The sequence below is a fragment of the Balaenoptera ricei genome, chromosome X (assembly GCF_028023285.1).
Source record: "Balaenoptera ricei isolate mBalRic1 chromosome X, mBalRic1.hap2, whole genome shotgun sequence".
Classification (NCBI taxonomy): domain Eukaryota; kingdom Metazoa; phylum Chordata; class Mammalia; order Artiodactyla; family Balaenopteridae; genus Balaenoptera; species Balaenoptera ricei.
The window spans coordinates 20700032-20844210 of NC_082660.1; the positions used below are offsets into that span (position 1 = coordinate 20700032).

At 39.0% G+C, this 144179-nt stretch overlaps 2 protein-coding genes, 1 non-coding gene and 2 pseudogenes across 8 annotated transcripts; 1 reads left to right on the forward strand and 4 right to left on the reverse strand.

Annotated features, from left to right (window-relative positions):
• Positions 1–22440: 22440 nt before the first annotated feature.
• LOC132358116 (U6 spliceosomal RNA) lies at positions 22441–22546 on the reverse strand. Its single transcript, XR_009500468.1, has one exon. It is a non-coding gene; the product is annotated as a U6 spliceosomal RNA (small nuclear RNA).
• A 7869-nt stretch (positions 22547–30415) lies between these two features.
• Positions 30416–31222, reverse strand: LOC132357570 (glycine cleavage system H protein, mitochondrial-like; annotated as a pseudogene).
• Positions 31223–34124: 2902 nt separating this feature from the next.
• Positions 34125–108590, forward strand: ZFX (zinc finger protein X-linked). 6 transcript variants are annotated; one of them, XM_059911736.1, is made up of 8 exons: positions 34125–34371; positions 70692–70780; positions 73530–74099; positions 99969–100118; positions 100339–100482; positions 100951–101103; positions 102066–102206; positions 103065–108590. In XM_059911736.1, exons 2-8 carry the CDS (start codon positions 70720–70722, stop codon positions 104246–104248), a joined length of 2403 nt encoding a protein of 800 aa, XP_059767719.1. In that variant the 5' UTR covers positions 34125–34371; positions 70692–70719; the 3' UTR covers positions 104249–108590. The 6 variants fall into 6 exon arrangements, with proteins under 6 accessions (XP_059767719.1, XP_059767717.1, XP_059767716.1 ...); XM_059911734.1 differs by lacking the exon at positions 34125–34371 and adding an exon at positions 41497–41582; XM_059911733.1 differs by lacking the exon at positions 34125–34371 and adding an exon at positions 41801–42131.
• On the reverse strand, positions 50699–51211 carry LOC132357392 (protein tyrosine phosphatase type IVA 1-like). Its single transcript, XM_059910804.1, has one exon. The coding sequence runs from the start codon at positions 51209–51211 to the stop codon at positions 50699–50701; it is 513 nt and encodes a 170-aa protein (XP_059766787.1).
• Positions 108591–140242: 31652 nt separating the features above from the next.
• On the reverse strand, positions 140243–141054 carry LOC132357903 (ferritin light chain-like; annotated as a pseudogene).
• Between the last annotated feature and the right edge of the window lie 3125 nt (positions 141055–144179).

A 144179-nucleotide genomic window follows, 5' to 3' on the forward strand; every position in this document is an offset into this window, starting at 1 on the left:
TCCCCTGTGTTGAATAACAAACTTAGAGAGTTGAGAAGTAGGAGTATCAAATAACAGAATCTTACTAAGGTTTGGTAGTCTGATAGTACTCTTGTTTGCTTTTCTTAAATTTTCATTTAATGTGGGACTTGATGCCACAGTTGTAACCTTGTGCTCTTTTGGGCATTGGACATGCTGCCTTGTAGAAGTTTAAAAGCTGTGGTTCTGGTTGTTAACGTAAGTTTATAAGTTTTGGGGAAACATATTAATGTTACGTACTTGCTTGACTTTGAAGGGTTGTGTTACAGCATGGAGAACACACTTAAATGAAACAAGGTTTTAATCCAATCATTAATTTTATGTCTAACATGTCCCCATGTGTTTTGTAAGCACCTTCTACCAGAAATTCTGGAGTAACATAAGACCCAAGTTCACTAATTTATTGTAATTAATCTCATGTCAGAACTGAAACCAGAAGTCTTTTCTATTTCAAACATCCACATGAATTTCAACAAATTTGCAAAGCACTGTGCTTAGTGTAAACGGGAATACGCAAATACGAAAACAGTGGGCCTTGTTTTCATAGAACAGTGATTCTCAGCAAAAGTTGTACCTGGTTGAGAATCTGCCTGTAATGCGAGGTTATTGATGAAAGTACACTGTATATGTAAATCCTGTTGGCTCTCCTGTTAAGGTGTTTTCAGAATCTGACCAGTTCTCACCATCTGCACTGCTACTGTCCTAGTCCAAGCCACCAGTGGCTCTCACCTAGAATAGCGCTGTAACAACTCCTCACTTCCACACTTGCCCCACTGCAGTCTGTTCTCAACACAGCCAGAGTTACCCTTTTTGTAAGAGAGAATGCTGTGTACCACTCTGATAAATTATAAAGTTCATCTCACAGGAATGGGGGGCATCAGGACAGTAGCTTTGACATCTTCCAAATGATTTCCAGGTTGACCTAGAAAGCTCGCTCTACTATTTCACTCTTTGTATGTAACCTCCAAAGATGATGATGATGATGATGTGTGTGTGTGTGTTTTTGGTTTTTGCAGAGCAAAAAAAGAATTTTTCTTTTAATAAGAGTGTGCAAATAGCTGCACTCCCATAAAACTTATGAAATTCTATTTCTAGAAAAATTTAATATGGTGAAAGGAAATGGATGCTTCTCTGGAAATACATAAAAATTTTTTAAATTACCAGAGATGAAGCAGATACCCTTAAAATATTGATAATCAAGAAACTGAGGTTACTAAAAAATTTCCTCTGCAGAAGTTTCCACAAACTCACAATACAAGGAATGGGTAATTCCTGTTGTTTAATTTGTACCAGAATGTAGGACACAAAAAGGAGGCAAAAAAGGAGACATTGTAATTCATTGTTCAAAATTATTATATCCTTGCTGCCCAAACGTGGAGAGAACACTACCAAAAACAAAGCAAAAGCAAACCACTAGAGACCATTCTCACAAAGTTATAAAATCCATACTAAAATATTAGTAAATTAAGTCCAGCATGCTATTGAAAGAGTAATGCATTCTTGTATGTACCTGGAGCTTTTAGAGGTGGAAAGGAAAAAGCATACCTTGAAGATGTATTTGATACAATTCAAAATTTTTTAAATGTAGGTAATGTAGAGAAGGACACTATTAACTTGATATAAGGTACTTAGAGAACTATCAGAATCATTGTTTTTAATGATGAAACATTGGAGCACAGTAACATCCTTCCATAATGCTGTAGGTGGGATAAAGTTTCAATTGGGTAAAATGTGGGGTTGTGAGGTTAATGAAATAACAAGGGTAAATTCAGAGGGTTGGGAAGTAGTCATCAGTTGCATTGCACTGTAATTCATATTATTGTTTGGTTTCTCTATATTCTCATTAGGGTCTGGAACAAGTCAAGAATATCAGCTACCACTTGAATTCTACAATATTGTTCTCTGGGGCTTAGCAAATGAGACAGAAATATTGAGAATGGAAGTGACAGAATGTTACTTACAAGGTATGATAAGATTGCCTAGAAAATACAACCCAGAAACTGAAAAACTTGAACTGCTACGAGAGTCCAGTGAGGTGACAGTTCAAAATAAACATGCAAAAATTATTAGTTTACTAAATAATTTACTAATTAGTTTACACCACACACATGTACACACAGACACACACACAAATCAGAAAATGCCATGGGTATAAACTTACCAGGTATAAATTTAACAAGATTATGCAAGATATATATGAATGAAACTAATTTGTTGAAAGACAAAAGAGGAGCATATGAGTAATGAGAAAATAGGCAGTACTCTTAGATGAGAATACTCGATATTATACAGATGACTCCTTTTTCTCCACCTATAAATTCAGTGTATTTTTTTTATAGTTTATTATTTTTTTAATTAATTTTTTATTTTTGGCTGTGTTGGGTCTTCGTTGCTGTGCACGGGCTTTCTCTAGTTGTGGCGAGCGGGGGCTACTCTTGTGGTGCGCGGGCTTCTAATTGTGATAGCTTCTCTTGTTGTGGAGCACGGGCTCTAGGCTCGCGGGCTTCAGTAGTTGTGGCTCGCGGGCTCAGTAGTTGTGGCATGCAGGCTCTAGAGCACAGGCTCAGTAGTTGTGGTGCACGGGCTTAGTTGCTGTGTGGCATGTGGGATCTTCCCAGACCAGGGCTCGAACCCATGTCCCCTGCAGTGGCGGACGGATTCTTAACCACTGCATCACCAGGGAAGCCCAATTCAGTGCATTCCGAATAAAAATTTCAATAAGGTTTTTTAAAGAACTTGTCCAGTTGATATTAAAGATTTGGAAAAGTAAGATTCACAAGAATCGTAAATAAACCAGAATTCCCTGGCGGTCCATTAGTTAGGACTCTGCGCTCTCACTGCCGAGGCCCCAGGTTCAATCCCTTGTTGAGGAACTAAGATCCCACAAGCCACGCAGCACAGCTAAATAAATAAATAAGTGAATGAATAAAAATGTAAGTGTTCTTGATGGGGTTGGGGGGAATAGTAAATAAACTTGTTTAAAAGAATTATGATGGGAGAGTTGACATGTTTTAGAACATATGATAAAGCCACAATATAAGAAGTGTGGTATTGATGCAGAAGTAGATCAATCATTGGAACAAACTTTACAACCAGATACAAAATTTTAATAACACATGCTATAGGCAGCATTTTATGTCTGAGAAAATAGACTTTTTTAGTCAAAATCATGAGCCATTTGGGGATAAAAGATCTTTTATTTAAAACCTTATTTAAGATTTTTTTTTTTTTTTAAATTTTTATTATTTATTTATTGGTTGGGTTGGGTCTCTGTTGCTGCGCGCGGGCTTTCTCTAGTTGCTGCGAGCGGGGGCTACTCTTCATTGTGGTGCGCAGGCTTCTCATTGCGGTGGCTTCTCTTGCTGTGGAGCACGGGCTCTAGGTGTGCGGGCTTCAGTAGTTGTGGCACGTGGGCTTCAGTAGTTGTGGCACGCGGGCTTTAGAGCGCAGGCTCAGTAGTTGTGGCTCACGGGCTTAGTTGCTCCGCGGCATGTGGGATCTTCCCGGACCAGGGCTCGAACCCGTGTCCCCTGCATTGACAGGCGGATTCTTAACCACCGTGCCACTAGGGAAGCCCTAAGATATTTTATTGAGACAAAATTATGAACAAAGAAATCTTAGGAGATTATTTTAATAGTTTGGATGAGGAAGGCAAAACAAACCCAAAAGCCTAAAGGAAAAGTTGGTAGATCTGATACATAAAAAGTTCAAAACTTACAGCCAAGGAGATTACAGATTTAAAAGATGATAGGTTGAGAGAAAATAATTAAAACTTACATGAAATGTGAAAGATTAATATTCCTAGTACAAATCAGTAAGATAGAATAGAAATGGGACAAAATACATATTGCATCACTTTAGATGGGCTAAAGACTAGCAGGAAGAGGGCTCATGTAGACTCATGAGCACACTGAGTGCTGCTGATTTGATTTGGGCAAAGATGGAAGTTAGTGGCAGTGAAGTCCCACAGGCAGGAGCAGACACGGCATCTCATCTCCATAGAGTTTTCTTTGTGCCTCAGGCTCCACAACAGGGAAGGGCTGTGCTGCTGCCAGTGACTCTTATACGGTAGGGTCTTGCCAGAGCAGAGAAAAGTAGTTCTGTGCTGAGCCATTGACTTTCATACTCAGGGATTATATCACTGTTCAGGAAGAGCTTAGACAAATACTCCTCTTAATGCTTGCATTTAAGGGAGTGTTTACAAACATTGGGCAGCAGGGTAATCACACTATTCTGGAGGATAAAGCACCATTATTGAACAATATGTCTGACTTCAGCTCTTTGGCAACAGGGAAAATCCAGCTTGCAAATATGTATAGACTGTATATAAAAGAAATGCAAGTACCCAATACACATTTGTGAAGTGTTCAGCCTGTCTAGTAATAAGAAACGTGAACAATGTGATTCACTTTCACTCATTAAAATTGACGAAAATTAAAAGGATTTATAGCAGCCAGTGTTGGTGAGGATATATTGTTGGTGAGAAGTATAAACTGGTACATTCTCTAAAGAGGACAGTTTGATTACATCTATCGAGATTTAAAATATCTCACCCTTCGACCCAGAATTCTGTATCTGGGAATGTATCATAACGAAATATTTGCTCATGTTCACAAAGACCTATGTAGAAGGATGTTTATTCCAGCATTGTTTAGTATGGCAACGATTGTAGGGCACCGAAATGTTAGTCAAAAGGGGATCATTAAGTAGCTTTTGTGGTACATTTATTCTGTTATGAAATAAAACTATAAGCCACCTTTGATTCAGCCCTGGTTAAAATGAAAGGTGAAAATATTGGTCCCAAAGGTATTTTATGAAAATCCCGAGAGGGAATAATCTCTGTCTTAAAGTGCTTTGAGAATTCGTAATACAGTATAGGGTGTTGCTCACCTTAGCAAAAAGAATCGAGAGGAGTGTCAAAGGAACATGCTCCTTGTCGGTGTTAGCACTGAATCTGTTAGAATGACAAGTTTATTTTCTCAAACAAGTTTTTTGGGGGAAAGCCAAGACCAGCAAGTGAATTCATGCCACTTACATAATAGTGAAATTATACATTAAAGTTTATCACCATCAGGCTGGTATATCCGTTGCAATCTATATTCCTACAATAAATACATTCTATAAAATATAATTTCCTGTTACAAGCATACAGTGACTAATATATTTCCTACAACAAACATATAAAAAAACTAAGCAGAAATCATAATTTTAAGTAGTATACTCCAAGAGTTAAAAATCAACCCTTTATAAATGATATGTATGTCAAGAATATCGCAGTAGGAGCTTCAGTTAACCGGGAATGCATTTAATGATGCATTTAATGACGGCAAGATGCAGATTATAGCTCAGACTTAAAGAAAATCTTTCCCTTTCAAATTCTCTTCCCTTTCAAATTCTCTTAAGTCTTATGGGACTTTATGGTTTGTAAATCATCTTCAGACTTCTCCGAAGGGTTGTAAAAAATACAACAAAACCCATTAGTCCAGTGGGTTTTATTCTCGAAAGCACTATTCCAACGATCTTTTGTCTCAAAAGTTTCTCATCAACTACTATTATGCCTCATGGACTATTTTTTCAAAAATTGTATTGGCCTTTTCAAAGGACCAGTTTTTGGCTTTGTTGAGTCTCTATTGTGCTTTTCATTTCATTGATTTCTTACCTTTATTATTTCCTTTCTTCTACTTTCTTTGGATTTATTGCGCTATTTAATTTTCTTTTAGCTTTTCTTCTTTCTAATATAAACACTGAAGGCCAAGCGTTTTCCACTTGGGACTTTCATAGCAGAATCAAACAAATCTTATTATTTATTTAGGTATAATCTACATTTAATAAAATGCACAAATCTCAAGTGCTCAGTTTGATGAGTTTTGATTATTTTATACACCCATGTATCCATCAGCCCAAACAAAATATAAAACATTTCCATCACCTCAGAAAATTCTCTCATGCTCCTACAATACATAGTCTTTTGGCATCTGAATTCTAATTAGGATGTTTTTCAGATTCAATAGTTTGTTTCTTTTTATTGCTGGATAGTATTACACTGTAAAGATAAAACCATGTTTTGTTTATCCATTCACCAGTTGGTGTACATTTGGATTATTTCCACTTTTTGGCTGTTAAGAGTAAACCTGCTATGAACATTAGCATTCAAGTCTGTGTAGATATATGTTTTCATTTCTCTTTTTTTTAAATTTATTTATTTGTTTGTTTTTAATTTTGACTGTGTTGGGTCTTCATTGCTGTGCGCGGGTTTTCTCTAGTTGCGGTGAGTGGGGGCTACTCTTCGTTGCAGTGCACGGACTTCTCATTGTTGCGGCTTGTTGCAGAGCACGGGCTCTAGGCGCACGGGCTTCAGTAGTTGTGGCACGTGAGCTCAGTAGTTGTGGCTCATGGGCTCTAGAGCACAGACTCAGTAGTTGTGGCGCATGGGCTTAGTTGCTCTGCAGCATGTGGGATCTTCCCAGGCCAGGGCTCGAACCCGTGTCCCCTGCATTGGCAGGTGGATTCTTAACCACTGTGCCACCAGGGAAGTCCGAGGTCTGTTTAATATTGATTCTTTGAAATTTGTTGAGACTTCAGTTGTCACTTATATCTGGTCATTTTTTATAAATGCTCTATATGTAATAGAGAAGAATGAACAAAACTTTTTTATTGGTGAGTTTATCTTGTGGGTTTGCTGATCTTTATATATTTATGTCTTCAAATTTGGGGAATTTTCAGCCATTATTTCTTCAAATATTTTTCCTGTGCTAATCTCTTTCTGCTCTCCTGGGACTCCAGTGGTACAAATGGTAGACCTTTTGATATTTTTTTCACAGACCTGAAGTTCTGCTAAATTTCTTCAATTTTCTTTCTTTCCCTTTTTTGGATTGGATAATTTCTGTTGATCTGTCTTCAAGCTCACTAACTCCTCTGTCATCTGTAATGGTTAATTTTGTGTGTCAACTTGGCTAGGTTATGGTACCCAGTGTTTGGTCAAAAACTGGTTTAAATATTCCTGTGAAGATATTTTAAAATATGTGATTAACATTTAATAAGCAGACCTTGAATAAAGCAGATTATCTCTATAATTGTGGGTGGGTCTTATCTAATCAGTTGAAGGCCTCAAGAGAAAAGACTGACCTTCCTTGAGGAAGAAAGAATTCTGCTTCCAGACTGCTTTTGGACTCAAGACTGCAACATCAATTTTTCCCTGGGTCTCCAGCCTGCTCTCCTGCCCTGAAGATTTTGGATTTGGCAGCCCCCACTATTGCCTTAAGCCAATTCCTTAAAATCAGTCAATCAAACCCTCTCTCTGTCTCTGTCTCACTCTCCATATATATATTCTCTTTATCACTGATGTTTTGCAGTTTGACTCCAATGTATCAAAAAAATGTACCCACAAGCTTCCAAAATGATCCCTAGAGGGCAGTGTTGTCCCCGTTGAGCCCATAGCACTTTTGAGACAATTGTCTCTTTTGACTGAGGTTGCTTTTTTTTTTAAATTATTTATTTATTTATTTTTGGCTATGTTGGGTCTTCGTTTCTGTGCGAGGGCCCTCTCCAGTTGCAGCAAGCGGGGGCCACTCTTCATCGCGGTGCGCGGGCCTCTCACTATCGCGGCCTCTCCTGTTGCGGAGCACAAGCTCCAGACGCGCAGGCTCAGCAGCTGTGGCTCATGGGCCCAGCCGCTCCGCCGCATGTGGGATCCTCCCAGACCAGGGCCCGAACCCGTGTCCCCTGCATTGGCAGGCAGACTCTCAACCACTGCGCCACCAGGGAAGCCCTGAGGTTGCTTTTTGACCAGAGACTGGCTGGGTTGTAAGATCTGGGCTGTAGATCTCCAGTTTCTCATGGTCTCAAAGGCTAGACTAATCCCCTTTCTATAGACAAAATGACGTGGATTCCAAAATTTTAAAGTAGGGGATGTACCTGCAGTCCACATAATCCTCATTTTATATAAACATAATTCACTAGATGAGCTCAGTAGAAGTAGGTATGTGATATATATATATATATACACATATATATAATGAGGATTTTATACATATATATTTTATATATATGTATTACACATTTACTTCTATTGAGCTCATCCAGTGAATTTTTAATTTTGTATATTGTATTTTTATCATCTAAAACTTCCATTTGGTTAGTTTTTATAGTTTCTTTTTACTCTGCTGAGAACTATCTTTTCATTTATTTGAACGGTGTGTTTACCTCACAGAGCATAATTATAACAGCTTTAAAATCTTTGTTAATTTCAACATCTGCATCATTTTGGATTTGGCATCTGTTGAACGTGTTTTCCTTTGGGAATTAGTCACATTTTTCTTAATTCTTTGTATGTCAAGTAATTTTGGATTGTATACTGGATATTTTGAACCTAAAATAAGAATCTGGGTCCTGTTAAAGTCCTCTGATGGATGAGATTTTTTTTTAAAGCAGGCAATCAACCTAGTTAGCTTCAGTCTACAAGTTCTTGCTCACCTTCTGTGCGTAGTAGTCCCAGCGTCAGTTCAGTTTTCAAAGCCATTGCGCTGATACTTTGGGCTTATCCTACATATGGGCTCCTCAAAGGTTAGTTTGAGTGGTGTTTCATATAGTAGTTCAGTTCTCAAAGTCTTTGCTATGTTGCTTTGGGTCTGCCCCATGCATGCTCAGCTCAGAGGTGAGCCTGGAATTTATGCTGGTTCATACACAGAATTAATGGATCCCCTTCTCCAGCTCACTCTTTGTGATTCTTTCTACACTTTCCAGCTTTCGGGGGCACGTTTTCTCAGACCTCTGGCCAGAAGTATGGGGTTCCTTGGAGTTTTTCTCCTTGTACTGCCTACAGCGGCTCTGCTAGAGACTTCTCCTCTGACCAGTGCTGGGATAGAATGTAGATAAAAATTTGGTAAATCACCCCTGTATGAGTCACTTCAGGTTTTGACTTCCCTTCTCAATTCACCTCCTTTGCTTACTTTTCAGGATTCTCAAGTAGTTACTTTTTGTGTTCTGTTTTTTCCCCAGAGATTTTAGTTGTTTGAAGTGGGAGAGATAGACTGTAGTGGGCTTAACTCTATCTTGACTGGCACCAGAAATCGGTACATCCACAATATTTCTTCTAGTGAGAGTCTGTGAGTGGTAAATTACTTCTTCGTATGTCTGTAAATATCTCTATTTTGCCTTTACAATGGTAATTTACTTAGGTATAAAATCCTATGTCGCTAATAATTTCCCTTTTCACTTTGAAAATATCATTCCACTGTCTTCTGGTATCAGTTGATGGTTGATGCAAAGTCTGCTGATATTCTGATTTTCATTTCTTAGTGGTAATGCCTTTTTTCTCTTGTGGCTTTCAAGATTCCCTTTATCAAAGAAAAAGTACCCACAAACTTCTAAAATTCTCCCTAGAGGGCAGTATTGTCCCTGTTGAGCCCATAGCACTTTTGAGAAAACTGTCTCTTGACTGAGGTTGTTTGACCATAAACTGGCTGGGTTGTAAGATCTGGGCTGTAGATATCCAGTTTCTCATGGTCTCAAAGGCTAGACTAATTCCCTTTTTATAGACAAAATAACATGGATTCCAAAATTTCAAAGTAGAGGTTGTATCTGCAGACCACATAATCCTCATTTCTGGGTTTATAGCCTATTAACCCCTATTTCTTTCACTGATTCATGGAAATCTGCAGCTTTCACTTAAGGTTTTGGCTAGCTTCCTTCAGTCCTTAATTGCTTTGTATTTCTTTATTCCATTTAAAGTATTTAAATATATTTCAGACTAACTTAAAGCCACTTAAGGCCATCTCATTGGATCATTTGCCTCCCTTCCCCCAATTATCCATTCATTTATTTAACATTAATTGAGTTAATATGCCAGTTTCTATAGTAGACCAGGGGACAGAGCTAAATAAAACCCAGACCCTTTTCTCAGTGTTCCCTCAGCCTCTTCAATGCATTATTAATCCAGAGAGAAATTTCATGACGTAGAACAGTGTTTTAAGGAACATGTGAAGCTGTGCCAGAAAAGTCTTTGATTTAAATAACTTAGGGACTTCCCTGGTGGTGCCGTGGTTAAGAATCCTCCTGACAATGCAGGGGACATGGGTTCAAGCCCTGGTCCGGGAAGATCCCACATGCCGCGGAGCAACTGAGCCCGTGCACCACAACTACTGAGCTGGCACTCTAGAGCTCGTGAGCCACAACTGCTGAGCCCACATGCCACAGTTGCTTAAGCCCACGTGCCTAGAGCCCGTGCTCCCCAACAAGAGAAGCCACTGCAGTGAGAAGCCTGTGTACTGCAACGAAGAGTAGCCACTGCTCGCCACAACTAGAGAAAGCCCGCGTGCAGCAACGAAGACCCAACACAACCGTAAATAAATAAATTAATTAATTTTTAAAAAACGTGTATTAAATAACTTAATCTGTTTCTTAGTGGGTGTGATAATTTTTGTCAGGAGAAACTTGTTCCTCAAGCTTCTATAAAGCCAGTCCTGCTACTTTCTATAAAATACATTACAGTAGGACTTCCCTGGTGGCACAGTGGTTGAGAATCTGCCTGCCAATAAAGGGGACACGGGTTCGAGCCCTGGTCTGGGAAGATCCCACATGCCATGGAGCAACTAGGCCCGTGAGCCACAACTACTGAGCCTGCGCGTCTGGAGCTTGTGCTCCACAACAAGAGAGGCCTGCGCACCGCAATGAAGAGTGGCCCCCACTTGCCGCAACTGGAGAAAGCCCTCGCACAGAAACGAAGACCCAACACAGCCAAAAATAAATAAATAAATAAATAAAAATACATTACAGTAATATTTATTGATCCATGTGCAGGGTGGTTGTGAGATATTTTACAATATTTCCTGTCAAGTCTCATTCAGCAGAGAAATTGTTACTGGAAATAGTACTTTTGGGAAATGTTTTGTCAGGCTGAATTATTTGTTCTATAACATCTTGTGTTGAACCTGAAAATATTAATAGACAAGTATTCAAAATGAATCTGAGTTTCTTCTTTCATCAATATTAATAATACCATTTCAAGTGGACGTTTGACAACATTTAATTTTTGAGCAGAAATAATAGAAATATAAATGTACTTGTATAATTTTGAAAATTAAATATTTGTTACCAAATATTCAAAAAAAAGGTTGTGAGGACTTCTCTGGCCGTGCAGTGGTTAAGACTCCGTGCTTTCACTGCAGGGGACATGGGTTCAATCCCTGGTTGGGGAACTAAGATCCCTGCATGCCACGTGGTGCAGCCAAAAAAAAAAAAAATCAAAAAACAAAACAAGGGCTTCCCTGGTGGCGCAGTGGTTGAGAATCTGCCTGCCAATGCAGGGGACACGGGTTCGAGCCCTGGTCCGGGAAGATCCCACATGCTGCGGAGCAACTGGGCCCGTGAGCCACAACTACTGAGCCTGCGCGTCTGGAGCCTGTGCTCCGCAACAAGAGAGGCCGTGACAGTGAGAGGCCTGCGCACCGCGATGAAGAGTGGCCCCTGCTCGCCACAACTACAGAAAGCCCTCACACAGAAACGAAAACCCAACACAGCCAAAAATAAATAAATAAAAAAAAATTAAAAAAAAAAAAGATAAAAAACAAAACAAAACAAAACAAAACCAAAGAAGTTGATGGTTTAGGTTAGGGACATCTTTATTCATCATATGTGGTTGTTCAGAGCTTGGACTTTGAATTTCTGTTTAATATGCTAATTAAAAATATGAAGAATCAAAGTGTATTTAACTGTTAAAAAAATTTTTGAAGCATAGATGTGCCTTGTTTGGGGAAATAGCTATTGTTAGTGAGAAGCAAATAATTTGTATGATAATTTTGCCTAAATCAAATTTCTGTTAATTGAATGCTATTCCAAAAATTTATTAGAGAAACTTATACATGAACAAATTTGTTTTAAACCATGAAGTACTATATTAACAGGAAATATTACAGTTTGTAATAACAATTTAAAGGAATCCTAGGGCTAAAAGTATTATGAAGTGATTTCATAGACTTAGTTTACTTAAATGAGCAAGGCCATAAGAGAAAAAAATATGAATGAATAAATGTTCCCATTCAAAGAGAGGAAGAATGGAAAAATAGAAAGGAGAGGAGATCCCTCATTTTCAGTTTTTCATTCACAATTTGGTGTGCAGTCCTCCAGGGGATAGGACCAGTAGTTCCATTATTGGTAAAAATATTAGGATAAAATCCAAGAAATTGAAGAAAACATTGTAATATTAAAATGGAATTGAAAATATTCATGTAAATCCATCATTAAATAGTGTACTAGTTATCTGTTGCTACATAGCAATATTTCCACACACTTAGAGGCTTAACACAAGACATTTATTATATCACACTTTCTGTGGGTCAGATGTCTGGGCATAGCTTAACTAGACGCTCTGCTTCAGGGACTAACAAAGCTTCAGTCGAGGTATCAGCCGAGGCTGTGGTCACATCTGCTTCCAAGCTCACATGGTTGTTGGCAGGTTTATTCATTCCTTGCAGGCTGCTGAATTGAAGGCCTCAGTTTCTTGCTGGCTGTCAGCCAGAGGCTGCTCTTAGTTCCTTGCCAAATGGCCTTCTCCATAGGCAGCTTACAACATGGCAGTTGTCTTCTTTAAAGCCAGCAAGGGAGATAGTCTCCTTGTAAGGCTGGCATTAATCATACATACTATAATCATATATATTTGTGTGTGTGTGTGTATGTGTGTAATCATGTGCATCCTGTCACCTTTGGCATATACTACTGACTAGAAGAAAGTCATAGTTCTTCCCACTTTCAGGAGGAGGGGAGCACACAAAAGTATGAACACCAGAAGACAGGGCTCATGGGGGCCACCCTAAAGTCTGTCTGCCACAATATGTGTATTTTTTTTTAGCTCTGTCCATTGAAATGACCTAAAAGCAACGTCACCTCAGTAATAACGAACACCCCCTCGTGCTCAGGTTGTGGCTTCTGAAAAGCCATTCTGCCTTAAAGGGAAGCTGGGTGCTTTTGGAGAAATAGTTTATTCCAGGGCTGGGACACGGAAAGTACAAGGAGAGCTAGGGACATTTTCTTGTGCTAGAAATCCATAAAGTTCTTGAAGATCAATGGGGTTATGTTCCACTGACCACAGCCATGACATTTAGAACATTGTAAAGACTAATGGTGGCAATTAATTGAAACAAACGGATTCTATGAAAACCCGTGATTTGATAATGATGTTCAAAATAGAGAAAGTCTGAAAAATTTTATTTGTCACCATTTGAGGCAGCTATTAAATCAACTGTTTACTATGAAAATTGGTAGTTAATAGTAAAGAAGTAAGCATCTTATCCTGCCTTTTCAGTAGAATCTGTGTTTCAGGTAACCATATATCTCCAGTTGATGAGGGAAGCTCTACTTCACAGATGAATGCCAATTAGTAAATGTAGACGAGATGATAGATTTTGAAAAACATCACAAACTTTAATGAAATTATCAGGATCACTATCATCATCATAATGGTTATCAACTGGTGTTAAAATGAATGGATGGCATTGGATGTTTTTAAAATGCAAAAGTGAAATGGTCACTTCCTAGTTTCAGGGCAAAAATATAATTGTAAAATGGAGGGATTACGCAGTCATCACTTTAATCGAGTAATCAATCTTAAGATTATTAATGGATTAACCATATATTATGTGTTTCCTCTGATGCAATTCAATATGAATACCCATCGCCTATAAAATATTCTAGCCAAAAATGTTTAATAAGACTGTTACAGAAAATAACAAATAGAAGAACAAACTAAATAGCACCAAGAGGTAGCAACTAAACAAACCCAGAAGGTGGTATATCCTCAGAACAACTGTAGGACCATCTCTCCAATAGTCAACACTATAACGAAAGGTACCTAATAATTATATGCTATGGGTGGTCCTTGAACAGATCATGATTGGACCAAACAACTGATAAGGACATTTTTGTGTTATTTGGGAAATTTTTAATATAGTCTAGGTATTTGATGAAATGGAAAGACAGAGTTTGTTGACTTAAAAAAAGCAGGTTATAAAATAGCATGTACACTGTGATCCATTCTTGTAAAAAATACATACACACACACATATAATAGTATAGGAAAAGATCTCGAAGTACAGGTACTAAGGTGTTAACAATGGTGGATCTCTGTTTTGGTTGGCGGGGGAGGGGTTGTTTATGAATTTCCTATTGTTGCTGAAACAAATTACCACAGATGAGTAACTTAAAACAATACAAATTTATTCTCTCACAGGTTTGGAGGCCAGAAGTATAAAATGAGTCTTATGGGACTAAAATCAAAGTGTCTGCGAGGCTGGTTCCTTTTGGAGTCTCAAGGGGAGAATCCATTCCTTGCCTCTTCCAGCTTCTAGAGGCTCCTAGAATTCCGTGGCTCTGACTAAACATCACTCAGTATCTGTTTCTAACATCACATCACCTTCTCTGCCTTCTGATCCTCCTGCTTCCCTTTTATAAGAACCCTTGTGATTACATTGGGCCCACATGGATCATCCAGGATCATCTCTCCATCAAGATCCTTCACTTAGGGACTTCCCTGGTGGCACTCAGTGCAGGGGGCCCGGGTTTGATCCCTGGTCAGGGAAATAGATCCCACATGCATGCTGCAACTAAGAGTTTGCATGCCACATCTAAGGAGCCCACAAGCCACAACTAAGGAGCCCATCTGCTGCAACTAAGATCTGGTGCAACCAAATGATAAATAAATAAATAAATACATAAATAATAATAATAAAAAAAGATCGGAACTTCCCTGGTGGCGCAGTGGTTAAGAATCCATCTGCCAATGCAGGGGACACAGGTTCGATCCCTGGACCGGGAAGATCCCACATGCCACGGAACAACTAAGCCCATTGCCACAACTACTGAGCCTGCGCTCTAGAGCATGCAAGCCACAACTACTGAGCCTGCGTGCCACAACTACTGAAGCCCGTGTGCCCTAGAGCCAATGCACTGCAACTACTGAGCCTGCATGTTGCAACTACTGAAGCCTGCATGTCTAGAGCCCGTGTTCTGCAACAAGAGAAGCCACCACAATGAGAAGCCCACACACCGGGCTGCACCCAACACAGCCAAAAAGAAAGAAATAAAATATACATAAATTTATTTTAAAAAATTTATAAAAAGATCCTTCACTTAATCACATCTTTAAAGATTTATTGGAGGGAGGAACCAAGATGGCAGAGTAGAAGGACGTGCTCTCACTCCCTCTTGTGAGAACACCAGAATCACAACTAGCTGCTGGACAATCATCGACAGGAAGACACTGGAACTCACCGAAAAAGGTACCCCACATCCAAAGACAAAGGAGAAGCCACAATGAGATGGTAGGAGTGGCGCAGTCACAGTAAAATCAAATCCCATAACTGCTGGGTGGGTGACTCACAGACTGGAGAACACTTATACCACAGAAGTCCACCCAGTGGCGTGAAGGTTCTGAGCCCCACATAGGGCTTCCGAACCTGGGGGTCCAGCAATGGGAGGAGGAATTCCTAGAGAATCAGACTTTGAAGGCTAGTGGGATTTGATTGCAGGACTTGGACAGGACTGGGGGAAACAGAGACTCCACTCTTGGAGGGCACACACAAAGTAGTGTGTGCATTGGGACCCAGGGGAAGGAGCGGTGACCCCAGGGGAGACTGAACTAGACCTACCTGCTAGTGTTGGAGGGTCTCCTGCAGAGGTGGGGGGTGGCTCTGTTTCACCATGGGGACAAGGACACTGGCAGCAGAAGTTCTGGGAAGTACTCTGGGGCGTGAGCCCTCCCAGAGTCTGCCATCAGCCTCACCAAAGAGCCCGGGGAAGGCTCCAGTGTTGGGTCGCCTCAGGGCACAAAACCAACAGGGAGGGAACCCAGCCCCACCCATCAGCAGACAAGCGGATTAAAGTTTTACTGAGCTCTGCACACCAGAGCAACACCCAGCTCTACCCACCACCAGTCCCTCCCATCAGGAAACTTACACAAGCCTCTTAAATAGCCTCATCCGCCAGAGGGCAGACAGCAGAAGCAAGAAGAACTACAATCTTGCAGCCTGTGGAACAAAAACCACATTCACAGAAAGATAGACAAGATGAAAAGGCAGAGGGCTATGTACCAGATGAAGGAACAAGATAAAACCCCAGAAAAACTAAATGAGGTGGAGATAGGCGATCTTCCAGAAAAAGAATTCAGAATAATGATAGTGAAGATGATCCAGGACCTCGGAAAAAGAATGGAGGCAAAGATCGAGAAGATGCAAGAAATATTTAACAAAGACCTAGAAGAATTAAAGAACAAACAGAGATAAAAAATACAATAACTGAAATGAAAACTACACTAGAAGGAATCAATAGCAGAATAACTGAGGCAGAAGAACGGCTAAGTGACCTGGAAGACAGAATGGTGGAATTGACTGCTGTGGAACAGAATAAAGAAAAAAGAATGAAAAGAAATGAAGACAGCCTAAGAGACCTCTGGGACAACATGAAACGCAACAACATTCGCATTATAGGGGTCCCAGAAGGAGAAGAGAGAGAGAGGACCAGAGAAAATATTTGAAGAGATTATAGTCAAAAACTTCCCTAACACGGGAAAGGAAATAGCCACCCAAGTCCAGGAAGCACAGCGAGTCCCATACAGGATAAACACGAGGAGAAACATGCCGAGACACATAATAATCAAATTGGCAAAAATTAAAGACAAAGAAAATTTATTGAAAGCAGCAAGGGAAAAACAACAAATAACATACAAGGAAACTCCCATGAGGTTAACAGCTGATTTCTCAGCAGAAACTCTACAAGCCAGAGGGAGTGTCATGATATACTTAAAGTGATGAAAGGGAAGAACCTACAACCAAGATTACTCTACCCGGCAAGGATCTCATTCAGATTTGATGGAGAAATCAAAAGCTTTACAGACAAGCAAAAGCTAAGAGAATTCAGCACCACCAAACCAGCTCTACAACAAATGCTAAAGGAACTTCTCTAAGTGGGAAACACAAGAGAAGAAAAGAACCTACAAAAACAAACCCCCAAAAAAAAAGAAAAAGAAAAAAAAAACCCCCCAAAAAACCAAAACAAATACAATTAAGAAAATGGTCATAGGAACATACATATCGATAATTACCTTAAACGTGAATGGATTAAATGCTCCAACCAAAAGATACAGGCTTGCTGAATGGATACAAAAACAAGACCCATACATATGCTGTCTACAGGAGACCCACTTCAGACCTAGGGACACATACAGACTGAAAGTGAAGGGATGGAAAAAGATATTCCATGCAAATGGAAATCAAAAGAAAGCTGGAGTAGCAATACTCATATCAGATAAAATAAACCTTAAAATAAAGAATGTTACAAGGACAAGGAAGGACACTACATAATGATCGAGGGATCAATCCAAGAAGAAGGTATAACAATTATATATGCACCCAACAGGAGCACCTCAATACATAAGGCAACTGCTAACAGCTATAAAAGAGGAAATCGACAGTATCACAATAATAGTGGGGGACTTTAACACCTCACTTACACCAATGGACAGATCATCCAAACAGAAAATTAATAAGGAAACAGAAGCTTTAAATGACACAATAGACCAGATAGATTTAATTGATATTTATAGGACAATCCATCCAAAAACAGCAGATTACACTTTCTTCTCAAGTGCGCATGGAACATTCTCCAGGATAGATCACATCTTGGGTCACAAATCAAGCCTCAGTAAATTTAAGAAAATTGAAATCATATCAAGCATCTTTTCTGACCACAACGCTATGAGATTAGAAATGAATTACAGGGAAAAAAACTTAAAAAACACAAACACATGGAGGCTAAACAATACGTTACTAAATCACCAAGAGATCACTGAAGAAATCAAAGAGGAAATCAAAAAATACCTAGAAACAAATGACAATGAAAACACGATGATCCAAAACCTATGGGATGCAGCAAAAGCAGTTCTAAGAGGGAAGTTTATAGCTTTACAAGCCTACCTCAAGAAACTAGAAAAATCTCAAACAATCTAACCTTACACCTAAAGGAACTAGAGAAAGAAGAACAAACAAAACCCAAAGTTAGCAGAAGGAAAGAAATCATAACGATCAGAGCAGAAATAAATGAAATAGAAACAAAGAAAACAATAGCAAAGATCAATAAAACTAAAAGCTGGTTCTTTGAGAAGATAAACAAAATTGATAAACCATTAGCTAGACTTGTCAAGAAAAAGAGGGAGAGGACTCAAATCAATAAAATTAGAAAAGAAAAAGGAGAAGTTACAAGAGACACTGCAGAAATACAAAGCATCCTAAGAGACTACTACAAGCAACTCTATGCCAATAAAATGGACAACCTGGAAGAAATGGACAAATTCTTAGAAAGGTATAACCTTCCAAGACTAAACCAGGAAGAAATAGAAAATATGAACAGACCAATCACAAATAATGAAATTGAAACTGTGATTAAAAATCTTCCAACAAACAAAAGTCCAGGACCAGATGGCTTCACAGGTGAATTCTATCAAACATTTAGAGAAGAGCTAACATCCATCCTTCTCAAACTCTACCAAAAAATTGTAGAGGAAGGAACACTCCCAAACTCATTCTATGAGGCCACCATCACCCTGATACCAAAACCAGACAAAGATACTACATAAAAAGAAAATTACAGACCAATATCACTCATGAATATAGATGCAAAAATCCTCAACAAAATACTAGCAAACAGAATCCAAAAACACATTAGGAGGATCATACACCATGATCAAGTGGGATTTATCCCAGGGATGCAAGCATTCTTCAATATATGCAAATCAGTCAATGTGATACACCATATTAACAAATTGAAAAGGAAAAACCATATGATCATCTCAATAGATGCAGAAAAAGCTTTTGACAAAATTCAACACCCATTTATGACAAAAACTCTCCAGAAAGTGGGCATACAGGGAACCTACCTCAACATAATAAAGGCCATATACGACAAACCCACAGCAAACATCATTCTCAATGGTGAAAAACTGAAAGCATTTCCTCTAAGATCAGGAACAAGACAAGGATGTCCACTCTCGCCCCTATTATTCAACACAGTTTTGGAAGTCCTAGCCACGGCAATCAGAGAAGAAAAATAAATAAAAGGAATACAAGTTGGAAAAGAAGAAGTAAAACTGTCACTTTTTGCAGATGACATGGTACTATACATAGAGAATCCTAAAGATGCCACCAGAAAACTACTAGAGCTAATCAATGAATTTAGTAAAGTTGCAGGATACAAAATTAATGCACAGAAATCTCTTGCATTCCTATACACTAATGATGAAACATCTGAAAGGGAAATTAAGGAAACACTCCCATATACCATTGCAACAAAAAGAATAAAATACCTAGGAATAAACCTACCTAGGGAGACAAAAGACCTGTATGCAGAAAACTATAAGACACTGATGAAAGAAATTAAAGATGACACAGATGGAGAGATATACCATATTCTTGGATTGGAAGAATCAATTCTGTGAAAATGACTATACTACCCAAAGCAACCTACAGATTCAATGCAATCCCTATCAAATTACCAATGGCACTTTTTACGGAACTAGAACGAAGAATCTTAAAATTTTTATGGAGACACAAAAGACCCCGAATAGCCAAAGCAGTCTTGAAGGAAAAAAACGGAGCTGGAGGAATCAGACTCCCTGACTTCAGAGTATACTACAAAGCTACAGTAGTCAAGGCAATATTGTACTGGCACAAAAACAGAAATATAGAACAATGGAACAGGATAGAAAGCCCAGAGATAAACCCATGCACCTATGGTCAACTAATCTATGACAAAGGAGGCAAGGATATACAATGGAGAAAAGACAGTCTCTTCAATAAGTGGTGCTGGGAAAACTGGACAGCTATATGTAAAAGAATGAAATTAGAACATTTCCTAACACCATACACAAAAATAAGCTCAACCGCGATGATGAGTGGCCCCTGCTTGCCGCAACTGGAGAAAGCCCTCGCACAGAAACGAAGACCCAACACAGCCAAAAATAAAAATTAAAAAAAAAAAAAAAAAAAAAAGCTCAAAATGGATTCGAGACCTAAATGTAAGACTGGACACTATCAAACTCTTAGAGGAAAACATAGGAAGAACACTCTATGACATAAATCACAGCAAGGTCTTTTTTGATCCACCTCCTAGAGTAATGGAAATAAAAACAAAAATAAACAAATGGGGCCTAATGAAACTTCAAAGCTTTTGCACAGCAAAGGAAACCATAAACAAGACGAAAAGACAACCCTCAGAATGGGAGAAAATATTTGCAAACGAATCAACAGACAAAGGATTAATCTCCAAAATATATAAACAGCTCATGCAGCTCAATATTAAAGAAACAAACAACCCAATCCAAAAATGGGCAGAAGACCTAAGTAGACATGTCTCCAAAGAAGACATACAGATGGCCAAGAAACACATGAAAAACTGCTCAATATCACTAATTATTAGAGAAATGCAAATCAAAACTACAATGAGGTATCACCTCACACCAGTTAGAATGGGCAGCATCAGAAAATCTACAAACAACAAATGCTGGAGAGGGTGTGGAGAAAAGGGAACCCTCTTGCACTGTTGGTGGGAATGTAAATTGATACAGCCACTATGGAGACCAGTATGGAGGTTCCTTAAAAAACTAAAAATAGAACTACCATATGATCCAGTAATCCCACTACTGGGCATATGCCCAGAGAAAACCATCATTCAAAAAGACACATGCACCCCAATGTTCATTGCAGCACTATTTACAGTAGCCAGGTCATGGAAGCAACCTAAATGCCCATTGACAGACGAATGGATAAGGAAGTTGTGGTACATATATACAATGGAATATTACTCAGCCATAAAAAGGAACGAAATTGGGTCATTTGTTGAGACGTGGATGGATCTAGAGACTGTCATACAGAGTGAAGTAAGTCAGAAAGAGAAAAACAAATATCGTATATTAACGCATGTATGTGGCACCTAGAAAAACGGTACAGGTGAACCGATTTGCAGGGCAGAATTTGAGACACAGATGTAGAGAACAAACGTATGGACATCAAGGGGGGAAAGCCGCGGTGGGTTGGGGTTGGTGGTGTGATGAATTGGGCGATTTGGATTGAGATGTATACACTGATGTGTATAAAATTGAGACTAATAAGAACCTGCTGTATAAAAAAATAAATAAAATTCAAAAAAAAGATTAATTAATTAATTAATTAATTATTTTATTTCTTTTTGGCTGCGTTGGGTCTTTGTTGTGGCGCCCGAGATCTTCGTTGAGGCACGTGGGATCTTTCATTGTGGCACGTGGGCTCTTCGTTGTGGTGTGCGGGCTTCTCTCTAGTTGTGGCATGTGGAATTCTCTCTAGTTGTGGTGTGTGGGCTCTCTAGTTGTGGTGCATGGCTTCCAGAGCGCATGGGCTCTGTAGTTTGCGGCACGCGTGCTCTAGATGAGGCACAAGAGCTCAGTAGTTGTGGCGTGTGGGCTTAGTTGCCCTGCGGCATGTGGGAACTTAGTTTCCTCACCAGGGATAGAACACACATCCCCTGCGTTGGAAGGTGGATTCTTTACCACTGGACCACCGTGGGAGTCCCTAGTCACATCTTTAGAATCCCTTTTGCCATGTAAATGGTTCCAGGGATTAGGTCGTGGACATCTTTGAGGGGGGCCATTATTCTGTCTACCACAGAATATTATGTTTTTACTTTTTATTTTTGTGTCTATTTTATAATTTTATATAATGTGTATGTGTTACCTAAAATGTGTAAGTTAAAACTAGAAAAATGTTATAGTTTAATTTCAAGTGACATGAAATGTGGTTATTTATAAACTTTACCTGGCTCCATGTGAAGCTTGAGCTTCGCATCCAGTTATTTTCTTACTTTTTATTTATATTAAATCATAAAATTCAAATTCACAGTATGTTGCTAGAAATGGCAGCAAGTGTTTGGTAGCTGGGTCAGAGACTTTTGTATATTGGATTGAACAAGGACCCATGAATTGAAAAGTCATTTCTTCCATTTATTGTCTCCCCCAGCCGCTAAGGGGATGAAGTATCAGACTCAAATTCTGTAAGGATGAATGTTTCACCTTAGGAGAGTGGGTCTCACTGGGGGCAGTACCACCAAGGGTATGCTTTGAAAACACGTGGGGCTATTTTTGTTGTTACAGTGATTGACAGGAATCCCCTGGCAGGAATCTCCTGGCAGGAATCTCCTGGCAGTTAGAGGGCAGGGGCCAAGAATGTCATATGTTCTTCAATGCATGTGACATTCACAGGGATGAACTTTTCTACACCTTACATAATTTTCAAATGTCGCTCTAGCCAGTCGTGTATATCAGAAACCTATCTGTGATTGTCTCAGCCGAAGCCTAACCTCATTTTACATGTAAAGTCAAAGTACTTTTTTCTTTTTCTAAAATTTACTTTTAAAAATATGAGATGCTTCCACAAATGTGCATGTCATTCTGGTTCAGGGGCCATGCTAATCTTCTCTGTATAATTCCAATTTTAGTATATTGCTGCTGAAGCGAGCATAACTCAAAGTATTTTCTGAACAGTTTTAATATCCTGGAATTTTCCAGGAACGGAACTACTGTGTAAATTGAAAGGAGTGTGTGTTGTTTTGTTTGGAATGTTACCAAGAATGGTTTAATGTTTTAGAAAATCACACCAATGACATCAATGCCATTTATGGGCTGTGCTGGATATCTTCCATTTGCCCTTCGAGATTCACTCCGCCCTCTCTACCTCCCCTGGCCCTGGGAAGGGATTGTATCAACAGGTTTCCTAGCCCTCTAGCTTCTGGGTGGGTTCACTCATTGGAAAGCATGAGCAGGAGATCTGGAAGGTAAAAGGAGAGCGAGGTATGCTACTTGAAATGACCGTCAGGAACTAGGTGTTATCTGATCCATGGAAACATAAAGTTGGATGTGACAGCGGTATTCTGTTTGAAAATGATAACGTTATATATACGATTGAGTCCAAGCTAGTCAGAAGGCACAAGTAAACTGCCTGAAGAGGTGTTTTCAACTCCTACGGTACTTGCTCCTACCGATTTACTTCTCACTTAATCCACATTTATGGCTTCCCAGAGAGTTCTCTATGACTGGTTAACAGAGAAAAAGCACAGGCCTGGATTTTGCACAGTTTGCTGGAACCAGCTAAAGGCAGGAGGTAGCTGCATTCTAGCCTCTATTTTACCACTGAAAAATAGTGGTAAAAGAAAATATTCTAGGGACAAAACTTTGGGCAGTACATCTTATTGTTCACTTCATGTGGAAGGAGAGATGGCCTCTTTTCTCTCTGGGTATAATATTATTGGGAGATACAATCTGACACAGCCCAGAGTGTCCCTGCTTGTTCTTGTTTTATATGCCAAGAATGCAAGGCCCTGACCACTTTACCTGGCTCATTTCTCAGGGCTGTGTTTGCAGGGAGCTGTCTTGAGGGATGAGGTGATATTTCCTTCTGGGATAAAGAGCAGGCTTGCTGTAAAAGATGTGAATTTCCCAAGGCCAATATCCTTCGGCTGCGATGCAGACGTGCATTGTGTACACCTGGCCCCTCTGCACGGCCCCCTGTTGGACCTGGGGGTGTGGGGAAGCCACAGAAATATGCCGATGGTGCTCGCACTGCTTACTGTGCTGCTGGCGTCCAGGACATAGTAACAGGCTAACTTGTGAGCTTGTAAGTAGGAGAAAATCCCATACGCTGACAAATATCTGTTACACACTTTGAGGTTGGTTTTACAAGCCTTTTGCATATTACATGACTTGAACCTGATTTCACATTGAGGGGTGCAACTCAGAGTTCTTCCTCTGTAGTTTTGGTCCCTTAAGGAAAAATATTGCCACTTTTATGTTTGAATGGCTTATTTTTTTTCTCTATTCAGGCAAAACTCCCCTGGCAGAAGTGTCACTGCATATCTGTTGGAAAAAACAGGTAAATTTTAATGACTTCATGATACTATTTGACAAAGTTTCATAGCAAACAATACTAAGGACTAGGGGTGGGTAACATTACATGCTCCTATTCCAGTTGTTTGTAATTCTGTTTTGCCCCTTTCCTTTCCATAGTAAGTTTTTTATTTTTTTATTTTTTTTTTATTCTTGGCTGCGTTGGGTCTTTATTGCTGCAGGCGGGCTTTCTCTAGTTGCAGAGAGCGGGGGCTACTCTTCATTGCTGTGGCTTCTCTTGTTGCGGAGCACGGGCTCTGGAGCGCGGGCTCAGTAGTTGTGGCGCACGGGCTTAGTTGCTCCGCGGCATGTGGGACCTTCCCGGACCAGGGCTCGAACCTGTGTCCCCTGCACTGGCAGGCAGATTCTTAACCGCTGCGCCACCAGGGAAGCCCTCCATAGTAAGTTTTAATCTTCTTAGAACTGTCCTTATTTCTCACAGTTCTAAATAATGGAATTTCATCATTTAGTCTGAAAAACCACAGGCCCTTCCTAATTGCTGGTGTAAGAAATCCCAGCAACAGAATAAGAAGATGATATTCTGGTTTCTTAAAATGTCCTTGATAATGTTATTTCTAACAAAGGGGACTTGTAAGACATCTGGAACTGAGAACTTATGGCTTGTTCTGTGAATGTAACCTTGGCCTTAAAAAGCCTGTAATTCTTTTTGTTTCTATTATTTAGTAATATGTTTCCCTGGTAATGATATTTAAATCGGCATCTCCATGGCCTAAAAGCTATGAATACCTATGATTTGTCTTTTTAATATTTATTTTATTTATTTATTTTCCTTATGTTTTTGGCTGCGTCGGGTTTTAGTTGTGGCACACCGGATCTTTTTGTTACCGCGCAGTCTCTTCGTTGCAGTGCGCGGTCTTCTCTCTAGTTGTGGCGTGCAGGTTTTCTCTGTCTAGTGGCGAACGGGCTCCAGGGCGCATGGGCTCTATAGTTTGCGACACGCGGGCTCTCCCATTGAGGCGTGCGACCTCAATAGTTGTGGCGCGCGGGCTTAGTTGCCCCGCGGCATGTGGGATCTTAGTTCTCCGGCCAGGGATCGAACCCACGTCCCTTGCGTTGGAAGGCGGATTCTTTACCACTGAACTACCAGGGAAGTCCCTTATGAGTTGTCTTTCATAGCCAAGTGAAATGAAAATTTATGTACACACAAAAACTTGTATGCAAATGTTTATAGAATCTTTATCAAAAACTGGAAACAACCAGATGTCCTTCAACAGGTGAGTGGATAAACAAACCGGTACATGCATACAATGGAATACTAGTCAGTCATAAGAAGGAAAGATCTATTGATTCACTCAATAACATGAATGAATCATTTTTTTAAGTAGTAAAATATGCATAACATAAGCATGGACGAATCTTAAATGCATTTTGCCAAGTGAAAAAAGCCAGACCCCAAAGACCCAAAAGTATTGTATGATTCTATTCATATGGCATTTTGAAAAAGGCAAGACTAAAGATATGTGTATTAGTTTCCTATTGCTGCTATTAAAAATTACCACAAGTTTATTCTCTTACAATTCTGGAGGCCAGAAATCTGAAATCAGTTTAACTAGGCTAAATAAAGTCAAGGTAGGGCTGGTTTCTTCTTGAACCTCTAGGGGAGAATTTATTTTCCATGACTTTTCTACCTTCTGGAGGCCACCTGTATTCCTTAGCTTGTGACTCCTTCCTCACATCACTCCAACCTCTTGCTTCCATCCTCATGTCTCGTACTACTTCCTTTGACTTTCTTGCTGCCCTCTTTAAGGACCCTTGTGATTACATTTAGGACCCACCTGGATAATCACATCTGCAAAATCCCCTTTGCCATATGATATAATATTCAACCGTTGTGGGGATTAGGACATGGCTATCTTTCCATATCACTATTTAGTTTACAACAGGACTAGGAAAGCAGATCAGTGGCTGCCAGGGATTGGGGGAGAGGGAAGGATTGAGTATGTAATGGGCTGCACAAGGGGTAGTGGATACATGACTCTACAATTGTCAAAACCTGTAGAATGGTACGCCACCAAGAATGAACTTTACTGTATGCAAATTTTTAAAAATCACTTTGGTTGTTAATGATCTCAGAGTGTGACAAAATAATTTAATTTTATTAAAAATGTATGACAACTTCACTAAAGAGGGTAGGGGGAAAAGCTGCTAAGAAACTGAAAAACAGTGTTTTCAAGCTCACGGATACAGAGAACAGACTGGTGGTTCCCAGAGGCGAGGGGTGAGGGAGGAGTGGGTGAAATGGGTGAAGGAGGTCAAAAGGTATAAACTTCCAGTTACAAATAAACAAGTCATGGAGATATAATGTACAGCATGGTGACATTTTTTTAAATTTCAAATTCTAGTAATGTATTTTCATCTTCGATTTCTTTTAATTTGCATTTGTTTTATATATTTCCACTTCATTTACATGAATCTTTTTGTTTCATTTTGTGCTTCATTTAATAATAGTTAATACTACTATATTGCATATTTGAAAGCTGCTAAGAGAGTAGATCTTAAAAGTTCTCATAACAAGAAAAAAATCTGTAACTTTGTATGGTGATGGATGTTAACTAGACTTATTGTGGGAATCATTTTGTAATATATACATATATCGAGTCATTATGTTATATACCTGAAACTAGTATAATGCTCTTTGTCTATTATACCCCAGTATATTAAAAAAAAAAAAGAAAGAAAAGAAAGCCTGTGTTTTGACTAGGTAATGTAAGGCTACCAACAAAAAGAACTGTACATAAATACTGTACTCTAGTTGGTAAATAGATACAGAAATATAGGTATGTCTGTATATGTAGGGTGGTATACTTAGATATATTTCCGGCTCTGACTGCTGAAATGGCCTAGAAACAGTGGCACTCCAGCAGCAGTAAGCACACCTAGCATCCAAATCTTTGTTTCTAAATACCTTTCTCCCATAAATGGAATCAGGGCTCCTTGAAGAAATGGCTAATTCTAGCACTGGGGCAGGAAGATACAAGATGAGTACAGAATATCTTGTGGGACCAGAGGAAAAAAAACAATAGGAGCCTACACTTGGCCTTTCTAGACCCCTGCTATGAATCATATGCTGTGATGTATATTCTGACTTTCATACTCTTGCTATAGTGTGTCCTTTCCCTGTAATAAACTGTACATTTGTAAGTTTTGTCATTTTGGGTCCTGTGAGTCTTCTTTAGTAATTGAACCCTGTTTAAGTGCCACTGTTAGTGCAGTTGTATCCATGTATTCAATTTTTGTAAAGGTTGCATGGGCACTGAGGGGGAAAAAAAGGTATATTTTCTAGTATACATGTTTCTTTCCAGGGAGCTATTAAATAGCAAGACTTATTAATGATATTATTATTTTTTATTGAAGTATAGTTGATTTATAATATTGTGTTAGTTTCAGGTGTACAACAAAGTGACTCAGTTATTTTTTTTCTGATTGTATTCCGTTATAAGTTATTACAAGGTATGGAATATGATTCCCTGTGCTATACAGTAAATCCTTGTTGTTTAGCTATTTTATGTATAGTAGTTTGTATCTGTTAATCTCATACCCCTATTTTGTCCCTCCCTCCCTCCCTCTCCCCTTTGGTAACTATAAGTTTGTTTTCTATGTCTGTGAGTCTGTTTCTGTTTTGTATATAGATTCATTTGTATTATTTTTAGATTCCACATGTAAGTGATATCATATAGTATTTGTCTTTTTCTGTCTGACTTACTCCACTGAATACAATATTCTCTAGGTACATCCATGTTGCTGCAAGTGGCAATATTTCATTCTTTTTTATGGCTGAGTTATATTCCATTGTCTATAAATACCACATCTTCTTAAGCCAGTTGTCTGTTGGTGGGCACTTGGGTTGTTTCCATGTCTTGTATATTATAAATTGTGCTGCTGTGAACATTGGGGTGCATGTATCTTTTTGACTTAGAGTTTTCATTTTTTCCAGATATATACTCAGGAGTGGGATTGCTGGATCGTATGGTAGCTCTATTTTTAGTTTTTTTAAGGAAACTCCATACTGTTTTCTGTAGTGACTGCACCAGTTTACATTCCTACCAACAGTGTAGGAGGGTTCCTTTTTCTCTACACCCTCTCCAGCATTTATTATTTGTAGACTTTTTGATGATGGCTATTCTGACTGGTGTGAGGTGGTACCTCATTGTAGTTTTGATTTGCATTTCTCTAATGATTAGTGATGTTGAGCATCTTTTCATGTGCCCATTGGCCATCTCTATGTCTTTTTTGGAGAAATGTCTATTTAGGTCTTCTGCCCATTTTTTGATTGGGTTGATTTTTTTTTGATATTGAGATGTATGAGCTGTTTGTATATTTTAGATAGTTACCCCTTGTCAGATGCATTGTTTGCAAATATTTTCTCCCATTCCACAGGTTGCCTTTTCATTTTGTTGATGGTTTCCTTTGCTGTGCTAAAGCTTTTAAGTTTGATTAGGTCCCATTTGTTTATTTTTGCTTTTATTTCTTTTGCCTTGGGAGACAGATCTAAAAAAACACTGCTGTGATTTATGTCAGAGAATGTTTTGCCTATGTTCTCTTCTAGGAGTTTTGTGGAGTCATGTCTTATAGGTAGGTTTTTTTTTTTAAATAAATTTATTTTATTTATTTATTTTTGGCTGTGTTGGGTCTTTGTTGGTGCATGTGGGCTTTCTCTACTTGCAGCGAGTGGGGGCTACTCTTCGTTGGGGTGTGCAGGCTTCTCATTGCAGTGGCTTCTCTTGTTGCGAAGCACAGGCTCTAGGCGTGCGGGCTTCAGTAGTTGTGGCGCATGGGCTCAGTAGTTGTGGCTTGCAGGCTCAGTAGTTGTGGCTCACGGGCTTAGTTGCTCCGTGGCATGTGGGATCTTCCTGGGCCAGGGCTTGAACCTGTGTCCCCTGCATTGGCAGGCGGATTCTTAACCACTGCGCCACTAGGGAAACCCTTATATGTAGGCCTTTAAACCATTTTGAGTTTATATTTGTATATGGTATGAGGGAGTGCTCTAATTTCATTATTTACATGTAGCTGTCCAGCTTTCCCAACACCATTTGTTGAAGAGACTGTCTTTTCTCCATTGTATAGTCTTGCCTTCTTTGTCATAGATTAATTGACTGTAGGTGTGTAGGTTTATTTCTGGGCTTTCTATTCTATTCCATTGATTTACACGTCTGTTTTTGTTCCAAAACCACACTGTTTGATTACTGTAGCTTTGTAATATAGTCTGAAGTCTGGGAGGGTTATCCCTCCAGCTGTGTTCTTTTTCCTCAGGATTACTTTGGCAATTCTGGGCCTTTTGTGGTTCTGTATAAATTTTAGGATTGTTTGTTCTAGTTCTGCGAAAAATGTCATGGGTATTTTGATAGGGATTGCATTATATCTGTAAATTGCTTGTGGTAGTATGGCCATTTTAACAGTATTAATTCTTCCAATCCAAGAGCATGGGATATCTTTCCATTTCTTTGAATCACCTTCAATTTCCTTTATTAGTGTTTTATAGTTTTCAGTGTATAGGTCTTTCACCTCCTTGGTTAAGTTTATTCCTAGGTATTTTATTTTTTTGATGTGATTTTAAATGGGATTGTTTTTTACTTTCTCTTTGACATTTAATTATTAGTGTAAAGAAATGCAGCAGGTTTCTGTGTATTAATTTTGTGTCCTGCTGTCTTGCTGAATTCATTTATTAGTTCTAATAGATTTTGTGTGGAGACTTTAGGGTTCTCTCTGTGTATAGAGTATCATGAAATCTGCAAATAATGATAGTTTTACCTCTTCCCTTCCAATTTGGATAGGTTTAGTTTCTTTTTCTTGTCCTATTGTTGTGGCTAGGACTTCCAATACTATGTTGAATAGAAGCGGTAAGAGTGGGCATCCTTGTCTTGTTCCTGAACTTAGCAGGAAGGCTTTCAGCTTTTCACCATTGATTATTATGTTGGCTGTGGATTTGTCGTAAATGGCTTTTTTAATGTTGAGCTATGTTCCCTCTATACCCATTTTGGTGAGAGTTTTTATCATGAATGGATGCTGAATTTTGTCAAATGCTTTTTCTGCATCTATTGAGCTGATTATGTGGTTTTTGTCTTTCTTTTTGTTAATGTGCTGTATCACATTGACTGAGTTGCATATGTTGAACCATCCTTGTGATCCTGGAATGAATCCAACTTGATCATGGTGTGTGATTTTTTTTTTTTAAGAAGTTGAATATTTTATTATTAAACTGTTTCTTATTTTCCTGCAAGGCTGTTGCTTCACTGTATAAAAATAGCACCAGCAAACACAGTATATTGCAAAATTAAGATAGTAATGTTCTTCACTGGACACTATACAACTAACAAACTTTTCTCCACTGTCATTTCTTTCCAGTGGCAAGTTCATTGAGTATTTTGACCCAATTCCAGGGATGGCTGTAAGCAAGTTACAATATTATATAAGGTTAAAATAGCAATGTTATCCTTGAATTACATAATTTTTATAACTAGTTTTACCACAGATAATTTCAGGAATTCTGAGTATTATAACTGGAGACTAGCCTAAAAATCACAGGGTGTTGTGAAAAAGATGCATAGTGTTTATCTGAAATCATTAGGAAGTTAAGGGGTATTTTCTTCAGGCAACATTGTTTCAAGTAGTTTCTTTTGCTAAAAGTTGCTTTTTAAAAATCTATCCACCACTAATTTAAGACAACTATGCTAGATTAAGTTGTTTCAAACTAGTTTATTTAGGGGTTCCATTTTCACTCCTCAATAGATGTTATGTATTTCTCATATGCTTCTTCACTCATTAGTTCATCTAGTTCTGAAGGGTTACTGAGTGTCATCTTGATCAGCCAACCATCTTCATAACAAGATTTGTTGACAAGTCCTGGATTTCTGCTAGAGCTTCATTAATTTCAGTTACTTCTCCTGATAGAGGAGAATAGAGTTCACTAGCAGCTTTCACATTTTCCAAAGCACCAAATTCCTCTTGTTTGTTCAATTTTGTCCCAACTTCAGGCAGACTACAGTAAACAACATCTCCCAAAGCTTCCTGTGCAAAATTGCTGATTCCCACTGTTCCAACACCGTTTTCTGTTGTTACCCATTCATGTTTGTCTGTGAATTTACGACCGGACAGCAGAGCGGGGCCGGTGCGCAGCGCTCGGATGGCGCCCGCCCGCAGTCCCCAGGGCCGCGGCGGGCAGGGCGCGTTGGGCGCGGAGACGGCGCACAGGCTGCAGATCGCGGCCCGCACGCTGCGCGCCACTTGCAGCGCCATGTTCGCCATGTTCGCAGGGGTGCAAAGGGTCTCCGCCTGTGTGATCCTTTTTATGTATTGTTGGATTCGTTTTGCTAATATTTGTGAGGAGTTTTGCATCTGTATTCATCAAAGATATTGGCCTGTAATTTTCTTTTTTTGTAGTGTCTTTGTCTGGTTTTGGTATCAGGGTAATAGTATCTTCATAGAATGAATTTGGGAGTGTTCCCTCCTCTTCAATTTTTTGGACTAGTTTAAGAAGGATAGGTATAAGTCATTCTTTGTATGTTTGGTAGAATTCTTCAATGAAGCTGTCTGGTCCTGGACTTTTATTTGCAGGGTATTAATCATATTGTTAAGCGTTTTTCTATCCTTCTACGTATAAATTTCTTTATAAATTTCAATGTCTTTTTTTAATGTCAAACTCTACTAATGTAAGTATTTTCATATTTGATTTCTCTTAATTTGTATTTGTTTTATATGTTTCCCCTTCCTTTACATTAATCTTTTTGTTTCATTTTGTGCTTCATTTAAATAATATAAAATTGAATTTTAATCCAATTTGTGAATCTTAATTTTTAATAAGGGAGTAGATTCCATTTTTATTTATCATGATCACTAATACATTTGTTTTATTATTCATGTCATATTTTTCTATGCTATTTTAATGTTTCCTTATTTTTTATGTGCGTTATGATTTTTAAATTTATTTTTCTCTTTTGAGTATTTGATTTTATCTTCTTTGTTTCTTTGGAAGGCCTACATATTCCTTTTGATGCTGGTAACTATGACTTCTTTTTTTTTTTTAGCCGCACTGCACAGCTGTGGGATCTTAGTTCCCCGACCAGGGAGTGAACCCCAGCCCTTGGCAGTGAGAGCATGGAGTTCTAACCGCTGGACCACCAGGGAGTTCCCTGGTAACTATGACTTTTAAGTTTTTCAAAAGCATTCTGTGGGTCTGCGGAAGGTCACGTACATAGTATTTTATTTTATTTTTATAATTTATTTTATTTTTATTTATTTTTGGCTGTGTTGGGTCTTCGTTGCTGTGCATGGGGCTTTCTCTAGTTGCGGTGAGTGGGGGCTACTCTTCGTTGCAGTGCACGGGCTACTCATTGTGGTGGCTTCTCTTGTTGCGGAGCACGGGCTCTAGGTGTGCGGGCTTCAGTAGTTGTGGCTCGCGGGGTCTAGAGCGTAAGCTCAGTAGTTGTGACGCATGGGCTTAGATGCCTCACGGTATGTGGGATCTTCCCAGACCAGGGCTCGAACCCGTGTCCCCTGCATTGGCAGGTGGATTCTTAACCACTGCGCCACCAGGGAAGCCCCATAGTATTTTAGTAGCAAGAAAGTTGTCCGTTACTGTTAGGGTCACTTCAGAAGGACTCTGGAGGCAACTTAAAGAAGTTCCCACTAGCCACAGTTGGGATAATTTGAACATCAATAAAAATAACTGCATTGGGGAATTCCCTGGCGGTCCAGTGATTAGGACTGCAAGCTTTCACTGCTGGGCCCAAGTTCAATCCCTGGTCAGGGAACTAAGATCCCGCAAGCCGCACAGCGCAGCCCCCCCCCAAAAAAAATTGCAAAACACATTGAATATGTTTGAATCATGAGTTTATAATACTACCAAACAAACTTATTTTTTGCCTTAAAAAAAAACCTGATTAAGGTAGCAGACTTTCAAAATGGTGGGGTAAGGAGGTTGGGAGATACTCTCCCCGGTGAAATAACCATTTAACTAGTGAAAATTATTCTAAAAACCCAATCATTTAAAGTCTCTGGAATTTGTTCTAAGGACATACAGTGAATAGAGAAACATGTATTCAAGAAAATCTACTACAAACCTTAGTAAGAACCATGGGAGTCTGTGGCATTTGAGCCAAGAACTGCTTTCCATCCCCAGCTCAGTGTGATGGAAGCTCTATTCTTGGAAAATGCAGTCAGAAAGGTGCGGCCCCGTTTCCTCACAGCTCCTGGCCTAGAGCTATGGTTTCACTCCGGGAAGGGCAGGCCATTACCATCTCTCATCACAGCCAGCTCTGTGTTGCAGAAGGTATATCCAGGCAGGTGCAGGGCAGAGGGCTGGAGCTCCCTCCCCCTGCCCAGCCTCCACTGTAGGACAGAAGTTCTACTACACGTGCGGGAGGCTGTGTAGTACTGGGCCGTGATCACTCCTGCTCCAGCTTGCTCACAGGGCAAAGGTTCCATAACAGGAGGAGCAAGATGAGAAGACCACGGGCTACTATCCCTGCCCACTTACCCTCTTCTAGAGCAGATGTGTCACTCTGGGAGAAGTGGGCCACCATCCTCCCCTCCCCCCAGCTCAGGTATAGTAGTGCAGAGGTCCCCTTAGAACTTAGACCTGTGCCTGCCACACAGGGTGTGTTTAATATCTGTTCCGTATTATTGTGAAAGACAATTTGGCAGAGCACGCAAATCTTTGGTTACAATCTTTTTCTCCACAAAGTCTAGCTGTTGCTCCATTTTCTTCTGAAAGCTGATGTTGCAGAGAAGCCTGAAACCAAACTGGTGTTGTTGCCTTATAGCAGAGTGGTTAAGAGCTCTGGTCAGACTGCCTCGGTTTGTGTCCTGGCTCTTCAACTTACCCTGGATGTGCGACCTTGGGCAAGTTACTCGACCTCTCTCATCCTTACTGTCGTCATCTGTAAAGTGGGGCAGCTCCTAGACCTCCCTGTCGTGGACCCGTTGGATTTGTTAGCCAAACCATCCTTCCTCTCTTTTATTTGTCTATTTTTTCTCACCCTAACCTGTTAGTTCTGGGACTTCTAATCAGAGTGCCCTCAGCCCCTGGCCAAGTATCTTCCTCCCTCCTCTTGGCCACCGTGGTGGATCCAAGGGCAAGCACAGAACATAAAGACAACCGGTGTCCTTCTGTGGTGAAACCAGAAGAGGGACCCTGCCTTTCTTCTGGGGTAACTGAGCTGGGACAACGTGAGCCCGGAGCTGCGTGTGCCGCTCTGGGGGAAGCCTGCCTGCCCCCACGCGGAATGAGAGAGCTGAGGCAGCTGGAGAGCACAGGGGTCCTGACAAGATCGTCCGAGTTTCTGAACCCAGTCCCCTTAAAGGCCAGCACCGCCACTTTACTGGAACGCTATGAGGGTTAAACGAGAGCGTTCACGGAAAGCACCAAGTGGCGTGTGGAACTCAAGGTAAGCCCTCAATTAATGATGACTTGTTTTCTCCTGCCGTAATGATCGCAGGGTTTTTTCCCCCTTGTTAAAAGTTGTCGCCAAATGTGTCTGTGTGTAGGTAGTTCATTTTCCCTGAAGTGTGGCAAGTTCCTGCAGTCTGCAGATACAGATCTTCCTCAAGCTTAGGAAGCCCTTTTTCTCAAAGATCTTTCATTGCATGTCTTGTCTGGGAACAGCGAGTACCTGGGTGCTGGTGCTCCCTCTCTGTTCTCCGTATCCATCGACCGTCTCTCTCGTCGTTCTCTCCTCCACCTGTGCCTGATGAGTTCCTGGGGGCGTGCACGTGGGTGACAGTGTGAATCCCAATAGCGCTTGACTCCTTCCTTGTTCTACCCCCAACCCTCCTGGGCCACAGAAGGCCTGGGAGGACGAAGCCCCTGGCTGCCATGAGGCAGCCCCTTTATCCGGAGGGGTCCCGGGGGGATGGGCTTCGGCCATTTCCCGGGCCAGGGCCTCTGTCTTTCTAGCAGCAGTGCTGGCAGGTACCTGCCATACACGACTTCTCAGTGACAGACTTCAGGCAGAGTCGGGGGAAGAGCGGCAGCTCTGCAGGATCCCACAGACCACTGTTGCACAGGCCTAGCCTGGGCGCTCAGAGGAAATGCAGAATCTCAGGCCCCATTCAGGACCCACTGCATCACAAGGAGCGTTTCTCACAACCATCCCCAGGCGATTTGTGTGCCCGTTAACCTTTGAGAAGCTCTGCTCCAGAGCACAGGCCACTTTAACCCTTTTGTTCATAATCCTTTTTTTTTTTTTTTTTTTGGTCTACTCACAAAGTCATTCTTTACAGCAAAAACCTTCCCAGACTTTATCACCAGACCAGATCATGTCATGTCCTCTTTATTGCTTAGTTCAGCTTCATGTGAATTTTCCCTTAATGTAACGTTATTATCATAAAGTGGGGGCTCCATTGCCAGAGACTAGGAGTCTTACATGCACAGTCCACACTTCACTGAAACTTTAACTTTACTAGGTCAGATTCCTGCTGTGTCCTTGGCTCGCCTCACCTTTTGGAGAATTACGAAACTTTCCACATTTCTGCCAGATGCTTCTTCCTGTTTTGTTCTCAATTTGGGCTGTTTGTTTCTATTTGCTTGATGTCTGTATGCAAAAAACAATCAAAAAACATTTGTGGTTCATGTAAACACAGAGCACAATTCAAATTTGTTCCATATGAGATTCTCTAAAGAAGAATTCTTATGTCTGTAGTTGGTGAGAATATTTTTGCTTTAAACTTAAGGTTGAATGATCATTTCTTTTAGCATATTTATTTAATGTATTTTGGGGTGAAAAGTCATTATGTCATTAAAAAGGAGTCTTTGTTCAAAATGTGGAAGGTTTTTCAAGAGCTGCTTTAACAAACGTTGCTAGCTGAAAGGTCATCCTGTAAGATAGTTATGTTCTTGGCAAAAATTTAAAAGCATTAGCACATCAAGAGTTGGCGAAGGAATGGGGAACTGGGAATTCTCTTCTGCTGGAGGGAATGTATATTAGTACAGTCATTTTGGAAAGTAATATTGAAAATGTACCATATCCAGAAATTTTACTTCTTTATACTCCAAGAGAAAGTCTTATAAATGTGAGCAAAGAGGCATTTACCAGGATGTACTAGTATTTCTTAAAGCACTGTTGGTGTGTGGGCTTGGTTAAATTGCAGATTCCTCAGCCCTATACTGTACCTACTAAAAATCAGAATTTCTAGGAATTGAGGCCCAGGAATTTGCATCTTTAGCAAGGTGTTGTTCCCTTCCAAATTTGAAAAACATTGCTGTTTTCCTAATGTTGTTCTAATTTTATTTATTTTATGCTTAATTATGCTAACTGTTTTGAAAATAAGTGGTGTTATATGGTCCACAGAAAAGTGAGAAAGGAAGCAACTAATATCTGTAATGCTCGCCTTACTCCAAAGATTCTTTGAAATTTGAAGATAATCTTTTCTTTGTATGTTTATTTGTGTTTGTTTTTTAAACTTGCTATGGAAAATTTCAAATATATACACAAAGAGAATAATGCATCAAGCCCCCATGTGCCCATCCTACAGCATCAACAACTGTCTGCTCAAGGGCAATCTTCTTTCATTTATATCCCCCACCCACTTAACCCTCAACCTCTTTCCCGCCCCCAGCCTCCCAGATTAGCTTGAAGGCCATCTCTCATAGCGTATCATTTTATCTGTAAATATTTTGATAATGTATCTCTAAAAGATAAGGGCTCAAAGATATAATCACACCATCTTTACACTTAAACCAGATTAACAATAATTTGTTTATATCAGCGTTTATCCAGTTAGTGTTGATAGCAATCCAGTCAGTGTTCCCATTTCTCTGATTGTCTCATATTTTTATACTTATTTGTTTGACTCAAGTTTAAAATAAAGTTCATATACTTCAATTGATTGATATATTTTTTATGTCTTTTCTCATCTGTTGGTTTTCCCTCCAGTGTTTTTTTCCTTATAATTTATTTGTTGAAGAAAGAAGATCCCATAGTGTTTCCCACCATCTAGATGTTGTCAATTACATTCCCTGTTGTTTCATTGATAAGTTTCTCTGTCCTTACATTTCTTGTAAATTGGCAAAGAGCTAGGGGGTTGATCAGGTTCAGGTTTGATTTTTTTGGCCAGTGCATTGTGTACTTCAATTATGAGGCATATGTCTGGTTGTCACTCTGGTTAGCAGCTATTGATGATTGTTGCTTAGATCTGTTGATTTATTAGTGGTTGCAAAATGGTGATATTCTAATTCTATCAAGCCTTCTTCATGTATTAGTAGGAATACTTCTATTAAAAGAATATTCTTTTCATCAACTATTTGTTTAACCTGAGGTATAGTTCATACAGGATAAGTACTACTTGATCTTTTCCTTTACTAGTTTTCAAAATAATGGTTGGTTCTTTAGTATTCTCCAAAGGTGATCATTTTTTAGATATCAAGATATAATGCGGGGAGGTAGGGAGGTGGGAAGGGGGGCAAAAAAAAAAAGATATAATGCACATGCTATAAAATTCACCCTTTTAAAGTATATGATTCACTAGTTTCTTGTATACTCACAAAGCCGTGCTACCATCACCACTAGTTGATCATTTTTATTTACTTATTTTTAAATTTTTATTATAGTTTTAAAATATTTATTTATTTAGGCTGCTCCAGGTCTTAGTTGTGGCACGTGGGATCTTTGTTGCCGCATGAGGGATCTTTAGTTGCAGCCTGCATGCGGGATCTAGTTCCCCAACCAGGGATCAAACCTGGGCCCCCTGCACTGGGAGCGCGGAGTCTTATCCACTGTGCCACCAGGGAAGTCCCTAGTTGATCATTTTTAAAAGCCTCATTATAAATTCAGGAGCATACTTAATGTGTTTTGATCCATAGCAATTATTCTTTTAACATTCAAATTTTTTTCATCTTTAGCCAACTGGAGCCTCTTTAAACTGGCTCCTGAGACCTTTTGACACTTTTTCTTTTCTTTCTTTCTTTCTGTTATGAGGAGATATTCCTGGTTCATCTTGTACTTTTCTGCTCCAGCCCAGGAATCACAGGAACCCTGATTCCTTTAGTGGAAAATTGTATATAGAGGTCCCAATCTGGGTGCCTGGGGTGCTCATTATTACTGGTTATTCTAGACCTCATATATTGATTTTCACCTCTTTAGTGGAGCTAATTTGTTTGCTGTGTCCTGTGATTTATAATCCATGAGGTAGAATTCAGCTATTGGTGATTTTCAGGAATTAAACAATGTCTTATTCAACTGATGATTCGTGTGAAAAGTACTGTTCAAAAACCACCTAATTGTCAGTCATTGTTTATTTTAAAATTATTTCCCTTGGGGAGTGTGTGTGGTTTAAAGACTCAGAGTAAAAATTCTTACTTGGCATTAATTATAGTCAGCTGAATTCCAACATGATGCAACTTGCTCATGTTAAGATAAGTATAAGTATCAAGTACCAGATAAATGGTAAATTTTTATAGGGCATGCTTAGTTCAATAAAACTATGGTCTCTCTAGGGGAAAGTAAATTTTTTTTTAACCTTTGGGATATAATGTAATGAATTACCACAACTTTATTCAAGAAGGTCTGTATTTCTCATAAGCTAATAATTTATTGTTTCTTATTTGGATTTCCATCAGTCAGTGATGAGGAATGAAAAGCAACAGCTTCTTTTATTCTTTTTTTAACAGCTTCTTTTCTGAATAATCTTTTTCTGGAAAGATGATTGAAAGGTCTTGTATTATTCCTGGCTCAAGGACCTATAAACATGTCAGGGATTTTTAGTTAAGTTATTAAAACACTGTCAAAACCTTGAGTAGTTGCTTTTAACTATCTAATATACATTAACAGCTCTGAAGGAACAAATAAATTTTAGCACATAACCAAAATCCCTTTGACTGCTTTGAAACCATCTATTTTGTATTCACAGCATATGCCTTTGAAATGTTCTGCTCTCAATCTCCCTAAATAAAATTTCACTTTATTGTGTGTTTATTTAGGTGAGAAAATGAAAGCACTTAAGAATGCTTGTATTCAGCCATACACAGCCTCCTTATTCTGAGTTCCCCAAGGGCAAGCACCACATCTTTTTACTCCCTGTGCCCAGAATTTTCTAGGTCCCTAATACTAAAACAAGGAAGAAAAGTATCAATTCAAGAGAGGCTGCAGTAGGTCCTTTAAGTGCAAGGTGTCAGGTGCTTAACCACTTAGTGCTTGATTACCAAATGCTTTCAGTGATTTTAGGTGTCTTCAAGGTCCTACTGTGAATATTTTCACAACCTATATTGTGTTTTATTACATCGAACAATTCCTGATCTCTGCTGTTCACACTTCCTTTGAGCCTTCACTTTTATCACACGAGAATTTTATATTGAATGTAATTCCAGTAAAATGATTTTTATCATACTGTTTTTTACAGCCTTCCATAAATGGATTTGAAGTACAAATTATTTTCCCTTTTTTAAAAACGCAAAAAAAAAGTATAGCTGACCTCATCTGTACAGTCATCTATAGAATAATCTTTGTTGGACTCCAGTAATGGTTTATTTAATATAATTAGTAGAACTAGGCCATCCTTTCCTTTTTTCCCGTCAAAGTTAAGTCTCTTTATGGATGAAAAGTAATGGCAAGAGGCTCTTTAAAAGTATCGATACCTAAACTACTTCTGGTTTTGTAAATTGAGCAAACATCTTTTTCGTTTATGTTCCTTGACACTTTTTTCTTAAGTGCTAGTGGACTTTGAAGTATTTGATGGTAATTATGGAAGAACTAACAAGAATGCTGACATTAGGTTGTGTTCATGTTGCTTACAGTTACATGGTTGATGAGACCCCGTTCTTGACATGCCACAGCATTCAAAGCAGGCCCTTGGAAAGTACTTAAACGCTGGTTATCAATATTTTGAAATCACATTAGTGTAGGTATACAAGCTATTTCTCACTTTTTTTTTACTTGAAAAAAACATTAGTTTTATTTACCTTTCTGTGAATAGTCTATATCACAGCCCAGTGGAATTTTCTATAAATGATGAAGACATGTCAGTTATCATTTAATTGCTTGAAAAAAATCAAGGTTAAAGCCTTGAGAGGAAATTTACCATCAAGTACATTCTCAGAGATTACTTCTTTTTTACTACATTTTAAATTTTATTTATTTATTTATTTTTGGCTGCATTGGGTCTTCGTTGCTGCGCGTGGGCATTCTTTAGTTGCGGCGAGCGGGGGCTACTCTTCGTTGCGGTGCGCGGGCTTCTCATTGCGGTGGCTTCTCTTGTTGTGGAGCACGGGCTCTAGGCACGTGGGCTTCAGTAGTTGTGGCTCGCAGGCTCTAGAGCGCAGGCTCAGTAGTTGTGACTCACGGGCTCTAGGCGCGTGGGCTTCAGTAGTTGTGGCTCGTGGGCTCTAGAGCGCAGGCTCAGTAGTTGTGGCGCACGGGCTTAGTTGCTCCGAGGCATGTGGGATCTTCCCGGACCAGGGCTCGAACCCGTGTCCCCTGTATTGGCAGGCGGATTCTTAACCACTGCACCACCAGGCAAGTCCCTCACAGATTATCTTACTGTACCTTTGCTATTCCTTTTTGAAAGCAATTTTATAATTGTAAGAGGTCTGAGGGAAAGGACAACTTGCATTCTGGTAGTTTTAAAAAGTTATGACAGGAAACTAAAATACAAGGCCTCTGTATTTGAAGAGATTTCACACCAATATGCTATTTGCCTTATAACTTTTGTTTTATTTACTGTTTAGAAGTATACTTAGTGGACTTCCCTGGCGGTCCAGTGGTTAAGACTCCGAGCTTCCAGTGCAGGGGGTGTGGGTTTGATCCCTGATCGGGGAACTAAGATCCCACATGCCGCACAGTGCGGCCAAAGAATTTTAAAAAAAAATCAAAAAAATCTTTGTCTAACATTTAGTGAATTGAACGAAGAAATAAAGCATATCAGATTCGGATTAATGTAAAAGCTACATCATTTAGCGTTTAACTAGTAAGTTTTAAACATAATTTGGGTTCCAAGTTCAGTATGGAAAGAGTATAAAAATTTCAGTAACGAAAATGCAAAATACACATTTTTGGAGTTGATAAATGTTTTATTTACTCAAATACATATTTTTCTTTCTCTCCTAATTCTTTTTAAACTTTGAAAGACTTAAGTAGTTTGTAAAAAAACACCCAAATCCCAATTCTGCTCCTCCCTCTGTATTTTTAAAAGAATGTGAAAAATTCATTATTTATGAAACAATCACACAAGACATATTTCATAGACTCCCCAACTTTGAAACACGGATAGAGAGAAAATATACATTAAAAATTCATGTTCATTGCAATGTGCGAAACCAGTTTTAAAACGTAACCCTTATTTTTTCCGCCGTAAACTAATAAAATCAATTAGACTCTCTGATTGAACGCTTATTTAGAAAAAAAATTAAACGGTTTGGTAGGTGCTCTAGGATAACCCTTTTCCCCCTCCTTTTGCCCACGCACCCATTTAGACTGGCAAGCCTATTTTCATTTTATTTCAAAGATGTTTTTTTTTTTAAAGCGAAGGCAGGGGACGGCGGGGGTTGCTAAATTTATCTTCTTCTCCAGCCATGGGGATGAAGAAAACACATTTACTGCGGGCGGGGGTCTGAGGGCCTGCAAACAACTCGAGCAGGCGCTTCGGCCAGGACCGGCGCGGAGAGGCGGTAGGTCTCCGGGGAGGGCCCGGGGGGCGGCCGCGGCCCACAGGAGATGGTGGGGGGCGGCCGGGCCGGGTGCGGGCCGCCTGCCTCTCCGTGGGGTCGGCGGACCACGGCCCCGCGCGGACTTTACGGCCGAGGCGGCGGCAGCGGCGCGTGTGTAGCGGCGGCGGCGGGCGGGAGCGCGGAGGAGGTGGAAAGAAGGGGGGCGCTGTCACGGAGACTTCGGCCGCCGGAGACCCCGCCGCAGCGAGGCCACTGGGCTCCCCGGTCGCAGGGCGTGAGCGCGCCAACCGGGACACCAGGGAGACACACCGGGCGAAGGAGGGGGCCTATGTACCCTTCCGCATTTTCCTGGGTCTCTCTCCCGGGCGGTGACGTGACGTGCTGACGGCGGGCCCGTGCCGGGGAGCTGGGCCGCTTTTTGTCAGCTCCGAGCTCGGCCCCTCCTCCCTCCCTCCGCCCGCCCCACCAGCCGGAGCCCGGCCCAGTGCTCCAGAGAAAGGCCGGCCTGCAGCACCCGCCACCGTTGCCGACCGCCCGCACGCCCGTCCGGTGAGTTCCGGGCGCCGCCGCGGCCGCGGGGCCTAGCACGCGCGCAGGGGCCTGGTCCCGGCCTGGTCGGCGGCCCGCGTGGCGCCCTTCCGCGCTAGGCCGGGCGGTGTGGCGCGCGGCGCCGAGCAGGCCCCAAGGAGGCCGCAGTTAGGCCCGGGGAGGAGCCCGGCTGCCCCGAGCGGCGGCGAAGCTGCGCTCCGCAAACGGGCGGGGGTTGGGGGAGGGTCGGCCGGTGGCCCGGGACGCGGCCGATGGGCCCCGGGTCGGTGCCGCGTCCGGCCCGGGGCACTGCGCGGGGGCGAGGCCTGGCAAGGAGGCGAAGGCTGCAGGCGTGAGGTGAAGGCCGCAGGCCGGCCGGGCCGATTTTCGCTATGTAAATATCGGTGAGGGGGGGGAGGGATGGGGGACAAGATGGCGGCGGCTCGGCGCCTGCTGCAGGGGACGATTGAGGAGGTTGCTGGGAGGGGGAGCCGCCATCTTGAAGGCGGCGTCTGAAGAGAAAATTCCGCTACAGCCCGTAAGGGGGGGTCGGAGAGCGGGCGGCGGCGGTGGCGGTGGCGGCGGCTCCGGTGACGGGTCCCGGAGGCCCGGCACGGCAGCGTGTGCGCGCGGAGGGGGCGTGCTCGCTCCCCACAGCGGCCATTGCCCTCGCCGCCATGATGTGCGCTCGGGCTCTAGGCGCTCGGCGGCAGCGCCACCTTCCTGCCCTGCCTACCGCAGCCCCCGTGACTAGCTGCTGCTTCCGCTGCATTTTAGCCGAGCTGCCGCAGGCGGTCTTCGTCGGCGCCCAGGCGCTGGGGCCATCTCGTTCCTCAGCGTCCCCGGCCCCGCGCCTTTCCCCCGCCCTTGTACAGGTCACTTGAGGGTCCGCCCAGGCATGTGGACTCACCACGGCAAGTGGGACCCCAAGACATTTTATTTTTACCCCAGTGAAGTCACACGTGAATTAGAGTGCCTTAGATGCGGTTGTTTTCTAACAGTCACTGCCTTATCGAGTAAAGAAAGAAAGAAAGGAATAAAATTTTTTAAAAAAATTGATAGGAAAGAAGTTCTCAGTCTTTCATGTAGTAAGGGGAAAAGTGCAAATTGCACAGCACGGAAACGGAGAAATAAAAATTTTACGGAGTCGTTTGAATTTCATTAATTTGGAAACAACTTTCTAGAAAAGGTGCATTTAAGCTATTAGCGATCTGTTGGTAGTATTTACTTTTTTTCAGGAGTAAGAGAAGGGCAGAAGGTTTTATTTTCTTATTGAAGGACAACGTAATGTGATGCAGTATTTATTGTTCCTGTACCTGGTATGGTATTTAGTTTCTCTGTTTGATTTGAAAAATTCTAAGGTGGAATTCCACTCCTTAAAGTAGTTTTGATTGCATACTACACTACTGTGAACTCGGTGCTAGGTGCTCTGAAAGATTCAAAAGGTTCTTTTAATGCAGACGGTGGCTCCAAGAAGTTCGTTGTTCAGAGGCAGATGAGATGAGGTGAAATGCAGTGAAGTGCTGCCGGGAAGGTACAGCCAATTATTGGGGTTTCAGAGGAAAACGAGGTTAGGTGACATTTCTAGAAGGTTACTGAAGGATGGGTAGGACTTTGTTAGACTGAGATGGGGGTGGGGAAAGGGCATTTCAAGGGTGAAGCTTCTTCAGAAAACAGCAAGTATGTGTAATTTGGCTGGAGTAGACGGTGTAGGTAGGGGAGTGGTGGCTAAATAAGGTCGATGGAGCTTGCTTTCCAGGTGGAGGGGCTTATACTCAATGGGGGAGGCCAGGGAGCCCTCAAGTAGTAGAGTGATGACGCACCTGAGCCCGGCTTTATAGTCACTTAGCCCTTCCATTGGCCTAGGAAGTTTCAAAGTTGAGAAATAGAGTAACAACCAGTGTTTCACTGCAGGAATGATTATCAAGAATGTTCAGAAGTTCAGATAATTTTGCTACTTTTTCAACAATTCATCTGTGGTAGGCAGCTGCTCCTTTTTTCTGTCCTAATTTCTCACTCCAAGTAACTTTTTGCTCAAGAGTTATTATAATCTCTGTAGTAAACAAATGGGGAGGGGTTTCTAGCTTTTCATTTACCGTGGTTGAAAATTACAGGACCAGTGCTGTGGGTTACTTTACGAAACTGAGGAATGAACCTGTAAGTATCCCCATGGTAATTTTTAAACAAGTCACAGTTTTGAAAAGTAGAAGAGCGATGATTAAAAAGGCAGCAGCCTTCAGGTGGTCTTTTTGGAATCCCTGTTCTTCCATCTGGTAAGAGGAGCCACCTTTTTGATTAAGAGGGTAATAACTAAGGCTGTTTGCTAAGCTAAGCCTTCTCATGTTTTGATTAATATTTGAACTATTCTCGATGCACATTTTGGGAATGTGTTTCCTAGAATTTTGATACGTAAATTTATAGGTAGCATAAGTATTCACCAGAAAGTTGTTTCAGTTTTTCCATTTTTCCTAAACTGCGACAGGTCAGAACAGTGATTGCTCCATGAGAGGAAGGGAAGGAACTGAATATTCTCATGTTTATCTTAGAGGGCTATGGTTTAGAAAAGTTTGAGACACAGTGCGTTCTAGGAGGCTGACTAGAAGCAAGTTGCTAAAGCAGTCTGTGGTTGTTGAGATGGTAAAGGTAAACATAAACTTGAAAGAACCAGTTGCTTTATATCTTGACAGCTGGGAAAGACATAGAATTCTAAAAGAGAATCATATTGCTGCACACGCAGTGCAGCAGCAGTACATGTTCCAGTACAGCAAGAGTGGATGATTAAGATTAAGAGTTGGACTTCAGTCATATAGTTAAGAAGACAGGCGTGTAAGGTTTGGAAGGATTTCTGTCGGAAACAGTTAAAGTGCTTTTTGCCTGAAAGGGTGGTCTGGAAAACTGGTGGAACAACAACTATCTTGGATAAATGAGGTGTTGGTTTTTAATTTGTGTATCTTTCAGATAGATGCAAGTTTCCTTTTTTAAAAGCATGCTCACAATGCATTGAAGAAAAACTTTTTTCCACATTGCTTTTTGTAAATGCTTTGTCTCTCAACCTACCTGGACTTGTATTGCCACTTATGACCTTGTTTGTACTATTTGTGTTTATGCACACTGGCAGTTCCAGAGTTTTTCTTTTTTACTCTTAAACTCCTCAACCTGTCCTTGAAACCCCTCAGCCTCAGCAGAGATTACCTAATCTTTTACTTAAGCCAGAAAGATAGACAGCCATCTGATCTAAGCAATTGAATTTTCTTCCTTCCACTTCATATTCTTCCTTTGTCTCTCCCTAGGCTGTCCTCCTGTTCTTCACTTGTGGCAAGAATTGGCCTCCTTCAGGCCCAGATGCTCTGCCTGTGGGATCCACTGGTCCCAAAGGATGGAGCTCTGTCAGTGTGATTCTGCCACTTGCATCATTGCCCTCTAACTCTGCTGATGCCTTTCCCTCTCCTTATAAACATTCCTAGGTTTGCTCATCTTACAAAAACCTCAGCTGTCTTAGCTCTCCTTTCACCAGCATTTTCATTTCTTTGCATTCCACTATTCCTAGATCCACTGTTTCCCAAATTGGGAAACTTCTACAGCATGTCAGCAGGTGTGTTATATAAAAGTGTTCTTTGTTTCAGAAACTCTATACCTTCTCTGCCTTCTGTTATGGGATTTTCCTCAAGGTCAGTTGTCTACCCTGTTCTCTTGAATCTTCTTGCGTGGTTTTGGTGCCCTTTACCATGCCCATCCTCTAGTTTCTCTAGCATTGCCTACTGACCACCTCCTTTCAGGTGTCTTACTGTCTCAACATGGCTGAAACCAAATTTATCTGGAACATAGTAGATGCCCAGTACTATTTATTGGGAAAAAAACTTTTTTTTAAACGCAGAGCCCCTAAAACAACTCCTGCTTCTAGCTTTCTTTCTGTTTATGGCACCATCATTTTTCCAGGCTCATTCTTCTGTGTCATATAGCAATGTAGGTATGTTTTAATTTAGCATTTAACCTTTTATATTTTAGATCTGTATTTATATTTTTGTTATCTTTTCTAAACTCTGGATGTAGAGACAGGTTCTCATTTATCCTTGTCCCAGAGCATTACCTGGTACATGGTAATGACAGTTACCTAAAAGCAATTCTCTCAGTTTTGGGGTGCAGAGAATTTTGTGTAGTTGAATCGTTTTCAACTATTCAAGCATCTGTCTAGTCACTGTATCCTTTGAGCAAGGGGTGTGCGCAGTAAGGCATATGCCACATAAGCTGAGTAGCCCCCGCCCGCAGCACTTAAGCTTGGGGTTAGTATGGCCAGTGTATACTTAGTCCTGTCAAATTAGTTTTCCAAAGAAATTTTTATAAAATCCAGGAATCTTGTAACTATATTTTACTCGAAGGGAGGTAACATTTTAAGGAAGCTACGTGGCCTTGAAGAATACAGCCATTAGGATTGAAAAAATATTTAAAATTTTAAAATTATGAAATATTTCAGAATTACTGAAAGGCAGGTATCGCCTAGATTTAACAGATCTTAATATTTTATTACATATTTGCTTCATAACTTTTTGTGTGTTTAAAGAAAGAAAACCTCACAGATTGAAGAGTGCCTCCCTATCCCATTCCTGTCTTTTCTTTGCCAGAAATAACCACTGTCCTAATATGTATGTACCACAAACAATGTCAAGTACTGCTTTATGTGTTTTAACTTTACATAAATGGTATCATACTGTGTTTATCATTTTATATATATATTTTTTCACTTAGCAATGTGTTTTTGAGATTTATTTATGTTGTATGTAGATCTAGTTTAGCGGTTCTCAAGAGTGTGCTCCAGGAATTCCCAGGGATCCCTGAGATTCTTCCAGCCTCATTCTTTTGTACACTGCACAAGTACTGTACAGAGCCTCCACGAAACGTGATGTCATGATAGATTGAACACAGACGCAGTTATGGGAATCCAGCTGTCCTCTATTAAGCCTGTCCTTGAAGAGATTTGCAGAAATGTAAAACAGTGCTACTCCTTTCACAATTTTTTGTTTTGAAAAATAGTTATTTAAAAATGTTCATGTTTAGGGCTTCCCTGGTGGCGCAGTGGTTGAGAATCTGCCTGCCAATGCAGGGGACACGGGTTCGAGCCCTGGTCTGGGAAGATCCCGCATGCCACGGAGCAACTAAGCCCGTGAGCCACAACTACTGAGCCTGCGCGTCTGAAGCCTGTGCTCCGCAACAAGAGAGGCCGTGACAGTGAGAGGCCCGCGCACCGCGATGAAGAGTGGCCCCCGCTTGCCACAACTAGAGAAAGCCCTCGCACAGAAACAAAGACCCAACACAGCCAAAAATAAATAAATAAATAAATAAATAAATTTATAAAATAAAATAAAACACTCATCTTTAAAAAAAAAATGTTCATGTTTATATACAGTGGGTTTATTTTTTATGAATACTTTTAAGGTGTCTGAGATTTAATTTCTAATATAAACATCTCTAGATAGAACCCACATAAACAAAAACTCTTTGAGGTCCTCAATTTTTGAGTGTAAAGAGGTCCTGAGTCCAAGAAGTTTGAAAACTACTGATCTAGTTCATTCATTTTACTTGTATTTTAATGTATAAATATACTGTGGTTTATTTATCTATTCTTAGGGAGGGGCCATTAGGTTGTTAGCAGTTTTCTGCAATCTCACAACAATGTTGTTGTGAGCATCCTTATATGGGGTTCTTCTCTCTTGGGATTATAGAAGTAGAGTTGCTACATTCAAGAGTCTGTGCATTTGTCAGCTTTACTGGGAATTGCCAAATGTCAAATTGTGTTCCATTCGACACGCCCATCAGCTATGTATGAGCCTGTTTCTCCAGACCACTGCCAAAAGATTAGACTTTGCAGTTTTTTCCAATCTTTTAGGTATAAATGGCATCTCATTGCTGTTTTCATTTTGCATTTCTTAGATTACTCGTGTTGTTGAGCCTTTTTTCCCACGTATTATTAGCCATTTGAGTTTTCTGTGACTTGCTTGTGCCTATCCTTGGTCCATTTTTTATTGGATTGTTGCCTTTTTCTCATTGGTTTATGGTTATTCTTTTTATATTCTGAATACTAATGGCTTGTAGTTTTATACACTGAAAATACCATTTCCTAGTCTGTGGCTTATTCTTTAGCTTTGTTTATGGAATATTTTTTTGTGTAGGACTTTTTAATGTGAAAGTAGTCAGTTTCCTCAGTTCTTTTTCATTTATGGTTTATGTTTTCTTGTATCTGCAAGAAATTCTTTCCCTGCCCCAAGGTCATAATGATACTGTGCTTTTTCATATTTAGGTCATTAATTCATCTGGAATTTTTTTCTCTATTGTGTGATATAGGGATCTGATTTTATCTTTTTAATATGAATTTGCCAAGTAGTTCAGCCTTTCTCCTCACTAATTTGTAATGCAACTTGTGAAGTTTATCGTATTCTCACATATATACATCTGTTTCTACTTTCTTCTGATTTCATGGGTCTGTTTGACTATATACCTATACCACTCTGATTTAACAATGATGGCTTTATAGTTAAATCTTAATAAGTGTTCTTTTTCTTCAGAGTTTTAAAGCTATTTTCCTTCCTTTGTTTATTTTTGGGTCAGTTTGTTGGTTTCTATGAAAAACTGTTGGATTTTTATTGTATTTGCATCAAATTTACAGAATAATATATAGATACATATAGATGTATGCTAAGTAGTGGAGCTGGGGTCTGAATCTGGGCATAGTCTACTGCTTTTCATAAAGCTCTTGCACAACTTTTGTTAGATTTTTTGCTAGAAAAAAATTTTGTATAATTTTTGTTATTGTGAATAGGATTTTCTTTTAGATACTGTTTCTGTATTGATCATGTAACCTTGCTGAACTTTCATATTACCATATTTCATAGATTCTGAAGTACATCCCGCCCCCATTTTAATATGTCAGAGATTCATATAGATCTTCATTTGATGGTGTCCTATAATCACTGTTGTCCAGGTAGCAGTCATGATGTAGTTATTGTTTTTACATGCACATACTTGGTCAAGACTCTTCATTTTGTCATCACTTAAATGAGTATGTGCATTGTTTTAATTGTGTTTTAATTTCACACCCAACAATACAACTGAAGGCAGAAGGAATTGTGAGGTGGGTGTCTTACTGGAAAGAAAATCACATAGATAATTATGGAGCATTTTAAGAAATGCTGCATCACCAGCACTCTTGTTGGTAGAGGACAATATTGTTAGGAAAGATTGAATAGCTATGAGTAGAAAAGCATTCCATAGTAGGACCCTGAATGTGAAGTTTTAGGAGTACTCTACCAATTTCTTTTTTTTTTTTTGCGTTTCATCATTTATTTAATGTTTAAGCTCTCACACTAGATTTTTACATGCTGGTGACCACTGACAAATTATTTCTCCCACAGAACTATAACCACATGTTCGCGGACAGTATAAATATATGGTTGAGCTAATGTTAATACACATCACCATTTTATCAATTACATAATAAAACAAATTGTCAAATATCCAAATATTAAGTTACACAGCTCAAAAAGCATATAAAATATTAAATGTCTGCTCAATTCATTAGCAGAAGCCCCTTTTTTTTTGTTCAAGAGAGGTTGGGAATCACACTTCAAACAAAAATAAAATGGTAAACAACTTCAGATAAGTTTGAAAGAAAATTACAAGAATTTCAGAAATTTTATGATTAAGAATTGTTTTAGCTACAATAACAAAGTATTTCCACCTTTTAAAAAATATTTACTAAATTAAAGCACATATTCTACATGTTCTGCACAAGACAAAGACAACATTTTACTAAAAATATTTAATAGCCCCCTCCCATTCTTTTTTCAGGCCCTCCCTGTAGGTTGTACCCCAAAGTGCAAACATTAAAATTAACTGTAAGGCTTTTTTGTCTGGAGACATTAAAGACATGTGCTTCTTTTACAATGTAGATTTTCAAAATGGAGGTCTTCTATTACAGCACAAAATGAGATTTATAGAAAGACATTAAATAATCACTGTAAGACTTGGTTAATTAAAAAAAACCAAAATGAGCAAATCTGATGTATACTGGTATGAATGTGGAAGACGTAAGCATATTGTGAGCAAATAACATTATAGGCCCTACTTTCTATGTTTGAAATGATGGAAGGAATAAACCACATAAGGTCCAGAGTTTTCTTAGTTCCTGGGATTTTAGTTCTACGTGATACTAAAAATATACAAGTATTGTGCTGGGTATTTTGGCACCTAGTCTTTCTAAATTTCTTACATATTGGTAAGATTCTGGCATGGAAACAGATTTAAAGACATGACTCAATACTGCATGATTTCAGGAAAGGTCAATTGGTACAAACGATAATAAGCACATTTTAAATGCTGAACAGCAAGAATCCTTTGCTAAGTGTCCAAGGAGGTTGATCATAACCCAGACATAGAAGTTGCAATTCTGCCAGGCTTGTGGCCTGGTAAAACTGCTTTTCGACACTCCTATGGAAGCTTCATCAGACTTCACGAAGCCAACGTGCTGGCTAACATGTACAACAAATTCCGTCCTGTCTAGGTTCCACTTCCAAGCAATGGCGTCAGGCACCCCAGTTTTATTGAAAGCAACAGTTGTTCCTATGACCATTGGAGTTTTTGAAGCACAGCCGCATTTTAGGACGATACTCCTCCAAATAAAAAAGTTGCTTGCTGTTGAAAGCTCCACGCTGCTTTTGTCTTAGCAACTGTACTGCATCTTCATGTTTCATTCCACCTTCAATTAATGCTAGGGCGACAAGCACTGGACCTCTCCCAAGGCCTGCAACACAATGAACGGCAATACAACAACCAGGGTCTTCATGGAAGTTAATTTTCAGGAGACTTAACCAATCATCAACAGTCTGGTTAGATGGTGGTGCGCCATCATCAAAAGGCCAATTGAGAACATGGATGCTTTCTTTCTCCACAAGAGTAGTGTCATAAGTTGCTTCACATATTCTTGCTATTGTGGTAAATCCATGCTTCTTAAGTTCCTCTATAAATTTGTTTAAGGTCGCATTGGTTGGATTAAGAAATCTCATGTTCTTATAAGTGACTTCCACAGGAGCTGGGCGGTTCATTCGAGCCATGTTAATTTAGTTAAAAAAATACCCAGTAGGTTTATGAAAGAATTTAAAAACTTGAATACAGAAATGATGTGAAGAAACTGAGTCTACTTCAGTACACTCCACTTGAAATTCTCAGTGCTTTTGAGTATGAAGTTGAGAGTAATGGGAAATGAAATGAACCTCCTAACAAGAAGCAGCAATTCTTCAATTCAGTGATACTGAGGCAATAGAAAGGAAGTGCACTGAGCTTTACCCCATCCAGGTCAGAACTCTTGTAAAAACTGCTCTGTGGATTTCAGTTCAACACTTCTGTGTCCAGGTTAACCACTCATATGGGAGCTTCTTGGTAGAGTAGTAATGAACTTCTACAGTTCATTTGTCTGCACAGAAGTTGTGCTGTGCCTGGCAGTAATCTCCACTGCCCTTCAGAAACTCCATAAATGTATGACCAAGAACACCACGGAACTGAGGAATATGTCTACTCATTGAAGATTGAGGCCTAATCATACAGCTGGTCCTGAGGTGGCGGTGGTGGCAGGGCCAGGGCGGCGGCTTTGCGGGTATCGGCAGGGTCACCAGACTCCCAATTTCTTTTGCTGCTATTTTTTCTTCTATATATCCACAGGATATGATGAAAATATGTCTAAATAAGTCTAAAAGAATTGTCTTGATAAATCTAAAATGAAATTTCTAGGTAATAAAGTATAGCATCAGTTTAACTGGCAGGATATTTTTCTTAGATGTAGGTAAAACAAGGATGCATCTTAAAATAGGCGATATTTTTAGATTCAATGAAATGTGGGAGTAATAACAGTTTATTACAGTTTATAATTCTTGTATTTTCTGAATACATAGGTGTGTGTGAGTAAAGATGTTTTATTTTCCATTCCTTTTTGCCTCCTCTTTCTTTTTTGTTTGTTTTCTTTTTCTTCTACTTCACTGACTAATGCCTCTAGCACAGAGTTGCATGAAAGCATTGATAACAGACATCATTGTCCACGTGCTTTAATGGAGTGCTTCTAATATTTTATCATTAAGTATGATATTTTCTTGGTTTTTTTTTTTTTGGAGGGAGGAGATATTTATTAGCTTATGTTCTCTTTTACTTAGCATTTTAGAGTTTTCGTTGATTTTTTAAAATGTTTTTGCAGCCTCTATTCGTGTGATGAATTGTATTCATAGATTTTGTATTTTAAACTGTCTTTGGAGTTCCTGGATATTTGCATCCTTTTGTTATTGCCATGTACTTTTTCTTTTTATGCTAACTTCTTAAGATGTGTTGCGGAATAATTCTTCTCCTTTGAAACAAGTTGTATTTCATAGAGATGATCTGTTTCTGGAAACTTAGAAGTCATCTGTGAAACTGTCTTTGCCTGGTGTCTTTTTTTGTGAGTTGTTTTTTGATTAATAGTTTGTTTCATGGTGATAAGTGTTTTTGGCTTTTCTTAAGTTGCTGTTATTTATACAAAATGAACTGTATTCTAGAAAAATATAAAATTTCAAATATATTGGTATAAAATATAGGCTACTCTAATGACTTTAAAGTGTCTAATTTCATTAATTTGTTCCTTTTTTTTCTGATGAGTACTGCCAATAACTTGCCTATATTAAGGCTTTTCAAATAGTTCTTTTTATTGACCATTTCTCTTTCTGCTCCATGTGGTTAATATTTCTTTCTTTCTCTTTTATTTGCATTTATTCTGACATTTAAAAAATTTAAGTTGGAAGTTTAGCTCATTAGTTTTAACATCTTTATTGGAGTATAATTGCTTTACAATGGTGTGTTAGTTTCTGCTGTATAACAAAGTGAATCAGCTATATGTATACATATATCCCCATATCCCCTCCCTCTTGCGTCTCCCTCCCACCCTCCTTATCCCACCCCTCTAGGTGGTCACAAAGCACCGAGCTGATCTCCCTGTGCTATGCGGCTGCTTCCCACTAGCTATCTATTTTACATTTGGTAGTGTATATATGTCCATGCCACTCTCTCACTTCGTCCCAGCTTACCCTTCCCCCTCCCTGTGTCCTCAAGTCCATTCTCTACGTCTGCATCTTTATTCCTGTCCTGCCCCTAGGTTCTTCAGGACCAATTTTTTTCTTTTTAGATTCCATATATATGTGTTAGCATGCGGTATTTGTTTTTCTCTTTCTGACTTCACTCTGTATGACAGACTCTAGGTCCATCCACCTCACTACAAATAACTCAATTTCATTTCTTCTTATGGCTGGGTAATATTCCATTGTATATATGTGCCACATCTTCTTTATCCATTCATCTGTCAATGGACACTTAGGTTGCTTCCATGTCCTGGCTATTGTAAATAGTTTAGCTCATTAGTTTTTAATCTCTACTCTTATATGCTTTTAAAACTATAAAATTTCCTCTGAACTGTAACTGGTACTGTGAATTTTATGTGAATTGATTTTTTATTATTTAGTTCTAAATATATTGTGGTTTTTATAATTTTCCTATTGCTCATTGAATTATTGAGACTCTTCAAATTTAAGGGAATTTTTTTTGGGAGGTGTTATTACCTCAGTGACATTTATTTCTAATTTTAATATATTATAGTTGGGGGACATTGATTAATAATTTGTATATCTCTATACTAACAATGAACAACTTGAAAATAAAATTTAAAAGCCAGTACATTTGATTGATTGTTTTATATTTTGTTTTAAAAGCTAGTAGTACAATTTATAGTAAGATCAGAGAACATCCAGTACCTTGAAATAAACCCAACAAAGCTTATTAAGACCTTTAGTGAAAGCATTACTGAGAGAAATGAAAGAAGAACTCATAAATGGGGAGAGATACGATGTTCATGGATAAGAAGTATCAATGTTATAAACGTCAGTTTTCAACGAAGTCCCAATCAAAACCCCAACTGGCTTTTTTTTTTTTTTTTTAATAGACCAGTTCTCAGATTTATATGGAAATGCAAAGGGCCTGGAATAGCAAAGGCAGTCTTGAAAAAAAAAGTTGGAAAACTTACACTACCATATATTAAAGCTTAATATTATAAAGATGCAGTGATTAAAATAGTGGGTGCAAGGCCAGATTGATCAATGAAACAGAATAGTGTCCGAGAGTAGACCTACATATATAAGGTCAATTGATTTACAACAAAAGTGTGTTGGGATTTTGATTGAATGTAGAGGTTAATTAAGAGAGAAGTAATACTACTGATCCAGTATATTCAAGAGCAAGATTGATTTCTCTGTATATTTGTATTTAAAAAATCCCACTTAGAGTTTTCAGTTACTCTTATTAATGATATTTTACATTTTTAAGTGTTACATAAGAAAGCTTTTGTCTTTAAAATAAAAAGCTTTTGCCATCAAGTATATTAATTTTAAACCAGCACATTTTATGAATTCATTCTGATATTAAGATTTTAGTTGATTCTCTTGAATTTCCTGGATAAGTCATATATAAATAAATATAATTTCTTTCAATTAATAATTATATCTTGCATTTCATTATCTAATTGCATTGCTTATCAGTTCCCATACAATCTTTAATAATAATAGTGTTAGTGGGCATCCTTGTCTTAAGTTTGACTTTAAAAGAAATACTTTTAGTGTTTCACCTTAGTTTTAATACATGTCTTTTTGTTATAAAGTGATACTGATATCATTCTCCTATCTAAAAATACATGTTGTAACATGAACTAGTTTAAGATTTGCATGTTTGTTTTTTAAACCAGCTTTACTGAGAGGGAGTTGTTACAAAATTCACCCTTCAAAAGTATACAATTCAGTGGGGTTTTTTTTGGTAGATTCAGAGTTGTGCTACCATCACCAGTAATTTTAGAACATTTTTATCCCTCCAGAAGGAAACTCTGTACCCAATTAGCAATCACCTCCCACCCCCAGCCCCTGACAGTCTACTTTCTGTCTGTATGGATTTGCCTATTCTTCATGTTTCATATTTATGGAATCCTGTAATATGTGGCTTTTTGCATCTGGCTTCTTAGCATAAGGTTTTCAAGGGTCATCTACGTGATAGCATGTACTAAGATTTCACTCCTATGTATTGTATTTTTTCTAACTGTTAAAAAAAAGTCTTTCTCTTCCAATTTGACTAGTTTAAGTAAAAAAATAGATGTTGAATCTCAACTTTTCAGCATCTATTGAGGCACATCAGGATTTTCCTTTTTTGACCTCTTAATTTGGGCCATTATTTGGTTGCATCCTTGAATTCTAGAATAACCATACTTTGTCAAGGTGTCTGTGTGTGTATGCACGTGCACGTGTGTGTGTCTATATATATTATATGATGGATCACATTTGCAAAAACTTGACTTGGGATTCGTAATTAACCATGTTTGTAGTTTGGTTACATTATTTTTGTTAGGTTTTCTAAAAAACGGTAAATTAGTTTTATTTTAAGTTATGAATTTTATTTTATTTTGTTTTTATACAGCACGTTCTTATTAGTTATCTGTTTTATACATATTTATGTATATATGTCAATCCCAATCTCCCAATTCATCCCACCACTACCACCACCCCCCTGCCACTTTCCCCCCTTAGTGTCCATACGTTTGTTCTCTACATCTGTGTCTCTATTTCTGCCCTGCAAACCGGTTCATCTGTACCATTTTTCTAGGTTCCACATATATGCGTTAATATACGATATTTGTTTTTCTCTTTCTGACTTTCACTCTGTATGACAGTCTCTAGATCCATCCACGTTTCTACAAATGACCCAATTTCGTTTCTTTTTATGGCTGGGTAATTTTCCATTGTATATATGTACCACATCTTCTTTATCCATTCGTCTGTCGATGGGCATTTAGGTTGCTTCCATGACCTGGCTATTGTAAATAGTGCTGCAGTGAACATTGGGGTGCATGTGTCTTTGTGAATTATGGTTTTCTCTGGGTATGTGCCCAGTAGTGGGATTGCTGAATCATATGGTAATTCTATTTTTAGTTTTTTAAGGAACCTCTATACTGTTCTCCATAGTGGCTGTATCAATTTACATTCCCACCAACAGTGCAAGAGGGTTTTCTTTTCTCCACACCCTCTCCAGCATTTGTTGTTTGTAGATTTTCTGATGATGCCCATTCTACTTGGTGTGAGGTTTAATTACTATTATTATTCTTGTAATTTATTTTTAATGTATTTATTTATTTTTGGCTGCATTTGTCTTCGTTGCTGCGTGCGGGTTTCTCACTGTGGTGGCTTCTCTTGTGGCGGAGCACGGGCTCTAGGCGTGCAGGCTTCAGTAATTGTGGCTCGCAGGCTCTAGAGCACAGGCTCAGTAGTTGTGGCACACAGGCTTAGTTACTCTGTGGCATGTGGGATCTTCCTGGACCAGGGATCGAACCTGTGTCCCCTGCATTGGCAGGCGGATTCTTAACAACTGCGCCACCAGGGAAGCCCCCTCATTGTAATTTTGATTTGCATTTCTCTAATAATTAGTGATGTTGAGTAGCTTTTCATGTGCTTCTTGGCCATGTGTATGTCTTCTATGGAGAAATGTCTACTTAGGTCTTCTGCCCATTTTTGGATTGGCTTGTTAGTTTTTTTAATATTGAGTTGCATGAGCTATTTATATATTTTGGAAATTAATCCTTTGTCCGTTGATTCATTTGCAAATATTTTCTCCCATTCTGAGGGTTGTCTTTTTGTCTTGTTTGTAGTTTCCTTTGCTTTACAGAAGCTTTTAAGTTTCATTAGGTCCCATTTGTTTATTTTTGTTCTTATTTCCATTACTCTAGGAGGTGGATCAAAAAAGATCTTGCTGTGATTTATGTCAAAGAGTGTTCTTCCTGTGTTTTCCTCTAAGAGTTTTACAGTGTCCGGTCTTACATTTAGGTCTCTAATCCATTTGGAGTTTTTGTGTATGGTGTTAGGGAGTGTTCTAATTTCATTCTTTTACACGTAGCTGTCCAGTTTTCCCAGCACCACTTATTGAAGAGACTGTCTTTTCTCCATTGTATATCCTTGCCTCCTTTGTCGTAGATTAGTTGACCATAGGTGCGTGGGTTTATCTCTGGGCTTTCTATCCTGTTCCATTGATCTATATTTCTGTTTTTGTGCCAGTACAATATTGTCTTGTTTACTGTAGCTTTGTAGTATAGTCTGAAGTCAGGAAGTCTGATTCCTCCAGCTCCGTTTTTTTTCCCTCAAGACTGCTTTGGCTATTCGGGGTCTTTTGTGTCTCCATACAGATTTTAAGATTTTTTGTTCTACTTCTGTAAAAAATGCCATTGGTAATTTGATAGGGATTGCATTGAATCTGTAGATTGATTTGGGTAGTATAGTCATTTTCACAAGATTGATTCTTCCAGTCCAAGAACATGGTATATCTCTCCATCTGTTTGTATCATCTTTGATTTCTTTCCTCAGTGTTATAGTTTTCTGAGTACAGGTCTTTTACCTCCTTAGGTAGGTTTATTCCTAGGTATTTTATTCTTCTTGTTGCAATGGTGAATGGGATTGTTTCCTTAATTTCTCTTTCTGGTCTTTTGTTGTTAGTGTGTAGGATTGCAAGATTTCTGTGCATTAATTTTGTATCCTGCAACTTTACCAAATTCATTGATTAGCTCTAGTAGTTTTCTGGTAGCATCTTTAGGATTCTCTACGTATAGTATCATGTCATCTGCAAACACTGATAGTTTTACTTTTCTTTCCCAATTTGTTTTCCTTTTATTTCTTTTTCTTCTCTGATTGCCGTGGCTGGGACTTCCAAAAATATGTTGAATAATAGTGGCGAGAGTGGACATCCTTGTCTTGTTCCTGATCTTAGAGGAAATGCTTTCAGTTTTTCACCATTGAGAATGATGTTTGCTGTGGGTTTGTCGTATATGGCCTTTATTATGTTGAGGTAGGTTCCCTGTATGCCCACTTTCTGGAGAGTTTTTGTCATAAATGGGTGTTGAATTTTGTCAAAAGCTTTTTCTGCATCTATTGAGATGATCATATGGTTTTTCCTTTTCAATTTGTTAATATGGTGTATCACATTGATTGATTTGCGTATACTGAAGAATGCTTGCATCCCTGGGATAAATCCCACTTGATCATGGTGTATGATCCTTCTAATGTGTTGTTGGATTCTGTTTGCTAGTATTTTGTTGAGGATTTTTGCATCTATATTCATGAGTGATATTGGTCTGTAATTTTCTTTTTATGTAGTATCTTTGTCTGGTTTTGGTATCAGGGTGATGGTGGCCTCATAGAATGAGTTTGGGAGTGTTCCTTCCTCTACAATTTTTTGGAAGAGTTTGAGAAGGATGGGTGTTAGCTCTTCTCTAAATGTTTGATAGACTTCACCTGTGAAGCCATCTGGTCCTGGACTTTTGTTTGTTGGAAGATTTTTAATCACAGTTTCAATTGCATTACTTGTGATTGGTCTGTTCATATTTTCTATTTCTTCCTGGTTCAGTCTTGGAAGGTTATACCTTTCTAAGAATTTGTCCATTTCTTCCAGGTTGTCCATTTTATTGGCATAGAGTTGCTTGTAGTAGTCTCTTAGGATGCTTTGTATTTCTGCAGTGTCTGTTGTTAACTTCTCCTTTTTCATTTCTAATTTTATTGATTTGAGTCCTCTCTTTTTCTTGATGAGTCTGGCTAAAGGTTTATCAATGTTGTTTATCTTCTCAAAGAACCAGGTTTTAGTTTTATTGATGTTTGCTATTGTTTTCTTTGTTTCTATTTTACTTATTTCTGTTCTGATCTTTATGGTTTCATTCCTTCTGCTAACTTTGGGTTTTGTTTGTTCTTCTTTCTCTAGTTCCTTTAGGTGTAAGGTTAGATTGTTTATTTGAGATTTTTCTAGTTTTCTTGAGGTAGGCTTTTATTGCTATAAACTTCCCTCTTAGAACTGCTTTTGCTGCCTCCCATAGGTTTTGGATCATTGTGTTTTCGAAAAATGGTAAATTAGTTTTGTAAAAAGATTTGAGATGGGTTTCCTCCTGTGTTCAGCTAGCTTTGGGAAAAGCCTAGAGCTTTTTGAAAGGGTAACAGACATCTTTCTCCTCCCCCCCCATTTTATGGTGATTGGGTTCTCTATCTCTTATTGAGTTAATGCTTGTAAATTAACATTTCTTTTCAGTGTGCTAGCATAGAATTATAGACTGTTTTCTTACAAGTTTTTTACTTTTCCTGTATCTGTGTTTTTTTCTTTATTTCAAATTATGTATGTTTGTGCTTCCCCCCAGTTTCCTCCTTTCTTTTAGATTATTATCTAGTAGTAGTTTCCTATCTCCCCAAATCCCTGAAAAAAGCAGGCATGGATTTGGGCGGGGAGCGGGGGGGGGGGGGGGCGGGGAGTGCAATGTGAATTAGCTGATTCCCTAGCTTTGCTCCAGAGAATGATCATGGAATTAATGCTGCTGATACTCTACCTGGAGCTGATACTCAGTGGAGCATGCCCATTGTTGGTCATGTAAGAAACAGCTGGGGAGGGGAGGGGGGAATAGATGAAGGTAGTCAAAAGGTACAAACTTCCTGTTATAAGATAAATAAATACTAGAGATGTAATGTGCAGTATGATGAAGGTAATTAACACTGCTCTATGTTATATATGAAAGTTGTTAAGAGAGTAAATCTTGAGAGTTCTCATTACAAGGAGAAGAATTTTTTTTTCTGTTTCTTTGATGTTGTATTTATATGAGATGATGGATATTCACTAAACCTATTATAGTAATCATTTCATGGTGTATGTAAGTCAAATCATTATGTTATACATCTTACACTTATAGAATATGGAATGTCAGTTATATCTCAGTAAAGCTGGAAAAAAAAAAAGATGAGCAAACAAAGAAAAAAAGAAGCAGGTCTGCAGGTGTATTGCAAACCAGCCCTTTCATTGTCCAGCATGTTCTTTTTTTGTTTTATGTTTAAAGGATTTATTAAGTTATAGGTACAAAACATACTCCTAATAGTATTAGCAGAGGATCAATGTAAAAATGCTCCATAACTTTGCAAATGTCAATTTAAAAATTTTGTTACAGTTGTTGAAAGGCCTGATATTATATTCTTGCCAGTATTTAAAATGTACAGAGAACATTGTTAGTGTCAGCATTGAGTTTACAGAGCCTAACAGACCCAAAGTGATGTATTTAAGAAGAGCAATAATAGGAAGCATGTGTGTTCATGTAGGTGAGGGAAAGAGTAGGGTAAGTATTAGTCAGGTTACTGTTTTGGTGCATATATATGGAATCTAAAAAAAAAAAAAAAAGATTCTGATGAACCTAGGGGCAGGACAGGAATAAAGACACAGACGTAGAGAATGGACTTGAGGACACGGGGAGGGGGAAGTGTAAGCTGAGACGAAGTGAGAGAGTAGCATTGACATATATACACTACCAAATGTAAAATAGCTAGCTAGCTGGAAGCAGCTGCATCGCACAGGGAGATCAGCTCAGTGCTGTGTGACCACTTAGAGGGGTTGGATAAGGAGGGTGGGAGGGAGACGCAAGAGGGAGGGGATATGGGGATATATGTATACATATAGCTGATTCACTTTTATACAGCAGAAACTAACACAACATTGTAAAGCAATTATACTCCCATAAAGATGTTAAAAAAAGAAGTTACTGTGTTGGTCAATTGGCAAAACAGTAATTTTAAGAAGTTTCCGAGTTTAAAAAGATTTAAAATAGTTTAAAAAACTGTAAAGCTGCAGTACATGTTTTTTACAGCTGGTTATTAGAAAACTAAGGAAAGCCGTCATTAGCTTGAATAAAGTAACATGAAAGTGAGACTGCTTTAGTTTAGGGGAAAAAACCCCTGAAATTCCAATGCATTATCAGAAAGATTTTCCAATACAAGGAGACATGTTGCTCATTAAGGAGGAGTTCGATAAGAAAAGCACTTTTTTTTTTGGCTGCACTGCGCAACATGCGGGATCTTGGTTCCCTGACCCGGGATCGAACCTGTGCCCCCCTGCAGTGGAAGCACAGAGTCTTAAACACTGGACCGCCAGGGAAGTCCCCTGAAAAGCACTTAACTAAATTAACAACTGTGGGAATGACCAGTTCAGAGATGAAGTAAATGCCTGATTTTGGGAAGGATGGCAAGTGCAAGAAAAAGATTAAAAAAAGTTTCTGATAATACCAACAATTCTTCATCATGTACTGCATTTGACAGAAATTAACCTTTTTTTTAAAAAAAAAAATAAATTTATTTATTTATTTATTTAGGGCTGCGTTGGGTCTTCGTTGCTGTGCACGGGCTTTCTCTAGTTGTGGCGAGCGGGGCTTCTCATTGCGGTGGCTTCTCTTGTTGCAGAGCACGGGCTCTAGGCGTGCAGGCTTCAGTAGTTGTGGCACGCGGGCTCAGTGGTTGTGGCTCACGGGCTCTAGAGCACAGGCTCAGTAGTTGTGGTGTACGGGCTTAGTTGCTCCACAGCATGTGGGATCTTCCCGGACCAGGGCTCGAACCCGTGTCCCCTGCACTGCCAGGTGGATTCCTAACCACTGTGCCACCAGGGAAGCCCAGAAATTAACCTTTTAAAAATTTCCCCTGACGGTTTTATTTAGTTTAACTCTTCTGTGTACTGTGTAGTTTAAATTAATTTCCATATTATGTCAAAACAGTCTCCATCCTTTGATCACATCAAGTGTTTCACAAAGTCCACTCCAGTATACCTCAACTAAAGGTGGTTATTAGAGGAAATCATGTGAGTAGGATTTCTGTTCAGAGTGTCAGGAAAAGCTGATAAACTAAACTATTTTTTTAAAACTTCAAAATCAAAATGAGTCATCTAAAGAGATTTGTTAGACATTATGATATACAGTAGTTTTATGTAATGAACATGGATAAATTATTGAGTATATTAAATAGCAATATTTCATGAAGGAGGCTGTACTACTTTACATAACAAAAACTATGTAGAAAGTGTATGCACTTCCTGGGACTTCCCTGGTGGTGCAGTGGTTAAGAATCCGCCTGCCAATGCAGGGGACACGGGGTCAAGCCCTGGTCCGGGAAGATCCCTCATGCCACGAAGGAACTAAGTCTGTGCGCCACAACTACTGAGCCTGCGCTCTAGAGCCCTCAAGCTACAACTACTGAGCCTGCGTGCCACAACTACTGAAGCCCGCGTGTCTAGAGCCCATGCTCTGTAACGAGAAGCCACCGCAATGAGAAGCCCTCGCACTGCAACGAAGAGTAGCCCCCACTCGCCGCAAGTAGAGAAAGCCCGCGCGCAGCAACGAAGACCCAATGCAACCAAAAATTAAAAAAAAAAAAAAAGTATATATAAAGAAAAAAAGGGTATGTACTTCCTAACATCAAGCTACAGTCTTAAAGACAAAGGCATTTAAAAAGTGTAGTGCTTAGTGTTTGTAGCACGTCAATGCAACTAACTTCAGAGGGTGTTTTGGCAACTCTTTAAAAATTTTCTTTATATTTTTTATTTTTAAAGCACTTTGTTGAGGCATGATTGACATATAAAAGCTTTATACATTTAATGTATACATTTGATGAGTTTGGGGATAAGTATACACCTGAGAAATCATCACCACCAGCAAAGCCATAAACATTCATCACCTCACAAAGTTTCCTCCCACCATGTCGTCATCGTTGTCTTCTTCTTCCTATTCTTCCTCTTCCCCTCCTTCTCCCTCTCCTTCTCCCTCTCCTTCTCCGTCTTAGTAAGAACACTTAACATAAGATCTACCCTTTTAGCAAATTTTAAGTGTACAGCACAGTATTGTTAGCTATAGACACTGTGCCATAAAGAGGATCTCCAGAACTCTGTATCCTTTGAACATTATCTCTCCAACTTCTCTTCCTTTTTAACCCCTGGGAGCCACCGTTCTACTCTCTGCTTCTCTGAGTTTGACTGTTTTAGAGTCCACATATAAGTGAGGTCATGCAGAATGTTTTTTTTTTTTCCTGTATCTGGCTAATTTCACTTAGCATAATGTCCTCTTCCATCCATCTTGTCACAAACAATGGAATTTTAAGGCTGAATAATATCCCACTGTATGTATATATCACATTTTCTTTATCCATTCATCTGTCAATGGACATTTAGGTATTTTGGCAACTCTTAATCTGAACATGAATAGGGGCTTTGGAAAAATAAGACTTTAAGAAGGCTTGTCATTTTAGGTCCAAATTTTTTATTTCCTATTTAAAAGCTCTTTAAAAAAAATTTTTTTTCATTTGAAGTATAGTTAATTTGCAATGTTGTGTTAGTTTTAGGACCAAATTGTAATAGATTTTGAAAGTTCGAACTCTTAGACTTTAAACAAACAAAACCTTGAAATTACTGATTGGCTCAGATGGTTTTATGGAAAAAACTAATCTGTAACAAAAACTTGGCATTGAATTTTTGAGCAAAGTGTACAAAAGTTCCAAGTAGGACAGGGCAAGGAAGGACGGGGCTCTGACATTTACAACAGGAAGCATTTTCTCTTCCTCTTCTTGGCACAGAGGGTGGGCAAGGTTTTTTGAAAATAAAATATTGTATTAGGGAGTAGAATTTGAATTAAAGCTATTAGCTTAATATTATTAATTATATATATCTCTTTCCTTATTTTTTGAATGTTTGATCTGTCAGGTGTTGATAAGAGTTGTAACTTTTCACTACTATTGATTTTTTTTCAGTTTCTATCATAGTTTTTTTGCTTTTACATATTTCCATTCTGTTTTGACACATACAAATTCATAATGACTTCAAATTCAAGATAGACTAGAGAAGACACACATTTATTTTTACTTCCTTTTGAAATCACATTGAGGAAGAAGTATAAAAATTCAGAGAAAAAAGAAAACCTGAGAGGTATGCCACTTGTAGACCAGAATATGATGAATTTCTGGTTGAATAAAGCAATTGGGAATCAATTAATGGCAAAGCCCTAGAGAGCTTAGTGAACCTGTGGCCCTATTTGGAAAGTTGGAAGGACCATCCCAAAATTGTCATTCTGTGTTTTCCCCAGTGTCAAAAGTGGGGACATCCGAGGAGAAAGAGCAAGCCATGGGCACAGCCAGATAATTAAAGTTATGGAAAGCCAAGCCTTTTACTTATCAGTATAGATATCTCTAGTGGTTTTCCTCCTGAGCTAATGCCAAAAATTTGGCTCTCTGAATTGCAAATTCATCCATAGGAAATTCCAAAGTGGGTACTGTGGGGAGAAAGTTAAGGACTGTGCTTTAGGTAGCTTGTAGTATCCTGAGGGAGATTGGACCTCCAGTACCTGCAAGATGGGCTACTCATCCACCTTAAAGGAAAGCCTGGCTAGTTACATGGTTCCTTTCTCTCCCTTGACCTCATTCTAGACGGGACTCCTTTGGTCAGAACTTAGGTTCATTGCTAGGCAAACAGGGTTTCTCACTTGGGCTGAGGAAATACAGCCCAGCTATCAGAATGTAACTCTAGACCCTCATCTACAGATAGGAATGGACAACCTGTAAGAACCATGCTTTTGAGGAAAACCATCAGTCTGAAAGAGAGGCACCAAATTCAACAAACTGAATAATGAAACAGCAGAGGAGACAGGTTAATATAGGGTACAGAATAAACTTTAAATCCTCAGAGATATTTGAGAAGATGCAGTATCCACTGAAAAAAGATTGCTGTGAAAAAGAAACTAAGTTTATTTTGGAATTAAAACATGATCTTTTAAGTAAAAATTCAGTAGATGGAGTGAAGATCAAATTAGCTTAGAAGGAAGAGTTTAGGGATTCTGAGAATGTAATAGAAAGACAAAGATAGAAAATACAGGAGAAAAAGTTAAAGCAATATGGAGGCTAGATTTAGGAGTTCTTACATCCTATAATAGAAATTCTAGTAAGAATGAACAGAGAAAATGGAAGCAAGTATTGAAACAGAAGAAAATTTCTTGAGTTCAAGAAGGGCTCAAATCTTTTGATTGGAAGATTCCCACTGGGTTCTGGAAGTAAGACCACCAGAGCTTGTTAGAGTGGTAGCAGTGAAAATAAAGGGGACATGATGAATTTAAGAGTGGATGACTATGAGACATATAAGGGCTGAATTGGTAAGAGAAGTGAAATAGCATTCCAGATTTGAAAATTAGATATCTGAAGAAATGATAGCTGCATTTCCCACATTGAACAATGTGGGAAAGAACTGGGAAAGAAATTCATAGCTTAAGAGGGAAGATATTAATTAGGCTTTAAGTGTAAATTTTCACCAGTTCCAATTTCCTTCTAAGAAAAATTCTGTTACAGGTGGATCTGCTTTTGTTTCTGTTTCCTGTAGCTTGAGCAATTCCATCTAATCTGTACGATACAGTTTGGTTTTCTGAGCATGGCTTAGGGAGAGGAACTAGAGTCAAGTCATAAAATTAAAAGGCATGGAGTTTGGGGAAGACCAAAAGCAGACAAATGATTCTTGTATGCTTATGACAAAAAGCAAAGTGAAAATATAAGCACCTTCCCCGAGAGGGAGATCATGAAAGTGTCTAGGCATCAAAAGATATATTATCAGCTCGGTGGTTTGTGACCACCTAGAGGGGTGGGATAGGGAGGGTGGGAGGGAGGGAGACGCAAGAGGGAAGAGATATGGGAACATATGTATAACTGATTCACTTTGTTATAAAACAGAAACTAACACACCATTGTAAAGCAATTATACTCCAATAAAGATGTTAAAAAAAAAAGAAATAAATTATATTCATTATCCCAGATTTAAGACAGATGAAATGCCACTGCTATACCTATTAACTTGGCATGGTATTTTTATTGCTTTATTTTGAAGAATTGAAGAAAATTATTGTGAATTTCCTGAGTTTCTCTCAAACCAATATTTCCCTTAAAATGGTACGTTTTTCTGTTGTGAATTCTTCCATAGCATTTTTAGGATCATGACTCCTGCATCTGGGAAGGGAATATTTTACAGAGCTTAAGGTGAGAGTGACGTCCCGGAAGTATTTTGAGGGCATTTGATAATCAGGCTGAACATTAGTATGTGTTCGCCCAAAGTATTAGGTTCTTGGTTCTCTGAACCGTTCTGCTTATTTGTCTTCAGATTCAACTGTTCTCTGGGCTTGGTTCTTGCAGCAAAGGTAGGGGCACTTTGCATTACATCATCAGCCTGCGCTCCCCACCCTTACTTTATCACAATCCTGAGAACTTTCCTGAGTAGGTTCTATCCTAAGAACATTGGTTTCATTCTGGTTGTGAGAGAGATTTACTTCTAACCCCACAGGGGTTACAAAGTTGAAGTATAGTCATCTCTGCTTAGAAGTTCAAAACATGTTTTTTTCCTGATTTGAGTTTTTATAATGACAAAATAGAAGGAAAAATAACCAGTCAAAACTGTTTGTTGAACAACTATTGCTTACCTGAGTCAAAATAAGGTGAGTGGACACCCTCCATTTGGGCCAGCATATCTGTTAGGAAATGGGTATGATGTGAAATGTTGGGAAATAAGTGTGTTATGGTAGCTTGGGTTAATATTTTAGAGCACCCTGAATTTTGGGGAACTGCTGAAGCTTTCTGAGCAGGGGAGTGCTGTGATCAAAGCAGTACTTCCGAGGATTAGTCTGCCCACAGATTGCAGGAATGCCCTGGCATTTGGCACCAGCCCTTACTTGTAGGTTCCTGGTCATTTGTTGTGGGAGTGGCAGAAAGCGAAAGGCCAGTTGAGAGGCTATTTTTGTTCCCTGGGGATCAGGAAATATGAAGCTGAGAGTGAATGGTGACAGTGGGAGTAAAAAGGGACAGATTCCTGAGAAGTTGTGGAGAAGGAAGGGACAGTCTGACAACCTGACCGAATATAAGCAGGGAAGAAGGAAAAGGCCTTAGTGGTCATGTCAGGAGAAAGCAAGGTTTTCTCCTGATGAAAATGTTCAGCATGGGACTTCTCTGGTTGTATAGTGGTTAAGAATCTGCCTGCCAATGCAGGGGACACGGGTTCAATCCCTGGTCCGGGAAGATCCCGTATGCCGTGGAGCAACTAAGTGCGTGCGCTACAACTATTGAGCCTGCGCTCTACAGCCCTCGAGCCACAACTACTGAGCCCACGTGCCACAGCTGCTGAGCCCAGGCGCTGCAACTATTGAAGCCTGCACGCCTAGAGCCCGTGCTCCACAACAAGAGAAGCCACCGCAATAAGCCCACGCACCGCAACGAAGAGTAGCCCCCACTCGCTGCAACTAGAGAAAGCCCGCGCACAGCAACGAAGACCCAACGCAGCCCCCCCACTGCCCAAAAAAAAAAAAAGATGTTCAGCAGACAGTGTGGTGGAAGTGTTAGGTACTACCCTGAGTATGTGGATTTGGGGAATCATCTTTGTGTAAATGCTAGTTGAAACCCTGGAATAAAGAAAAAGAAGAGAAGAGGGCTGAGTGTCCCACCCTGGGCGGGGTTGCAGTAGTGGGAGAGGACCAGCAGAGTAAACAGTGGTTGGGAAGATAGGAAGAGGACTAGGATGTCACTTAAACTGAGGTAGGAGAGAATTTCAAAATCGAGGGGATTATCCATCAAACTCTAGTAGAAAAGCTGAGAAAAGGAGTTATTGTGCAGGTGGAGAATTCTTAGAGTTGATGGGTTTGGGTTTATGTAGGGAAATTGGGGAGAGGAGCCTTAAATACCTTAAGGAACCCCACTTATTGCCTTCTAAATTGGCTTGATTTCATGTATACTATGCCATTATGCTTAGAAAATTAGCTTATGTTTATCATTTTGTAATTACATTTTTAAAAGGAGAAAAAGAATTATGGCTAGAGGTGATTTTGATGGGGAGAGAGCAGTGACAGCTTATTCAGAGCATGTACGTTTTCCATTTTTTATAGTTGAAATGTTTTTTGGTTTTTGGTCCTTTTGTTTGAAGCACTTTGAGTAAATAACGTGAAACATGCTCCTTCCTGAAAATGAATAGAATATGTCTCAGAGTTGACAAGCTGAAAATCTGTTTATTATATTAACATTAATTAAATGAGTTTCTCATGGATATTTCATTAAGGAGTATATATATGTATATAAATGCAAGTTTGGCATCTGAAAATAAGACATAAATAATCATAATTTACAGCAAACAAGTAGAGTCAGGGAAAAAGGAAAAAAGATAAAGTGCTATAGAAATTCAGAGGGGGGAGAGATTATTTTCAGCTTTTTCTTTTTTGTGTGTGTGGGGAAGGGGACTTGGGGGAAGATCCAAGCAGAGGTGATAGGGGAAAGGTGTTCTGGGTAGAAGAAACCCTGAGCCAAATATGGAGTTGGGGTCTTATGTGGATATGGGGCATTTTTGTTTGGTTGAAGTGTGTTCATATGGTGGTCGGGCGAGGTGCTTGAAGGAGAGTTAGGGAAGATAATGAGAGAAAGATAGTTTGCAGCTGGAAGTTAGAAGATGGCAGGAGTTTCAACTTTATTTGCAGGCAGCAGGGAGCCATTAAACATTTTTTGAACAGAGGCCTGATATCACCTGGCTGATGCTTTAGAAAAATGATTCTTGTTTTTGTTATTTGAAATTTTAGTAAGCAGCATGCAGCACTTATATCATCAGCAAAAAATGATAAAAGTAAAAGAAAGATGCATCTAATAGAACCATTTAGGTTGGATTAGAAAGTGAGAAAGTAGAGATAAGGAAACCAGTGAGGGAGGAGGTTTATGTAATACTTGCAACATGAGTAAGCCCTAATCCCTGATGTGTGCTCTTTTGTAGCAATGATTAGTACTAAGTAGTATATTATTTGATTGGTTTTTTTTGTTGTAAGTTTTTGGCTTAAGTAGAAAAGGAAGCATTAAGTCATTGGGGTGGCTTGCAAAAACTCAAGGCAGACTGTAGCTGGACCTCAGAAAGGTCTAGAACCAGGAGCTAAAAAGCTATTATTGGTAAGCCTCCCTTCCCTGCTCCCTCTCCTCTATTTCTCAGGGCATTCACTGGATTCTTTTTATTATTTATTTGTAAACTTTATCTCACTAGTCTAAGCTGAAGTTGGAAAATGGCCTTCCTCACCTCCTATGTTCCAGCCACCAGGAGAGGAGAGGGAAGAGAGAGACAGAGGCAGAGAGAGAAAGATAGACTAAGTGACCTTTGCTCATGGTTTCTATTCTCAGGGATAGGACTTTGATTTTATTGTGCTCAAAGATGAACTTATTTTTACCGTTTTATAGTTAGTGCCAATCAACTATGGCCAGGAGAGTATAAATACACTGCAGGAGTTTACTTTTCTAGATTGGGGGGTTAGTTTTTTGTGGGGGTTTTTTTTTTTTTTTTTTGGCTTATTTATTTATTTATTTATTTTTTGGCTTATTTATTTATTTATTTTTTAATTTCTTTGTTTTTTAATTTTTGGCTGCACCGGGGCTTCGTTGCTGTGCATGGGCTTTCTCTAGTTGTGGCGAGCGGGGGCTACTCTTCGTTGCTGTGCGTGGACTTCTCATTGCGGTGGCTTCTCTTGTTGCAGAGCACGGGCTCTAGGTGCACGGGATTCAGTAGTTGTGGCATGCGGCCCCAGTAGTTGTGGCCCATGGGCTCTAGAGCGCAGGCTCAGTAGTTGTGGCACACGGGCTTAGTTGCTCTGCGGCATGTAGGATCTTCCCGGACCAGCACTTGAACCTGTGTCCCCTGCATTGGCAGGCAGATTCTTAACCACTGCACCACCAGGGAAGCCCGATTGGGGGATTAGTTAAGAGGTCATTGTAAGTTAGGCAGAAATCCCAAAGGGTGTTTACTATAATTTTGCACTTTGAATCTTTAACCATTGTTTAATGTATTGGTTGAAAGATAGCAGACTACATTAAATTCAGAGAAGTAATATGAAAATTGTGCAGGAATTTCCTCCCGATAAGCTACAGAGTATAAATTGAACCTTAATAAAGCTGGTTACCCTTGTGGGAGTGAGGAGTATACAGAGTGAGAGGAGACCAGAGTGCTGGGGTGCTGGAAATGTTCTCTAGCTTGATCCGGGTAGAGTAGTGATTACACAGATTTATGCATGTGTCAGAATGCATCAAGACGTTTGCAGTATGTATGTATGTACGTATGTATGTATGATGTATGTAAGCAGTATCTCAAAAAGTTGAGGCAAAGCTGACTTATTTGATTTATCCACCTCTCCTTGTCATATAGATGCCCATGTATCATTATGTTTTTGGCAATTTAATTTTAACTTTTCCCTTTTATTTCAGATAGACACATTTTTTAAAAATTAATTAATTTATGGCTGTGTTGGGTCTTCGTTTCTGTGCCAGGGGTTTCTCTAGTTGCGGCGAGCAGGGGCCACTCTTCATCGCGGTGCGCGGGCCTCTCACTGTTGTGGCCTCTCTTGTTGCGGAGCACAGGCTCCAGACGCGCAGGCTCAGTAGTTGTGGCTCACGGGCCTAGTTGCTCTGCGGCAAGTGGGATCTTCCCAGACCAGGGCTTGAACCCCTGTCCCCTGCATTGGCAGGCAGATTCTCAACCATTGCGCCACCAGGGAAGCCCTCAGATAGACACATTTTTGATAGATGTTCATCTGTCACATAATTTTTGGTGTCTCAGAAACGTAAATAGTATGATGACATTTTTTTAATACATATATTAAAAAGAGTAATACTTGGTTTACTTTTTCGCCTAATTTAGGAGCTGTGACTGATGAGAATTAAAGGCCATGGATGAAGATGGACTTGAATTACAACCACAAGAGCCAAACTCATATTTTGATGCAACAGGTATAACTACTTGGGTTGTTCCACTTCCCGCCTACCAGATTTGGAGTTGGTTGTCAAGTGGAAAAATTGCTAGATGCTGTCATTGATATTTACACTTAGGTATCTTGTTATCCTATCAAGCTTACAGATGTTAAAGTGAGTATATTATTATTCCCCTCCTTAAAAATTTGGCTCCCTCATAACCAACACTCATATTCTTGTCAGTAACAGCAACATTATCAAAACCTTAGTGTTTACTTCAGTCCTGTTAAAGTTCTCCCTTTGAAAATATTCCTTGCTTACATCTCTTCATTCTACTTTCTTCCACATAGACCATTATCCGGCTGGTAAAGTATAAACCTAAGGCCCTCCATGTTCTGACCCCATCCTACTTTTAAAATCCTCTCTCTCACAAGTTAACAAAAGGAGTCTTACCTCACTCCCCAGACTGTACAAGGAGAATTAAATTTATGAAGTTCTAAAAATGGGAAAAAAAGTATTCACAATTTTGGATTACTCATGGTTCCAGTTATATAACAGTGAAGTGATTATGCTAGGTTTTGTAATATAAAATGGTTTTATATCACACTAGCTACCTTATAAATAAAATGTTAATGAGTTTTCCATTGGACTTGAAATGACTGTATTGTATACTAAAGAAATAGCAATTAACTTTATCAGGAAATTAAATATTAGCGATTTTTAATTTTAACTTTTCTTTAATCTCTAAATCTAATGGTGGTTTGTGTATTTTTCTTAACAATTTGGGATAGTCTTTTGACTCACATTTGGTAATTTCAGCTTGATAATGATAAGTGCAAAGTTATGATTCTTTCTTCTTTAGAACATGAAGTATAATTAATGTGCTTGAAAGAGAGACTAAGCTCTTTCGAGAAAAACGCACACCATTTACTAGCTTAATGTTGCCACAAGCAAGCCTGGATCATGGGCTAAGGGGTAGATTGAAGGGCTGTTGCATTTTAGCCCTGATTGTTAACACTTATGGTGTTTGTTTATCTTTGAGCAAGTCACTTAATCTGCCAGGGCCTCCATTTTCATATGTCCTAATAATAATGAAACCTTTCATTACAGTTTTTCAGAACACTTCCCATATATTCCCATTTGATCATCACAGCAGTCCTGTGAGGTATGCATGGCAGATACTACTGTCCTCATTTCACTGATGAGGAAACCGAAACTCAGAGGTTAAATGACTTGCCCAAGGTCACAAAACTAATAAGTGTCCAAATCCTGCTCTCTGATTTAGATTTTTTTAAGCAGTACTCTTGCCACTAAATGCTTTCATCTTCATGTCTGCAAAATGGAGATTACAGTGATCTATTGCTTGATGTTAATATTGAGAATATTGAAAACAGTATAAAGCATTTTGTAGAAGTTCTATGGGAATTAAAGCAAGCACTCTTTATTAGTTCTAGGTGTAAATAAAATGGATATTAACTGGCTTTAAGATTTCTTACATTTTTAAAGGTTCTTTGGCCCTTGTTGATTATTTGTGTTTGTTTAAAAAAAAAAAAAAAAAAGCCATGTGTCTCTCTGAGGGCCTGGCCATTGACACAGAGTCATTGAGTTAGGCAGCTGCTTGGACTCAGCCTGGTCTGAGTCACATCCAGAAGCACTAATCGACTGAATAGCTTTTTAGGTAAGACTTTTATAAAATATTGTTTGCTTTTCTCTGGATCAGGAGCCAAGGTACCAGATTTGTTTTATTTTATCTTACATTATGTTTTTGGCAAGGATATCTGATTTTGATTCTCATTTGTGGCATTTATTCAGAGTAGTATTTACTGAGCACCATAACCTGTGCAAACTGTGTGATCTTGGTGAAGTCATTTAATCTCACTGGGCTTCAATTGATTCAACCCTCTACCTTCATTTGTTAACTGCAGAGTGGACTAGAGTAGGGTTTCTTATGTTCTGAGGAACTGCCAGGGGGATTGGCATATGGGGGGATGGGAGGAAGCTGAACGGAGGCGGACTACCCTGGTGAGGTTGGGGCAGGCCCCACTCCAACTAACCTCACCTTCCATTGCTCCAGAGCAACTGCACTTTTATTCATCTTATCTGTCCACAGAGGCTCCTTAACCAGTTGTCTTTCCTCTTTAACTGTGGCCTTCTAGCCCTCTTTTTATTTATGGCCCGATTCTTTTTATATTCTAGATTCGAAGGATAGTTTCTGAATTTCCATAATCATAAATGGAGGATATTGGTGGGATATTGTTCTAGAACAAAGGAGGAGAAAGGGGAAATGAAGGGAAGTAAAAGAAAACATGGGAGAGATGGACAGGAGAAAAAAATATGAGTTGAAAGAGAGATAGAGCAAGAAGGGAAAGAAGTGAAAAACATATAATGAAGGAAAATGGTATATTTGCCACCTGAAGTTGCTTTACTTATTAATTTTTGTAATCATCCCTTAAGTACCTATGCATATGGGTTTAGTTTTAGTCAGCCTAGAATATTACTTTCATGAATATATTTTTGTGTGTGTGACTGCCTCAGTTACTTTGTTTTTCTTTTATTTCCTTACCTGTTAATTGATTTGGGATGAGTATAAAAGTTCTTGTATTAAGAATTTCTATTTCTGATATGATTCAAAAATAGATTCTCTCTTTATTTCTTTAATCTATCTTAATGTTTGAGACAACTGAGGAGCTAGTCTGTTTTCCTGGTAGAAATTAAGTAACATTTACATTAATTGAGGTAGTCATGCATGTCTACCTGAAATTTGTGATTTTAATTTTTTTTTTTTAAGGAGCTGATGCTACACACATGGATGGTGATCAAATTGTTGTGGAAGTACAAGAAACTGTTTTTGTTTCAGATGTTGTGGATTCAGACATAACTGTGCATAACTTTGTTCCTGATGACCCAGACTCAGTTGTAATCCAAGATGTTATCGAGGACGTTGTTATAGAAGATGTTCAATGTCCAGATATCATGGAAGAAGCAGATGTATCTGAAACGGTCATCATTCCTGAGCAAGTGCTGGACTCAGATGTAACCGAAGAAGTTTCTTTAGCACATTGCACAGTCCCAGATGATGTTTTAGCTTCTGATATTACTTCAGCCTCAATGTCTATGCCAGAACACGTCTTGACGAGTGAATCCATACATGTGTCTGATGTTGGACATGTTGAACACGTTGTTCATGATAGTGTAGTAGAGGCAGAGATCGTCACTGATCCTCTGACAGCTGACGTAGTGTCAGAAGAAGTATTGGTAGCAGATTGTGCCTCTGAAGCAATCATAGATGCCAATGGGATTCCTGTGGACCAGCAAGATGATGACAAAAGCAACTGTGAGGACTACCTTATGATTTCCTGTGAGTCTTGGGGTACAGTGATTGTCGAAGATGGTTTTTTTTTTTAATTAATTAATTAATTTTATTTTTTTTTAGCTGTGTTGGGTCTTCGTTTCTGTGCGAGGGCTTTCTCTAGTTGGGGCGAGCGGGGGCCACTCTTCATCGCCGTGCGCGGGCCTCTCACTGTCGCGGCCTCGCCCGTTGCGGAGCACAGGCTCCAGACGCGCAACCTCAGTAATTGTGGCGCACGGGCTTAGTTGCTCCGCGGCATGTGGGATCTTCCCAGACCAGGGCTCGAACCCGTGTCTCCTGCATTGGCAGGCGGATTCTCAACCACGGCACCACCAGGGAAGCCCCCTCAAAGGTGTTTTTGAAGGCTGTCTTTCCTAACTTATATCAGGGGTGAAATTTTCTTGACTTCTATAAAATTAAATCTCATAGACCTTCCTTCATTGTTGTTTCAGTTTGGAGCCTGTAAGATAACTCAAAATTAAGAAAAGTGGAATGGTACAGGGTAGAATCATTTCTCTGTAAGGACACAGTAGAAAGATGAGATTTCTTCAGTCTAGAGATCAAAGATTGAAAGGACTAGAACTGAACTTTGTGAAATCATGAAGGATGTGATTAGGCTGTTACCAGCCTTCAATAGAATTAGGAACCCTCTTGAAACTTAAAAGGAGTTCAGCTTAGAGAAAAATGTATACCCAAACTACTTATATTCTTGTATATGGATATACAGTACTACTTATGTAATACTATGTACTTATATAATATGTAAAATGCTCTTTATATAACAGATAGCATGGAAAAGAGCTCTGGCATAGTATTTAAACAAATATTCCAAAACATGATTTCAAGTATGATGGACTCATACTAGGTTATTGAAGAAAAGTAAGGTGTTTTGGAACACACCTCTAACATCTGGGAGAATAGCTATGTCTTCTTACAATTTATTTCTTGGTACCACTTTCAGAGATCCTGAGGATCCTAATCCTCAGTTAGATAGACCACAGTTCTGACCCAGTATGGAAATTCTAATTATGCCTCTAGGAACTAAACTTCAAACAAATAAAGACTTACAGACTATTTGCTTATATAAATGCACGAGACCATTTGCTTTGCTTGAATACCTGTTATAGAACAGGAATTTAATATGAAATATTGGAGTCCACCAGCATTTTAGGAAATACCTTTTAAAAGTTCTTAAGATTCTGGAAATCAGAGAGTTCTTCGTGTAAAGAGGAGGAAAATGCCTTCATTCAACACGTGTTTACTGTGCCCCTACTATGTGTCAGACATTTTTTTAGATAGTGCAAATATGGATATGTGCTAAATAAAAATTACACAAAACCATTGTCCTTGGAGAGCTTACAGTCTACAGTGGGAGAGAAAGATAGGTTACACTGTGATGCAGAGGTGTGACTAAATTGCTGTGGAGACAGAATGGAGTTGCTGACCTTTGAACTCAAGGATGAGTTCCTACTTTTGCAGGATGAAGAAGGACATGGATAGGAGGGAGCCATTCTAGGCAAATGGTATATATAGTATGTCAAAAAGGTCTTGGCTTCTGCTGGGAATAATGGGAACTTTAGGATGTACTCATATTTTTGTGCACTTTCTGTTTATTTACTTAAAATAAATTTCTAGAAATAATATTGCTGGATCAGAGGGTATACATATTTACAAGTCTGGTTATATTTGCTTCGGTATTTTGCCTAATAGAATTCCACCCACCAAGTTTATGAGAATGTCCCTTTCCCTACACTCTGACCAACATAGGGTATTGTTTTCCCTTTTAATTTTTGCCACTCTGACAAGGAAAAATGTAATATCCTGTTTCAAGTTTGAATTTATTTTAGGAAGGTAATCCTGGTAGTAATAAGGAATAAGAATAGGTGAGAAGAGATTAGTGCTAGAGAGAAGTTGGAATGGTTCCTCCATGAGATAAAGAAGATCCTAAGTACCTTCATAGTAATGGGAGTAGAGCAGGGGAGCTGGATTTAAGAGAGATTAGGAAGTAAAATGAATGCGATTTGGTGATAGATAGAATAGGGGTAAGGATTTGAGGGAGAAAGAATTCAAGGAGGACACTAAGGTTTCTGCCGTGGGAGATTGGGTGCCTGGTTATGCCATTACCTGGGAGGAGGAATAGATTTGGTGGAAAGAAAATGTTTCAGGACCTGTTGAAAGTTTAGGTTGCTTGCTGGGGACAATCTGGTGGATGTTTTCTGTAGGCAGTTGAAAATATGAATTTGGTGCTTTTGAGAGAGTTTGTGACTAGAGGAGGAAATTTGGGACAACAGAATATAGGTAGTACCCTATGTGGAAATGGGTGGTGGTCCCCAGAGAGTGCTTGTCAAATAAGAGTGTCAAGTATGGATCCTTTGGGCATTTAAGAAGTAGGCAGAGAAGAGCTCATGAAAATCAGGAGGTTTTAGGAAGAGGAGGAGGAGAAAAATCTTTAGAATGTTTTTAACACTGTGAAAGATAAGCAGAATTTCTAAGAGTGTTAGTTACTGAGGAGGGAGTGGACTTTTTCGTTAGGCAGTTAGGAGGTCATTGGTATCTTTTTTTTTTTTTTTTAATTATCCTTTTTGTTTTATTTTTGTGGAAAGGCAACTTTATTTTTTTTAATTTTTAAATTTTTTATGATTAAAACTATTGGGTGTAATATAGGCTCAAGGATGTATTGTACAACATGGGGAATATAGCCAGTATTTTGTAATAACTATAAATGGAAAGTAACCTTAAAAAATTGTATAAAAAGTTATTGGTATCTTAATTAGAATAGTTTCAGTAAAGCATGGGCCAGTGGAGAAGAGATAGAGGAGATAAGCTGTAATGGATTGAGAAGTTGGTGGAAGTGGTGGAGTAGGTGAAGCAGTTTGTATAAATTGCCGTTTTGGTCAGTGAAGGGACAGAAGAAGCAAGAGTACAGCTTTTGATGGTTGAATGGATGGTGGAAGTGTGTTGAGCGTTTATATAGGTTTACAGGTGCAGGACACAAACAGTTGAACAGAGACTGAAGATATAGGAAGGACTAACAGTTGGAGCAGGTTCCAGAGAAGAGGAACGGAGTAGGGTCCAGGGCAGTGGTGGAAGGCTGGTAGGTGAGTCCTAGAGAGAAAGAGTCCCCTTCTCTGAGACAGGAAGGCAGTTAAGGATCAGGAAAATTGGAGAGCCTGGGACAGTAAGTTTAAAAGGAGTGTTTGAATGTTGGGAGCTATTTTCTCTGTGTAGCAAATTCACCTGCTAATATAGAAGGACTTGCAGAGGTTGGGTGGGAGCTGAAGGGTAGTGGCAAAGGGTTGAAAAGCCTATGTCGTATGGGGATGGGCCAGGGCAGGAAGCTGAGAACTTAGAGATTGCTGAAGGAACTGCAGGGGCCAGCTGAGATTGGGAGACTTAAGTTTGTATGTAAGATGCACTATTTAAATGAAAATGCTATTTTTAAATATAACTGCCGGCTTTTCTATCCCATGACTAGGCAACCCAGGGGTAAGGCTGGAGAAAGGAGGGAATTGGGTTCATTGTGCTTTATGAGGGAGGAGGATCTGGTGAAATACTTGAGAAAGCACTCTCTGTTCTTGATTTCTCTTTCCCTTTTCTGTCCTTTCTGTCTTAAACTTGTTAGCTAAGGAGTAAAGTGCATGGCATTAGTTCGACCTTCAGCTGCACACTGTCTCTTACCTTTATTACTCTTTTAGGAAGTCAACCCCCCAAGAAAGTCATCCAAAAAACCAGACGTTTCGTTAGTAATGGTTGACATAGTGTAGTAAATTCTTGTATTAGAGCTCAGACTTACAAAATTTTTATTAAAAATTTTATTTATAGTCATCTTTTTTTTTTAGGCCCTGGGTTTGTGCTAATTGATATAGATTTTAATATTCCTGAAAAAGTAAATACAGATAGACACAAACTGCTATTGTACTGTATTTTAGTATATTTTATATATGTACGTAAAATATATATTTTAATAATACAATAATTTCTTCCTTTACTTTTTATTTTCTCCCTCCCTCCCTCCCTTCCTTCCTTTCTTCTTTCTTTTAAAAATGGAATATCACATCCAAGCTCAAAGAATACAAAGAACACATATACAAGTTCTTATCCCCCTATTTCACTATAGTGAAATGGTTGGATTGGTTTTAGGGATGGTGACTTTTGGTAGTATCTTTTGTCTTCTCTATTATACAGACACTTCTTCACTCTTTCCCCCCACTCCATACCATCATCCCCTTTCCATTCAAAGTAATGATCACGATTAAACTGTTGGCTTTGGAATCAGACCAGATGACTGCCTTGGAATTAACTAGCTTTTCTCTTGTCTGCGTCCCAGTAAAGATACTTCTTTTATGCTACATTTTAACTTAAAACCTATATTGATTTCAGAAGTTCAGGATTGAGAAGGGCTTTGTAGTAAGCATATAGAGGAACTATGGCCTGATTTTATCTGTGATAGAGAATGCTGAGATGCCATTATTAGCAGTCAACTTTAATGCTCTTCATAATATGATGAGAGATGGTAGTATCTCTGAATTCCTATGATATTTATTCATCACTTTATAGGTCAAAGATGAACATGAACAGATGTGCAAATATTCTTTTTAAAAATTTCAGTAAGTCATTGAAGCGAAGAGTCTACTAAACAGCTTTTATAAAGTTTTTAGAGTCCTTCTTGACAGATTTCTTCCCTCTGAAAGTCTCATTTAAAAAGATGATAAAGTAGCAAGTAGTAGTGTCACGGGTAGTGTACATTGGCACAAACATTCTTTGTCACAGTATAGCTGCCTTTGAGGTCAGGATGACCTCTTCATCTAGTCTTTGCTCTCTAGATGTTGTGATTGCTTCTAAATTGATTGTATGTTTCTTGAGGACAGGAACTGTCTATTGCATCTTAGCTACTTATGTATATTCCCCATCAAATCCTTTGGCATATTAGATGTGAAATATTTGTTGAATAAATGAATGCTGTAGCTGAAAGTCTGTGGACATCACGCCTCATCCAAGGTATTAATGACACATTTCTTCCCTACCAGTAGCTGTGGCTGTTACTTGGTCCTGGTCAGGCTAGATATGGTAGCACTGCTTTATGGTACTTAGGAGTTTTCTGGCTCTCTGAAAGGTGGAGTGTTTGAATCGTCCACTTGTTACTCAGATGGTTTCTTAGTTCTCCATGAATCTGAGACAGCTGCCAGGCATCCCTGATTTCTCTGCAGTGGTCTTCACCCTCCTACAGTTTCACTTTTCAGCTGCATAGTCAAGATGCTATTTTGTGAAACATCAGTTTGTACAATAGGGAAAGTTGGAGAAGATCTGGTGATGATGAGTCAGGCACTGCCTTACAACAGCTGCGGGAAACAAAATATTCTTTGGGTGCCTCTGATACTAATATGATCAACGAAATGTCACTCTAGGTCTTGTTGACATCTCTCATGTCTTTTAATTAGGACAGTTAGGTAGGAGATGAATGGGAGTTAGGTGTTCCTTTCTAATCCTAGATTCTTAAGTTTTGAAATAAACTTTTTTTTTTGGTAATAGCTTTTCATACACATACCATACTGTTCACCCGTTTAAAGTGTGCAATTCAGTGGTTTTTGGTATATTCATAAACTTGTGCAACCATCCTCATGATCAATTTTAGAAATTTTTTCATCTCCCCAAGGAGAAACCCCATATCCTTTAACTATCACTCATATTATCCCTCTCCATCCTCTCCAACTCTAAGCAAGCCCTAATCTACTTTCTGTATTTGCCCACTCTGGACATTTCATATCAGTGGTATCCTGTAATATGTGGTCCTTTGTGTCTGGCTTCTTTCACCTAGCATAATGTTTTCAACATTCGTCTATGTAGTAGCATGTATCAGTACTTCATTCCTTTTTATTACTGAGTAATATTCCATTGTATGGGTATACATTTTAGTCTGTTCATCAGTTAATAAACTTTTGGGTTGTTTCCACTTCTTGGCTGTTAGGACTTCAATATCAACATTTGTGTACAAGTTTTTGTTGGATATATGTTTTCATCTCTTCTGAGTATATATGTGGGAGTGGAATTGCTGGGTCATATGGTAATTCTATGTTTAACCTTTTGAGGAACTGCCAGACTGTTTTCTAAAGCAGCTGCACCATTTTACATTCCCACTAGCAGTGAATGAGGATTCCATTTTCTCCACATCCTCTCCAGTACTTGTTAATACTGTCTTTTTGGTGATAGCCATCCTAGTGGATATGAAGTGTGGTATCCTCTTGTGGTTTTGATATACATTTCCCTGATGGTTAATGATGTTGAGCGTCTTTTCACGTGCTTATTGGCCGTTTGTATATATTCTTTGGAGAAATGTCTGTTTAGATCTTTTGCCCCCCCCCTTTTTTTTTTTAATAAATTTATTTATTTATTTGGCTTTGTTGGGTCTTCGTTGCTGTGCGCGGGCTTTCTGTAGTTGCGGTGAGCGGGGGCTACTCTTCGTTGCGGTCCGCGGGCTTCTCCTTGCGGTGGCTTCTCTTGTTGCAGAGCACGGGCTCCAGGCACGCAGGCTCAGTAGTTGTGGCGCACGGGCTTAGTTGCTCCGCGGCATGTGGGATCTTCCCGGACCGGGGCTCGAACCCGTGTCCCCTTCATTGGCAGGCGGATTCTTAACCACTGCGCCACCAGGGACGCCCATTTTGCCCATTTTTAAATTGAGTTATTTGTCTTTTTTTTACTGAGTTGAAAGAATTTTTGATATATTCTAGATGCAAATCCCTTATATATGATTTGCAAATATTTTCTCCCATTCTGTTGGTTGTCTTCACTTTTTTGATAGCGTCCTTTGATGTACAAAAGTTTTAAGTTTTGATGAAATCCAGTTTATTTAAACAGGCATACCTTGGAGATATTGCAGGTTTGATTCCAGACCACTACAGTAAAGCAAATATCGCAGTAAAGCGAGTCACACAAATTTTTTTGGTTTCCCAGTTATGTTAACACTATACTGTAGTTTGTTACATGTGCAATAGCTTTAGGTCTTAAAAAAATGTACATATCTTAATTAAAAATATTTTATTGCTAAAAAACGCTAACCATCATCTGAGCCTTCAGTAGTCGTAGTAGTGACAGTAAAGATTACTGATCACAGTTCACTATAACAAATATAATAATCATGAAAAAATATTAAATATTGTGAGAATTACCAAAATATCACACAGAGACTCGAAAAGAAGCAAAATATATGTAAGCAAATGCTATTGGAAAAATGGCGCCGATAGACTTGCTTGACCCAGGGTTGCCATAAACCTTCAATTTGTAAAAAACACAGTATCTGTGAAGTGCAATAAAATGAGGTATGCCTGTAATTTTTTTTGTTGCTTATGTGTTTGGTGTCATATATAATAAATTGTTGGCTAACCCAAGGTCATAAGGATTTACACCGTTTTCTCCTCTAAGAATTATGTAGTTTTAGCCCTTATGTTTAGGCGTTTGGTCTATTTTGAGTTTATTTTTGTACATAGTGTGAGGTAAGGAGCTAACTTTATTCTTTGACATGTGAGTATTCAGTTGTCCTAAGCACTTTTTGTTGAAAAGACTGTTCTTTCCCCATTGAATGTTCTTGGCACCCTTGTTGAAAATAATTGACGGTAAATGGTGAGGGGTTAATTGCTGTACTCTTAATTCTATTCCATTGATCTATATGTCTATCCTTATACTGTTTTCATGTTATCAGAAATGGGTAGTGAATTTGCAAAATTTACTACCCTAAATATTAAAGTCTGAATTTTAAAGGCCAGGCAAAAATCCATAAGTGAGTTTTTAAAGGTTTAGCAAAATTAATAAGTTATGGCAACGTAGTGTGTTCTTATGGAAAACCAGGATACTTGGGTATGTGTGCTTACTGTTGATAGTAACATCAAAGAAAACAACTAATATGCCTCTGGAGTATGGGGCTTCTCCTGCCAAAGCCCGATCACTTGGCAGAGAGTCTCTGTTCTAATGTAAACCTTTTATGGTGCTTCATTTCTAATACACATTTTAATAAAATATGTGCTTTCAGTTATTTTAAGCAGTTTTTTGTTGTTGTTGTTTTTAAATTTTATTTATTTATTTATTTTTGGCTGTGTTGGGTCTTCGTTTCTGTGCGAGGGCTTTCTCTAGTTGCGGCGAGCGGGGGCCACTCTTCATCGCGGTAAGCAGTTTTAAAGAAGACAAACATTAACAAAAATTATAGCAAATAATTTAATCTTGGAACCTTTAAACTAGTTGGGTTAAGTGAAAGTTTATCAACATTTTTAACATGTTTATTGTAAACTTGGAAATTTTACTTGGTGCAGACCATAACTTTAATAAAACTTTTTGATGACAGTGAGTGTGGAGTAATAACATAGCTGTGTTCTCTCCATTTAGTTGTTTTTATATTCTAAGGTCAAAGACCTTTTCACTAAGATAAGATTGTATTCAAAACACCATGTTCTGCAGTATGCAACTGCTTTTATAAAAGCTGAATGTTAATATATCATTAGATTGGTTAGTTCTTAACTAATGCTTATTAAACTATTTTGGTGTAGCATATATATATATATAATTTAAGTCCATTTGAATTAATATTTCAAGAAAGAGTTCAGGTACTAATGTGTGCAAAATGCTCTCAGACCCATCTTCTAATGGCCCTTGAGACAATGGGAATTTCCATCAGAAGATATAATTAAGTTTGTTTGGTGAGGTTTGTTTTTAATACAGTTCTCTTTTTGGGGAAAAATGTTTAGGATTGTGTTTATGGTTTGATTGTTATCAAGTCAATATGGACAGTTTTTAAAAATTTTTAAAACTTAAGCTTTTTTATCCCAAGAATTATTTAGTTGGAGATTTGTAACAAGTTGGTAACAATAAAAATAGGTAATAGTAAACCTTCAATAAATAATATCTTTGTGCCCGAACTTACTATATAATTTGTTAATTATAGCAACCGTATAACATTGGTGTTACCACTGTTTTACAGATTGGGGAACTGAGGCTCTGTTTAAGTAACTTGTCCAAAGTTACACATCCAACTAGCATTAGGGTGAACATTTGAAATCAAGTGTGTTTTATTCCAAAGTGTCTAGTCCCCACTCTCATATTGCCCTTCTTCATATGTGTGTGTATATAAAGTTAATACTACAGAGCAGTAGAGTTTGGGATAAATAGTGCTTATTGGTGGACAGAAGAGGCAAATAGAGTTCCAGTGATTTACTAAAATTTGCAGTATTACTGAATACCCAATTTCAAGGACGTTAGGAAATAATTTAGAGGGGGCATAAACATTTTCTTATTTAACCCATCATAGCAGAATCTACCCAGACAGCCTCCAAACCCTTTTCCATTGTTTTTCTACCTCAGAAATGTTACTTTTTTCAAATTTATGTTTACATGAGAAAAAGGAATTGTATATAAACTATTATTTTTATACTCTTGCCCATGTTTATTTTTTCTTGTATCTTTTTTTTTTTTGACTAATGGTATTTTTATTTATTATTTTTTTTTCTGTTTTTTAAAAATTTTTTTTTATTTTTAAACATCTTTATTGAAGTATAATTGCTTCACAATGGTGTGTTAGTTTCTGCTTTATAACAAAGTGAATCAGCTACACATATACACACGTTCCCATATCTCCTCCCTCCTGCATCTCCCTCCCTCCCACCCTCCCCATCCCACCCCCCCAGGCGGTCACAAAGCACTGAGCTGATCTCCCTGTGCTATGCGGCTGCTTCCCACTAGCTATCTATTTTACATTTGGTAGTGTATATATGTCCATGACACTCTTTCACCCTGTCACATCTCACCCCTCCCCCTCCCCATATCCTCAAGTCCATTCTTTGGTAGGTCTGTGTCTTTATTCCCATCTTGCCACTAGGTTCTTCATGACCTTTTTTTTTTTTTTTCCTTAGATTCCATATATATGTGTAAGCATACTGTATTTGTTTTTCTCTTTCTGACTTACTTCACTCTGTATGACAGACTCTAACTCCATCCACCTCACTACAAATTATTCAATTTTGTTCCCTTTTATGGCTGAGTAATATTCCATTGTATATATGTGCCACATCTTCTTTATCCATTCATCCGATGATGGACACTTAGGTTGCTTCCATGTCCTGGCTATTGTAAATAGAGCTGCAATGAACATTTTGGTACATGACTCTTTTTGAATTATGGTTTTCTCAGGGTATATGCCCAGTAGTGGGATTGCTGGGTCGTATGGTAGTTCTATTTTTAGTTTTTTAAGGAACCTCCATACTGTTCTCCATAGTGGCTGTATCAATTTACATTCCCACCAACAGTGCAAGAGTGTTCCCTTTTCTCCACACCCTCTCCAGCATTTATTGTTTGTAGATTTTTTGATGATGGCCATTCTGACCGGTGTGAGATGATACCTCATTGTAGTTTTGATTTGCATTTCTCTAATGATTAATGATGTTGAGCATTCTTTCATGTGTCTGTTGGCCATCTGTATATCTTCTTTGGAGAAATGTCTATTTAGGTCTTCTGCCCATTTTTGGATTGGGTTGTTTGTTTTTTTGTTATTGAGCTGCATGAGCTGCTTGTAAATCTTGGAGATTAATCCTTTGTCAGTTGCTTCATTTGCATATATTTTCTCCCATTCTGAGGGTTGTCTTTTGGTCTTGTTTATGGTTTCCTTTGCTGTGCAAAAGCTTTTAAGTTTCATTAGGTCCCATTTGTTTATTTGTGTTTTTATTTCCATTTCTCTAGGAGCTGGGTCAAAAAGGATCTTGCTGTGATTTATGTCATAGAGTGTTCTGCCTATGTTTTCCTCTAAGAGTTTGATAGTGTCTGGCTTTACACTTAGGTCTTTAATCCTTTTGAGTTTATTTTTGTGTATGGTGTCAGGGAGTGTTCTAATTTCATACTTTTACATGTACCTGTCCAATTTTCCCAGCACCACTTATTGAAGAGGCTGTCTTTTCTCCACTGTATATATGCTTGCCTCCTTTATCAAAGATAAGGTGACCATATGTGCATGGGTTTATCTCTGGGCTTTCTATCCTGTTCCATTGATCTATATTTCTGTTTTTGTGCCAGTACCAAACTGTCTTGATTACTGTAGCTTTGTAATATAGTCTGAAGTCAGGGAGCCTGATTCCTCCAGCTCCATTTTTCGTTCTCAAGATTGCTTTGGCAATTCGGGGTCTTTTGTGTCTCCATACAAATTGTGAAATTTTTTGTTCTAGTTCTGTGAAAAATGCCAGTGGTAGTTTGATAGGGATTGCATTGAATCTGTAGATTGCTTTGGGTAGTAGAGTCATTTTCACAATGTTGATTCTTCCAATCCAAGAACATGGTATATCTCTCCATCTATTTGTATCATCTTTAATTTCTTTCATCAGTGTCCTATAATTTTCTGCATACAGGTCTTTTGTCTCCTTAGGTAGGTTTATTCTTAGATATTTTATTCTTTCTGTTGCAATGGTAAACGGGAGTGTTTTCTTAATTTCACTTTCAGATTTTTCATCATTAGTATATAGGAATGCAAGAGATTTCTGTGCATTAATTTTGTATCCTGCTACTTTACCAAATTCATTGGTTAGCTCTAGTAGTTTTCTGGTGGCAGTTTTAGGATTCTCTATGTATAGTATCATGTCATCTGCAAACAGTGACAGCTTTACTTCTTCTTTTCCGATTTGGATTCCTTTTATTTCTCTGTCTTCTCTGACTGCTGTGGCTAAAACTTCCAAAACTATGTTGAATAATAGTGGTGAGAGTGGGCAACCTTGTCTTGTTCCTGATCTTAGTGGAAATGGTTTCAGTTTTTCACCATTGAGGACAATGTTGGCTGTGGGTTTGTCATATATGGCCTTTATTATGTTGAGGAAAGTTCCCTCTATGCCTACTTTGTGCAGGGCTTTTATCATAAATGGGTGTTGAATTTTGTCGAAAGCTTTCTCTGCATCTATTGAGATGATCATATGGTTTTTCTCCTTCAATTTGTTAATATGATGTATCACGTTGATTGATTTGCGTATATTGAAGAATCCTTGCATTCCTGGAATAAACCCCACTTGATCATGGTGTATAATCCTTTTAATGTGCTGTTGGATTCTGTTTGCTAGTATTTTGTTGAGGATTTTTGCATCTATGTTCATCAGTGATATTGGCCTGTAGTTTTCTTTCTTTGTGACATCTTTGTCTGGTTTTGGTATCAGGGTGACGGTGGCCTCGTAGAATGAGTTTGGGAGTGTTCCTCCCTCTGCAATATTTTGGAAGAGTTTGAGAAGGATAGGTGTTAGCTCTTCTCTAAATGTTTGATAGAATTCGCCTGTGAAGCCATCTGGTCCTGGGCTTTTGTTTGTTGGAAGATTTTTAATCACAGTTTCAATTTCAGTGCTTGTGATTGGTCTGTTCATATTTTCTATTTCTTCCTGGTTCAGTCTCGGTAGGTTGTGCATTTCTAAGAATCTGTCCATTTCTTCCAGGTTGTCCATTTTATTGGCATAGAGTTGCTTGTAGTAATCTCTCATGATCGTTTGTATTTCTGCAGTGTCAGTGGTTACTTCTCCTTTTTCATTTCTAATTCTATTGATTTGAGTCTTCTCCTTTTTTCTCTTGATGAGTCTGGCTAATGGTTTATCAATGTTGTTTATCTTCTCGAAGAACCAGCTTTTAGTTTCATTGATTTTTGCTATTGTTTCCTTCATTTCTTTTTCATTTATTTCTGACCTGATCTTTATGATTTCTTTCCTTCTGCTGGCTTTGGGGTTTTTTTGTTCTTCTTTCTCTAATTGCTTTAGGTGCAAGGTTAGGTTGTTTATTCGAGATGTTTCCTGTTTCTTGAGGTAGGCTTGTATTGCTATAAACTTCCCTCTTAGCACTGCTTTTGCTGCATCCCATACGTTTTGTGTCGTCGTGTCTCCATTGTCATTTGTTTCTAGGTATTTTTTGATTTCCCCTTTGATTTCTTCAGTGATCACTTCGTTATTAAGTAGTGTATTGTGTAGCCTCCATGTGTTTGTATTGTTTACAGATCTTTTCCTGTAATTGATATCTAGTCTCATAGCGTTGTGGTCGGAAAAGATACTTGATATGATTTCAGTTTTCTTAAATTTACCAAGGCTTGATTTGTGACCCAAGATATGATCTATCCTGGAGAATGTTCCATGAGCACTTGAGAAAAATGTGTATTCTGTTGTTTTTGGGTGGAATGCCCTATAAATATCAATTAAGTCCATCTTGTTTAATGTATCATTTAAAGCTTGTGTTTCCTTGTTTATTTTCATTTTGGATGATCTGTCCATTGGTGAAAGTGGGGTGTTAAAGTCCCCTACTATGATTGTGTTACTGTTGATTTCCCCTTTTATGGCTGTTAGTATTTGCCTTATGTATTGAGGTGCTCCTATGTTGGGTGCATAAATATTTACAATTGTTATACCTTCCTCTTGGATCGATCCCTTGATCATTATATAGTGTCCTTCTTTGTCTCTTGTAATAGTCTTTATTTTAAAGTCTATTTTGTCTGATATGAGAATTGCTACTCCAGCTTTCTTTTGATTTCCATTTGCATGGAATATCTTTTTCCATCCCCTCACTTTCAGTCTGTATGTGTCCCTAGGTCTGAAGTGGGTCTCTTGTAGACAGCATATATATGGATCTTGCTTTTGTATCCATTCAGCCAGTCTGTGTCTTTTGGTGGGAGCATTTAATCCATTTACATTTAAGGTAATTATCGATATATATGTTCCTATTCCCATTTTCTTAGATATTTTGTGTTTGTTATTGTAGGTGTTTTCCTTCTCTTGTGTTTCTTGCCTAGAGAAGTTCCTTTAGCATTTGTTGTAAAGCTGGTTTGGTGGTGCTGAACTCTCTCAGCTTTTGCTTGTCTGTAAAGGTTTTAATTTCTCCATCAAATCTGAATGAGATCCTTGCTGGGTAGAGTAACCTTGGTTGTAGGTTTTTCTCCTTCATGACTTTAAGTATATCCTGCCACTCCCTTCTGGCTTGCAGAGTTTCTGCTGAAAGATCAGCTGTTAACCTTATGGGGATTCCCTTGTGTGTTATTTGTTGTTTTTCCCTTGCTGCTTTTAATATGTTTTCTTTATATTTAATTTTTGATAGTTTGATTAATATGTGTCTTGGCGTGTTTCTCCTTGGATTTATCCTGTATGGGACTCTCTGTGCTTCCAGGACTTGATTAACTATTTCCTTTCCCATATTAGGGAAGTTTTCAACTATAATCTCTTCAAATATTTTCTCAGTCCCTTTCGTTTTCTCTTCTTCTTCTGGGACCCCTATAATTCGAATGTTGGTGCGTTTAATATTGTCCCAGAGGTCTCTGAGACTGTCCTCAGTTCTTTTCATTCTTTTTTCTTTATTCTGCTCTGCAGTAGTTATTTCCACTATTTTATCTTCCAGGTCACTTATCCGTTCTTCTGCCTCAGTTATTCTGCTATTGATCCCGTCTAGAGTATTTTTAATTTCATTTATTGTGTTTTTCATCGTTGCTTGGTTCCTCTTTAGTTCTTCTACATCCTTGTTAAATGTTTCTTGCATTTTGTCTATTCTATCTCCAAGATTTTGGATCATCTTTACTATCATTATTCTGAATTCTTTTTCAGGTAGACTGCATATTTCCTCTTCATTTGTTAGGTCTGGTGTGTTTTGACCCTGCTCCTTCACCTGCTGTGTGTTTTTTTGTCTTCTCATTTTGCTTACCTTACTGTGTTTGGGGTCTCCTTTTCACAGGCTGCAGGTTCGTAGTTCCCGTTGTTTTTGGTATCTGTCCCCAGTGGCTAAGGTTGGTTCAGTGGGTTGTGTAGGCTTCCTGGTGGAGGGGACTAGTGCCTGTGTTCTGGTGGATGAGGTTGGATCTTGTCTTTCTGGTGGGCACGTCCACGTCTGGTGGTGTGTTTTGGGGTGTCTGTGGCCTTATTATGATTTTAGGCAGCCTCTCTGCTAATGGATGGGGCTGTGTTCCTGTCTTGCTAGTTGTTTGGCATAGGGTGTCCAGCACTGTAGCTTGCTGGTCGTTGAGTGAAGCTGGGTCTTGATGTTGAGATGGAGATCTCTGAGAGATTTTCGCCGTTTGGTATTACATGGAGCTGGGAGGTCTCTTGTGGACCAGTGTCCTGAAGTTGGCTCTCCCACCTCAGAGGCACAGCCCTGATGCCTGGCTGGAGCACCAAGAGCCTTTCATCCACACGGCTCAGAATAAAAGGGAGAAAAAAATAGAAAGAAAGAAAGAAAGAGGATAAAATAAAGCTACTATAATAAAAAATAAGAAAAAAAATTATTAAGAATAAATGTATTCAGAAAAAAAAATTTTTAATTTTTAAAAATAGATTTATTAATTTTTTATAGTAAAAAATAAGAAAAATTATTAAGAAAAAAATTTATTAAGAAAAAATTTTTTAATTTTTTAAAATAAAAATATGAAAAAACTTATTAAAAATTTTTTTTAATTTCTAAAAATAGAAAATAAGGAAAAAATTATTAAGAAAACATTTATTAGGAAAAAAAAATTTTTTTAAGTTAAAAAAAAAAAAAACGCGGACGGACCTAACCCTAGGACTAATGGTGAAAGCAAAGCTATACAGACAAAATCTCACCCAGAAGCATACACCTATACACTCACAAAAAAAGGAAAAGGGGAAAAATTAATATATCCTGCTCCCAAAGTCCACCTCTTGAATTTGGGATGATTCGTTGTCTATTCAGGTATTCAACAGATGCAGGCACATCAAGTTGTTTGTGGAGCTTTAATCCGCTGCTTCTGAGGCTGCTGGGAGAGATTTCCCTTTCTCTTCTTTGTTCGTACAGCTCCCGGGGTTCAGCTTTGGATTTGGACCCGCCTCTGCATGTAGGTCGCCTGAGGGCGTCTGTTCCCCGCCCAGACAGAACGGGGTTAAAGGAGCAGCTGCTTTGTTAAAGGAGCAGCTGCTTCGGGGGCTCTGGCTCACTCAGGCTGGGGGGGAGGGAGCGGTACGGAGGAGGCGGGGCGAGCCTGCGGCGGCAGAGGCTGGCGTGACGTTGCAGCAGCCTGAGGCGCGCCGTGCGTTCTCCTGCGTTCTCCTGGCAAAGTTGTCCCTGGGTCACGGGACCCTGGCCGTGGCGGGCGGCACTGGCTCCCGGGAGGGGCGGTGTGGAGAGTGACCTGTGCTCGCACACAGGCTTCCTGGGTGGCGGCAGCAGCAGCCTTAGCGTCTCCTGCCCGTCTCTGGGGTCCGCGCTGATAACCGCGGCTCGCGCCCATCTCTGGAGTTCGTTTAGGCGGCGCTCTGAATCCCCTCTCCTTGCGCGCCGCGAAACAAAGTGGCAAGAAAAAGTCTCTTGCCTCTTTGGCAGCTGCAGACTTTTTCCCGGACTCCCTCCCGGCTAGCACCGAAGCCCGAGCCCCAGCTCCCAGCTCCCGCCCGCCCCGGCGGGTGAGCAGACAAGCCTCTCGGGCTGGTGAGCACTGCTCAGCGCCGAGCCTCTGTGCGGGAATCTCTCCGTTTTTCCGTCTGCGCCCCTGTTGCTGTGGGATCTGCGCTGAAAGCCGCGGCTCGCGCCCGTCTCTGGAGCTCGTTTAGGCGGCGCTCTGAATCCCCTCTCCTCACGCACCAGGAAACAAAGAGGCAAGAAAAAGTCTCTTGCCTCTTCGGCAGCTGCAGACTTTTTCCCGGACTCCCTCCCGGCTAGCTGTGGCGCACTAGCCCCCTTCAGGCTGTGTTCACGCCGCCAACCCCAGTCCTCTCCCTGGGATCTGACCTCCGAAGCCCGAAGCCCGAGCCTCAGCTCCCAGCCCCGCCCGCCCCGGCGGGTGAGCAGACAAGCCTCTCGGGCTGGTGAGTGCTGGTCGGCACCGGTCCTCCGTGCGGGAATCTCTCCGCTTTGCCCTCCGCACCCCTGTGGCTGCGCTCTCCTCCGTGGCTCCGAAGCTTCCCCCCTCTGCCACCCGCAGTCTCCGTCATGAAGGGGCTTCCTAGTGTGTGGAAACCTTTCCTCCTTCACGGCTCCCTCCCACTGGTGCAGGTCCCGTCCCTATTCTTTTGTCTCTGTTATTTCTTTTTTCTTTTGCCCTACCCAAGTACGTGGGGATTTTCTTGCCTTTTGGGAGGTCTGACGTCTCCTGCCAGCATTCAGTGGGTGTTCTGTAGGAGCAGTTCCACGTGTAGATGTATTTCTACTGTATCTGTGGGAAGGAAGGTGATCTCCGCGTCTTACTCTTCCGCCATCTTGCCCCTCCCTCTCGTATCTTTATTCTCAAACATTTATTGATAAACCACGATAAGCTAGGAACTGTGCTAGCTGTTAGAGATAAACAGTGGAAGTGTCTGACTTTAAAAGTTCACAGTCCTGGAGAGAAGACAAACAGAAACAGGTAATTACAGTTTAGTGTGAAAAGATATATAACTGGATGTACAAAGCATTTTGGAAGCACTAAGGGAAAAGACGTTGGGAAATTTTGGGTACACTAGGGTGAGCTAAATGCTATGAAAGTGTTATAAGCCAAAGTTCTGTGGAAGCTTGGTTGAAGACATAACTGAATTTATTTCATCTCTACTCCTGTGCATTTCCTTCCCTCTTATATTGTTTTGAAGCAAATTCCGCACGTCATTTCATTCATAAGTATTTCAGTATATAGTTCTGAAAGATAACGATTTAAAAAAAATGAAACAGTAATACCATTATCACATCTTTAAAAAATAATGTGGGGTGAACTTAATTTGAAGGGGGAATGAAATGTTCAGTGGGCAGCCGAGGAGGGAGGAATGGCAGAGAGGAGAGCATGTTTATTTGGAGGGAGCTGGGAAAGATCTGTGAGTGTTCAGAGACTTCTTCTTTGGGGTGCAAATAATGTCCCTGATGAGGTGAATGGAGGAAATGATGAGACGTGAGTGGCAAAATAGGGAAGGGCACAGTCATAAAGGCTCTTGAATATACTAAGAAACCTGCTCTGCCTTTTTGATGTGGGGAGTTGTTAGAGGGTTGTAAGCAGATTAATAGTAACATGCTTAGACTTACAGTTCAGAAAAGTAACCTTAACGGCGCTGTCGAGAGCAGACAAGGTAAGAGTAAAATCAGAAACCAAAAAGGTACACTATGGGAGGAGGTTGTAGTAGTCCAGCTGAGGAACAGATGTGAAATAAGGTTCTATCAGTAGAGTTTGACGGAAACTGCTTCATGACATACTTCGAAAGTAGGATTTGGATTAAATTTAGGGTTGAGGAAGAGGGAGGGTTTGAAGCTCCCTCTCAGGCTTGTGCAGCTGGGCAGATGGTAAAACCATCACTAGAGGCGGAGCACATTAGACAAGCTGAGGGTCTGTATGCATGGTTGCTGCCTGCCGCTGTCCACTGTACAGCCACAGTGCCAGCGGCACCCCGCGGATGCAGTGTGTGGTGGCCCTGGCCTGCTAGTTTAGGTGTTTTGACCAGTTGATCTGATGTTAGCTCCTAATTAAGCACAACTTTTGTCATAGTGTAGACATCCAATAAAAAGTTGTTCGGGGAATGAATGATAAATAAATCCAAATCTCTATATGTTTAATGCATAAACTCTGAGGATTAGTACAATCTAATGACTTGTTTATTGATTCTAGGGGCTATTAGTACAGGAGACATGGTAAAATATTTGTTTATTCCTTTGTTCTGTGGGCTGATTGTTGCATGTGTATGTATCTTACCATTTTTTTAATATATGCGCTCTATCAGTTTTCGTCCTTAAACCATTTGATAAACCACAATAAAATTTTAGAATTTAAAAAATACATATCCACATGGGAATATTTCTGAAATGTGAGAAAAGTCTTATTGAACTAAGACTATTTTAGAGAAGATGTCTAGCTTGTTCTGGTAAAATTCACAAAGGTTTGTGTTAATCCATCTAAAATTATTGTCTTTACTGTAGGCATTCTGAAATTTATTTAGAAATCAACACTAAAATTAGTGAATTAAGCTCTCAGTTTAACGTCCAATCAGGATGTCAGATTTATACTAAGAATAAAGTGCTCAAATAAGGTAAAGATGTTGTAGTCCTTCCCTCTCCCCACGACAAAAAAGATTGTGTTAAAAAGTCTACATCTTGTAAGTCTTAGAAGCAGTTGGAGCTTCAGATTGGCCTTGTGATTCATATTTACTGTTTATCTGCTTGAGACCTAGATAAAAATTGTCTGATAGCTTGCCCTTGGAACAGATCTCTGATTACTTGGTGGGATAATGGAGTTGGTCAGTGGAGAGAGAGGAGGAGAGAGGAGAGAGGGAGAGAGAGAACATGGCTGTCCTTTGATAGGGATCCTAGAGAAGCAACATGGTGTATGGAAATAGCACCTGTAGCTTAGAGTCAGCCAGCCTTCAACTTGGATGCCATTCCTGCTGCTCAGCAAGTTACTGACTTCACTTTGGCCTTAGTTTCCTTATTTGTGAAAAGGCAGTAATACTACCTGACCTAAAGAGTGGTTGTGAGAATTAGAGGTCGTGCGCACCAAGCATCCAGCACAAAGCATGCCTATCAGTAACTACTGGCCATTGGTGTTATCCACAGAGTCTCTCTGTTGGTGGCATCCATTGGGCTAGCAAGACTAACTCTGGACTGGCTTCATTCAAGACCTTCCTGTTGTCCCATCAGGGGATTTTGGGGTAAAGGCAGGCAGAGGGTGGGATTGTAATAGTCATTCCTTTTCCCCCTGAATTTGTTAAGAAGTCAGTTCTTGCTTAACTAGTTCTTAATCAAGTAGGGGTCTTAGACCAATTCAGTGCAATTTGGCAAATATTTTTCATTAATTATATCTCTGACACCATGCTGGAGATCACTGTAACTTAGGATAGGCACTTGAATGTCTCTGATGCTTTAATTCCCTGTCTACAGAATGAGGCTAATTTCATTAAGCCTTTGAACCCCTCTAGGAAAGTTTCAAGAATTAAAGGAGATCAGATTATAACCAATTCTTTCAAATCTTTTATAGGCTATATAATAAAATTAAGATGAAATTTTAACCTCAGAAGGAGGGTTCTTGAAGAGGAAGGTAAGAGAGGGAGGTCTAAAAGTGAACTTTTAAGTGTGTTTATCTACTAGAGCACTTGCTGCCTTGGCAGAATGCTTCTTGCATGTTAGTCTTGTAGGTGCTCCGGTTTCACATCTGTTAAATGGAGATAAAACACTTAAGTCCTGGGGTTGTTGTCATTGATTTCATGATAAAATATAGCGAAACTACCCACCACAATGTCTGGGACATAACAGATGATCGTGAGCTTAGGTATCCTTCTAGGAGGAACTACCCATCCATGGTGTCTTCACTATCCAATACCACACGCCCACACCGGAACCCTAAGGATGTCGAATACCAAGTTTTTATTCTATAGTTTTTCTTTTGATTGGATTTTGGTTTAGAGGTTTAAAAAAAATTGAAGTGATTAGGTAGTAAGATGACTGTTGGACTCATCAGAGTAAGTTAGAATAGGCTCTTGGTTCAGAGAACCAAATTCTCTCTTCAGCAGCAGTACTGAGGTACGGTTTTATGAAAAGGCTTGGTTTCCCACCTAGGCATCCTAACATTTATAACCTGGCACTCTTGTTAAACCTTTAGAAAAGATGTGTGTATTCAGGCTGTCCCTTGAAGTAACTTATTTAGGAAGTAAAATCATCTTTATTTTTCTTTCAAATTAAGAAAATAATCTGTTTCAAGATCTCTCAGGTAGCTTCCGGTTCTGAAAGGCTGGGGTTTACTGACTGATCCATGTCCTCCTTGTGGGTACTGGTCATATAAAGACTTCAAGCTTAATTAGACTTTGTCGTTGAGACTGATTATGCCCTTATAGCACGGGTTTTCTTTCTTAATTGTTTGTGCCTTCTAAGAAATACACTATCAAGTTTGACTTACTTCTCTGTCCAGTTTTTTTTCTTTGAGTTCTTCTTTTTCCAGTGACTCCCCTCTTGAAGCTTTCTGTCTTTCTGACCCATTCTGGATTAGTTGCTTTTTAGGCTTACTGTAATGCAGACATTTTTCTAAAATTTTCCTTTTCTCATTTCCTGAGACTAATCCACTGTTTTCTGGATCCCTATACCACTTTCTTCCTTGATTTACTCCCTTATTTTACTGGACCACATATCGAAATAACTTCCTAAGGAGTCTAGATTTGTATACTAAAAGTATTTTTTCTACCCTTTAAGTTGATTGATAACTTGGTTAGGTACGGAGGTCTAGGTTGAAGTGAATTTTCCCTGAGAATTTGTGATGGCATGTTTCATTGTCATCCAGCATTTGGTTTAGAAGCCTGATGCCATTTTGATTCTCATTGCTTTGTAGATGTTTCTTTTTCTTCTGGAAGTTTTAAAGATCATCTCTTTATCCCTGTTGGTCTGAAATATCATAGGGTTTTGTTTAGTTAGGTTTAGTTAGGTGTGGGTCTTTTTTCTTTTCTTTTCTTTTTTTAATATGTATTTATTTATTTGGCTGCGCTGGGTCTTAGTTGCAGCACACGGGATCTTCGTTGCGGCATGTGGGATCTAGTTCCCAGACCAGGGATCGAACCCAGGCCCCCTGCATTGGGAGCGTGGAGTCTTACCCCCTGGACCACCAGGGAAGTCCTGTGGGTCTTTTTTCATGTGTTGTGTTATCATGCATAGTGAGCCCTTTGAAGATTCATGTTCTTCAGCTCTCGGAAATATTATTTTATTTAATATCAATATATTGCAAGATGAATTAAATATATAGTTTCTAAATTGCGCCAACCACATTTCAAGTGCTCAGTAGTCACATGTGGCTAGTGCAGATATATGGAACATTTCCATCATCGCAGAAAGTTCTCTTGGTTAGCACTGACCTGAAGCCTCAGTGAAATTGCAAACATGATCTCTTAAAACTCAGAGAAGAGATACAAAGGTTCAAAAAATGTATTACAAGACAATAGAGGCAGAAAACAAACTGACAGAATTCAGAAAGAAATTGAAAAGTAAAAATATGATCAAGATAAAAGCTACCACAGAAACAACTATAAGCATAAATATGCCTCAGTATATAACCAGGGGCAGAGGGACACCTGGCTTTAGAAAATCACAAAAATGAAATGGTTAAAAAAAAAAAAAGATATAAATGATTATGGAGAAGATGGATAGATATGGGAGACAGATAAAGGAGACAAATGCATATAAGTGAAATTCCAGAAGAAGGGAATAACTGATGAATTAGAAAAATGTTTATAATGGAAGAAATTTTTCTGAAATAAAGATTGGACTCTTCAAGGAACTTTCCTGAAATAAAGATTGAATCTTTCTTTCAAGAAGTTGACAGAATGATAAAACCACTAAGTCATAATCACAGTGATGTTTAGTGAACTTTGGGGATAAAGTATTATAGGGACATCCACACAGAAATACTCAGTGCTAGAAGACAGTGGAATAATCTCTACAAAGTTCTGAGAAAATGTAACCTAAGAATATGGTACGCCTGTATTTTGCTATAGTTTTGCTATTGATAATGAGATCGTTGATAAGCCAAATTTTTCTTCAGCTTTAAAGTTTAAAATACCAGATGAGATGTAAAGATGATTATTACATAAGGCTTGAGGAAACTGTGATGCCAATTTTTTTTTTTTTATAGAAAAAACTGGGAAGAAAATTTACTAACTAATGATGCAATATCTGGTTAGTGAGACTATTGGTGATTTTTTTTAATACTAAATTTTATACAGTAAACATATATTTCTTCAAAAATCAAAAGATGAAAATAGAGGTCTGAGTTCTAAAGACAGGTACCTCTTCACTCTCTCTCCCACCCCTCTCTTATTTACTGACTGGGCAAATCATGTATCATCTCAGAGCTTTCCTTTCTTTATCTGGAAAAGGTAAGAATCAAATGAAATAAAAGTACATAGAAATGCTAAGGAAATTGAAAAGTACATAGAAATGCTAAGGAAATTGCCAAATGCTATGCAAATGGTAGTTATTATTAGAAGTGGTCTTAATTTCCAGAAATTATGCTCTTCCATTTTGGAGAGGCCTTATTCTGAAGCTTTAGTTCTTCATTACAGCATTAGAAGAAGGCACTTATGCAGAAATCATACGTATGATGACTCAGTTTTATCAAAGCCTTCTTTGTCTGTTTTTAGAAATTCATTTTTAATGGAACTTTAAAATCACAGTGAAATTTTTAGTACTTAACAGGACCACCAAAATGTTTTTTTTTTTTAAAATCACTTCTGTAATATTTCATATTCAGAATAATTTCATAGGTTGAGTTAGTGGGACACATTCTCAAGGTGAAAATCTGAAGGTGAATTCTACTTTTGTCTAATAATAGAATAGCTTTGCTAGGCTTTGGTAAGTCTGTATATTTCAGATGTGTTTCCCACACATGTATGAAAGCAAACAGACATGTCTTACTCTAAGTTACAGGTAAATGCATGACATTTTGCAAGCTCCAAAATGGTTGGATTTTGGTCATCAGAGGTTTTATCTTATGAGTACCAACAAACTTAACATATGCAAAAACAGCTAGCCTGACTTTGTTCTTTGTAAACACAAGGACATTTGATTTTCCAGTACATGTTAGAATCAGTTTTGACAAACCTTGCCAAAAGAGGCCAAGCTTCATCAACAATATCAAACTATTCAGAGATGAGTTCTCTGAAGACGTACAGATTTATTCAGGACTCTCCTGCTTGTTTGGTGAGATCTTCAGCCTTCTAATGCCATCTCAGTTTGAAGTTCCAAAGCCACCTTTAAGAAAATAACAGTGGCCCTGTCAGCTGGGTATGTCATAGAAATATTTAGCTTTGAAAAAGGGTAAGTACACATCAGGCCAGAAATAAGGGCATAATGTCGATTCTTTCCCTCTACAAATCATTTTTATAAAGCATAATCAAGATAACTTGAATTTAGGTAGTTATATTCAGTTCAGGGAACCTCTTTTTGTTCTTAAAAACCACAGAGGATTTAACCATCTGGTCTCTTTGAACCTTCATATCGGTAAGCTTGTCCTGGATCAGCTCATTTTCTCTAGCTTCTCAAGCTCTTAACCCATCTGCCATTCTCTTACAGGTGACCAAGGCCCTTGCCTCCTGTTTCATGTCCACAGTTGAAGCCACCAGCCATGAATTCTTCCAACTTTCTGCATTACAGTCTTCCTTTCCCATCTCTAAACACAACATAAGCTTCGTTCTCATCCATGTTTACCTTCCCAGGTCTCAGAAGGATAGCGTATTTCTCCTCCTATTTAAGGAAAATTCCTTCATCTTTATGCCTTGTTTCATCTTCTCCCTGTTCTTCTGAGATCTTGATCCCAAAATTTCACCAGGTTCTCTGGCTTCAGCCTCTCACTTTTTATTGTATTTTCTCTCACAGACTGAGCATGCTCGAGTATTTTTAATCAATTAAACAGAAAAGTCCTTGATCCTGTGATGCATTCTAGTTTCTACCCTTTGTTCTCCATTTTTAAATTGGACTTTTTGAAGAAATTCACACCTTCCATTGAATCCTCAACCCACTCTAATCTGACCCCTATATAGCCTTCACTATACTGCTCTTCAGCAGGAACAGCAGTGACTTCCAGGTTACGGTTGTCAGTGCAGACATTCCCCTTTGACTTGTGTGCATGCTGCATTATTGCCATGGGCCTTACTAGGATTCTTGGAACTTCTAACTCCCTAGCTTCCTTTATGACCTTCCACCAACCTGTCCAGCTTTCCCTTCTCAGGTTCCTTTGTGAACTCTTCTTCTTGTCCCTCCCTTAAACCATGACATTCCCTAGGATATCCTCAGCCCACTCTTCCCTCACACTGCAGGTTCTCACTGTGTGATCTCAAGGCTTAGTTAACACAGAACTGATGGCTCCCAAATCTGTGGGTCAGCCTTCAGCTTTCAGATTTGAGTATCTAGCAACTGACTTCATATCTCAGTCATTCCTTGAATCATTGATTCATCAGTATTCTGAGTGTCTACTATCACCAGACTCTGTCTTAAAAGACTGAATAATGAAAATACAGATTCTGCTCTATCAGTGGGAAAGACGGGGGCAACACACCCCTAGTGACAACACAGTGAATTGTATACTCTGCGAGAAACAAGCAAAAGGTTCTGTGATCACAGAGGGATAGGGACAGGCACTGGCTCTTAGAGCTTTTAGGGATGTTACCCTTGGACCTTAAGTTAATTAATTAAACATGCAGAAGAGAGATACTTTCTCTAATTTCCTTCCATTTCTTCCGCCAGTCATTCAGTCACCCATATCAGAAACCCCATGGTTATCCTTGGCTCCTTTTGTCATGTTCAGTTTTCAGTTGGGCACCAGGTTCTGCGATTTCAGTCCTAAGATACGACTCAAGTGTAGCCCTCTTCCCCATCCATACTACCTCTGTCCTAATTTTTGAGGCCTTGTCATCTGTCACCTGCATTATTGCAGTAGACTCAAAAGTGATATCTCTGCTTTATGTTTTGATCCCTTTGAATCCACCTTTCTCAAGGCCAGCATGGTGTAGCAGAAATGGTGATCTGACCTTGTCACTGCTCTGCCTATGAGTCTCCCACCACCTACAGCAGAAGTTCTCAAACTGCTGATCAGAATCCCTGGGGCAGGGTTCCTCTAAATCTGTCTATCAGGCCCCACCCCTGCTAATTCTGATTCTGTAGAACTGCTTGGCGAGGGCCTGTGTTTTTAAGTTCCCTGAGAGATTGTGGCACCTGACCAGACTGAAAAACCTCCTGCCTACCAAGGTCAAGCATGAGCCCGCCCCTCTGCCTGGTTGTACAAAGCCCTCTGTGACCCGGCTCTAGCTTAGCAGTCAGCCACATTTCTCACCATGTGCTGCGTGTCTACTTGTTTAGGTAAAAATCATCCAATTTTATGTGAATCAAGTTAGAGATTATATTTGTAAAAAGGGCTTTTGAAAATGGTAACTTTTATTTAAATATCTGCTATTATTATTTGTCATGTATTTCCTGCCCTTTTAGTGGATGATGCTGGCAAAATAGAACACGACGGTTCCTCTGGAATGACCATGGATGCAGAGTCGGAAATCGATCCTTGTAAAGTGGATGGCACTTGCCCTGAAGTCATCAAGGTGTACATTTTTAAAGCTGACCCTGGAGAGGATGACTTAGGTAAGAGGAAACCTTCAGTGTAGTATACCTCCTGATCAAACACTTCAACCTAATTATTTTTTGGTGGTTTAGACTGAGAATATTTGTAATCTTTTCTGAAGATAACATTTTAAGCAAGGGTTCCAATATAGCAGTAGAAAAGTATGTAAAATGTAGTAAGTGAAACAGGTGGAAATGAAGTCTTCACATAAATTCTTGGAGCCTTCATCTTCTCTGATAGGTGGCACTGTAGACATTGTGGAGAGTGAGCCTGAGAATGATCATGGAGTTGAACTACTTGATCAAAATAGCAGTATTCGTGTGCCAAGGGAAAAGATGGTTTATATGACTGTCAACGACTCTCAGCAAGAAGATGAAGATTTAAGTAAGTAGGTGGCCTTTTTGTGGGAGAGAATTTTATGTTCCTGTAGCTCTTTTTTTTTTTTTCTTTTTTTAAAAAATATGGCCAGTATCTGAAGGAAACAAGTAGGATTATTGTAGAGATTATTATTCTGCTGTATTTCAAGGGAAACATCAATGACTTATTATGTGTGCTTAGAATGTTGCTTTAAAAACAAATTAAGGAACTATATTCAGTATCCTATAATGAACCATAATGGAAAAGAATATGGAAAAATAAGATTATTAAAAAAGCACATTATGGTAAAAGCCAAGAAATGTATGATTCATTCAATAAATATTTATTGAGTGCTTACTACGTGAAAGCTATGTTCTAGGTGTATAACATGTGAACCTTCTTTCTACTTGTCTATTAACTGAATTCAAGTGAAAATATCTTTTCCTGTGATCTCTGTAAACCTAGTCACACAAGTTTCTATAATTTTCTACTCAGATGTTGCAGAAATTGCAGACGAAGTTTATATGGAAGTGATTGTAGGAGAGGAGGATGCCGCTGCCGCAGCGGCAGCCGCTGCCGCGCATGAACAGCAAATCGATGACAATGAAATCAAAACTTTCATGCCAATAGCATGGGCAGCAGCTTACGGTAAGTTGCGTTGCAGCTCTTGGGATTGAATTGGTTCTTGAACATGAATTCATGATTGAAAACGGTTTCTGTGGTCTTAGGTTTCAGAAATCTGAAATACCAGTACCCTGTAAGGGTTATTTGATTTGCATAAGAGTAGAGGAAGATTATAAAGTCTACTTTTTGTCTTTATTTTTAACAGGAATTTCCTTCATGTGTATATTACGTAGAAGGAAGTACTGCAAGAAGTACACAGGCTTTCAAGCTGAAACTTTTCATCTTGATTATATGTGGCCCATGACTTTACAATTTTGGGAGACAACAAGGGAGTCCATGGCCATGGGGCAAAATGCTGACATGTGTTTTTTTTTTTTTTTTTTTTTAATGGATATTCTTTTTATTGTTTTTTTGCAGATATTTTCTCCCAACTTGTGACTTGTGTTCAGATTCTCGTGACGTTGTCTTTTGCAAAGCAGACATTTTTAATTTATTTTATTTATTTATTTATTTATGGTTGTGTTGGGTCTTCGTTTCTGTGCGAGGGCTTTCTCTAGTTGCGGCGAGCGGGGGCCACTCTTCATTGCGGTGCGCGGGCCTCTCACTGTCGCGGCCTCTCCCGTTGCGGAGCACAGGCTCCAGACGCGCAGGCTCAGTAGTTGTGGCTCACGGGCCTAGTTGCTCTGCGGCATGTGGGATCTTCCCAGACCAGGGCTCGAACCCGTGTCCCCTGCATTGGCAGGCAGATTCTCAACCACTGCGCCACCAGGGAAGCCCTGACATGTGTTTTTTAGATTTGGAAGCTAGGCATTTCCTGTGGTCTTGCTATATAATAAATGTGGTCATAAAACCCATTACCTAGAATGGGGAATTTCTGTCATTCATGAGTATCATGGCTAACTTTCGTTGTTATAGTTAATAAAGAGTCCCTAATTCTTTATAATTTATAATACTGTATAATTTTGTTTTTTAATGCGCATTGTTAGGTAATAATTCTGATGGAATTGAAAACCGGAATGGCACTGCAAGTGCCCTCTTGCACATAGATGAGTCTGCTGGGCTTGGCAGACTGGCTAAACAAAAACCAAAGAAAAGGAGAAGACCTGATTCCAGGCAGTACCAAACAGGTGAGGGCACATGAGTTCCACAGCACAGCGTGCTTTGCGAGCTCTCAGATGAAACTCTAGTATGTATCCCCAAAGGTGTTGTGATGACATTTTAGCTGCTAGACCACATAGCGCTTTTGTGTTTTGAACTTGAAAATATAATTTTAAGAATTCAGTGATATTCATGAATGATTTCCTTGGATTAAAAAAGAAAGAAAGGGGGAGCGGATAAAACATGGATGAAAAAATTCAAAACTCGGGTGATTTTTATGTGGATATGAAAAGAAATCCCTCAAATATGTTGGAAGCATTAACTTTTTTTAAAGACCAAATATATTTAAAGAATCTGATTATGTCAGCATAAAGCAGGAATACTTTACAGAGCAGCAAGGCAAGTACTTCAGTTCTTGTGACATATTCTTGTCTATTCTTGTATGCTGATTTGCATATTAAAATTCTGTAGACATATTTAAGCTTTACTGTAAATTGACATAAGTTATGTTGTTAGAATAACCAAAACAGAAACTGTGATTATGAAACTTTGTTTTTATCAATAATTTCCCACCAATTTCTCAATTGATACAGCTGCAGTCACTAGTTGGTAGAAGTTACATATTTATTCATTTATTTTTTTTTTAAACTGGAGGGAGTGAGGTTGGTACAGTCATACTGAATGGAGTTTCCAGACCAGGTTCTCTTTTTGATGAGGCTGCTGTATCTCTTATGTTGAAAAATTGTAAAAGGAATGATGCTAAGTAGCAAATAGCCTAACATGGGAGTACTTGCCCAATAATGTTCAGAACACATGCTTTAAATTCTTGAAGAAACCGAAACAGAACTTGGTTTGATCACTCATGCTCCTTTCTTTTCCTTTCTTAGCAATAATTATTGGCCCTGATGGACATCCCTTGACTGTCTATCCTTGCATGATTTGTGGGAAAAAGTTTAAGTCGAGAGGTTTTTTGAAAAGGCACATGAAAAACCATCCTGAACACCTTACCAAGAAGAAGTACCGCTGTACTGACTGTGATTACACTACCAACAAGAAGATAAGTTTACACAACCACCTGGAGAGCCACAAGCTGACCAGCAAGGCAGAGAAGGCCATCGAATGCGACGAATGTGGGAAGCATTTCTCTCATGCTGGGGCTTTGTTTACTCACAAAATGGTGCATAAGGAAAAAGGAGCCAACAAAATGCACAAGTGTAAATTCTGTGAATATGAGACAGCTGAACAAGGGTTGTTGAATCGCCACCTTTTGGCGGTCCACAGCAAGAACTTTCCTCATATATGTGTGGAGTGCGGTAAAGGTTTTCGTCACCCATCAGAGCTCAAAAAGCACATGCGAATCCATACTGGGGAGAAGCCGTACCAATGCCAGTACTGCGAATATAGGTCTGCAGACTCTTCTAACTTGAAAACGCATGTAAAAACTAAGCATAGTAAAGAGATGCCATTCAAGTGTGACATTTGTCTTCTGACTTTCTCAGATACCAAAGAGGTGCAGCAACATGCTCTTATCCACCAAGAAAGCAAAACACACCAGTGTTTGCATTGCGACCACAAGAGTTCGAACTCAAGCGATTTGAAACGACACATAATTTCAGTTCACACAAAGGACTACCCCCATAAGTGTGATATGTGTGATAAAGGCTTTCACAGGCCTTCAGAACTCAAGAAACATGTGGCTGCCCACAAGGGTAAAAAAATGCACCAGTGTAGACATTGTGACTTTAAGATTGCAGATCCGTTCGTTCTAAGTCGCCATATTCTCTCAGTACACACAAAAGATCTTCCGTTTAGGTGTAAGAGATGTAGAAAGGGATTTAGGCAACAGAATGAGCTTAAAAAGCATATGAAGACACACAGTGGTAGGAAAGTATATCAGTGTGAGTACTGTGAGTATAGCACTACAGATGCCTCAGGCTTTAAACGGCACGTTATCTCCATTCATACGAAAGACTATCCCCACCGTTGTGAGTACTGCAAGAAAGGGTTCCGAAGACCTTCAGAAAAGAACCAGCACATAATGCGACATCATAAAGAAGTTGGCCTGCCCTAACAATACTTCTACAGACTTTTGTAGAGATGTTGGCCTTGAAGCAGAAAATTCATTTTAAAGCCACAGTCTCGTTCACATACAATACTGTATATTGATTTATGCTGTGTACAAATAGAATTATTGCTTCTAGTTGACTTTTTTTTTTTTTTTACCATTTGTTCAATAGTGTGTTCTGAATTCTATTCAGTTTGTTTAATAAATGGGGAAAAGCAGCAACAAGCAATTGCAGCAACAAGCAAGTTGCAGCAACAAGCTTTTAATAAAGTAATCCCTGATTCTATACTGAGTTTTTCTATCTTAGAAGTTTTATATTTATTTAAATATTTACCTTGCTTACCTTGATGGTACTCTTCTCAGACCATTTAACTTAAAGTTAAGGTAATTTTAGATTGGTAACTCTGAAAGTAATGTTGACTTATTTTTTTTTTTCCCATAAATTTCTCACAATCAAATTGTCAGAGACATCTACTAATATAAATGGGAGATTTTATGGTCAGGTCTAATTATCCTAACATGGGAGTCATTTACTCATCTTGTTTTAATATTTTCAGACCACATGACAATGAAAGTTTCCATTTGAGCTTTTGTGTCCCTGGCATCGCTGAGTAAAGAGCAGTGGCTGGGTTTGTGTTTACCTTTCGTTTTGTTCAGCAGACAGAATATACTTTTGGGGGTGCTTTCTTTGGAATATTTACATCTTTTGTCAGCATAGCAAACTTTCAGAAAACTTTATTGAAAAATTTTGCTTGATCCTGTTGTATTTTGTCTGTGCTACTTTGTGTTGGAATGGTTGTGTGCTACAGATGAGACTTACTGAGGACTGCATTTGGAATCTCCTAGAGGTAATTAATTCGTGGCTCGTAGGATCTTTTGCAACTTTATATATGTAAATGTACCCTGAATTATGTATATGCACATATATATAACATGTATCTGTGTGTATTGCTTATTTTACATATTTATACACACAACCCCAAGTAGTAGTTGTTGAAAATCTATAATGAAAAGTATTAAATTTACAATAACATGAAAGACGCAGGGATGCATGAGAGAGCATTTTGTAAATCATGCTCTTTGGAGAGACTACTCAGGTGAAGAATTAGAAGGAAAATAAGGACTAGTATTTTTAAAGAGTAAAGGTATTTTCTTTTAAATATCTTTGGTAACTGAAAAATAGAAGTTAAGATGTTTCTAGATAGAATGTTTTCATATAACTTCAGCTCCATGCCTTTATATTTTTCAGAAAAGCTAATGAGAATCCAGACATAACTCCCTCAGTTCTCTCTGAGAAGCTCATGAAGGGATTCTGTGTCCCCAAGTGAGGGGACTAAGGAAGCAGTTGCTCCATGTACCACAGAATGGGTGCTAATTACGACTTACACTGGGCAAGTTCAGCCTGCTCTGTTACTTCTTCGTTACAGCTGGCAACCTTTCAAAAACTTAACACTCAAGCTGGCTTTGATTAGAAGATAAAGGTGTGTTTTAAGTGCATGAGGAAAATCTGAGGCCTTATTTGGAACATCACCAAGTCTTTCACAGTTTCGTTTTTCTTTGAAAGTTAACACTTTTTAACAGAGAGTTCTGAATCAGAGTCATAAATTCATAAAGTGAACTTGGTTAGTTAGAATTTGGTTATGTTAAGATGAATCTTGGAGAACTGAGAACAGGTTTTGGGATCCCTTAAATTGGCTGTCGGCACATGAGTATCTAGTACAACATGGGAGATTTTGGAGTTTTCTCCCCACTTGTTAGCTGCCTTGCCAGTTCTTTATGGTGTTCCATCCCCTTTGTGCTATTAGGTTTTTAGCTTTCATCTTTCTCTTTGCCGTTGATATTTGTATGCAAGAGTTATATTTATAGGGTTAGAAATCTAATATTTGGTGTTTGGCAAGCCTCTGAAGTGCTAGGTTGATTTAGTCCAGTTCTAAATCAAGTGCTTTAGGCTGGTATAACTCCATCCTGAATGCCAGTCAAAGCCAAGGCATAGGAATGCCTGTGCCCTCTTGGCCCCCGTAATGTGCTTTTTTTTAAAAAGTAACTTAACCATCGTGTGATTCATTGCCCTGCAGTACTATTGAAAGCTCTGTCTGTTTTTTTGTGAGAACCTTTAAAATCTCCCTTAATTTTTATTTTTCCCAGAAGTAATATAAAAGAAAACACTTAAATGAATGTGGAAATTTGTTGATTTTTAAACATCCATAAAAATTAATATAAAACATATAAGTAATTGGTCATGTCTTTTTTTTAAATAAACTGAAAGATAAAGAACACAACAATTTACACACTTTATATTTCTCTTACATGGATGGTCTGGAATCATACACAGTTCTGTTCTTTTTAAAGCACAATATTGAAACCTTTAAAAGGTATTTAAGGGTTTGGTCAAGTGAATATGGTAAAACGTATTTGTCTGTATAAAGAGAAAAAAAATTGTAGTCACTGTTATGTACTGACATTAGTTACAACCTAGTTTTAATTCTTTAAACAATTTTGATTAGCAAAGCTAAAAAAAAAATGGTTGTTTCAGTTAAATGTTTTAAAGAGGTACAGATTTTTACAAGGACATAATATAAGTTATTGTTCTGTAGAAATATCCTTAAATATTGTATGTCCCTCCCTCTGTACACTTTGTAAAAAAGGTAAAATACATAAAAAGAAAATCATATAGGGATGTGTGACATTATTGTAATTGTGTACTTGAGAATAACGTGCAAAAATAAAAATCAGAATATTTTCCTGTTAATGTTTAGTCTATTTGATACCAGTACTAAGTTAATGCTTTTTCTTAAGAAAAAAAAATGTACAGTTTTTGTAAACCTAATAAACATCAAAAGCAGTGGATTATTTTCATTTCCCCATTTCTTAATTCCTTATATGCAGCAGTGGAATGCGAAATGCTTGATCGCTTTGAATTTTGTGACTTGGATTTAAATACTAATAATATTTCAGTTCTGCGAATTTGCAAGTAACATTTCAGAGAAGTTAAGAGGTGATTGGTGAGTCCTTTGATGAGCATGTCCTTGAAATTCATTTTTTCTTTTATCTTCATAAAGGATTTGTTTTATTAGCATCTCTAATTCCCCTGAGATAAATTTTCCCATGCATAAAGTGGTTTTTGAGAGCACTTATTTCAGCATCAGTCCACAGCCCAGCCCCACAGCAGAAGCCATGCCCTAGAGTTACCCCTTTGTGCCCAGTTTGGAGGGCTTTAGTAGACGCTAACATACTAGAGAATGATCATTGTTATAATAAAAATCGGAAGTTAGGTAAAAGTTATCAGGACTCAGAAGAAAATAAGGAAATAGATTTGAGTCATCTTTGATTTTTAAAGATGAGATCCTGCAGTTATTTAACTGTTGGAACAAGTGTTTCCCTAATAGTTGAAACACTAAATAATCAAAATTTGAGGTAAACGATCAAGAAAACATGGTGAATGTCACTGTCCAGAGGCATAAAAAAGGCAAAACTACACCATGCTGAAAAACTTAACTGTAGTAGAACACCTGACAGATGAACATCTTGCTGGTCTGTGATGCCAACCAGTCAGATAGTGTACTGCTCAGTACTCTGGGAATCTCGGTGTTAACAATTTCCTTTATTTCTCACAAATTCTAGGATTCATGGAAGGAAAAGCTTGACCAGTTGAAATCTTGAAAGGGTGATAGTTCAGGGCAGTGGTTTTCAAAGCCTGGCAGCAGCGGCAACATTATAATCACCTGGACTTTGTTAAAGATGCAAATTCTCAGCCCCACCTCAGACTCACTGAATCAGAAACAGGGTGTGGGACCCAGTGATCTGTGTCTTTACACCTCCTCCAAGTGACTGATGCATGCTCAAGTTTGGGAAGCACTGTTTTAGAGCACTTGAGGAACTTAAAAGATTACTGATGCATTCATTTTGTGTAGTAGACAAGACACACACACACCCCCAAACCCCAGAAGGAAGCAGTGATGGTGAAATGGGACTCAGTTTATACCTTCACTTTCATATCACTTTACTCCTTTTGAAATGTGAGTCTGTCAGCCAATAAATGTATCTTTTAGTACACATGTAAATAGCCTGTATGTACTTCATAAATCTTGTATGACCTCCCCAAAGTTACATTCCCCAAAGGTAAACAGAATTCAGAGGAAGATTCTCCAAGTAAAAAGGAAGGGCTGAAAAGTGTGTGTTAAGTGGCCCAACATTACTTAAGTAATTCATATCTGAAAAACTATTTTGCCACATTCTGCAGCTGTTTAGATAAGGCCAAAATTAAGTTTGCCCTTTTGGATTTTGTTTTATCTTTTGTGTATGTATTGTTTGCCTTTTTCATAAAACAATTCTTGGATTTGTTATATATCGTTCCTGTTATTTTTGACATCTTTGCTATTGTAAATAAATTCCTATTTTGTTTTAAGTTACCCTAGTGGAGTGTTGGCTATAGACAAGGCATACACACACACACACATACATGGACATGAGGCTTAAATCACACAGTTAATAAATCCCCAACACGGTATAAGCTGGAAGTGATGTGACCCCTTCAGTAGTTCAGCACTTCTAGCACCAATGAAAGTATCACTGTTGCACGTAGATATAGCATCTGCACCTGCTTGGACTTTAAAATCATTTTAATGGCCCCTGAGATGGAAATTCTTAGTCAACCAAGTTTGAAGTCAAAGTAAAAAATCAAGAATTATTTTCCTTTACTTGGTTTTTCCTATTCTCTTGGTCTCTCGTGTTACTTGTGTTGCTGATATTGGTGAACACAAGGGATTTGGCGTTGTAGTGACGTGCTGGTGGTGTAAAGCCACTAGGATAGTTGGCTACAGAAAACCTGCATAGGACTTTCAGATGGCGTTTATTCATTCATGATGTGAATTACCACAGAAATATCTAAACACATTGATGAAAACGGAATAGTTAACTAGACCTATATTATTTTACTTTTCAAGAGAGGCCAATTTCTGCTTTTCCTTCATGCTTGTGTTTGGCTTTAAATGCAGAGCCCATTTCCTTTTGCCTGAACTTTGAAATAAGGGGAGGTATTCCAAAGCCATCTGATGGGGTTTGGAAGGTTCTAATCACATCCGTCCTCCTCTCTGGTTTCTAACCACATTGAAAATAGACATAAGAAACCACCCACTGGGTGTGTGACTTAATATAGTAAAGCCGGATTGAGAGACCCAGAGGCCGAATTTCCCTAGGAGGGAAATGGATTTCCAGTCTAGGCCCTGACTGATGCAGCCAGTCACGAAAGTGTGGGGCCCACCTTACCCTCTGTGAGCTATAGAGAGACTGCTTGGTCTCCTACCAGAGAAATGGAGCAAACGGGATCGAAGGGCTGCACCATCCTCCCCAGCCCTCCCGGAGGAGGCAGAGGAGAGGTCCCTTAGGCCATTCTCATAAAAAAAAAATAAGGGTTAGTCCAATTCTGGGTTACCCTCTGGCATTGGCCCACTAGCAGAGATCTTTACCTTTGGCCTTGCATATTCGTGTCCGTTTTCCCCCTCTTGAGGTGGTGGTTGTGACAGACTTTCAAAGGTGTAGTTCCTGTTTCTCCCGGGGTAGTATGCTTCAGTTTTTCTTCAGAAAAAGTAACTTCTAAAGGGCAAATTTATTTAACTGTACAAAGATGGAAATCTTGCAAGTTATTTTTATTGCATATTTTCATAACAAAATTTGGAAAAATGATGATCCGCGATGCCACTTTGCTTTATTAAAGGGCTTGTTCATCTTTGTTCTCTTCCAGTCTTAGTGCATACACATAAATCTTCTATGTGTCTTGTAACCACAGCATTGATTCTATTCTATGTTCAGCAATTTTCAAACATCAAGTATTTCTGAAACTTGTTTGACTTAAAAATTTTTTTAATTCACATTCTTTTTGGAGAGAATATGGAAAGTTTAGAATGATACAGAGAAGAAAGTAAAATGCCTTCCCCTCTTATCCCATTACCCGGAACATTATTATCCTTTAAAAAATATCTTTACTGAGTTTTATTAGATTTTTCAATTGTAAAATACATGTTATTGTAACATGCTGTACAATACAAAATAAGTATAAAGACAACTTAATTACCTCATCCCTACACTTCCTTCAAGCTGACTTCCTTGAGGTAATCATAGTTAACAGACTGTATGCCTTCCCTTCATGATCATACAAAACTGTACAAAGATAGATGCGTAAAGAGAGCAAGAGGACGTTTGGAGGAATGTAAATTTTTTTGACCAAAATGAGATTATGCATCTTTGCAAGTCACTTAATATATCCTATCCATCCCTTTGGGAAAGTAGACCAAACTCTATCTCATTCTCTTTAATAGCTGAAAAACTTGCCAGAGGTTGTATGCATCATAATATAGTCAACCTAGATACTGTTAGAGCATAGAGAAATCTATTGATCTTTATATACTTTTCATGGACCCAGCTACTTTACCACGTAATCTTCCCAATTCTAATTCGCTTTAGTAGTCTTTTGAATTTCTGTGTGTGCAGTCATATTGCAAAAAGATGTCAATTATTTCCATTTTCTATTTTAGGTTAGCTAGAACTTCTAAAACAATGCTGAATAATATATATTATAGCAGGCATTTCTGTTACTCCTGCTTTTTTTTTCCTTTTTAAAATTTTTAAATTAAGATAATTGACATATTACATTGTATTAGTTTTAACTCCTGCTTTTAATGGCAATACTTCAGCACTTAACCACTTAGCATAATGTTGGTTTTGGAAAAGTAGTGTTTACCAAGGTTAGTTTCCTTCCACTATTATTTTATTTAGAGATTTTATTAGGAATGACTAATTAATGTTATCAAATGTCTTTTAGCGACCTATTGATATAATTACTTGACTTTCTCTTTGTTGGTGTAATGAAGTATACTGAATTACATGGATGGGTTTTCTAAAGTTAAACCATATTTGCATTTCCAGGATAAAATCATGCTACTTAGGTAATTTTTATTGTTCTTTAAATATATATATATTTTTTTAAATTAATTAATTAATTTATTTGACTGCGCCAGGTCTTGGTTGCGGCATGTGGGATCTAGTTCTCTGACCAGGGATCGAACCTGGGCCCCCTGCACTGGGAGCATGGAGTCTTATCCACTGGACCACCAGGGAAATCCCAGTTCTTTAAATATATTGTTGCTTAAATAGGCTAGTATTTTATTTAGAAGTTTTGTATCTATGTTCATAATTCTGGTGTTTTCTTGTTTTGTACTATTGTCATCAGGTTTGACTATTAATGTAAAGCTAAATCCATAAAATAAACTTGGAAACTTTTCCATAATCTGGAATGGTTTAAAAACCAGAGGCATTATCTGACTTTTGAGGATTAGATAGAACTCAGTTGTGAAAGCATTCGGGTCTGATGCCTCTTTGTAAATGGTAAGTTTTTACTTTAACGACCTCTTCTACATTAATTGGTCCACCAGCTTTCCTTCTTAAATAAATTTTCGTATCTATATTTCCCTTGGAAATCATCCATTTCTTCTAGATCAGTACTTCTCAAACATTAATGTGCATTCACATCACCTAGGGGAGGTTGTGAAAATGCTAATTCTGATTCCGTGGGCTTGATGTGGGGTCCAAGATTCTGCATTTCTTGCAAGCTCCCTGGAGATGGTGATGCTGGTTCATGGACCATATGGTCCAAGCCCTCTAAGAATTCAGTGGTTCTCAATTTTGATCGAACATCAGAATCACGTGAGGCAGCCTTTGACCTGCCCAGTGCCCAGGCCACACCCCAGACCAACTAAATTAGAATCTCTGGGAGGGACTTAGGCATCAGTAATTTTCCAAGTTGCTCAAGTGATGACAATGTGTGGCCAAGGTTGAGAACCACTTTTCTAGATCTTCTATTTATTGCCATAAAGATGCACAAAATATTCTCTTATAATTATTTTATTCTCTTGCATTTCTGGTGATATCTCCTTTCTCATCCTGAATGTTGTATATTCTTTCTCTCATTTTTCTTTAAACAGGCTTCCATAGGTTTGGCTGTTTCATAGATAATATCAAAGAAACAGCTCTTAATTTTATTTATTCTTTATATTTTTTGGTTTTCTATTTAATCAATTTCCTCTTGCATTGTTATTAACTTTTTCCTATTTTCTTGTTTATTTTGTTATCTAGTTAAAATGTCTTATGTTTTATACTTCATTTATTGTCATTTCTTTTCAAACGAACTCCTTGAAAGCTGTGCATTTCTTCTGGTGTACAATCTTAGCTATGTCTGTTACATATGAATTTTTCTTTTTCATAGCTTTCGAGATAGTTCTACATATCACTTTTTATTTCTTCTTTACAATAGTGTTTAACTTCCGAGTAGTAAAAGTTTTTTTTATTAATCTCTTTAGTGTTGATCTCTAGTTTTATTGGTTTGGGTTCATAGTATGGCCTGTATATCCTCTACATTTTTTGGAATTTTATAGTTTTCTTTTTGGACAAGGCATAATAAGATTTTGGGGGGGGGGAATAGAATACAGGCATATTAGTATAATGTATATTTTTCCATTACTGATATAAATTTATAGATAAAATTGAGCTTATAGGTTATATTTTCAAATCTATATTCTTGCTACTTTTTGACTACCTGGTTTTTATTTTTTTATTTACTTTTTTTGAATTTTATTTTATTCATTTGTTTTTTATACAGCAGGTTCTTATTAGTTATCTATCTTATACATATTAGTGTATACATGTCAATCCCAATCTCCCAATTCATCCCACCATCCCCCCTGCCGCTTTCCCCCCTTGGTGTCCATGCGTTTGTTCTCTACATCTGTATCTCCGTTTCTGCCTTGCAAACCAGTTCATCTGTACCATTTTTCTAGATTCCACATATATGCATTAATATACGATATTTGTTTTTCTCTTTCTGACTTACTTCACTCTGTATGACAGTCACTAGGTCCATCCACGTCTCTACAAATGATCCAGTTTCATTCCTTTTTATGGCTGAGTAATATTCCATTGTATATATACACCACATCTTCTTTATCCATTCGTCTCTCAGTGGGCATTTAGGTTGCTTCCATGACCTGGCTATTGTAAATAGTACTGCAATGAACATTGGGGTGCATGTGTATTTTTGAATTATGGTTTTCTCTGGGTATATGCCCAGTAGTGGGATTGCTGGGTCATGTGGTGATTCTATTTTTAGTTTTTTAAGGAACCTCCATACTGTTCTCCATAGTGGCTGTATCAATTTACATTCCTACCAACAGTGCAAGAGGGTTCCCTTTTCTCCACATGCTCTCCAGCATTAGTTGTTTGTAGATTTTCTGATGATCCCCATTCTAACCAGTGTGAGGTGATACCTCATTGTAGTTTTGATTTGCGTTTCTCTAATAATTAGTGATATTGAGCAGCTTTTTATGTGCTTCTTGGCCATCTGTATGTCTTCTTTGGACTTTTCTTTCGGTGACCTGCTTATTTATATCCTTTTTAAATTTTTGAAAAAATATTAAAATCTCCCATCATATTGGTGTTTTATTCAGTTTCCTTGTATTTCAAGTTTTGCATTACGTATTTGGCATCTGTACATTTTTGTTACATAGATATATGACATTTCTTCATGACTGTACAGAGCATCGATTTTTGTCCTCTTTAACGTTTGATCTTGAATTCTGTTTTGTCTGATACGCGTTTCCTATTTCAACAATCCTTTCTTATCGCTTATATTACAAATCCTCAGTCATGCTATCATAATCTGTTTATATGTAAGCGTACATTGCAGGATTCATTGCTACTGTTGTTTCTTATTCATCTTATCTTTCCCCATTTGACATCTCTGTGCTGAATAAATTGTCGTTTGATTGGCACATACCAAATGTTTGTTCCCTCATGTCTGGTATGTGGGTGTATTATATTCTTTCTGAGGCCTTGACTACCCCAAAATATCTACTTTTGCCTTCCCAACTAAGACAAATGCTATCTTAGTTGGGAGGTATAAACTTTTCACAGTTGGTAGATGTTGTTTCACTGGTTCTCTTTTGTGTATGTTGCCTCTTCCTTTGTTTCCTAAAGTTTATATGGTTTTTAAAAAAATCTGTGGAATTCAGAAATTTCATTACAATATATATATATAGAGTGTGTGTGTGTGTGTGTGTGTGTGTGTGTGGTGTTTTAATCATGTCTGGAAGTTATTTGTTGAGCCTTTTCTTGCTGATGGGTCAAGTCTTTCTTTAGCTGAAGGAAATTTCCATACATTATGTGTGTAATTATTACTTCTCTGACTGGCATTTTGCTTCTTTGAGTATTCGTATCATTCACATATAAGATCTTCTGGATTTGTCTTATGGTCATAAAATGGCACCTAGAAGAAAGAATCTCTTTAATTCCACATCCCACCATGTGATTATTATTGTACTGAAAAATTTAAATGTTTGAAACCTATGTCTCTTGAAGAAAGAAGCTAGAGAGTGGTAATGTTTGTAAATGTGTAGCTTGTCCTCATGGACTAACAGTGCTGCTGAGTTATTTTTATCTAGTAGAAGGAACTTCAGTCAGAAGTTTCCTGCCATAGAATAACAGCAGTCTGGGTACCCCTCTTGCCTCAACTTTAAATAAAGAAGCATGTGAAAAGATCTTAATTAAATGCTTAGCACATAGTGCTGGATAAGAGTTCCCCATATCCTTTCTCAGTATGTTATAAATCTTGTTAAGCTAGCAAGAATGAGAGCATTTATTGTCACAGACATTGCCATTATTTCTGAATATTTTTTCTCACATTATTCAAATTTAACATGCAATGCCAACCTTTGTTTCAAAATGAACCCATTTACACTCTCACCACTAAAATATGAAAATATTAAGTTTTGGTGACTATGTGTATGAGAAGTCCCGTTGCTACACTTTCTCACCAAAGCACATTTTCAGACTTTTAAGTCTTGCCAACTTTGTGTGTGTAAAAAAATTACATTGAGGCTTTAACATATCCCTAAATATGAATAATATTGAGCATCTTTTCACATGCTTATTGATCATTCATGTTACCTCTTCTGTGGAAGCCTGTATAGATTTTTTTTTGCCCATTTTTCTGTTGGATTGTTTGCCTTTTCCTTGTTGATCCATACACATTCTTTATATATTCTTGATATTAGTCCTTTGTCAGTTATGTGTCATTTAGCAATCCCTGCAAATATCTTCTCTTGCTCTGTGGCTTGCCATTTTACTCTTTCTATTGTTTTGTTTAATGAACATAGGTCTTCATCTTAAAGAACTAAAATTGAAATATTTTCATTTTGTTTAGTGCTTCATGTGTCTTAGGAAAGCCTTCCCTTTCCTACAGTAATGAAGATACTCTCTGACGTTACTTTGAAAAGCTTTAAAGTTTGACTCATCACAACTAAGTCTTTAATCCACAGAATCAGTTTTAGGATATGTATGAGTTAGGCATCCAATTTAAGTTTTTTCAATTTCGAATTGATAGAAGTTCAACTCTACTGAAAACCAATACTGTCTCCACTGGTTTTCAGAGCCAGCTCTGTAATATGGAAAATATTCCTACATATGTGGGTCTGTTTCTAGGTTCTCTGTTTTGTTCCATTTGTCATTTGTCTTTTTCTGCAACTATACCACACTGTTTGAATTACTATAGTTTTAAAAAACATCTTTATTAAGATATAGTTCACATACTATAAAATCCACCCATTTAAAATATACAATTCTGTGCTTTTAGTATAATCAAAGAGTTGTGCAACCATCACCATGATCTAAGTTTAGAATATTTCATCACCCCAAAAGGAGTCTTGTACCCACTAGCAGTTATTCTCTGGTCCCCCTCTCCTCCCAGCCTCTGGCAACCACTGGTCTATTTTCAGTGTCTATAGATTTGCTATTCTGGTCATTTCAGATAAATGGAATCATATAACATGGGCTCTTTTTGGCTGGCTTCTTTCATTTAGCATAATGTTTTCAAGGGTCATCTGTATTGTGGCATGTATCAGTAGTTCATTCTTTTTTATGACAGAATAATATTCCATTGTATGGATATACAACATTCTGTTTATCCATTAATCAGTTAATGGACATTTGAGTTGTTCCACTTTTGGGCTATTATTTTTTTAATTTCATTGAAGTATAGTTGATTTACAATGTGTTAACTTCTGCTGTACAGCAAAGTGATTCAGTTATGCATATATATACATTCTTTTTCATATTCTTTTCCATTATATTTTATCACAGGATATTGAATATAGTTCCCTGTGCTATACAGTAGGACCTTGTTGTTTATCCATTCTATATATAACAGTTTGCATCTGTTAATCCCAAACTTGCAGTCCATCCCCCCCCACCCTCCCTCCCCCTTGGCAACCACAAGTCTGTTCTCTATGTCTGTGAGTCTGTTTTGTTCATTTATGTTATAGTTTAGATTCCACATATAAGTGATATCATATGGTATTTGTCTTTCTCTTTCTGACTTACTACATTTTGGCTATTATGAATAATGCTGTTATAAGCATTTGTGTACAAGTTTTTGCATGTACATGTATTTTCATTTCTCTTGGGTATATATACTTAGGAGTGGAATTGCTGGGTCATATGATAATTCTATGTTTAACATTGTGAGCAACTGCCAGACTATTTTCCAAAGCAGCTGCATGAGTTCACATTCCCATCAGTAGCATATGAGGGTGCCAATTTCTCTATATTCTTGCCAACACTTGTTATTGACTGTCTTTTTGATTATAGTCATCCTCATGGATGTGAAATTTTATCTCATTGTGGTTTTGATTTGCGTTTCCCTAATGACTAAGGATGTTGAACATTTTTTCATATGCTTGCTGGCCATTTGTATATCTTCTTTGGAGAAATGTCTATTAAATCCTTTGCCCATTTTAAATTGGGTTATCTGTCTTTTTGTTATTGAGTTGAAAGAGTTCTTTATGTATTCTGGCTACCAGTCCCATGACTTATATAGTTTAAGAATAATTCTTATATTTCTTAGGGCAAGTCTACCCATTTTGTTCTTCTTCAAGTGTGTCTTGGCTTTCTTGGTTCTTTGCAATGCCCATATACTATAAAGTTTGGGGGCTTATTATGTGCTTACAAATGTATCATTCCTAACATTTTCCTTTTTAAAAAATATTTTTACTTATAAACTTACGATGTCCTCATGCTTTAAAATGAATCTCTTGTAAGCAGTATATAAGCAAATTTTTAAAAATTCAATACAATTTTAGTCTTGTTAACTGTAATTGTTTTAATGTAATCAGTGATATATACTTGATATTTGTCTAACCTGCTGTATATTTTCTACATTTTTATTATAAAAAATTTCAAGCATAAACGAAAGCAGTCAGAATAGGATAATAGCCCCCCATTATCCAGATTCAATAATTATCAATATTTTGCCAGTCTCCTTTCATCTATCCCTCCCATCCCATTTTATGCTGTATTGTTTTAAAGCAAATCCTAGATATCATGTAGTTTCACTGATAAATACCCAAGTATGCTTCTCAAACAGATGGCATTAAAAAAAATATAACTACTACACCATCATCAGATGTAGAAACATTTACAATAATTGCTTATCATATATTATCCAATCCATATCCAAATTTCCCTAATTGACTCTTTTATTCAAATAACAGAAGTTTGCTGAGTACTGCCTTATCTCCTAACTACTTTGGGACATTAGCCAAGTTAAAATCAATAAGTGCTATAAACCACTTTATGTTGTTCTTGTCAGATTTCACCACCAGGGTCATAGATGATCTGTGTTTCGAATGTATACACAGCTTGTGTAGAAAGGTTTGAATTAGCTTACAGCTTAAACCAATCCAAACAAGCCAAGTGGAGACTGAGTCCAGGTATGGACTCAGGAAGAGTGGATACCTTCATGCTTCGAGAGTCACAGATTACTATCTACAACTTGGCCCTGAACTCATGGCAAACATTCCTGGCAGCAAATGCAAAAACAATAAATGTTGTGTACAACCATTAAAAAAAAAAAAAAAAAAGAGTTCTTCACTCACTCACCCACCCGATTTTATGGAATTAATTTTTCAGAGAAATCAGGTCGTTTGTTATATGGAATGTCTCACAGACTACATTTGGCTGGTTGCTTCCTCTTGATGTCATTTAACTTGTTCTTCTGTTGCTCTTATTTCTTGTAAATGGGTAGTTAGATCTGAAGCCTTGATTAGATTCATATTCAGTTTTTTTTGGCAAGAATACTTAATAGGTGGTGCTGTGTGCTTCACATTGCATCACATTCTTAGGCACATAAGATCTGGTTTTCCCACTTTTAGTGATTATTGAGTAAATTTAGATGCATATTTACCTTTCATCTATTTAATTGCTTTAATTTGGATTTGTTGTTTTTTACTACTCCACTTTTCCCCTTCTGTTGGTCTGCCAATAAAAGAAATTTCTTTTACTGTTTTAATAATGGTTACCCTGGACGTTACAATATGGTTTCTTAAATTATCAAAGTCAAATGTTAATTGGTACTTTTATATTCTCTGAGAAAATGTAAGGACTATAGATTAGTCTCCCCAACTTAAATGCTACTCTTGTCATATATTTTAATTCTCTGCCTGTTTTAAACCCTAGATATAGAATACTAGCTTGGCAGTTATTTTCATTATATTGTTTTCTGGATTCCATTGTTCCCATTGAGAAGTCAGCTATTGACCTAACTATTGCTCCTTGGAAGGTAATCAGTTTTTTTCCCTTCTGTGTGCTTTCCCCACCCCTGTAATTCTGCTGTGATATGTCTAGGTGTGAATTTCTTTTCATTTATACTGCTTAGGATTTGTTGGGCTTCTTGAAACCAGAGATTAATGACTTTTGTGATCTCTTCAAATGTTGCTTCTTCTCCATTCTCTCTCTCCTCTCTTTCTGGGAGTCCAATGAGATATATTTTAGGTCTCTATATTGTATCCCCTGTGTCTCATTCTTTTTAAAATATATTTTCCATCCTTTAAGTCTCTCCATGCTTCATTCTGGATAGTTTCTTTTGACATACCAGTAATTCTATCATTGGCTGCATGTAATCTGCTCTTAACCCTACTATTCTTTTTCTTTTCATTTCTTTTCTCTGTCTTTCTTTTTCTTTTTCTTTTCTTTTTTCTTTTTTGGTCTTGTTTCTTTCACTCAGCATGATTGTTTTGAGTTTCATCCATATTGCAGCATATACCAATAGTTCATTCCTTTTAATTGCTGAGTGTTATTCCATTGTATGGATATACCACTATCTTTTTATACACTCACCTGTTGGTGGACATTTGGATTGTTTACAGTTTTAGGCTATTACAAATAAAACTGCCATGAACATTTATGTATTTGTGCAGACATATGTTTTCATTTCTTTTGGGTAAATGGAGTGATTGCTTTGTATGGTCTATGTTTAACATTTTAGACACAGCCAAACTTTTTTCCCAATGTAGTTGGACCATTTTACAATTCCACTAGCAGTGTTGAGAGTTCTGGTTGTTCCACATCCTCACCAATGCTTGTTGTGGTCATTCTCTTAGAAATTGTAGCCATTTTAGTGGTTATGTATTGATATTAGATTTTTTCTCTTTTTTAAAATTTTATTTTACTTTATTTTAAAATAACACAGTACAATTGACTTTTTGGTGTAAAAGTCTAAGAGCTTTTTAGAAATTAACATATAATAAGAATGATTCTTTTTTATTTTGGTGTACAGTTCCATGAGTTTTAACAAATGTATATATTTGTGTAACCCCTGCCACAAACTGGATGCAGAAAGATTCCATCATCCTAAAAATCTCTCTCAGCCTGCCCCTTTGTAATCCTACCCTCATGCCACCCCTAATCCCTGGCAGCCAATAATCTTCTCTATCACTATAGTTTTCCCTTTTCCAGAATTTCATATAAATGGAAGCATGCAATATATAACCTTTGAAAGTGGCTTCTTTCACTCAGTGTAGTGCCTTTGGAACTCATCCATGTAATAGTTTGTTCCTCCTTATTGCTCAGTAGTATTCCATTGTAAGGCTGTACCACAATTGTTTATTCATTCACCCATTAAAGGCCATTTGGGTTGCAATTATGATTTGAGTTGCTGTAGACATTGATGTTTTTGTGAACATAAGTTTTCATTTATGTAAGGTAAATTACCTAGGAGTGAGATTCCTGGGTAATGTGGTAAGTGTATGTCTGTTTATAAGAAACTGTCAAAACCTTTCCTGGAGTAGCTGTACCATCAGCGACGTAGGAGACTTCCAGTTGCTCTGCATGCTTGTCAGCCCTTGGTATTGTAACTTTTCGTTTTTATTTTTTTAGCCATTCTATTAGGTGTGTAATGCTATCTCATTGAGGTTTTAATGTGTATTTCCCTAATGACTAGTAACTTTGGCCATCTTTTAATATGGTCATTTACCATCCGTATATCCTCTTTGTTTCAGTGTCTGTTAATGCATTTTGCCCATTAAAATTGTTTTTTACTTCTAATTTTTAAAAATTGAAGTATAGTTGATTTACCATATTGTGTTAGTTTCTGGTGTACAGTAAAGTGATTCAGTTATATGTATATATATATATATATATATATATATATATGTATATATATATATCTTCTTTTTCAGATTCTTTTCCATTATAGCTTATTACAAGATATTGAATATGGTTCCCTGTGCTATACAGTAGGACCTTGTTGTTTAGCTATTTTATATATAGTATTTTGTATCTGCTAATCCCAAACTCCTTATTTATCCCTCTCCCCCTCTCCCCTTTGGTAACCATAAGTTTGTTTTCTATGTCTGTGAGCCTGTTTCTGTTTTGTAAATAAGTTCATTTGTATCATATTTTAGATTCCACATATAAGTGATATCATATGATATTTGTCTTTCTCTGTCTGACTTACTTCACTTAGTATGATAATCTCTAGGTTTATCCATGTTGCTGCAAATGGCATTCCTTTTTTTATGGCTGAGTAATATTCCATTGTATATATGTACCACATCTTTATCCATTCCACTGTCGATGGACATTTAAGTTACTTCCACATCCTGGCTATAGTAAATAGTGCTGCTATGAACATAGGGATGCATGTATCTTTTTGAATTATAGTTTTCATCTTTTCCAGATATATGCCCAGGAGTGGGATTGCTGGATTATATGGTAGCTCTATTTTTAGTCACCATGCTGTACATTAGATCTCCAGAGCTCATTCATCCTGCATAACTGAAACTTTGTACGCTTTGACTAACATCTCTCTATTTCCCCTACCCTTATCTCTTGGTAACCACCATTCTACTTTCTGCTTTCATGAGTTTGACTTTTTTAGATTCTACATATAAGTGAGATCATGCAGTATTTATTTTTTTTTTTTTTTTCTACTTTATTTATTTATTTTATTTTATTTTTGGCTGTGTTGGGTCTTCGGTTCATGCAAGGGCTTTCTCTAGTTGAGGCAAGTGGGGGCCACTCTTCATCGCGGTGCGGGGACCGCTCTTCATCGCGGTGCGCGGGCCTTTCACTATCGCGGCCCCTCCCGTCGCGGGGCACAGGCTCCAGACGCGCAGGCTCAGTAGTTGTGGCTCACGGGCCCAGCTGCTCCGTGGCATGTGGGATCTTCCCAGACCAGGGCTCGAACCCGTGTCCCCTGCATTAGCAGGCGGATTCTCAACCACTGCGCCACCAGGGAAGCCCCCATGCAGTATTTATTTTTGTGTGTCTGGCTTATTTCACTTAGCATAATGTCCTCCAGGTTCACCCATGTTGTTGCAAATGGCAGGATTTCCTTCATTTTAAAGTCTGAATAATATTCCATTATATATGCACATATCACATTTTCTTTATCCATTCATCCATTACGGACACTTAAATTGTTTCCATATCTTGGCTCTTGTGAATAATGCTGCAATGAACATGGGAGTGCAGATATCTCTTTGAGATACTTATTTTGTTTCCTCTAGATATATACACAGAAGTGGGATTGCTGGGTCGTATGATAGTTCTATCTTTAATTTTTTGAGAAACCTCTATACTGTTTTCCATAATGGCTGCACCAATTTACATTCCCAGCACGAATGTACAAAGGTTCCCTTTTCTCTACATCCTTGCCAACACTTGTTATATTTTGTCTTTTTGGTGATAGCCATCCTAACGTGTGGGGTGATATTTCATTGTGGTTTTGGTTTGCACTTCCCTGATGATTTGTGATGTTGAGCACCTTTTTATGAACCCATTGTTCATTTGTATGTCTTCTTTGGAAAAATGTCTATTCAGATTTTTGTCTATTTTTAAATTGGGTTATTGGTTATTTTGCTATTGAGTTGTATGGGTTCCTTATATATACTGGATATTAACCCTTATCAGGTATATGGTTTGGAAATATTTTCTCCTCTTCCATAGGTAGCAACATTTTGTTGATGGTATTCTTTACTGTACAGAAGCTTTTTAGTTTGATGTAGTCTCACTTGTTTATTTTTGTTCTTTTTGCCTGTGCTTGTGGTGTTGTATCCAAAAAATCATTGCCAAGACCAATGACAAACGGATTTTCCCCTATGTTTTCTTCTCAGAGTTTTATGGTTTCAGGCCTTACATTTAAATCTTTAATACATTTCAAGTTACTTTTTGTGTATGGTGTAAGATACAGGTCCAATTTCATTCTTTTGCATGTGGATATTCAGTTTTCCCAGTACCATTTGTTGAAAAGACTATCCTTTCCGCATTGTGTGATGACTTCTTTCAGCTTTTGTAAGTCTGAAGAAGTCTTTATTTCCCTTCATTAAAACAAAAATATTTTATTAAAAAATTTTTTTTATTGGAGTATAATTTCTTTACAATGTTGTGTTAGTTTCTGCTCTACAACGAAGTGAATCAGCTATAAGTATACATTATGCCCCCTCCCTCTTGGACCTCCCTCCCATCCCACACCCATCCCGCCCATCTAGGTCATCACAGAGCACGGAGCTGAGTTCCCTGTGCTATACAGCAGGTTCCCCCTAGCTATCTATTTTACACATGGTAGTGTATTTATGTCAAACCTAATCTCCCAATTCATCCCACCCTCCTCTTCCTGCCCCACCACCCCTGCCCCCGTGTCCACACATCCTTTCTCTATGTCTGCGTCTCTATTCCTGCCCTGGAAATAGGTTCATCTGTACCATTTTTCTAGATTCCACATATATGCATTAATATACGATATTTGTTTTTCTCTTTCTGACTTACTTCACTCTATATGACAGACTCTAGGTCCATCCACGTCTCTACAAATGACCCAATTTCGTTCCTTTTTATGGCTGAGTAATATTCCATTCCCTTCATTTTTTGAAAGACATTTTCACTTGGTATAGAATTCTAGGTTGACTTTTTTTCTTTTAATACTCTAAAGATGTTTCTTCACTGCTTGCATTGTTCCAAAGAGAAATATGATGTTCATCTGTTATAATACATGGTTTTTTTTTTTAAATTGTCTGGCTGCTTTTAAGATTTTCTCTTTATCACTGATTTTGAGCAATATGATTATGATGTGCCTTGGTATAGTTTTCTTCATGTTTCTTGTGCTTGGGATTCACTGAGCTTCTTGGATCTGTGAGTATATGGTTTTAATTATATTTGGAAAATTTTTGGCTATTACTGATCTGCTATTAATCCTATCCAGTGTAATTTCATCTCAGACATTGTAATTTTCATCTCTTGAATCTCGATTGAGTCTTCTTTTTTAAAAACATGTCTTCCATGTCTTAACTTCTGAGGGCATGAAATACTGTTATAACCCTTTTTAGTGTTCTTGTCTATGAATTCTATCACCTGTGTCATTTTGGGGTTGGTTTCATTGATTGATTTCCCCCCCTCCTCCTTTTGGGTTGTATTTTCCTGCTTCTTTGCATGCCTAGTAATTTTTTTAATTGGACACCAGGCATTGTGCATTTTACCTTGCTGAGCTTTATTCTGTGACACAGTTCCTTGGAAACAATTTGATCCTTTCAGGTCTTGTTTTTAAGATTTGTTAGACAGGATCAGAACAGTGTTTAGTCTAGGGTTAATTATCCCCTCAACTGACCTCAGATTCCTCAGAGTACGCTGCCAAATTCCCTGTGAATTCTGAGGTTGTCCAGTCCGGTTAGTGGGAACAGGCAGTATTCTTGGCCCTGTGTTAACTCTGAGTACTGTTCCCTCTAATCTCTTCATTTGATTCTTTCCCTGGCCTTGGGCAGTTTCCTGACGTGCCTGTGCTGATTAGCACTCTGCTGAATACTCAAGTGAGGCCCTGTGCAGAGAGCTGGAGTTCTCTCTCCTTTTGCAGTTCTCTCCTCTCTGGAATTCATTCCTGAAGATTCTAGCCATTTTGATCTCCCCAGATTTTCAGCCCTGTCTCTTCAACTCGGGGAGGTCACTGGGCTATCTCTGAGTTCCCCTTCCCTGCTCCATGGCTTGGGCACCAAAGGCAGTAACGTGGGGTGCTCCTAGGGCTCACCTTGTTTGTTTTCCAGCTCTCCCCATCACTGTCATTTGTTGCCTAATGTCCAGTGTCTTGTAACCCAGTGTTTCATATATTTTTTCATCTTTTGGTTGTTTCAGATGGGAGGGTAAATTCAATCTTCTTACTCCATCTTGGCCAGAATCCTCCTAATAATTTTTGATGGAATGTTTGACATATATATGAAAAATTATAGAGATAATTTGATTCTCTGTAAAGTGTTATTTTCTTATAGAATTGTTTTAATTTAGCTTTAGGCTGGCAGCTGAAAAAGAGGCAGTTCTCCTTAATATAATCAGGGATTAAACTGATTTGAAGCGGAGAGTAAGTCTTTTTGAGTGTTTATTCATTTCTGATTCATCCTTACTCCTAAGATATGGCCCTTCAGAGACTTCAGCTAAAAACACAGAGTATTTATCAGGGTCCCTTTTCCTTGGTGGACCCTAAACTCTTAATTTCCCCCCATCCCTTTGGGACTATTGGAAGCACTGCTCAGCTCCTCAGACCATGAGTCATTGCTTCTGCTAAGCTTCTCAGCTTTTCAGCTGCTGTTTTTAAAATCAGTAAATGCCTTGAAGGGAAAAGCAGCCAGCAATGAATGCTGGTCTCATCTTTGTGTGTTTCTCATCTTTTATCTTGCTCTCAAGACCTCACTGCATTCGCTCTGATACCTTCAAACAGATTTTTTAAAATATCTTACCTAGTTTTTCCGGTTGTGCTTGGTGAGAGAGTTGGTATGCAACAAGTTAGTCCACTATTGCCAGAAATAGAAAACCTACCTATCATTTTTTTGTTGGTTACTTTACTTCATCAAGGTGTTTGAAATTTGCATTGTATTGTATACTTACAATTTCCACTTGTTTCGTGTTAGTTCTGAATTTACATACATATGATGTTCATCACCAGTCGTTTCACCATTGCAGTGCCATTTTTGAGCTCTTTATTTTGATTCAGCATTAGGTTGTTTGGATTCTATTCCCAAAAGTTTTTCTCTGGAAGCCTCCTTTCCCTGTTTCAACTGGCTTGGTTTCTTTCCAGGTCTATTTGTACAGCTGCTATCCTCGAATTATTTCTACTTACTATTTTCCTGGTTATATGTACTCTTTCTTTAACATTATGTCTTTCTCTTTCTAGGCTTAAAAATTACACAGTCACATGTTCTAAATTCCTGAAAAGTGTTTGGGAAGGTAAACTTTGAGTCCTTGCATGTCTGAATATGTCTTCATTCTGTTCTCAATTTTGATAGTTGGAGCTGTATTATTTCCTTTCATATAGCAGTTAGAGGCAGTGATGAGAATTCTGAGAATAATATTATTCTAGTTGCTTTCAAGGCAATATATTTTTCCTCTTTGGGAATTTGAAGAATTTTTTTCTTTGTTCTTGGTGTTCTGAGATTTCACTGCAATAAGTCCAGATAAATATTAAAAAATTTATTGTACTTAGCATTTGACTGGCTCTTTAAATATGAAAACTGTGTCTTTTTTTCACCTCTGGGGAATTTTCATCTCATTTATTTTATTATAGTCTCCCCTGTATTGTCTTCAGCTATGCTGGAACTTTCATTTGATCAAAGCTGATACTTCTGGATCTGTCCTTGTTCTTTTAACTTTTCTTTAACATTTTAATCTCTTTTGTTCCCCATTTGCACTGTGTTCTAAGAAAATCACTCAGGCAAACTTGTTCTTCAGCTAGAGAGTTTTTTCCAGTCTTTAATTGGTTTGTTTGTTAACAGCCAGTTCTTGTTTTATGAATGCGATAGCCTCTCATCTTTCTCCAGATATTAATCAGTAATTTAAAGTTATCTTGTGTATGCTGCATCTACTGTTAACAATTTTAGTTTAAGTCAGGGCCTTATGTGATCCATTTATTGTAAGGCATCCATCCAAAGAAATCTAGGTCAGCAGCCAACATTCATGATGAGTAATTTACAGCTTTACTTGGTCTTTTGAGAAAAACCAAAGAGGAAATGCATTTTTAATGCCTACCTAACATCTTTTTTAAAAAAAAATTTATTTATTTTTTTGTTTTTGGCTGTGTTGGGTCTTCGTTGATGCTTGCGGGCTTTCTCTAGTTGCAGCGAGCGGGGGCTACTCTTCGTTGCAGTGCGTGGGCTTCTCATTGCGGTGGCTTCTCTTTTTGCGGAGCCTGAGCTCTAGGCGCACAGGCTTCAGTAATTGTGGCACATGGGCTCAGTAGTTGTGGCTCGCGGCTTCTAGAGCACAGGCTCAGTAGTTGTGGCGCACTGGCTTAGTTGCTCCACAGCATGTGGGATCATCCTGGACCAGGGCTTGAACCCATGTCCCCTGCATTGGCAGGCGGATTCTTAACCACTGCACCACCAGGGAAGTCCCTACCTAACATCTTAAATATGCCTTTTCCCCACTGCTTCTTCCCCAATACACTTTATAGACTGCTGGTAAGAGAGCTCTGAACATCACCTTCCAACTGTCTCAAATCCCCTCCAATATCTGGTCCATACAACTTCTTTTTTGTCCCCCCTCTTTGCTCTTCTTCTTCCAACTTGGAATCTCTATGTTCTCTACTTAAAAACAAAAAATCTCCTTATGCATTACCTGTGGATTCTCCACAACAAATGAAAACCCAAGAGCTGCAACATGCAGAAGAATCTTTCTCCATTAGAAACTGAACATAGAGAGGTAAGATTGTGAATACTCATACTCTAAGGCAATTCCCTGGCGGTCCAGTGGTTAGGACTCTGTGCTTTCACTGCCGAGGGCACGGGTTCGATGCCTGGTTGGGGAACTAAGATCCCGCAAGCTGTGCAGCGAGGCCAAAGAAAAAGAAAGAAAAAAAGAAATAAAATAAAATTGTTGTTCCTGTGACAGTTTTCCCGAGGAAGTATTTCAAAGTCTCTGTGAAGAGAATCCTGGTATTTAATAGTGGCACCCAGAGACTACTTCTCTCCCAGTTCAGTCTCCATCCTTCTCTGGGTGGTGGTAGTTTAATTAGTTTTTTGGCTTCCTGGAGACCATGCCAGGCTGACCCTGATTGAGTACATCATGATTCCTTCTCACAAACCTTAGAGTCAGGGAGTGGCACACTCCACAGTGTAATGTGAAAACGAGGAGACACTCACCAAGTAGATTATGTTTACGTTTGCAGGCTGTTGTTGGATGGCCATCCTCCTTAACAACTTGAAACAAACCCAAGCCATATAGTGATAGAATCTCCCAACGTTTAGAGATAGCACTTTCAATTTCATTTCCATTTGTCTCCATTTCCAAAATGCCATGGTATGGATGGTCCAAAACTCACTGCCATCCCTCTTCTTACTCATCTTTTCAACTAAAGCAAATTAGTGGGTGTAGTCTCCCAACTGAACTCTTGGGAGGGAGCCCTACTCGTGTTTCAGACTCTGCTTTATCCAAACCACTGGGATCTTGCTTATCTTGGGTACAATTTCTTTTGCTTTTAATCTTTATTGGGGTATAATTGATTTACAATATTGTGTTATTTTAGGTGTACAGCAAAGTGAATCAGTTACACATATACATATATCCACTCTTGTTTAGATTCTTTTCCCACATAGGCCATTACAGAGTACTGAGTAGAGTTCCCTGTGCTATACAGTAGGTTCTTATTAGTGATCTATTTTATATATCTGTTTCTTTTTTTTTTTTTTTTGGCCACACCGCGTGGCTTGCGGGATCTTAGTTCCCCAACCAGGGATTGAACCCAGGCCCTCGGCAGTGAAAGCACGGAGGCCTGACCACTGGACCACCAGGGAATTACCACAATTTCGTATTTTTGAATCATTTCTCTCCCAAAGAGCTACACTAGAATCTTTAGCCTGAGCTTTATTGTTTAATCTTGCTTTTGGTGAACATGTACGGTAACCTTTTTCTCTTCCTCAGATTAGCTTCACCAACAATGAGAATTCTGAAGTTTAATGAAATCTAAGATGGCTTAATAAATCTTGACTATAATTTAGGATTACAAGCCCTTAATTCGGGTCAGAGGTTCTCAACCCTAGTTGCATATTAGACTCACCTGGGATCGTTTAACGAGTTCCCCTGCACAGGACTCAGGCCAGGCCAATTGAACGGTGTACCTCTGGGGGAGGCGCCAAGGCATCAGGATTTTTAAAAAGCTCCCAGGTGACTCCACGTGCTGCTACGGTTGAGAACCTCTGCTCCTGGTGCCCCTGGCCCTTCTAGCCTTGCTGTCTTTCCCAGGAGACGCCTGCTGTAAAGAGGTGTTCCAGTCTGAAGAAGTAAGTAGTGCCTTTCCCCCTTCTCACTAATAGATTGGGCCTATGAATTGAGGCCGTTTTCCATTCTGCTGTTCTCTCTAGGGCTGTGAGGCAGCTCTCAAACACAAACAAGCAGACAAACAAACGATTTGGTGACCTAGGGTCCATGGACAGCCCTAACGTGGGAGTCATTTCCCTGATGCTCCGTTCTTGCAGCTTCTGCCCGTGTTCCATTTCATCAGCATCTCTAATCACAGATCAGTCTTTTGATCTGGTACCTTAAGAGGTACTTCTCACCAGCTGATCATGTTTCTGGTAGCAAGTACTCCATCCACATCAGTGATGTCAAAGCCTACATCATGACCAGCCTCAGAGGCTGCTAAGTCCCAGGGGCTGATGGCGTGAGTGGAACCTAGGGCCCTGAGCAAATACACTGCAAATGTGTCAGTCACAAGACCCCTGCCCCCATCCAGGAACAACTTCCATTTTTTAAGAAACTGGACATCTGTGGATTATTATTTTTTTAATTAATTAATTTATTTATTTATTTTTGGCTGCGTTGGGTCTTCGTTGCTGCACGCGGGCTTCCTCTAGTTGCAGTGAGGGGGGGCTACTCTTGGTTGCGGTGCGCGGGCTTCTCATTGTGGTGGCTTCTCTTGTTGCGGAGCACGGGCTCTAGGCCTGCAGGCTTCAGTAGTTGTGGCACGTGGACTCAGTAGTTGTGGCTCCCAGGCTCTAGAGCACAGGCTCAGTAGTTGTGGCACACAGGCTTAGTTGCTCCGTGGCATGTGGGATCTTCCCGGACCAGGGCTCGAACCCGTGTCCCCTGCATTGGCAGGCAGATTCTTAACCACTGTGCCACCAGGGAAGTCCCTGTGGAGGTTACGTTTTAAGTGACATGTCATTTACAACTTCAGACTTTCTCCATTTCGTAGACTTACATAATGCTGCATATGTTTGGGTTTTCGTTCCAGTATATACACTTCTAACAGCATATTCTCCCCCAGATTTGCCACTCGGACTTCAGACCTCACCCTGGCCCTCTTTTGGGCCATCTGGAGTGAATGTCAGGTCTATCATGGCCTTGGTCTGGGTGACTCCTGTTCTTTATCATCCTTGATCTGATAGTCTAATGTTCATGGTGAAAATATTTTCTTGTTAAAGTTTAACACAAAAGTTTCAATCTGAAGCCCAGCTGGATATCACACCTTAAAACTCAAAGATGACTGATAGCACCCCAAATGTAGTTCAGTCCCTGTACCCCCTGCTATGCTGGGGAAGGGGCAGGACGGTCAGTAACTGCCTCATGCATAACCCTTCCCTCTCTTTGTCTTCTCCTTGGGAGAAAGTGAAGTTTTGTAAGTGATCGGAGAGGTGAAAGATGTAGTATACCCACACCCTCAGCCAAGCAGACACGTGAAATCGGTTCTTTACTTCATAATCCAAGCCATCTGGAGTGTAAAGGAGAACTTGGCTGGTTGTCCTCATCCATTCAACTCATCTCGTGCACCAGTGTCCTGCTGCTGGTAGAGAGCAACCTCCTTGAACCATTTCCAACATCTTCGCCCCTTCCCCATATTCCTTGATCTTTTTAGTACCTCTGTCATGGGTTGTCACGCAGTTCCTCTTTTGGATGGGGGCGGGAAAGAAAACTTTAGGTCCTGAAGGTGGAAATGGACAGTGGAAGAGTTCATTGTGCTACTGTGGACTGTAGGAGAAATAGTTCCAAAGCAATCAGATGTTTCTGTGGAGGATTACTTCCTGTTGGTGTACGTTTTGAACCGAATTATGCTGGAAGAGTTCATGGCTCCTTCTCAGCTTTTAATTACTTTTTTTTTGCTGTGCCATGCGGCATGTGGGATCTTAGTTCCCTGACCAGGGATCAAACCCGTGCCCCCTGTATTGGAAGCGCAGAGTCTTAACCACTGGACCGCCAGAGAAGTCCTTTAATTACATTTTTAAAAAGGCTCCTCCTATTACCTCAGCCTTGAGACGTTTCAGGCTTCTCAAGGTGGAATGGAAATGAAAACACACACACACACAAGCACACACACACACACACACACACACACACACACACACACAACTATTCCTCCGTTAATACCAGAGGCAACTCTGGTATTTCTTGTGTTGGTTGAGCTTGGTGCCTGTTTTTTATGGCAATGAATTTCCTCAGATGTTCTGTGATTTTTGTGTGCTCATGTTTTTGTTTGAGAGATCCTGTTTGTATGGCTGTGATTATGGAGCTTGTTTCGAGTGTTATAGGGCCTCAGTGGAGTAGGGGATGTTTGGCTGTGTCTCTCTCTGTTGGGGATTGCTGGCTTCCCGGGGCAGTTTTAAGGAGAGACTACATGTTGCTGCTGTCCGCTGCTCAGCACAAGCCCTTGGAGAACACAGGATGAGAGAGAGAGAGACAGAGAGAGGAAAAAAACTCTCCATACGTGCTCATGTAGTTTTCAGATTAGCCACCCAGAAGATTGTTCAGCCCCATGGGAATGTCCCATCTGATCCACTAATAATTCACACACTATAGGCTGAAAAACACTGATAGATGACCCTTAATTTTTACAACAACCAGAGATTTTAATCTTCATGAAGAAAGATTTAAAAGTCAAGTGATGCATCATGATTGGTATGGCCATTTTCCTGGGAGTATAGTATCTTGTTAGGCACAAATGGCCACATGTTGTTGAATTTATCAGTTGTGATGCTCACTTGAGGTGCTCTTAGTTTAAAATGACTGCTCTCTTAGTAATACTCAGATCCTGGCTTACATGCAAAAACTTTACATGTCGTTATAATTGGCCACCGTATGTGTCAAAATCTGCAACAAAATTTTAAAAAGAAAACCACAGAAATCACTTAGAGTTGTAGAATTGTACTATTTTTGTTGAAAATTAATAATCAATATTGTATATGTGATAATTCCCTATTAACAATATTCAATTGGCTTAAATCTCTTTATTCTCAGGACAGGTTGTGTCAGAAGGTGCTTTTCTCAGGGGAATGGGTATCAGCTCACGGGGAAGTGTGCCATCTACTGGAGTTGCTAATATGCCCTCTAACACCACCAGGAATTCTTTTTCAGGACTCTTTGGGATACTAATATTTCCTCCATTCGTGGGCACTCCCTCCTTCCCCACCAGCAGCCCCATTTTTACAAAGCATAAACAGAGCACGGAGTTCCCATGCGGCCGTGTAGCAGCTTCTGAACTGAATCCCAATGATGCTTGTCTCTCTTGAGTGTGCGCTGCACTAGTCACTTGCTTCTAATGAATAGAATATGACAAAGGGGTTGGGACAGCCCTTCTCAAATTAAGTTACAAAAGAGTGTGACCTCTGTCTTGGTCACAAACTGTCTCTCTCTGGTGCCTCTTGCTTGTCATTCTGATGAAGACAGCTGCCATGTGTGAGCTACCTTATGGAGAGGTCCACATGGCAAGGAACCGGGGGCAGCCTCTGGCCAACAACCAGTGAGAAACTGAGGCCCTCAGTGGAACTGAGACCCTTAGTCCAACAGCTCGTGAGAAACACAATCCTGCCAACAATCATGTGAGTGAGCTCGGAAGCAGATCCTTCCTCCATGGAACCTTCAGATGAGGCTGCAGCCCCAGTCACCATCTTGATTGCAACACTGTGAGAGACCCTGGTTCCTGACCCACAGAAACTGTGGTGAAACAAATGTTTTGAACCATTAAGTTTGGGGATGATTTGTTATGCAGCAGTAGTTAACTAATTCAAGGGCCGATACTGACTCAGTAATTTTGATGGATTTTCAAAAGCTTCAGAAAGTTCTTGTTAGAATTGGCTTAATAAGCCTCATAAAGACACGCTCCTGTGCCTGGCTGGTTAGCCTGTTAGACCTTGCGTCTCCAGAGGAGCACTTCTGGAACTTCTGGGGTCACTCGGTCTGTAGTCCTACAAAGAGGATGTCACAAAAGACTGGTCTTTATCATACACCAGGTGAGTGAGCATTTTAAGGTAAGTATACTTTCCAGTGTAACGTGTTGTTTTTATCATTAATTTTCAGTTGTGAGAATAAAACATGAACACATTCTCCTGGTGAAAATAAGTATGTTACGGATAAACTCCTCTTTGACAGTAACCTGATCTAGGTCCCTCTCCTCCCCACCTCTCCACTCTTTATTGTGAGTTTGGAGAAAATCTTTCTAGAACTTAAAAAAATTATATAAACATGCATGTGCTTGTTTTTACAAAAAATAACACTCTCTTGCCATATCATTCACCTTTTTCACTCCTCCTTGCTTTTTTTTCCCACTCAACCATCTCAACCAGTTTTGAAATCCCCGCTGATATATGTGGATCTAGTTCATTCTTAGCTACGAAATGGAAAACACCACATTTTACTTATCCATCTCGTACTGATGACCTTAAGTTGTTTCCAGATTTTCACTGTTATACACAATGCTGCAGTGAACATTTCCTACCTGTCTATGCCAGAGTGTGTTTTTCTGGGCCAGACACCTATGAGGGGAAGAGCTGGGTCATATAATATGCACATCTTTAGTCTTAGCAACATTGCCAAATTGCCCCCAAAAAATGGTTGTGTTAATTTACACTTCCTGTAGTAATGAATGTGACTGTTTGCTCTAAATCTTGCCAGAATGTCATATTTCCCAGTCTGGTGAGAGAAAAACAACTTCACGTTGTTTTAGTTTGCATTCTCCTAGTTATTAGTGAGGTTGAAAATCTTTTCATATATTTATTGGCAGGTTTTCTCCATTTTTATAGGGTTCCTATGAGAGCAGTTGTGTGTGTGTGTGTGTGTGTGTGTGTGTGTGTGTGTGTGTAGCAGGGTTTGGGGGAAGGGTGTGAATTTGAGCTTGGATGCCAGCTACCCAGGGGAGTTTCATTCCCGTTCTGAGAACATCAGCTGCCCACTGCTGATAGCACTGGGAGAGCTTGTGAGAAATTGAGATCATGTGCAGCCTCTCCCTTTGGGGTGAGATAGAGCCACTGGTTTCAGCTAGGACGTTAATCTAGACAGCCCTGGGGGTTATCTGGTACTAAAACTGCTCGTCTCTTCCCAACACTGCTCTGTGAAGGCAAACACAAGGGGGTTATGGTGTTGGCTTAATTAATTGCTTCTGATCAATGCAAAATAGGTTGCTGCCACACTATGGGGGCAGGGCAGAGGATGAATGGAACTCAGGAAGCTCCCCTCGGTACAAGTTAAAGACTACCGGATGCCTAAACAGGCAAAACTGACAAGGGCAAAGATGCTCAGGAATTAAAGTTTGGGACGCCTCACACCTGCAAGGCAAGAGGAGTTAGGATTGTATGATGGGGGAGGGACACCTCACAACTAGTGGCAAAAACAAAGCCTATTGCTGATCCTCAAGTTTTCTTCCTTGCCAAATATGTGTATTTATATATTTTAAAGAATTTCTCATATCTTTGACTGACTTCTCTCTCAATATAAATAAAGATGGATAAACTTGTGCTATTTAGACCATAGGTTCCAGAATTGTGTTGGAATTAGAAGAGGAACAGATTTGATCCAAAGATCTTTATCTTGCAGCTGGATGCAGAAACTGAGGAGACCTTGGTTTCTCTTTGGGAAGTGTGAGTTCATTTTATGTTGTAAGGGGAAACAATCACGTTATTTTAAACAACAGAATTTTTGGAAGCGTATATATGGGAAGATGGGTTATGTGAATAATTAATGACCAAAGGGATGGGCTGTTTTGTGAGGAGGGGGGTACCACCCAACATTCATTCAGCCCTCCCAATGGCAATCATGATTACTTCTGGGCAATTCCCTAGGTGTGTACAATCTTGGTGGAATGATAAATTGAGGATCTGGCAGAACTCCTGCTACAGAGGCCCCTGAAGGCTCCATCTGCCAGATTCTTCCTCTAATTTCTGCAATAGAGCCAAAGTGTCAGCATGTTGCCCAAAGTATGTGAGGGTGACTCAGTCTTCTGGAACTTTTAATCCTTTAATCCTCAACAGAGTGAAGCAAATCAATTCATTCATTCCAGTGCCTGTGCTGGGAAAGGTTGTCAACCTATTTCAGTTACAGAGACTCTCTGGAACTCCCTGGTTCTGTTTTGCTCCATTGCATGAATATACTTCAATTTATATATCTTTTCTCTATCAACATCTGGAGCTATCTCAAATATTGCCGCTGTGAGGATCCTTTTCTTTTTTCCCATTAATTTTACTTCAGTAGCTTCAACTTTCTATCCCTAGCTAATGAATGGATAGATTTTTGTCACAATAGTGTTTTATTTATAATACATTTAAATACATACATATTAATTTCTTTTTATTGCTCTTACTAGATACATATATTTCTAGGAAGAGACAAAGTAAGCTTATACCCCCCCAAAAGAGAAAATATATCTATAGTTTAAGTAAAATAGAAGAAATACCAAGCTGTAAAAAATGCAAAGTTGGGAAAATTTTCTAATAATCATACCCAACTCCCAAATTGTCTTTCATTGCCAAACGCTGCACCTAACTAAAACATTTAAAATTTAGTAATAGCACGATTACTTGATTAGTTTTATTTTGTTTCTGTAATTAATAATCTTAATATTAAGAAAAAGACAAAATTTGTATAAAGACAAAAATTGTAATGAAAATACACAAAGCAGGACTTCCCTGGTGGCACAGTGGTTAAGAATCCGCCTGCCAACGAGGGGATACAGGTTCGAGCCCTGGTCCAGGAAGATCCCACGTGCCATGGTGCAACTAAGCCCGTGCACCACAACTACTGAGCCTGCGCTCTAGAGCCCACGAGCCACAACTACTGAGCCCACGTGCCACAACTACTGAAGCCCGTGCCCCTAGAGCCCCTGCTCTGCAACAAGAGAAGCCACCATAATGAGAAGCCCGCGCACCGCAATGAAGAGTAGCCCCCGCTCGCTCCAACTAGAGAGAGCCCGCACACAGCAACAAAGACCCAACGCAGCCAAAAATAATAAATAAATAAATTTTTTTAAAAAAAGGAAGAAAATACACAAAGCAATGTTGGAGTTAGTTTTATAGCTTGTGATAGCATCATAGACAAAAAAAAGAATCAATGTCCTTTGTTTTGTTTAGCGACTCAAAAATTGGGCCAAATGCATTGCCTTTGGAAATGTCTAAACTGTGTCTTTTCTATCTCTTTGCCTGTTAATTCAGGGTAAACTTAATCAGTATGTTTCTGATTTATTGTCACATAGGTCACTGTAAAGTTGTTTCTAAAATGTTAGTTCATAACAAATGAGCTTTTTGAACCATTTAAAAATACTTTCAGGATCTTGTATTTAGAGACCAAAAAAGTCATGTTTCTCTAGATGTCATTGGACGGAAATCCCAGTGAGGAGAGGTTTAACTTCAGAATTCTAAAAGTCAGAATAGATTTTCAACTTGAAAAAGCACGTCTTCTACCACTATTCTCCAGTGTTATCCAAGCTTCTCTCCCATTCCATGGATCTGATATTTAAGAAATTGAACTTTGACTTCAATTTAAAGGCCATCCGAGTGCTTCTCTTTTTTAAAATTGAAGTACAGTTGATTTACAATATGGTGTTAGTTTCAAGTGTGCAGCATAGTGATTCAGGTTTTTTTGCAGATTATATTCCAATGTAGGGTATTATAAGAAAACGCTGTGAAGATTCTTGTGCTTCATTTTTGGTGTACAAGTTCACACATTTCTCTTGGGTATACATCCAGGAGTAAAATTGCTGGGTGGTACTTGTAATAGAGATAAAACATGCATCTTTAATAAGTAAAAGTCTAATGTTAAACGATAATTTTGCCTGTTCCCAGGACCATGCAGGGACTGTAGAATGCCCCATTATACCCCCTCCTGGCCTATATGCCATTGTAGTTGTGTCTCTTAAGCCTTTCAAAACATTATTATTATTGTACTGTACAGTCAATATTTTTTTTTGCCTTCTTTTATTTAATTTATTTTTATCTATTTATTGAAGTATAGAGTATTTATAATGTTGTGTTAGTTTCTGGTGTATAGCAAGTGATTCAGTTATACATATACATATTCTTTTTCATATTCTTTTCCATTATATTTTATTGTAAGATATTGACTATAGTTCCCTGTGTTATACAGTAGGACCTTATTGTTTATCTATTTTATACAAAGTAGTTTGTATTTGCTAATCCCAAACTCCTAATCTATCCCTCCCCCACCTTCCCCTTTGGTAACTATAAATTTGTTTTCTATGTCTGTGAGTCTGTTTCTGTTTTGTAAATAAGCTCATTTGTATCATAGTTTAGATTCCACATATAAGTGATATCATATGATGTTTGTCTTTCTTTGTCTTAGTATGATAATCTCTAGGTCCATCCATGTTGCTGCAAATGGCATTATTTCATTCTTTTTTATGGCTGGGTAATATTCCACTGTGTATATGTACCACGTCTTCTTTATTCATTCATCTGTTGATGGACATTTAGGCTGCTTCCATGTCTTGGCTATTGTAAATACATTTCATATTTATTCTTGAAGGATACTTTCACTGAGTATAGCTTGTCAGGTTGGCTGTTATTCTCTTTCAGCTCACAGAAATTAACTTCCTATTTTCTTTAGGCCTCTGCTATTTTTGTTGGAAAGTCCACTGTCAGTCTGTTTCTCCTTTGTAAGAAATATATCTTTCTGCAATTTCACTGGCAATGTTGACCTTGATCACCTGGTTGACGTAGTGCTTGCTAGGTTTCTCCACTGTAAAGTTACTTTCCCCCCTTTTGATACAGTACTCTTTAGAAGCAAGACTAAGCACAGCCCACACTTAAGGGGTGAGGAGTTAAGCATCACCTCCTTGAGGGGGAGTATCTACATAAATTATTTGTAATTCTTCAGTATAGGAGATTTGTCTATTCTCCCCCATCAACTTTTTTTTCAGTTGTTTATATCAGTATGGACTCATGTATATTTATTTTATAAATATAACTTTAGGTTGTAGTTCAGTATTACATGATTTGTTTTGTTTCTCTTGCCCAAATTGTTCCAGCTTTGACAGTTGGTAGCTCATTCAGGTTTTCTCCTGTATTCCACTGACATACTCCCATCACTTTTTTTTTTTTTTTTTTGAGCACTTCCTTACTTTCTGGCACTTCAAGATGCTCCAGACTCATCTTGTATTTTTCATGCGCCCGTTTTTTGTTTTCTTGTTTTTTTTGCAGATATTTTCAATAATGTATTTTATTTCTTTAAATAATGTAAGCATTTTTTTTCAATTAATCTCTGAAGTTTTGGTAAGTCTGATTCTGCAGTCTGTTGTTTCAACTGGTTCCCACTCATGGTGACTTGTTCTCTTATGTGTTTGGTTAGTTTTACTTTATACTGATTACTGTACTTGAAATTTTATTTTGAAGATTCACTGAAGCCTAGAATGAAGCTGCTTATCTCCAAAAAAAAGTTCTCCATTTGCTTTTTCTTCATGGGGTAGTCCCAATCTGGAACCACTTTAAATCAGGTACACAGCTCTAATTTCCCAGAACTACTCAGGCAATGTGAACCTAAGCTGTAAGTTCATGGTCACAACTTCGCAGGGAAGGAATTTTTTTCCTGCTCTAAATATCACCAAGCCAGTGGGGTCCCAGCTTAACATAGGAAAGGCCTCCTATTACTTTCTCTACCTTGGGTTGTTTTACGTCCAAATTTCCCCATTAAGCTGCTAAAACTGAAGCACAAGTGTTCCTTATTAGCAAATCCCTTGGGATAAAAGCGATTCTGGGCTTTGAAACTCTGTTTCTTTCTATAGACTCCTGCTTTCTCTTGGTTTTTGGCCTGGTATTTCCTTGCTTTTTCATTAGCTTTTAAATGCTCTTAAGGTTTAAAAAAATCTATTCATGTGTTTAGTTGTTTGTTAGTTATCCATATTTTAAAAAATCTATTCATGTGTTCAGTTGTTAGTTATCCATATTTTTAGTTGATTGGTACAAATAATACAGCCCATCTTTCCTAGAAATAACTTTTTCAATCTAGGGACTCTGTCTTCAGTTCTCTAAAATTCTCAGACATTATCTCCTTAAATATTGCCCCTTCCTGATTTTTTCTAGTTTTACTCTCTGGAACTTTCATTAAATAAGTCCTGGTGCCTCTCAACCTACTCTCTTAGCTCTTAATTACGTCCTCATATTTTAAATCTTTTTATCACCGTGCAGCCTCTGATGAGTGATTCCCTCAGCTGTCCTCTAATTCACAAATTCACTTTTTCCACCCATTATTTTGTTTATCTCAGCATGTTGGGCATTCGTCAGTTTGTTCTCAGATTGATTCCCCATCCTGTGATGCTCTGTTCCCTCTGTATTGCAAGGACCTTCATATCCCATGATCCCTTCTATGTAAGTTTGCGTATTTCTCTCCCTCTGTCTCGGCTTTGGGTAACGTCTCTGGAAGTGACTGTGTCTCCTCTTTGCCTCCATCTCCCGCCAGACAGCCGCACTTTTCAGGGCCGCAGCACCTGCTGTGCTTCTAGTTTCCATCAGCGGGCTCTAAATGCTGGGTTCTGCCAATACAACCTCTTTCTGTTGTCCCTTCAATCATACGGGCGGTAGCAGCTTCCTGCTGTTTTTAATCCCTGGGATGCCTCACCATCCCTCCTTGGCTTCTCCGTTCCACCATCACCTGTGTCATAAATTCCTTGTATAAAGTTCCCTCTGTTGAGGGATTTTTCTTTTCCTGACTGGACCTTGACTAATATGCACACACATAAAAAATATGCACACATCTAAAAATTATTTGTGTATTGTTTTTATTTTTTAATATGTATTTATTTATTTATTTTTGCTGCAAAAAACTTTGTTGTTTCCATTTGGTCCAAGGCTTGGGAGAGGGCTCCAGGGTGGTTAAAAGCTGCCTAGTGGGGCTTCCCTGGTGGCACAGTGGTTAAGAATCCGCCTGCCAATGCAGGGGACACGGGTTTGATCCTTAGTCTGGGAAGATCCTACATGCCGCGGAGCAACTAAGCCCGTGCACCACAACTACTGAGCCTGCGCTCTAGAGCCCACGTGCCACAACTACTGAGCCTACGTGCCGCCACTACTGAAGCCTGCACGCCTAGAGCCTCTGCTTCGCAACAAGAGAAGCCACCGCAACGAAGAGTAACCCCGCTCGCTGCAACTAGAGAAAGGCCGCGTGCAGCGATGAAGACCCAACGCAGCCAAAAATAAATAAATAAATAAATAAATAAATTTTATTATTATTATTATTATTATTATTATTTTTTTTCACACACACACACACTGTATTTTATTTTTACAAGAGATAAATCGACTGACACCAAGCATTGTACATGGATGACCACAACAAAAGCAACAATGATTGCAATTATAAATTTTATTATTTTAAAAAAGCTGCCTAGCGGCTGCAGAGAGGGGCTTCAGGCAGAAGCCCTGACGCCAGAGGGGCTCCTCAAAGGCCGCTGGGCTCCGGAGGCTCCTAGTCGTGCTGGAGGGTGAGCCTTTCGACGAGGGACTCGCCCAGCCCCGCCTGGGGACCGGCCGGCCTGCGGAGGTTGGTCAGGTGAGCGCGCATCTTCTGGATGAGTTTCACCTGCTCATCTAGGCGGCGGCTCTCCGGGAAGTCACGGAGGCGGGGGTCTGCGCGGGCAGAGCCCAGGGCGTGCAGGTCCGCAGGGGCCTGGTTCAGGTTCTGCTCCATGATAATGGCGGCTTCCACAGCGTCCTGGGTTTCACCCCGCTCATCCTGAGACGCTTCTGCACGTCCTGGAAGAGGGCGCGGCCGCCGCGCTGTTTCTGCATTTTCAAGAGGCGCTGGGCGCCCTCACGCTTCCCCTCGGGCACTTCGCGGAGAAAGTGGCCCAGGCCCTCCAGAGCCGCGTCGTGGCGGTGGAAATAGGAGCCCAGAGAGAGGTAGGTGCGCGAGGCCCGCAGGTGCATGTTGACCAGGCGGTTGACGGCGGCCTCCACCTCGGCGGAATCATTCTGACGAATCTGGGAGCTCGTGGTGGATCGGTAATACGGCGTTAAGCTCAAAATATGGTGCTGGCGGTCCCGGTGGCCGAGGACAGCTGAGCGGCTGGTTCCGAAGGTTGCGAGTGGAACACAGGTTGGAGGTGGTCGGAGGCGGGAGCAAGGGGCGCCCCTGGGTCTGTTCCGTCCATACACCGCCGTAGCAGGAGACGGAGCCGCGGGACTGCCCAGCGCACTGCCTGTGTGTTGTTTTTTATCCAGAATTCCATCTGGTCTTGATTCGTAGCACATGCTTTTGTTTGTTGATTTTAAATACACTTATTTTTAAATCCTTTCCAAATTGTTCTATTATTTCGACTTTCTTTTATATGACTCCTCTTAGACGTTGGCTTCCTTTTGCGGTGTTGGGTTTCATTGTGGCCTTTGTAGTTTTTTTTTTGAACACTCATCGTCATGGAGGCTTTTTTTCTCTCCCATTCACTGCCCCTGGAAAGTGGTTTTACGATAGGCTTCAGCCCAACATCTTGAGGACGAAAGTCAGTGGCTCAGGGCTTTTGCTCTGTGGGCACATCACGCTTCCGAAGCAGGAGCTCACACAAAATGCATACCTGGTGGCTGACTGCGCGGTCTCTCCGCTTTCTTGCTCTGTCGGGGGCAGTTTTTTTCCAGTGGATAGGTGCGACTTGTTCACCTTCAGCTGTAGCTGGGGGACCGTGAGCGGTGTCCCCACTGGGAATGGGGGGTGTGGGTGTTCCTTACTCCTTGGTTGGATTTGAAATTCCAGACTTGTGGTCAAAAGGTACCAACTTACAGTTATAAGATAAATAAGTACCAGGGAGGTAATGTACAACATCATGACCGTAGTTAACACTGCTGTGTGGTATATTTGAATGTTGACAAGAGAGTAGGTCCTAAAAGTTCTCATGACAAGGAAAAACACGTTTTTCTTCTTTTTTTGTATCTATATGAGCTGATGGATGTTAACTTATTGTAATCATTTCACAATTATGTAGGTCAAGCCATTATGCTGTACACCTTAAACTTATACAGTGCTGTATGTTAGTTATTTCTCAATAAAACTGAAAAATGAAAATTAAACAATAGAACAAAATAAAGCAAAAAAAAAAAAAATTCCAGAATTTACTATCTGGGTCAGGTTCTTCCTGGACTCTATGGGCCCACATGTTAAACTTGTCCTGACTGCTGTGGGTTTCCACTTCCCTTCCGGTCCACGATTTAAAAAATCATGTCCCTGAGTGTTTTTTGAAACACTGTATCTATCATTTTTACATTTTTGAAACCGAGTGAGGGAAGTTTAGCGTACATTCACCCTGAGTCAACACAGTTTTTAACCACAATGTAGTTTAAAAAGCGTTGCTGCTCAAAGTGCCTTCTGTGGAGTGTGTTTTTTAATTTAATTTATTTTCACTATTTTATTTTATTTTCCTACAATTTTAAATGTTACTTTCCATTTAGTTATTCCAGAATATTGGCTATATTCCCCGTGTTGTACAATACATCCTTTAGCCCATTTTACACCCAATAGTTTGTACCTCTCACACCCCCACCCCATCTTGCCCCTCCCCCCTGCCCCACTGGTAACCACTGGTTTGTTCTCTGTATCTGTGAGTCTGCTTCTTTTATGTTATATTCACTAGTTTGTTGTATTTTTTAGAGTCTGTGGAGTGTATTTTATTTTATTTTTCTGTTTTTTTTAAATTGAAGTGTAGTTCAGTTACAATTTTGTATTAATTACTGCTGTACAGCAAAGTGATTCAGTTATACATATATATACATTATTTTTCATATTCTTTTCCATTATAGTTTATCACAGGATATTGAATATAGTTCTCTGCTATACAGGAGGACCTTGTTGTTTATCCATTCTATATATACCAGTTTGCATCTGCTAATCCCAAATCCCCAAACCATCCCTCTCCCACCCACCTCCCCCTTGGCCACCACCAGTCTATTCTCTATGTCAGTGATTCTGTTTCATAGGTAGGTTCATTTGTATCATATTTTAGATTCCACATATAAGTGATATCATATGATATTTGTCTTTCTCTGTCTGACTTCACTTAGTATGATGATCTCTAGGTCCATCCATGTTGCTGCAAATGGCATTATTTCTTTTTTATGGCTGAGTAATATTCCATTGTATATGTGTACCACATCTTCTTTATCCATTCATCTGTCAGTGGACATTTAGGTTGTTTCCATGTCTTGGCTGTTGCGAATAGTGATTATGTGAACATAGGGGTGCATGTATCTTTTTGAATTAGAGTTTTGTCTGGATATATGTGCAGGAGTGGGATTGCTGGATGATATTGTAGTTCTATTTTTAGTTTTCTGAGGAAACTCCACACTGTTTTCCACAGTGGCTGTACCAACTTACATTCCCACCAACAGTGTAGAGGCTTCTCTTTTCTGTGGAGTGTATTTTAAGTGCAGAATCCCAGGCCCACCTGAGACCTGCTGAATCAGAAATGGCTCTTTAACAAAATGCCCGGATGAGTCGTATACACATTCAAGTTCGAGGAGCGCTCCTCTAAAGGTCAGTTAGTTTCTGTATAACCAACCTGGACAAAATGAGACCCTTAGAAGCTTTTATTTCCCTAAATTTCACCTCTTTCTTCCTGTCCCGCCAATTCCATGTTGATATATCTTGAATTTTCGTTACAGTTTGCTGTTAAGGGACATAATTTTTATAAGCAATAATAGCTTAAATTGAGCACATATTTTACTGATTTCTTTGCTCTCCATTGCTTCTTGTATCCCATCATTTTTTTTTTTTTTTTTTGGCGGCACCATGTGGCTTGCGGGATCTTAGTTCCCTGACCAGGGATTGAACCTGGGCCCTCGGCAGTGAAAGCACAGAGTCCTAACCACTGGACCACCTGGGAATTCCCCCATCACTTCTTTTAGTTTCATTTTTCTCCTTGGTGAAGTTCTCTTGGAGCTTCTGGTATGATAGCATTTTTGAGTCCTTGTAATCTGAAAATGGTCTTTATTTTGCCTTCATTCTTTGACAAAATGAATGGATATAGAATTCAAGGTTCAAAGATATTTTCCCTTGGCACTTTGCCGGTATTACTCTATTGTCTTCTTGCATCCATAAAGAAAAGAAAAACAGAGAAGAAACATTTTTATCATAAATAATTTTACAGAAAAGTAGAGGGAATAATGTAGTCAACTCCCATGTATTTATCACTTGACTTTAGCGATTAACAATATTTTTTTTTATTTTTTATTTATTTATTTTTGGCTGTGTTGGGTCTTCGTTTCTGTGCGAGGGCTTTCTCTAGTTGCGGCGAGCGGGGGCCACTCTTCATCGCAGTGCACGGGCCTCTCACGGTCGCGGCCTCTCTTGTTGCGGAGCACAGGCTCCAGACGCGCAGGCTCAGTAGTTGTGG

Coding starts and splice junctions, on each gene's coding strand:
- ZFX (XM_059911736.1), top strand. CDS start 70,720: ATGGATGAAGATGGACTTGAATTACAACCACAAGAGCCAAACTCATAT. Junction 74,100..99,968: donor GGACTACCTTATGATTTCCT/GTGAGTCTTGGG, acceptor CTGCCCTTTTAG/TGGATGATGCTGGCAAAATA. Junction 102,207..103,064: donor TTCCAGGCAGTACCAAACAG/GTGAGGGCACAT, acceptor TTCCTTTCTTAG/CAATAATTATTGGCCCTGAT.
- LOC132357392 (XM_059910804.1), bottom strand. CDS start 51,211: ATGGCTCGAATGAACCGCCCAGCTCCTGTGGAAGTCACTTATAAGAAC.